Consider the following 144,179-nt stretch of genomic DNA (forward strand, 5'->3'; position numbering starts at 1 on the left):
GTATCTTAATCTCAATAACTTTCCAAGTCAGTGGCAATCTCTTAGTTTTCCTTTTGTGATTATTTTTAAATCATGGTACATATCGTTTTATTGGGGCATGCAGTTGACTTAAATAACGAACTGTTACTTTGTCATGTATCTTGAAGCATCTTAATCTTTTTTTATTTTATTACCTTTCACGTTTCGACGTTAAAATAATCTAGCGAAGCCCCAGTTCATCTCAACCTTTGCCCTTCTAACTCCCAAGTACAATATAAATATAACTCCTGGCAACATAAAAGATAACTCCAGCAGTAAATGAAATTAATACGGACGGGAAATGTACAGATGCAGCATCCAATATATGATAAATGCTTTTTATTACTCATGTAGTTGGCTAGTAACATAGGCACCCTGCTAATAGTAATTTACAATATTGCTCTTTGTCCTTTAATTATGGGGAACTTTTTGCTTGTTATGACAGATAAAAGCATATATGCAGGATTTATTGAATAAAGAACAGATATAATTTTTGTGTTTATTATAAGTTTTGGTTAGTAATTTTTAGTCAGACAATGGTGCGCTTAGACACACTTGTATGAAGCGCCTAATAAATGTCGTGTATTATTATTATTATTATAACACGGTTGCACACAAAAATTAAAAAACAAAAAAATAAAAATAATCAACTTAGATCTGTTTTAAAAGGGAGCGAACACGGTTGCAAAGAAACAACAACAATATCATCAATATTACGTAATAGGGTAGTGACATTGCTATTTAGTTGATTTCTTCACTGCCTTTGCAAAAGATTAGTGTTTCAGTTATATTTCATCAATCTAATAACGAATACATTTTGATACCAATATTGATTCTTGTACATCGTAATAGTCTGGTTTACGTTATGGCGCTTATCCATGGCGCCAATAATAGATCGGCCATAAATTATGACCGTTGCACACGAGGCGTCATTTCATTGCTGACGTAGAACTGCGTCATCGACTGACGTGGTGTTTGACGTGCCATGTGAGAATGACGTCATACATTAAGTGAATGCAAAATAAACCTTAGCAAATATTGCGTTGAAATATATTGGCGTAAGGGCCAATTGTCCTCATTGGTCGATGAACGCTGGGAATAACGCAAATCGAATCGACGCCGCATGTAAAACGCCTAGATTGTTAAACCGTTTAATGATTCGACTGAACTCTAAGTAAAAGACCATTATACAGCATCCTTATGGAAGAGTAATTGACATAATATTATAATTAAACTTTTGCCGGAAATATATTTTTGGAGTTGATTGAACAGGCAATTACTCCCACATTCGGGATAAACAGAGAATTTGACACTGTGATAACACCCTGGTTAAAGGACAGCCCAGAGAAGACTTGATTGTCGTGATCAAAGTCCCATTTCATAAAACTCACTGTTACAAGCTACTGAAATATTTGCATTAGATTGACTGAGCATATTTCTTGTAGAATTGTGACAATAATAATAATAATAATAATAATAATAATAATAATAATAATAGTACATTTATAGAGCGCAGAAACTATCCAACATTAGGTATATATTTTACTGCGCTACAAGAGCTCCTGATATGCTTAGATTTACGGTACAGTTAATTAAAAAGAAGTGTTTTCAGTTTTGACTTAAAGACGTTTACAGATGGTGATTTCCTGACTTCAAATGGCAAGTTATTCCAGAGTTTTGGGGCTGCACAAGCAAATGCTCGATCACCTAGCGTTATTTTTGTTTTGATAGATGGGATCTGTAGCAACAAAGTATCTCGGGAACTGCGCAAGTTGCGATTGTGTTGATTAGGTTTGAAATTCAACAGTTCTTTGATATAAGTGGGAGTTTGACCAAGAAGTGCTTTATATACAATCAGCAAGATTTTGAATGTTATTCTCTGGCGTACTGGTAACCAATGTAGATTTCTTAAAATTGGGGTGATCCGTGTGAATTGTTATTGATGAAAATTTTGTGAAACAGGGCCCAGATCCGTTCACGGTTAACCGCTTCAAAAACACGGCGTGGCAAAATGAAATGTAAAGTGCGCCTCTCTTTCTCGTATTTGTATCTCATAACATACAGATCACAGAGGAACGTACAGTAAGGGCAAATATAGAGGCCAGCGGAGGCAGTTTAGGCTATGATTTTCTCAAAATAATACCTCTTTCCTTCTATTTCACAAGCATAATTTTGCCGATTTTAGAAGCGGTTACCCGGAAACGTCTGAACGATGTTTTTAGACGTTGGTTGCTTCAGTTGTCGGAAGATTGGGGTCGTGAATATAACTCCGTCGTCTGCCAACGTCGCGACTTTTCGATCTGCAACAACATGACGTCAGCCTAGAAATGGCGGCTTTGTCGGTGAAGAGGAATTTGTATGTGGAAGCTGCCGAAATCCCTGCAACGATGGGTGACACCCAGTATACCTGGAGAGAGGGCAAATGTATCAAGAAAAGTGAAAAAGAATTAAGAGCTGAAGCGGTAGACGAAAATAATCATGTAAAAAGTTGAAACGGTCATACGTTAATAATTGTTCCTCGTTTACCCAGTGAACCAGCGTCTGTATACGGTTCTCCCTGAGGACCCCGCAATCATATAAGATATAACCCCAACTTTAGCCGAACTATCATGAAGCGGGGCTCAAGCATTCTAGAAATTTCTTCCAACCAGGTACCCATCTACTACTCCTTTGTAGAGAGTAGTAAATGTAGATTTATGTCTTGCATACAGGTTTAGTTTAGTCCAGAGATGTATCCGCTAGATCACGAAACCTCTTCTTTCGATACGATGCATGATCATATTCTAAAAATTGCTTTGATATTGCTTGAAAACTTTAAAAATCTAAATAGCTGAATATCTGAATATAATTAACATGAAACTGTTTAGTGCTGATTTCTTTTTCATAGATGACTGTTCAAATATTATTTTCTTTTATCATAGGTATGTCTTTATATAAAATGTAGTAATTGTATTAAATCTGACAGATTTTACTTTTAAAAACACAAACAAAATTGTTCATATTTTTTTGTAATCAATCACGTCTTTATATTCATATGAAGAAGAGGTATATTCGAGGCCTAAGAAGAAGAAAAAACATTCTCGATTCTTTTACATAATATACAGAGATATTTGGGACATGTTTATAATAAGGAAACAAAAACATTTAAACAAAACTCAATGTAAACTAAGATCTGTAACGTTAAGCTGCATGTAAAGAGTCCGTCTACATTATAAGGATTCTCGTTTTCCTTTCGACATTCTTCGGTATGAATATGAAAAAACATTTACTACTCACCCAATGGTCCACCCAATAATTAGCAACTAACGCCGGACCAAACGACCGTGCAGGATTCATACTCGCTCCAGTGTATGGAATCTGAAAAGAAAAGTAGAAAAAAGAAAGAAAATGTGTGTGACACATTTCCACCGCACATTTCTTTAACTTACAATGTAACCCATTATAAAAATTAAAAAAAGAAGCGAAACTAGGTTGGAAGAAAGTGAAGAAAGAGAAAGAAAAGGACCTCTCACACCTAGACGAAATGATTTTTTTTTATAAAGATCTAATGCAAACCACGTTTGTCATGTTTGATGTGCAGGGGCCCTATAGAGTACTCCGATTCCAGGAGCATATCCAACACAAAGTGGAGCTGACGAAGGCCCCAACCAATGTGTTTGTTCTAGGAAAAAATAAGTTGTATTTTTACAAACGAAAAAACATTTTGAGGGTAAATAAAAAGAAGGGGTCTATCATACATTATTTCAGGAATAACCGGGGGTGCCTGCCCCACCCCTCTCCTGGCGAAGGTGTACCTAAGACAGCAATAACAGTCTAGGTTCCCCCCCCCCCCCCCGTTAAATTAAATTATGGACACGCCACTGCCCTGACGTATCAGGTACATACATATTTGTATTGCACGAATTTATTGATCAGGAATAATAATGACACCCTTTAAGTTGTCTCGATTACGGTAGCACACTCACAAAAAGCATATTGATATATGACAACAGACAACAATATTTCAATTACAATCTACAAGGTAATGGTACCGTAATTTTAATCAATCAAATTTAATGTTGTTCTGCACCATAATTTATGTCGATTGGTTTTCCCTTGTACCTTAAGAAAGTTAATCTCCAATATATGTGTTTTTATCTTAATGTTTTTATAACTGTTATGCTGCAGTAATTTTTTGTCCGTCTTTTAGTTTAATGATTTCTGTCTAAAGTTGTATATGTTGATGTATTTTAGAAGAACTCATGATCATCATCCCCAACAAAGGGATCAATATAGATTCAATATCCATATTGATCATCGTCCTTTTGTGAAAAATGTAACTCAAGATTTGTTTTTACTTACGAGAGAAATTCCATCACTCTTTTGTTTATCGAACGAGAGCACCTTGTAATGATAACAACCCTAATCATATGTGAACGTCCCCGAGTCTCACGGACATCATATTGCAATTTAGGATTGACCTTCTGTCGTTAACGCGTGACCTTTAGAATGTTTATCAATTATTATGAACCTGGGATATTTTGGGCCACGATGAGAGGCAAAGACGATTTCCCCTGATGAAACAAGCCTGCTCGATATAACCATGTTACTGTAATGGCAAATTCGTGACTCCGAATATCATGTCATCGGTATTATGCCGCCAGCATCACCGGTTTGGTCAAAGGCGTACGTGCAAAATTATGCCAGGGGGGTTGACGCCGGATTACAACCCGTTTTTCCGAAGATTCATAATTCCGAAGGTGTGTAATTCCGCAAATCCATAATTCCGAATGTATGTATTTTCGAAACGAAAAAGAGTTCATAATTCCGAAGATATAAAAAAAAAGTATCATAATTCCAAAAACTAGACAGGCTTGTAATTTCGAAAAATGAGATAGGGTTCAAATGAAAAAGAATCCTGTATCGTTTTTTCGGAATTACGGACCTTCGTAGTAACTAACCCTAGTTCATTTTCGGAAGCCTTCGGAATAATGAACCGTATTTCACTTTCTGAATTACGAACCATCGGATAAACGATACTTTGGATTAACGCAACCAAGGGTGTCGATTTGTAACCGTGGTTGGGGGGGGGGGGGATGATAGGTGCCAAAATATTTTCGGCAATGGATCAAAGCAACCAAGAGGTAGAATCGTGTGGCAGGTTGCACCCCCTCCCCAAGCGCGTAGCAAGGATTTCATTTTAGGGGGCGGTAGTGAGCACGTGAAGCGTGCTCCCTAGAGGGTTGGGTGCAGGGAGGGGGAGTATCGAAGTATCCGAAGCTTTGACGTTTCATTAGATTATTAAAGAAAGAAGACGATTCGTTGGACCGTCCTCGACTCTTAATCCTTGTTTGAATCAAGTTCCCCTTCCACCGCGCGTAGCGCGGTAGCTCTGACGTTTCATTAGATTATTAAAGAAAGAAGACGATTTCATGAACCATTCTCGACTCTTAATCCTTAATGTTTGAATCAAGTTCTCCTTCCTTCCCGCGTAGCACGGAAGCTCTGCATGACGTTTCATTAGATTATTTAAGAAAGAAGACGATTCGATGTACCATTCTCGACTCTTAATCCTCGTCTGAATTCAGTCCCCACCCCCTCCCCCGCGAAGCGCGGAAGCTTTGACGTTTCAATAAATTATTACTCTCAATCCTTATCTGTCTTCATTTTCGCCCATCCAGCGCTAAGCGCGCAAGCTTTACCGTTTTATTAAATTATTAGAGAAGGAAGATGATTCGTTGTAGCGTGTCCTTGTCTGAATTCAAATTTCCCCCTCCCGCGCGAAGCGCGGAAGCTTTCACGTTTCATTTGATTATTACTCTTAATCCACGTCTGAAATAATTTTCGCCCATCCCGCGCATAGCGCGGAAGCTTTCACGTATCATTAAATTATTAGAAAAAGAAGACGATTCGTTGTACTGTTCTCTATATTAATCCTTGTCTGAATTCAGTTTCCCCACATGTAACGTTCGTTCGCAAATCTTTGCATGCACAGCCCGGGTGGTGGGTAGCATGTTACATGTATCTCCCGGCAGTGCTTGTCGTAATAGCTTCTGGAAAGGAATTGTATACTACTGTTAGTATTAGTGACTATACAAAATATATGCTCTTCCTGGCTATTTGGGAATGTGTCAGTTTGCAACAGAAATGGAGAAACGCGAATTTTGTTGAAAATCATATGATATCACGAACATTTATAAATCACTTGTATAAAATTGAAAAAAGGTCATGGTTGGATTTTATTATTAATATTAATATTATTATTATTATTATTATTATTATTTTTTTTTTTTTTTTTTTTGGGGGGGGGGGGGGTAGCGCCCCCCCCCCCCCACCAGTACGCCAGTGACATAGGCCTATACATCAGCTTTTCAATAAAACAAACATAAGTTGTGACATAATAATCTTTCTCCAAAAATGAAAAATGTTTTAAGAAATATCAGGAAATAAAATGAGTGAAAAAACCCACAAATAAAGATACAATGACGTGAATTTTAAAAGGGTGAACGGAAACAACATAACAACTAGTGAAATATCTTATAAGTCATACTAATGTCCGAAAATCTTTCTCCTTTCTCCGATCTCATCACGAATTCGTCACAGAGTTCATCTATGTTTACACTGTCCAGGATTGTCTGATGTGCATAGCAGATTGCTACCTTTGCTCTTCGCGCTTAACATTTAGCTCGTTGCTTTTTAACGCTGCGTCTTTGCATTTGGCGCACTGCATTGAGCAAAAATTCAATTTATTCTTGTCTCATAATTATACGGTTGTCTCATTTACATCGTATACATGTATGTATTATGTAAATGGGATAGCAAAATGTGTATATTGATGGTCATCTTGCGAGTATACTCTCATCGGGCTCTCATCATTAATTATTCTCTGAATTTTTTATTTTGAGGGTGAATTATTGGGGGGGGATGATTGTACAGGCCACCCCCCCCCCACCTGAAATATCGGGGGGGGGGTATACCCCCCCCCCCTATCCTCCCGGGATCGACACCCATGAACGCAACAATAATTGTTTGGAATTATGAACCCTATTATATTTTCATTTTCGCAATTATGAACTCTTTGGTATGGGAAATTTGTGAATCGGAGTTACGAACCTCCGACCCATCGGAAATGTGTCTCCCACTTGCTCGAATACACAGGCACAATTTTGTTTAGTAATTATATTTAGAAAATGAGCAAATGAGCCGCATCATGAGACAAATCGATTTGTGGATGATTTTTTTTTCTTCAAGTTTTTTATCAATGGGATCAAGATAGTTTACAAGTTTTGCCAAACTTCACACTCATCTTTTGTGTTCTTTGTAAAAAAAAAAAATTAGTACCATGATGTTATTTGATTTTACATGTATTTGTCATGTTTACAATGTCATGTTGTTTCAATTGAGATGTTTAAATAAATTCAATTAATTTCAATAAAAAAGAGGACATGGCATTGTGTGTAAATAAATTAAGCTTGAACGTTAGATATGTCGGTTACATGATTGTTTCAAAACTGTGATCTATGAAAATACAGGCACTCGAGATCAATTTTTTTGGAGTTGTGCTCAACCATCACAAATGTATTCAACAATAATATAAATTTAACGAAATCCCACCTTAACCCTTTGAAATCTGTACAAACACCGCGAGTTGACATAATGGGCAATAGTGTCTCAGTTATTTTTTGTTGTTGGTGTGTGTACAGTCGTATTTACTTTCATTTTATGGCTTAATAAGGCAATCTATATAGGTACCTTGAAATGGCTTTGTGTTGTTAAATATGCCTACTGATACTCTAAATAAGTATTTGCCTTGACGCTAAATAAAAAGGTCTAAGTTCAGATACTTTAAAATGATATTTGATCTCGGGTGATAAACATTATGTATACACAAATACAAGATTACTAACAATAGTAAACATTGAAAACAAAAATACCGAGCACTTATGTCAAATCGTTTATGACCAAACACATTTGAAATCTTGAATAAATATCGAAATCTAGCAGGGTTACTAATGTTATCAAACTTTGCTTTTAAGAGTTCGTTCGTGAAGAACGTACAAAGTAAACATGACAAAATAAGTTGATTCTATGTATTGAAACATCATGATGGAATATGAGGCAAAACTCGACGGAGTTGCCTCGGCACTTGCAGCTTTGGGGGTAACTTTATCTCTATATATTTATCAGTTATTTCAGTAGTATCTTTACGCAAATACAAGAGTGTGAAGTACAAGTGATAAAAGTCATAATTCGTCATTTAAAAGGTGAGAGTACAAACTGAAGCGATATAACGCGAATTCAGTTCAACATTCATGTTATTGAAATATTCCGAGGAGATCCCTGAACGTACTCTTGTCAACATACGACGTGGGGAGATCTAGAGAGGGAGAGAGAGGGATATATAGTCAATTTTTTTACAATTATGTTGTTACAAGTACGGAATATTGATTTAGAATGTGCATGTGTAGAATGATTGATGTCGTTTCATTCCCATAATTGGCAGTCACGTGTTCAAATTACTGGTATACCAATAATAGTAACTGTGATTCAAGCTTCTTGTTTCTATTTCAAGAAAAATATACACAAACCTCAGTGTGTATGAACAGGACCTACATTTGACACTTTATTACCATAATAATTGGGTCTTGAGTGAAACCTAACCCAGTTCATTATGTTTGTATATTCAATGAAGTTAAATACAGAGCCTATTGACTGCAATCTCTTCGCAGTCTCCTCGCTCAGACCCTCTGTCATGCATTACGACCGACAAGGGTTTGTGCATGCAAAATTATGATTATTTAGGAATTCTAGGATATATCAGACTGATGTACACGTGAACGGCATCGGGATTTACATACCGGAGAAATGGATGACAATGAACCTTATCAGGCTAGAAATATGATTTTTTTTTTTAGTCAAAAAACGAAGTCCATGAGTACACCCTGTGCGAAGCAGCACGCAATAAATTTCTACCATTAATGTGATCTTTTAATGCTCGAATTGTATTTGTTGTTAATGCCCTTTTTTAAGCGATCATGTAGATTGATGTTTCTCAACTAACAATGTATGAAGTACCCTCCGGACAAAATTGTAAAGAAAAGCAACGTTAAGTTAAAGGTACTATGTCCCTTTTGCAGCCAACCTCAAATTCTGTAGAACTTTGCAGGAATCATGAATATGTCATGTATGTCCTATCTGTGAAATTTAAACGTTAGCAGTGTCCTAATATTCAAATAATGCAAGGAAACCTGTTTACTTGCTAGACTTCACTGTCAGACACTATTGAGTGACTGACTGGCTTTTTTCTTCTTTGGTAATAACATACATGAAAAGAGTTGTAAAGGGTACATGAGCATTTGTCTACATCAATAACCCACTTCTTGTAATGGCCAAGATTAAAATGATTGAATCTTTGCGCAGCATAAAACGTATGACCATTCGGTACAATTGTCTGAAAATCAAGACTATTACTTTTGGGCTCTACAGCCCTTAAGTCAATTTGGCAACTAATAGTCGCTATTTTCCCACTTGAAGACATTTTTAAGCCCTATCTTTTTCAGGGAAGTTCTAAGTTAGTATTATCTTTCAAATGCAGTTGGAATTTCACTTTTTCATTTTTTGGGCCTGCAAATGGGACATAGTACCTTTAAAAGAAAGAAATTGTGATGGAGTATTTTGTGCGCGTAATACTCTTGTTTACTCTCCTATATATTGTGGGTGCATGCTCTAACATAAGGCTCTGGCGACATTTTTGCTCTGGGCTTTACTTCGTCAAAGATATAGGGTTGCCTGAACGTGTAACTCTGAAAAGAACGACAACAAATTTATGAGAAAAGAGATAGCAAAGGAGTGAAACTGGTAAATATTTCCTATTCTAACCGTCTGCATAAAGACAATTGAAATACTGGGGCATTCTTTGAAATTCATAACATTATTTATAATCTATGTGCAGTAATCTGCTGTTAGGCGTTGACTCTGTGTAAAGGATGTGTTAACAACCTCCTATGATATGATAATGATCCAGACAGTCCTTATTTCAGCGAGTACTCTGAATTGTGTACAGTTTGTTTGTACTTTTGTACTATCGATACGATACGTGTCAAATGAAGCCAAGTGAATTCCATTTCAAAGAATTTCTGAATGTTCAGAAGGCTTTCCCATTTGTGATAGAGCTTGTGAAATAGCAAATCAATACTCGAGCGTATTTAAAGAGAGGGGGTACGAGAGGGCTGGAAGGGGTAGTTCAAGACAGAGAGAACGAGAGAGAGATGGGGATGGTTTGGGAATGGAAAAAGGGATGTAGATAGAGAACGAGAAAGAGAAGGATAAACGGAGAGAAAACGAGATAAAGAGAGAGGGGAAGAGGGGCGAGAGAAAGAAGGAGAGAGGGGCAAAATAAGAGAGACAGAGAGGATAGTGAGAGACAGACAGACAGACAGACAGAGAGAGAGAGAGAGAACTCTAGAAAAAAAGTAAAATGAGAAGCCTCCATCTTATGTTCTTAGAAGAGACAAAATAAAATCATATCACTTACGATAACGAACACAGTCAAGTTTCATGAAGTTCCATAAAGATGTTTGCCTTTTCAGTTTTTGAGCGAAAGGGGGAGGGGAGTTTTAATAGATTGCATTTGGGGACGAAAGTTAGACGGATTAGTTTCAACTTGAATTCCATAAATTCGAATGTTCATTGAATGATGAATTTATATCAATCTTAAGTGCACTATGTACGATCGAAAAGCTGTAATTCTACCTGATACCGAAGTCATTGGAACCCGCTTAGACTTCGCAGCGGGTATTTCCCTAAACCCTGATTTTTATCACTTCGATTCCATTTGAACAACGTTTGCCAGATGGCAAATATTACGTGCACATCTTACTATTTATTGTATTTCAATAGCATCTGGGATGGTTTCATGTAAGTGCGCAATACAAATGTAGTTTTTATTTTATTTTTTATTTTTTTAATTATTTTTTCCCCTTCCGGCACAGGGTTCTTTATTTTCAAAACAAGTTCCATCATATACAGTATATCCATATATCATACACAAATAATTAAATAGATAATTTCCATACATAATGGCTTAACACAGATAATAATCATCACGGCCGAAAACTTTTGTGGCAGATAAAAACAAACATTTATGACAAAATTATTACCTTAAATATATAAAAAAAAAAAATAAATAACATAAAATACATGATCATGTTTATGTTAGCACATTTCCAACACCCTCAAAACATTTTCTAAAATGAAACCATTTCTTTTTCAATTTATTCTCTCTGAGATTTGTTTGGTATATATATTTTTCCATTTCATAATAACGTTTTACAGCTGATAGAATTATATCAAATGATGGTAGTTTTTATTATTGTCATCATTAAAGGTAATGCAAAGTTTTGGGAAATTTTGAGAATTGGATCGATAGTAATTCTTTGTAATGTTGATATATTTGGTTGCTCCTGTGGATTAGCCCCTAAAACACTTCTGCTTTCGAGATATGGAATAATCAAAAATTTACCAGTGCTCCCGGTAAATTTCAAATATTTCAAAATGCGCCTATGGCCATTTCATGGGAGCTGCGACCATGAAAATCTCAGAATAATATTCTTATGCAGTTCTGATATATAATCTCCAAATGGGAATAGAAAATCGGTCGAATGTAGTCAAGAAATATAGTTTAAAGCTAAAGTAATATCAGTCTTGAGAGGGAGCTATACAACATAAAGGGTTTGTTATTTACAATTTCATCACTTAAGACTCGATTTCAACCGCGACAACGATCACTGAATATTGTAAAATCGCATATGCTTCCAATATGTTTGTTTGAACCAAATTCATGACCCCATATCAAAATTTTGTATTACCTTTAATATCATAATTGTTGTTATTAATATTACTACTATTATTTTATTGTTATTATGGTTATTGATATTATCATTATTATTATCAGCATTATTATCGTTATTATGGTTATTAATATTATGAATGTGAAAAAACAAAAAACGGCATAAAATACCCTCCATCCGGCAGGCGGAGGGCGAAATTATTATTATTATTATTGTTATTATTGTTATTAATATGATTATTATCATTATAATTATTATGTCCTTTGCAGTTGGAGTACGACTATAAATTACCAGAAATAACAATGATCCATGATCTACAATAACGGAAACACTGTCTGTACATTACGCCAAAGTGGCGTCCCCTTAATGTTGTATATTAAGTCAGGCTCCCGGATGCATAGGCGAGTAACCTTATTTACCAAAAATGAGGATGCTCGCATCATAAGACGTAAGCAATGTAACATGATGAGATGCGCTGCGTCTGTCTCGTGTATAACCTTAGTGTAACACGTGTCTATGTACAGTATGATACCTCAGTCACATCGCCCAGCCGACCGACTCCAGGTCATTCGGGACGATGTAATGTTTTGTTCGGTCTGGTGTCTCTTGTCCGTTGGTGTGACTGACACCTCATTTCGCAGAAGAAAATGCATGATTAGATGGCGTGTGCAGTATAATGAAGTACGTGTGTATTTATATCTCAACTATAATGGGACCCGAGATACGAAAGGATGCTAGGGAGGACATGGAATGTTCCTATAAATCCGTTAATATTTCTAAGGCGAACAAAAGTGTCACTTTCATCCGGTTGGCGTTGGAAATAATAAAGATTTTTAAACCTTGGCCTCATCCTTAACGGCCTATACCCTATCTTAGTGTTCGAAAGTGCCAATGAAAGTGGTTCAATTACCATGAATCCTACTCAAAATGCAAGAAGAGCAAACATAAGGTTCATTTACACTACGATTGCTGTCTAAATGCTACGGTTAAACGTTGATTGGTAAACTAATTGTATTACTTTGTAACTTGTATTGTTTAAAGAACAAAATCTTGTTGTCATGTTTCTTCATTCGTTTGGGTCTAAATGCGCATTATATAACTTCAACGAACGTATAACTCATCCCATTAATGAGATGTTAATTTTTTCCTGTTCAGGTGCGGTTGTCTAGTGGTATAGCATTTGTCCCAGAATCTTATGATAAACCGATGGGACACTGGGAAGTGATAGCGGGTTGAAAATGTAATGTTGCATTACAATCGCAAAAGCTCACCTGTATTACGAACAACCTATTTGACGTCATTATAATGTACAAAATAAAAACGAGGACCTAAGAGGGTTCCCTGCGGTACTCGGCAGTGAATCTGAAGTGCAGCCATTTATAGATACGAATTGTATTCTCTTTAAGATAGTTCCAGAACTACTCTAAGGCATTCACTCTATATAACGCCGTTCACAAAGACATAACAAAATAATTAATGACTTAGTATTTTCAATTTGAATATAACGCATGCAATATCATCACTACCATTCGGGAGCATTGGTAATAACCAAGTCCCCCGCGTGGATCCCTAACAATCGATATCGCTTGAGAGGTGAACGATCTGGAAATTATTGTTTGAAAATGTAATGTAAACAAATTCCTGTGTGAGCAATCAATATAATTTGTTTTAAACATTTTCTTTTTTAATGGACGCCTTCGATGTCATTTCAAGCCGAGATTTCAGAAATGGAACAAACTTAGAAAGATGGAGGGGAAAAAATGAAAATAAGAAATCTAATAGATGTTAGGTAAGGGCCTACTTGTATTAAGTTATATTGTCCATTTTTAATGGCAGGGCCTATGGCCTACCTCCCGGCAATCAATTCAGGAGATATGACGACATTGTTGCTATGGTTACGTCAGTCTCTCATCTGAAAAATGAATATCCGTTCTGACCCGAAATTGGATTCACACGACGGGCTTGATAGAGTATGAAAATAAGGAAAAGCGAGCACTTTGAAGTACGGGTCCCATGCATAAATGGAGACGTTTTATGCAGGACGTACAACTACAATATTAGACCCGACCTCAGATGCAGTTGAAATACAACGGAGGGTCCTTTGAAGACCTCTCAAATCAAAACAATATTTTCCTTACACTGATATTAAGTGGAAGCTTTCATCAATTCGGGAATGCTACCGTGGCGTAACAGTAGAATTTCCGACTTTGATCAGGTGATGGAGACCAGAGACGACTCGACTAAGTCACGTTGATTTCTACGGCCTCGTTCCCTTTGAGTCAATAACATTTCATTTCAGGCTAAAATATCGAAATTGCTTACTTTTGTTCACATTTATATTACGTAGTCAATGTTTAGTAGGCCTACTAGTCATGCTTTTACATTGTGAAAGAAACAGTCATGAACAGTATTGCCCCTCAGCAAATTGTTTTATATCAAAGATCGAACAAAAACAAAAAATTAAAATTTGATTAAAATTATTTGTTAACATTTTTTTAACATTTTGAATTTTAATAAAATATAAGCCTATTTAATTTTAAACAATATAAAAAATAATTTTAAACAAAAATTTAAAATTTAAACATTTTACAACAATTTTTTTTTAATTGCTCAGACGTAAATTGTAGCTTTAGTTGAGGTACCTTACGGCTTGGGAAAAAAGTGTGATTATTTTTTATCATTTGACACCTTTTTACGCAATCAAAATCTAATAAATTTTGGATGCCGGACATAAATATTAATGATTAATTCGGCTACGGTACAAAGACTATTTCCGCTCCTCACGTAAAAAAAAAAGTAGCTATGCATTACACGCAAAAAATAATTGTGTGTGGTTGTATGATTTGTATACACATGGACACACAATATACAAACAAACGGGTTACTCTATAGCACTCAAAGACGTCCGTTCCCACACGTCATAGTATAAAGTGTCCACCAATCACGTGATTGGTGGAAACTTTATACGAAACTTGTCAAAAGCAATTGCTATTGGTCAACTCTCAGGCGAAATTACTTTTTTTTTGCACACGTTGTTTTATACATCGCTCTGCATTGTGATACGAATGCATAATTAGCTCTTTCACCAAATTTCGTTAATTAACATTATGAATGAAAATAAAATACAAACCAAAGTGGTTCCATTGCCCTAAATCCCAAATCTTATTATAAAATCTATGCATTTAATGAATATACACAACTTTTCTTCGAATTTTAATGTGCTTGAGAATTGAAAATTGTAAATGGCCAATAAAGAGATGCGAACTGTGACGAGGATATGGGAATGTATTTTACTCAAGTCATTTGCGTCATGCAGTCTGAAACCAATTTTTGATCACTGGAATTAGTGAGCTAGCTCAATTTTCACTGCACTTTACTTTAAATAAAAAAAGTGTGACGTTGATGTTACTTTTCTGCGTTGCTTCATTTTTGTTTTAGCTTTACCTAAAGCATAATAAAGCGTGTCACATTACATGACGTTTCATTTAACTTTTAGGCGGTCGTCTCCTCAAATCATTTCCATTAGTGCAGCGATGGGTTTATGACGTCATCAACTCGCTGCCAGTCAAAACAAACAACCTGCTGTACACGATAACGATGCAAATGACAGTGACATTCAACGACCTCACGACCGAATAGGACGCTTTTTTGCAAACATAGTGATAGTCACCTTTTTTCATGGTATCATGCACACTTAGCCTAGAAATTCCAAACGAGTTTAATTCAAACTGCAGATTCATATCCTATGTGGATGATAATATTATTTATATCTGAAATCTCTTTCTCGTGAGTGTCATGTCTCTTGGCAAATCATAGAGAAAATTACCTGTCATGGGGAATAGCGGTAACTATGAACATAACTAATGTAACGGTTAATTTTATGTTTCGATGTTCTCCTTTGTCATGTTTCGTTTTATTCCTTTTCCGCAAAATGTGGAGAATATTCTGATTGTTTAAGAACTTTGTGTCGTGTTTCTTTTCCAGAGGGAGGGATGGGGTGGTTTCCAAAGAGTCAATTTTGTTTGAATAATTGACTTATTGAAATTCACCTTTATTTCCTTCTCATTGACAATATGGTAAACAATAAATAATAGAACAGTAAAGTAAACAAATTCAAAGAGCAGAATAAAATATTCAAACATAACAGAACAGTAAATAAATGTATATAAAAAGCAGGAGGCGAAAACCAGTGAAGTAAATGTTTGTGTTGGGAACGCCCGTTTATACTCATTTCATTTAAATTGCATGTTAATAAGTACCATTTCGTATATTGTTTCAAGACTTCTATAAGAGGTGTTTACGGTGACACCATCAAAGACTAAAGATAACAATGCACTATAATATCAATCATGACAACAATAAGCAGCATAAATTTCATTTTAAACCCAGCAGACCAAACTGTCCCGATGAGTACACAATCTTAAAATGTTATAGGGATTCTGGAGTAAACAGTGGGTTGCCCCCTGATTGTTGTGAAAGAAATTATATTTCTGCTCTTTGCCCTGGATTGGGGTGCGATTTTGTAGGTGTTGGGGTGTTGCCAGTGTTTGCAACCCTTCAAAGTGAGAAAATCAGAACAGTTCATTAGTAAATGTATCAAATATTTGGAGGTGTCGTGGTATAGTGGTTCATTCACTTGACTCTCAATCCAAGGGTTAAGGGTTCGACTCCCAGTCCGACACTAACGTCCTTTAGGAAGACATTGATCCATGTTTGCCTCTCTCCACCCAGGTGTTATATGCAGTGGCGGATCCGGGGGGCCCGGGCCCCCTCCCCTAGGGAAAAACTGGTAACAACACATTAATTTTACCTTTTTTTGGAGATGGGCCCCCTCCCCTGGCGCTCAAGGGGGGGGGTGCGATTTTTCAAATTTTCAAGCCCCCCCCCCCCCTAAAATAAAAAAAAAAAGTGCTCACTACACTACTCATTATTGTTTGCAGCTCATTCTGCATGGTAGATAAAATATACTTTCTGCACGTAACCATACACATTTCTATATCTATATCACTTAAATGTTTATTCAGCAAGATTACAGGTTTATTACACCTGTTTCCACTGCCGGTGAGCATGGAAAGAGCGAAGGTTACAACTTGTGAAGTGATTTCTGAAGCAGGTATAGCCTGTTTAACAGTACACCCTCCTCCCCGGAACAGTATAAAAACCTTTCCTCCTTTTTTGCATGCCAAGGATTGTCTCTACTGCCAGCGCCCTCACTCCTAGCTCCTTCCCCTTAAATAATCTTGGATCCGCAAGTGTCATAAGTTGTAGACTTAATCATGATTGTACACATTATTTTAAGTCTTTAAGAATTCATTATCATTTTACACTGTTTTGATCTGGCCTTATTCAAACGTGTTTACCGACCAGACTATACCCCCCCCCCCCTACCCGTGGTGTGTGAATAGCATACTCACGCCATAGAGGAGCCCTGTTGCTACTGTGAACCCGATGGCTAATGCAGATGAGCCCTGTATGTCAGTCCTCCGTGAGTCAATGGTTGCAAACACCATGAGAACGAGGTGGAATGTGATCACGAACTCGACCCCGAAGCCTTGCCATAACGACACCCCTTCATCGTAATTGATCAGGGTTACACCGACATTGGTTTGCTTGTCGACCGGGGTTACGAACTTGAGAATGGCAGCTCCACACGCGGAGCCCAAGCACTGAGCCACCACATAGCACAGTCCCCTGACAATGCTGATCTGCCGGTAAATAACTAGCGGGACGGTCACGGACGGATTAAAGTGAGCCCCGCTCACGTGTGAGAAGCACTGGATCAAAGTAGCGATTCCAAGTCCATTTGCTAGAGCTATGAGGGTATTTGTTGGGGTATTACTCCCCGACCAGCCAACCGATGATCCCGGAGCTATGGGGATGAAGATGGTGAGAGCTAAGCATTCTGCGATGACTGCCCGCCAAAAATCCGCGCTTCCTAAATCATCTTTTTCCCAACGCGTTTTCTGAGTGTCGTCTGCCGTCTTCGGGACGCGATACGATACCAAAACAGGCATCACACGGTTAAAAACCATCGTGATTTGTCTCCCTTCGATATTCTCATCAAAATCACAACAACTCAAATCAAAATCACATTTGCTGTGTTATCTGTAAACAATGTTCTCTGCATTATTCGGAGTCGGTAGTTGGTAGTCATCAGACAGACATCATTATCGATGGCAACCCGCCGGCCAATTCGAACAGAGACAGACGAAATGGTGATCGTGCATCCATCAAGCCCCAAATATCAGATTGGCCAAAGTACAGTCAGCGATGAACCTTCGTATGCGCCGATAGCTACTCCGGATTTATCGCTTTGCGCCAGTAGATTCAGGGATCGCCTCAGATTCGGATAGTGAGTGGCGCCACCGACTCTCCAAGCAGGGTACATGAAACTATAGCAATTGCTATAGTGCTGAGCCTTCGCTAGTTTTAGGTATTCGGTCCAATGTTTTACGCAGGTGTCAAACTGGCCTACTTCCCTTGATTAAAGTGCATATTTGGTTTCTCCTATAAAAAGAATCACGTGAGCAAGGTGTCATGATTAAAATTATCTATATATTTTAGTGACCTTCTATAGATCGCTTTTTTATTTTCACCGATGCGAAATTTACGTTATGGCAAAATAAAGACAAACCTTTTTTTTTTTAAAATCTAAGGTTATTTAGAATATTGATATTTGTAGGTTTATGGCATTAATATTACATGATGCTACATTACATGGTGAAATATAAATAATCTGACAATGCGTCCACAAAATATTTTTCTGTTCTTCTCATTTGTTTTTTTATTTCTTCTTTATCTTTAACACATGTTTTTCAAAGCGTTTTGCAATAGTTTCAATGAAAATATGATATAGAAACAAGAAGTCGATTCAAATAAAATCGAATGTATGAAATTTATAAATATCTTTTACAGAGGAAGGAATGAGTGTCCTCTTCATAAGCTCATAGCAACATAGCGTCTCTTTCTTATATTAATTTTTACTGACATCAGTCCCAAGAGAGCTTCAAATCATTACTCAAACCCATCACCAGCAGCACACGAATGTTAGAGACAAAAATTCAAGGTCGAAATTCTCGTATGATTAAAAGCTAACCTTTTTCATGTGTATGTACGTACATTGTAATTGAATAGTCATAATTATGCAATTAATACTTGATTTGGCGTCCTCGACTTAAACGTGTTATGTTTATAAACATCGTGCCCCTTTTCCTTTTTCCTCACTCCTTCCCGGCATCAGTCCAATAATAGACTTATATTATTATACGAAGCTAACACCGGCACATGAATGATGGAGACAAACTTCGAGATTGAATTCCTCGTGTGATTAAACACTAACCTTTTTGCAGCCGTGCGTGCTTGGAATGAGACGAAAAAGAAACAGGTATTGTGAAAACCTCCAGGGAAAAAACATTGACTCGTTGACTTCGATTGGGAGGTACAAAATAAGGGCCAAAAATAATGACAACAATAAACATTAATCACAGACATGCATGGCATTTACTATTGGTGTAAAATAATCTTGAATTACTCCATAACATCTAATAAACCTTATATTGAAATTAACATATTTAGAACCAATGTTTTTTATATAACGTAAATCATCACAGGCCGGGTTCCCAAAACGCTTTACAAAGAAAAGTCATATTTAATCATAGAGCAGATAATTAATTCAAAAATTGATGAGTTGTTCCCTGTAATGATAGCATTTGCTATATCGGTGTATAATGTATAATTTCACCATATGAAGCCAAGTAGATCACCTTGAAGCAAATCTTTAAGCGATTGTATAAGTTCATGTTTATTATTGATCACTATCCTAAATTAAAGTTAAATACAAATCTTGAATCATCGCTTTATTTTCTTGAGTGTTTATCTCTTGAAGTGCATTAGTTTTTGTTAATTTTATTTTGTCTCGTATCTCAACATTATACAATTTGAAGGTTTTCAGCAGTGATTATTCTTTCGGCAATCATCAAGTAATGATTGGCGTTCTCATATGTTTTCATTTATACCTCCATTGAATATTTATATATCATCATTTATATACACTGTGCCAAGAAATAGAATCAATGCATATATAAATATGCGTACTATTTTAGTCAAATCAAAATGTGCATTTTCTTTCTTTTTTAATGCTAACGTCCTGGCTCCAAGGTTTGGCTTTTCGGTGCGTTATTCAGCATCTATAGACTCTTTAAGTTTACAGGCTTGTAACATAACAAATCAAAGAAGTTTGGACAGCAGAGACTTGAGTATGCAGACAAACAACTACCATAAGGTACTGTCCTGTCATTGGCCACTGTCAAGGGGGGGGGGGGGGGACTAGGGGCGAATGCCTTCACCAACTTGATTACGCCGTCAATCAAATAAAATTGATAACTGAATTAAAACGGCATATCATAAAGAAAGAGGAAAGAGAGAAACAGCAAAAGAAAGACAATTCCTGAGAATGACGTAATCGCCCTATATTCATTATATCACTAATTCAATAGTTATTTTAACTCACTCGTCAAAATTAAAAAGAGAAGAAAAAAAAAGATTAGCCACTCCTCCGATGTCTTGCCTCTTGCTACGCCACTGGTCATAACAAAACTGTCACTTATGGAAAGGTCACCGAGAACTCGATCCTCAGGCAAAACCGCATCTCCCATTGGTTGATTTGATTTATACTAACCAGGTTCGGATGTCACAGTGAGGAATATTTTCAAACGAAATAATGACATAGTCTGGCGTTTCAATTTTGATTTAAGATCCAACATGATGATTTCTGTGTCAACCGTGATATATATATATATATATATGAGACGATTTATTAACCCGCTGAGTGTCGTGTGCGATTTGAACTGCTAAACATTTGATATGGATTATACAATTTTCGGCCAAATATATTCTGTATCTTTTCGATAAGAAAACGAAAAGAATCCCGGATTTGTGATGGAGGTATCATGCAACAACACCGTCATGAATCATATTGACAATGAAACTAGTACTATTTATTGAAAACTTGTCTTTCAAAATGTTTGTAATTCATTTACTTATTTGTTCATTCATTTAATATTTATTCATGTTTTCTTTAGAAGAAAAAAAAACCATTTAAAAACAGGATAGTCCCGTTCGGAGCCACATGGGATCAATAATGTGTAAAATTGATGGCGCCATAAGGGTTAATTCATGCAAAAGCATGTAGAGGATATAATATAGACCGCAATAGGAGGAACAGTCGTAAAGACAGATAGATAAAATGAAGGAAATGGGGATGAGAATGACAAGGAACAGTATAAGATTGGAAGATATTCGATCGACGTAGAACTGAGCTTCATCCCTTACCCCTCTGTTATGTCCCTTAATACTGCATTTTGTTCTAAATATAGGATCGAAACGATGCACCACTCACTCCGGCTTGATGATACTCCGAACATCGTGGATGCGTGATGCTGCAATGCGAAAAGGTGTTCGACTCTAAATATATTCTTTCGCATCCCCACTTCCTCTGTATTATGTGTCTCTTTCCCTCCCCTTTTCTCTCTCTCTCCCGCGCTCTACAGGCTGGCCCTCTCCTCTCTCCTCCTCCTCTCTCTCCTCCTCCTCCTCCTCCCCTGCTACTCTCTCTCTCCCTTTCTCTCTCTCTCTCTCTCTCTCTCTCGCGCTCTACAGGCTGGCCCTCTCCTCTCTTCTCCTCCTCCCCTGCCTTTAAAAAACATCTCTCTCTCTCTCTCTCTCTCTCGCTCTCGAAGAATCCACGACTCTGCACGTACCCTCTCTTTCTATTCTCTTTTTCTTGTTTCTTCTCTCTTGATTTTGTTTTCTTTTGAATTCCCTTGATTCTTTTTTCTATCCCTCATTCCATTTCCGCTCATTTCTTTATTACCGACCTCTCGAATTCACTCCCCATTTACCTGTCGCACGTGTACGTCAATCTGTCCTTTATGTACTCTCAGTTTCTTTCCATGTCCTCCTTTGATTTCTCTTTTGCCATTAATCTGTATGCATGAATATGTCAGTCTGTACCCCCCCCCCCCCCCCCCCCCCCCTCTGTCTACTCCTCTTCCCCTATCTCCTTCTCTCTTCAGTTCACTCTAGTTGACCTATATACGTACAGGTGTATGCCAGTTCTAACCTCTCTCTGTATCTCTTATTTCTCTATTTCTGCGACTATTTTCCCCGCGTTCTCATTTATTTTCCTCTGGCTTGTTCTCTGCCTCTCTCCAGCCCCTTTTTCCTCTGTCTGTATATATTTCCAGTGATCAGTATAGTAATTGTGTCCCCTCCCTTCGTCTTCCTCTCTTTTCTCTTCTCTGTCTTGCCGTTTCTTTCCTTCTCTCTGTTTTGTTTTGTACGTCCATGATATCATGATGAACGTCAAATCCCTCTCTCTCCCTCTCTCTGACACCAACATCTCTCTATTTTTCTCTCTGTCACCCTCCTGTTTCTCCCTCCATCCTCTCCCCTTCTCATCGATCTGTATGTATGTGTAAGTCAATCCCTTTTCCGCCCCCCCCCCCTTCCCTTCCTCCTTCTCCTCTCTCACTCCCTCCCTCTCCCTTCGAACTGTATATTCACATTTAATTTACTCCTCTCTCGCCGCCCCCTTTTCCAACTCCCGCTCACCCTCCCTTCCCCACACCTCTCCCTCTCCCATCGATTTGTATATGCACGTGTATGACACCCCTCTCTCGCCCCCCCCCCTCTCCCCTCCCCTCTCCCCCATGCACCCACACCCCCTCCCTCTCCCATCGATTTGTATGAGCACGTGTATGTCAAGCCCTCTCTCATCCCTCCCCTCCCCTCTCCCCCACCCATACCCTCTACCTCTCCCATCGATTTGTATAATATGCACGTGAATGTCAACCCCTCTCTCGCCCCTCCCATCCCCTCTCCCGCACCCAAACCCCCTCCCTCTCCCATCACGTTGTATATGCACATGTATGACATTCCCTCTCTCTCACCCCTCCCCGCCCCTCTCCCTTACCCCTCTCACCCCTCCCTCTCCCATTGATTTGTATATGCACGTGTATGTCAACCCCTCTCCCGCCCCTTGCTAACCTCTTCAATCGGGAATGTAAAACGTGCCTCAGGTCCTGGCGGCGGTCTTACACGGTGAAGATAGAAACACTAATTGTCTCGGTCGCTGCAAGGGAGACATTTCACCCTTTTTCACTAAGATACCCTGACAGGACTGACGTAACTAACCCAGATGCACAATTGAATACTACTAGTATTCTGCCAGACCTGAAATTCTGCAGGTTAGAAAGAACGTTGTAATCTTATACGCACGAAACCGAATGCAAACCCGAATACATAGAAGATGGTGTGATTGCCATTTTCCCCCGTTTAGGAATCCGTTTCAAATTCGTGTATAATTATGTGACTCTAGTCAAATCTGTACATTTTGAATCAAATATAAATGCCTTTTTAGAAATCTTTCCTTATATCAAAAAGGGGTGAGCGACATTAAACTGTAACACTGTTAACGAAAATTCTGTCTATTTCTGCTTCTTTGACTTCTCGAGGGCCCATCAATTATTATTACTCTAGCAATTACCGGGTATTCCCAAGAATACCTGGGCAGAGAGTAAAAAAAATATGTGGATGAACATCTTGCCAACCCTAGAATATAGAGTCAAGTGCATGAACCACTTTAACAAGACACATCCACATTCATAGACATACTATACCCTTTAAGGGATATCTTTTTGTTCTTCTTTATTTTTATAAGAAACCGTGAAGTTTCAATAATTGTTATTACATTGGCTACGTTACTATTTTTAGATATTTTTTTATACTTTCCTAATTTCAACATCTAAATTTTTACCACAGGCCTAATCAAATTGATATTAATTATGTTTCCATTATACAGGGGAGATGCAATTCTGCAACGAGGAGCCTGTACACATGCATATTAAAAACGCATCAGGAAACAGGCTCGCACATTTATATGGAGATACCGTCAATAGAATGATTGATGACACAGGTGCTGTATACTATAGTGTAGTGTGTTAACATCTCCGTTAGATCGCGTAATAGTTGTGACGTTTAATTGGATTTACAGATCATGTTCCAATATGATTATAGTCAGTGAGTTAATATTATTTAGATTGAATACATGTCTATTATACTGAGATCAATGGTGGTAATTTCACAAGTAAATATGATTATTAATTATCTTGATATTCTTTCAAACGGATTCACCCCTCTCTCTCTCTCTCTCTCTCTCTCTCTTTCTACCTCTCTATCTCTCTTTCTCTCTTTCTTTCTTTCTCTCTCTTTCTCTTTCTCTCTCTTTCTACCTCTCTACCTATGTCTCTATCTCTCTTTCTATTTCAAATCCTCCCTTTCTCTCAATCTTTCTGAATATCTTTCTCTATTTCTGTTTTTTTCCTTCTCTCTCTCTCTCATTATTTAAATCTGTCTTTCTCCCCCCCCCCCCTCCTCGCTTGCTCCTCTTCGGTCCCTATCTATTTTTCATTTTCACCCCCCCCCCCCCCCCCCCCTCCTCTCTTGCGTGCGATCTCTAATTTATCACCCTACGTGAGACATTCTTTACACGTGAGTGTCGGGACAATTCTATTATTATGATATCTAAGTACATGGCTGTCAATTTATGGATAAACAAATAGAAATCACAAAGTTCCGGTAGACTCGCGGGAAAGCCACGCTAGCTCATTTGTAAACCGTGTTGCCGGGAAAGGATGGTGTGAATAATAGTTTCAATCTCAATAAATCTTATATACATATTGCACTCACAGCTACACCAATAGAAAAGACCTCGATGAATTTAATGGTAGTTCAGCTATTTTAGGCTCGTAAACCTTGCATGATGTGAATTACAAAATCCTGGCAAAAAAAAGAAGAAAACAGAGGCACAGACAAATAAATCACCGTCATAATTGTTATCAATAGTCTTCGAAAAATCTCACCATGGTCATGTACAGAACGCTGTCTAATCATAATAGTCATAGGCATAGCTACCTCATTTATATACGCCTCGAGTTTTTGAAACCCTCGATAGCCTCATAAATAATGCGGGAAATGGTTAAATGGTCATTCCCCCGAAATCAAAGCCCTGTAGTGAATTATTTCGAGTCCAACTCGATTGACAATACATCCAACGGTATTTCGAAATGAAAATGTCAAATTGAAAAGAGATTTGTCCAAGCATTCAGCGGCGATGCCCAAAATATACCCCTCTTCTCTTCTCTGGTTCGTCAGCCTCTATATACCACTGTCATCCATTACCCTAATTGCAAGACGTTTTGAACGGTTTGTTTTCTTTTGATCAGCTCTCACGTCTTACCAATTGTTTCTATATATACATGCTATGAGGGTTTATTCTCTCTTTTCCTTCTCTGTCTCACTCTCTCTCTCTCTCTCTGTCCCACTCTCTCTCTTCCTCTCTCTCTCTCTCTCTCTCTCTCTCTCTCTCTTTATCTCCCACTCGCTGTTTTTCTAACTCTTACTTCCTCACTCGTTTTATCAGGTGGGCTGTATATAATACAGACCACCTTATATTTTTGTTAAAATCGCCTTTATTTATTTATTTATTTATTTATTTTTCTTAATTCGACCCACTTTTTTGTGTGCAAGATAATTTAAAAATGGCTCAAGCAAATGTCTTAAAATTTGGCACACGTATTTATAGGCATATGAACAAAGCACAGCAAAGTTTTCAACCTTGACCTTGACTGATGACGTCATCTAGGCGCCATTTTGTGAATTTTTTTGAAAATTTACTCATGATCATATTTTCATAACGGTAAATCATTTTTCATTCATATTCAACATGATCAAGGTCAATATCCGTCCGGTCAATTTCGGGTCAAAAAACGCGCGCCTGCGTGTACGTCCGCGCGTCAGTGCGCGCGCAAAATTAGAAAATGCTCAAAATCGTCTTAAATTTTGTTTGCATACGTTTCAGGCCATTTTAAGCATATTATAAAAAATCGCGCACGCGCGCATGTGTGCGCGTTTTCGCGCGTAACACCATTACATAACATAGAATCGCCATTTTTTTTCTTTCATGATAATTCCCATATTTGTTTATGCAATTTGATACCATGTTCATCTCTTTATGACCATTAATATTAAGATGAGCGTCCATTCAAGATAAATTTCCGTGCGCGCGAGGTCTTGTAGTACATAGCATATATGGGCGAAAACTTGCCTATACAAAATCCATTATACCTCTTTTGGATAAACCGGGACCCTCAATTTTTTTTCATATTTGGATAAAGTATGAGACGGAGATATGAAATCATGTCTCATTTGGCCATTACAAATATCACGACATCGTCATAATGGCCTTGGAACTCAAAATACGAATTTGCATATTTTGACGTCAGCATATTTATGGGAAATTTCTGTAAATATTGATCAATTTTCTTCAAAATTTCGATATGTTGTAGCTAAGACAATTCTCTACAAGCTTAATTTTCATTTTGATGACGTCATCATAATGAAAATTTCGATTAAAGGCCTCATGTCAGAAATTTCATAATTTGAATGTTATCCCTATAGAAGGTGAATTTCGTTCATGTCATGAAACTACATGATATTTTTTTTTTAAAGAATTTTTAAGCAGTAACTCGCTTATTTTTGCTCAATTTTGTCTCAAATTTTAGTTGACCAGCCCACCTATACTTGTTCCAAACAAGTATTATATGTCTAGTTTATATCTGTTTCTCTATCTCTCTGTCATTATTTTCTACAATTCATCCCAGTGGCTCCATACGTATACGTGTATATTTCTCACTCTCCTCATCGCCTGCATTTGTTTTTTCTTTTTTCTATTTCTTTCTTTTCTTGGTTTATCCCCTTCTCTTTCTGTCAAGTTATGTGTCATTCTTTCTATGCCCTTTCCACTCACATCTGTCTCTCTCTCTCTCTGTTTTTCCTCATCTCTTTATCCACCTGTCTTTCTGTCTGCCTATCCCTCCTTATCCCCTATGTGATCATTATTTTTGCTTATTAAATTTAGGCTGTCTTTCACATTTGGTTCAAAATCTCTTGTCAGTTATGGCTTTTATTTATTCTCTATATTTTTATATTCTCTTTATCTCTCTTTCTTTCTCCCTTCTTCCTCTCCCTCTCCTGCCCCCCCCCCCCCCCCCCCCCCCCCCCCCCCTCTCTCTCTCTCTTTCTCTGTCTCTCTCGTTAGCAGACTTTACACTATTTACATTCTTCCACTGATTGCTTATTCACTATGTTCTTTGGTTTCAATAGAAACCACGGTCGCTGTGATCAGTTACTTTGACGCATTCTTTCACACAAGCCGTTTTATTCGATTTCGTGTATCCTCGCACTGGCTGAGTATTTCTCTCTCCGATGACATTTCACCGGGTTTATATTACATCCACTCTGTCATCCCTCGCATCTTACAAAATAATCTATTCTTTCCTCCTCATCCTCTCTCTCTCTCTCTCTCTCCATCCTCATCCTCTATCACTCTCTCTCTTTCTCCATTCTCATCTCTCACCCTCTCCACGCTCTTCCCCCTCTCTCTCTCTCTCTCTCTCTCTCTTATTCTATTTCTTTATCTCTTTTTTTGTCTTTCTTTATCACATCTTTCGCCCTCTCCATGCTCTCTCTCTCTCTCTCTCTCTCTCTCTCTCTCTCTCAATTATTTGTCTATCCCTCTCTCTCTCTTTTTCTATTTCTTTATCTCTTTTTTGTCTTTCTTCATCACCATCTTTGGCCCTCTCCATGCTCTCTCTCTCTCTCTCTCCCTCTCTTTCTCTCCCTTTCTCTCCCTTTCTCTCTATCTCTCTCTTTCTCTTTCTTTCTCTCTCTCTCTCTCTCTCTCTCTCTCCATCCTCATCCTCTCTCACTCTCTCTCTTTCTCCATCCTCATCTCTCACCCTCTCCACGCTCTTCCCCCTCTCTCCCACTCTCTCTCTCTCTCTCTCTCTCTTATTCTATTTCTTTATCTCTTTTTTGTCTTTCTTCATCACATCTTTCACCCTCTCCATGCTCTCTCTCTCTCTCTCCCTCTCTTTCTCTCTCTCTCTCTCTCTCTCATTTATTTGTCGATCCCCCCTCTCTCTCTTTTTCTATTTCTTTATTTCTTTCTTGTCTTTCTTCATCACCATCTTTCGCCCTCTCCATACTCTCTCTCTCTCTCTCTCTCATTTATTTGTCTATCCCCCCTCTCTCTCTTTTTCTATTTCTTTATTTCTTTCTTGTCTTTCTTCGTCACCATCTTTCGCCCTCTCCATACTCTCTCTCTCTCTCTTTCTCTCTCATTTATTTGTCTATCCCCCCTCTCTCTCTTTTTCTATTTCTTTATTTCTTTCTTGTCTTTCTTCATCACCATCTTTCGCCCTCTCCATACTCTCTCTCTCTCTCTCTCTCTCTCATTTATTTGTCTATCCCCCCTCTCTCTCTTTTTCTATTTCTTTATTTCTTTCTTGTCTTTCTTTATCACATCTTTCGCCCTCTCCATGCTCTCTCTCTCTCTCTCTCTCTCTCTCTTCCTCTCTTTCTCTCTCTCCCTCTCTTTCTCTCCCTTTCTCTCCCCCCTCTCTCTCTCTCTCTCTCTCTATCGCACTCCCCTTTTCTCTCCCTCTCTCTTTCCCCTTCTCTCTCTCTCTCTCTCTCTCTCTCTTCTCTCTCTCTCTCTCTCTCTCTCTTTCCACATTTTTAATTGTAGGCCAATGAATATTTCACTCTGTATTTGTTCTCCTCTTTGGAATGACACCTAATCATCCAAAGGATTTGATGCTAACCACCTGGCAAACCAAAATTTATGTTTTTACCCTTTTCAAGATTGCCCCATTAATCATTCCGTATCCAATATTCATGGCTGTCATGCAAGTAAAAATTTCAGAGGCATATATGTATATACACAAACTGGGGGTACCAAATGGACTTATAATGAAGTATTGTTTCATAAAATAATGTAGTACTTTAATAATTCATTGGAATCCATTTATATTATGGTACCAAGAAATATGAATTTATGTAAACCTCAGTATTGAGTCGATTGCCGTCCATGTCTTTTGATAAATGTTTTCTTTTTTGGGAAAAATCTCATTTAAATATTAAACGTCGTCCTACTGAATGTCATAAAGTACGATCAACCATCAAACATACTGCATAAATATAATGAGGCCAAAATCACTATGCCGAGATTCCTCGGGTATCATGTATGCGCGCGTTGCCGATCGTTCTTGTATGAAACGACATTCACACACATCATTATGCATCTTCCACACAACATCCAGTATACTATCGTAGTCGGGAAGAATTTTATTTTGGAAGGGCTTGCGGAACAGGGGGGGGGGGGGGGTGGAAATGTTCACACTTAGTGCAGTGAGAAAGATTAAAGATTATTAATTGTTTATTTTCTATATATAAAGCAGACTTGATTCAAAGCAGAAAGCTTATAAGGGTTCACCCCCCCCCCCCCCCACCCCTAAAATTAAAAAAATTAAAAAATAGAATATAAGCCTACCCTATTTTTTCTTCAATCGCAAAGCTTATTTCTTCCTCTGAAATATTTATCTTTTACATTTTTACTCCAGACATTACAAGCCCCCCCCCCCTCCCTCGAAACAAAATTACTACGACAGGTTCATTCCGCCTCCCTTCAAGTGTGTGTGTGAGTGTGTGGGGGGGGGGGGCGGTTCCGTCCCTTTGTGTTTAAATGTCTGGATACGTCATTATATTTCATTCAAAAGTTACTCTTTATGGCTTTATGGCTTTAATTCGTGCATGTTTTAATACCAATATCCATCAATACGTAAGAAAACAAAGAACACAAACTGCATTTTTTACAAAACAAATGAGATAGAAAAAGGGGAAAATTTAGAAAACACTATGTACAGAGCCCCACCCCGCTCTGTACCGTGATGGACTACCTTCGGTTAACCGATTGTACCATCTCCTCAATTTTGTTCTTGGATACTAAATTTTAGTAAAGTTTTCTTCCTTTAATCTAGTCGCGTTCGAATTGCTCTGTGCATGATGTTCATTCACAATTTGTTAAAGGTAATTTTGAAAATCGGATGGATAGTAATTCTTTAAAATGTTGATATATTTGGATGCCCCTGTTGGTGTATTATAAGCACTAGACAAATTTAGCCCTTAAAACACGCTTTATACAAAAAAAAAAGAATATTCAAACATTTACCGGTGCTCCCGGTAAATTTCAAATATTTCAAACAGCGCCTAAGGCCATTCCATGGTAGCTGCGACCACAGAAATCTCATAATATGCAGTTCTGATATATAATTTCCAAACGGGAATAGCAAATTGGTCAATTGTAGTCAAGAAACATTGTTTTAAAGCTAAAGTGATATCAGTCTTAAGAGTTTATTATTTACAATTTTATCACTTTAGACTCGATTTCAACCGCGACAACGATCATTGAATTTTGTAAAATCGCATACGCTTCCAATATGTTAATTTGAACCGAATGCATGTTCCCATACCAAAGCTTTGTATTACCTTTAATTTATTTCAATTTGTCACTCGATTTAAAAGGGTGAACATTTTTGTCTTTGGCTAGTTTTATGATTGCCATATATGCAACTCATATAATGCATATTTCACGCATGAGTTGCATCAAATGAAAGAGGAGGATCTAAGCTTTCCAAATATGTGTCATTTATTAATTATTAAAGTGACTAAGTTATGATAAAACATCGATAATTCTCTCTTTCGTTTTTTTCTGGGACGCACTGTACAACCTGTTTAACAAGACGTTAAACAGGTTATAGATGTTTCTTTGATGAAATACATAACCTGCATCTGTCCAAATCGCCTTCTCAAGCTCTTTAACTACGTCGATTGATAGGGTAGTTCTGGAGACATTATTTGCTGATCTCAATGAATTCACACAATATTTGCCCCCTCCTCCTAAAAAGAGACAATGACAGCTTCAATTCCCTGTGGTATTTAACGAAAATTTGTATCCGAAAATTAAATTTCTCTTTAGCCAGCTTAAAACAATGTTAGTACCTTCCTGCTATACGCTTAAGCAAACGTATGCGTACTCGGCTCTTAATGTTTTGTTAAAGATTTCCATTTTTCACTGACGAAATCTTTTTATACAAAGGGTAACAATGCGATATCATTGTCGAAATTCAAGAATTATCACAATAAATGGTATTACCAATCGAAATGGGGAACGGTTGGCCCAAACTTTGCAAAGAAAGGTTAAATGCATTGATAAATTGATCAGGAATAGGCTCTACACATGCCAAGTAACAACAAAATAATATATTAACTTCACCCCCCCCCCCCTTGTTGGGTCACTTAATGCCCCGGTGTACAGAGCCCCATTCCGCTCTGTACCGTGACAGACTACCTTCGGTTAACCGATTATTCCATCTCCGTTTATATGTTCATGAATTTTCATAGAAACCTATCAATATTCATGAAAGATCAAAAAATGAAGCTTAATTTCATTTTTTTTCCAATAAATTAATAGTGTGATTTGATTTCGGGTTCACAATAATTCGCAAATGCGTTTCGTTTTAATTTTGTTGCATAGTTTGTTGTAATATATTTGTCTTCGAAAAAGCTAGTGCAATAAACATTTAAATTTAGTGGCATAGCATGTAACCGGCGTAGGCTTACCCCCTTCTTTTAAAGCCCCCTTCGAAATGAAATTGAATGTGCACTCTGTCATGCTTTTATTTTAATATTCATCAATACTCTCATCAGTTAATGTGTCTCCCGATCCTTACTGAAATACATTATTTACAAAAAAAATATGAATTATTTACAAATACTTACCTAGATACTGTCAGCTAATTCGAAAAGATGTCAAACTATTTAATTTTCTTATTGATATATTAAAATAGATTAAATTGCAACAGTTCGATTTCAAAGATATCTGTCTAACCACAAACCAAATATAATGTTGATTTTGATGGAGTCGTGAAAGTAGTCTAATTGCTAATCAAAATGTTTTTATAGAATCTCAGCGGAAAAACTCATCGCTGAAAATTTTGAGGAAAAGTTATAAACGTTGAGTAGGTAATAATAATTACGTTTGTTATTCGATAGTATTGATATGGATTCCTATTTATATCGCGCCGGAAAATAATTCGAACTCTTCATCACCATATTATCTCATAATAATTTTATATTACTGACGCCATTCATATGATATGGCTTGACTTCCCATAACAGTTTTTCTAATAGTTTTGATCAGGTATTTTCGAGTACTCTTATTTAAATAATGCTTGATTGTTCATTAATTTTGCTTTGAATACTTTGATCTAGTTATTATTGTTCAAGTAGGCCTATAGCTAGATTATCTCGACAGTTATCTTTGAATAGAACTGACATATTTTCAGCAATAAAAGATAATTGCGTTTTGAATTCCAATCTTTTTCGATAATGAAATAAAATAAAGTGTTTGACATATTTTCGAGAACAGTATCTGTCTACATCACCCTCTTCAGCTCGCCAACGACTTCGTCGACGCTAGGACGATTGGTGGAAGAGTTTTGTCGACACACATTACCGATGGTTTTGAGATCGACTCCCATCATCGTCAAAAACGTCCAAGCTGGAAGACGTCAATAAAAAGTTTAGATATAAATTTTAAGGATGATTGATAAGGAAACATTGGTTGATGATGGCGTGCGTTTACACATACCCCCTCCCCCCGCCTCCGGCCCCACCCAACGATTTTGATTTTTCACTGCCTAAAATTAATATTTGAAAATTTGGTTACAAACAGAATACCAGTTTGATTTGTCAAAATTCTAGAAGTATCACAATATAGGGTATAGTCAGATCGAAGAGGATGGAGGGTTGGCCCAAACTTTGCATAGATATGTTGATGCATTGACAGATTGATCAGGAATAGACTCAGTTTGTCTACGAGAGTACAAAAAAAAATTATTAACATCATTCCCCCTTCCGCCCCCTCTTTGAGTCTCTAAATGCCCCGGTGTACAGAGCCCCACCCCGCTCTGTACCGTGATGGTCTACCTTCGGTTAACCGATTATTCCATCTCCGTTTATATGTTCATGAATTTTCATAAACACCTATCAATATTCCTGAAAGATCAAGAAATGAAGCTTAATTTCATTATTTCAATAACTAAAAAGCTAGTGTAATAAAAATTTACATTTATTGGCATATCTAGCATAGAATGTAGCCGGCGTAAGCCTACCCCGCCCTTTTTTTTTGAAGCCCCCTCCGAAATGAAATTTAATGTGCACTCTTTAATGCTTTTATTCGAATATTCATCAATATTCTCATCAGTTACTGTGTCTCCCGATCCTTAATGAAATATCTTATCTACAAAATAGTATGAATATTTACAAATACTTACCTAGGTACTGTGGGCTAATTCGAAAAGATGTCAAACTATTTAATGTTCTTATCGATATTCAAATATATTAAATTGCAGCAGTTCGATTTCAAAAATATTTGTCTATTCACAACCCACATATATTTTAGATTTTGACGGAGTCGTCAAAGTTGTCTAAATTTTACTAATCAAAAAGTCTAGAATCTCAGAAAAAAAAATCATCGCTGAAAATTTTGAGAAAAAATTATTAACATTGAGTAGGAAATAATAATTTCGTTTGTGGCTATTCGATGGCATTATTATGGATTCCTATTTATATCGCGCCGGAAAAGAAAATCCAATTTGTTATCACCATGTTATCTCATAAGAATATTATATTACTGTCACCATTCATAAAGATATGGCTTGAGTTCTCATAACGTCTTTTTCTATCAATTTTCAACAAGTATTTTCAAGTAATCTTAATGAAATAAACCATTTTGCGTTTTTTGCTTTCTTGTTCATTAATTTTGCTTTAAACCCTTTGATCTAGTTAGTATTGTTGAAGTAGGCCTATAGCAAGATCATCTTGAAATCTATCTTTGAATATAACTGGCATATTTTCAGCAATAAAAGATAATTTTGTTTTGAATTCCAATCTTCTTCGTTAATGAAATAAAATAAAGAGTTTGACATTTTTTCGAGAACAATATCTGTCCACATCACTTTCGTCAACGACTTCGTCAACGTCAGGACGATTGACGGAGGAGTTTTGTCAACACAGGTTACCGATGGTTGTGAGATCGACATTTTTGGATGCTACTCCATCGTCAATAACTGTCCAAGCTGGAAGACGTCAATAAAAAGTGTAGATATAAATCTTAAGGACGATTGATAAGGTAGTTCTTGAGACATTGGTTGGTGATGGCGTGCATTTACACATAACCCCCCCCCCCCCCGCGCCCCGGCCCCACCCCCTAAAAAAAATCGACAGCTTTTAGTAAGCCTACCCCCCCCCCCCCTTTTGGAATCACCTCCGAAATGAAATTAAATGTGCACTCTTTCATACTTTTATTCCAATATTCATCGATATTCTCATCAGTTACTGTGTCTCCCGATCATTAATGAAATATATTGTATAGTATGAATATTTACAAATACTTACCTAGATACTTTGGGCTAATTCGAAAACATGTCAAACTATTCGATTTTCTTATCGATATTCAAATATATTAAATTGCAGCAGTTCGATTTCAAAGATATCTGTCTAATCACAAACCACATATAATTTTGATTTTGATGGAGTCGTTAAAGTTGTCTAATTGCTAATCAGAATGTCTAGAATCTCAGAAAAACCCATCGCTGTAAATGTTGTGGAAAAATATAAACATTGAGTAGGTAATAATAATTACGTGTGTTGTTATTCGATGGCATTAATATGGATTCCTATTTATATCGCGCCGGAAAAGAAAATCCAATTTGTTATCACCATGTTATCTCATAAGAATATTATATTACTGTCACCATTCATAATATGGCTTGAGTTCCAATAAGGTCTTTTTCTATCAATTTTCAACTAGTATTTTCAAGTAATCTTAATGAAATAAACCATTTTGCGTTTTTTGCTTGTTTGTTCATTAATTTTGCTTTAAACCCTTTGATCTAGTTATTATTGTTGAAGTAGGTCTATAGCAAGATCATCTTGAAATCTATCTTTGAATATAACTGGCATATTTTCAGCAATAAAAGATAATTTTGTTTTCAATTCCAATCTTCTTCGTTAATGAAATAAAATAAAGAGTTTGACATTTTTTCGAGAACAATATCTGTCCACATCACTTTCGTCAACGACTTCGTCAACGCCAGGACGATTGACGAAGGAGTTTTGTCAACACAGGTTACCGATGGTTGTGAGATCGACATTTTTGGATGCTACTCCATCGTCAATAACTGTCCAAGCTGGAAGACGTCAATAAAAAGTGTAGATATAAATGTTAAGGACGATTGATAAGGTAGTTCTTGAGACATTGGTTGGTGATGGCGTGCATTTACACATACCCCCCCCCCCCCCCGCCCCCGGCCCCACCCCCTAAAAAAAAATCGACAGCTTCAATGCCTTAGTATTAACCGATTTTTTTTTTCTTGAGCCAGCATATAGCCAAATGTATCCGTGCTCGGCCCTTAATTTTTAAACGATTTTCATTTTTCACTGCCTAAAATTAATATTTGAAAATTAGGTTACGAACAGAATACCAGTGCAATTTGTCCAAATTCTAGAACCATCGCAATATAGGGTATAGTCAGATCGAAGAGGAGGAAGGGTTAGCCCAAACTTTGCATATAATTGTTGATGCATTGACAGATTGATCAGGAATAGGCTCAGTTTGCCTACAAATGATAATATTAACAAAAAAAATATATAAACATCATTCCCCCTATCCCCCCCCCCCCCTCTTTGGGTCACTTAATGCCCCGGTGTACAGAGCCCCACCCCGCTCTGTACCGTGACGGACTACCTTCGGTTAACCGATTATTCCATCTCCGTTCATTGTATGTTCATGAATTTTCATTGAAACCTTTCAATATTCATGAAAGATCAAGAAATGAAGCTTAATTTCATTTTTTCCAAAAAATAAACAGTGCGATTTGATTTTGGGTTCACAATAATTCGCAAATGTATTTCGTTTTAATTTTGCTGCATAGTTTGTTGTAATATTTTCTTCGAAATAGCTAATGCAATAAACATTTACAGTTAGTGGCATATCCAGCATGGAATGTAGCCGGCGTAAGTATACCCCCCCCCCCTCCCACCTCTTTTTTTAAAAGCCCCCTTCGAAATGAAATAATTGAATGTGCACTCTTTCATGCTTTTATTCCAATATTCATCAACATTTTCATCAGTTGCTGTGTCTCCCGATCCTTATCATTTACAAAATAGTATGAATATTTACAAATACTTACCTAGATACTGTGGGCTAATTCGAAAAGATGTCAAACTATTTAATTTCTTGTTAATATTCAAATAGATTAAAATTTCGATTTCAAAAATATCTGTCTAATCACAGCCTACATACAATTTCGATTTTGACGTAGTCGTTAAAATTGTCTAAAATTTTACAAATCAAAATGTCTAGAATCTCAGAAAAAAAAATCATGGCCGAAAATTTTGGGAAAAAAATATTAACATTGAGTAGGAATTAACAATTTCGTTTGTTGCTATTCGATGGCATTATTATGGATTCCTATTTATATCGCGCCGGAAAAGAAAATCCAATTTGTTATCACCATGTTATCTCATAAGAATTTTATATCACTGTCACCATTCATATGATATGGCTCGAGTTCCCATAACGTCTTTTTCTATCAATTTTCAACAAGTATTTTCAAGTAATCTTAATGAAATAAACCATTTTGCGGTTTTTGCTTGTCTGTTCATTAATTTTGCTTTGAATACTTTGATGTAGCTATTATTGTTGAAGTAGGTCTATAGCAAGATCATCTTGAAATCTATCTTTGAATATAACTGGCATATTTTCAGCAATAAAAGATAATTTTGTTTTGAATTCCAATCTTCTTCGTTAATGAAATAAAATAAAGAGTTTGACATTTTTTCGAGAACAATATCTGTCCACATCACTTTCGTCAACGACTTCGTCAACGCCAGGACGATTGACGAAGGAGTTTTGTCAACACAGGTTACCGATGGTTGTGAGATCGACATTTTTGGATGCTACTCCATCGTCAATAACTGTCCAAGCTGGAAGACGTCAATAAAAAGTGTAGATATAAATGTTAAGGACGATTGATAAGGTAGTTCTTGAGACATTGGTTGCTGATGGCGTGCATTTACACATATCCCCCCGCCCCCGGCCCAACCTCCTAAAAAGAAACATCGACAGCTTCAATGCATTGATATTTACCGACTTTGTTTTCTTGAGCCAGCATAAAAACAAATGATTGCGTGCTCGGCTCTTAATTTTTAAACAGTTTTCATCTTTCACTGCCTAAAATTAATATTTTAAAATTTGGTTACGAACAGAATACCAGTGCGATTTGTCAACATTCTAGAAATATTACAATATAGGGTATAGTCAGATCGAAGAGGAGGAAGGGTTAGCCCAAACTTTGCATAATTGTTGATGCATTGACAGATCGATCAGGAATAGGCTCAGTTTCTCTACAAATTGATAATTTTTACAACAAAAATAAATTAACATCATTCCCCCCTTCCGCCTCTTTGGGTCACTATGTCCCTTTGTACAGAGCCCCACCCCGCTCTGTACCGTGATGGTCTACCTTCGGTTAATACCAATTATTCCATCTCCGTTTATTTATTCATGAATGTTCATAGAAACCCATCAATATTCAATATTAATCAAGAAATGAAGCTTTAATGTCATTATTCCAAATAAATAAACAATGTGAATTGATTTTGGTTTCACAATAATTCGCAAATTGCATAGTTTGTTGTTTCTAGTGCAATAAACATTTAAATTTAGTGGCAAAGAATTTGCAGGCGTAAGCCTCCCTCCTTTTGTTGAAACCCCCTTCGAAATGAAAATTTAATGTGCACTCTTTCATGCTTTTATTCCAATATTCATTAATACTCTCATCAATTACTGTGTCTCCCGATCCTTACTGAAATATATTAATTACAAAATAGTATGAATATTTACAAATACTTACCTAGATACTGTGGGCTAATTCGAAAAGATGTCAAACTATTTAATTTTCTTATTGATATATTAAAATAGATTAAATTCCATCAGTTCGATTTCAAAAATATCTGTCTAACCACAACCCACATATAATTTTGATTTTGACGGAGTCGTGAAAGTGGTCCTAATTGCTAATCAAAATGTCTAGAATCTCAGGAAGAAAAAAAATCATCGCTGAAAATTTTGAGAAAAACTTATTAACATCGAGTAGGTAATAATAATTACGTTTGTTGTTATTCGATGGCATTAATATGGATTCCTATTTATATCGCGCCGGAAAAGAAAAATCCAATTTGTTATCACCATGTTATCTCATAAGAATTTTATATTACTGTCACCATTCATAATATGGCTTGAGTTCCGATTGCGTCTTTTTCTATCAATTTTCAACAAGTATTTTCAAGTACTAGTAATGAAATAAACCATTTTGCGTTTTTTGCTTGTCTGTTCAGTAATTTTGCTTTGAACACTTTGATCTAGTTATTATTGTTGAAGGCCTATAGCTTGATAGTTATATTTGAATAGAACTGACATATTTTCAGCAATAAAAGATAATTTTATTTTGAATTCCAATCTTTTTCGATGATGAAATAAAATAAAGTGTTTGACATATTTTCGAGAACAGTATCTGTCTACATCACCCTCTTCAGCTCGCCAACGACTTCGTCGACGCTAGCACGATTGACGGAGGAGTTTTGTCGACACAGATAACCGATGGTTTTGAGATCGACTCCCATCATCGTCAAAAACGTCGAAGCTGGAAGACGTCAATAAAAAGTTTAGATATAAATTTTAAGGATGATTGATAAGGAAACATTGGTGGATGATGGCGTGCGTTTACACAAACCCCCCCCCCCCGCCTCCGGCCCCACCCACGATTTTGATTTTTCACGGCCTAAAATTAATATTTGAAAATTTGGTTACGAACAGAATACCAGTGCGATTTGTCAAAATTCTAGAAGTATCACAATATAGGGTATAGTCAGATCGAAGAGGATGGAGGGTTGGCCCAAACTTTGCATAGATATGTTGATGCATTGACAGATTGATCAGGAATAGACTCAGTTTGTCTACGAGAGTACAACAAAAATTATTAACATCATTCCCCTTCCCCCCTCTTTGAGTCTCTAAATGCCCCGGTGTACAGAGCCCCACCCCGCTCTGTACCGTGATGGTCTACCTTCGGTTAACCGATTATTCCATCTCCGTTTATATGTTCATGAATTTTCATAAACACCTATCAATATTCCTGAAAGATCAAGAAATGAAGCTTAATTTCATTATTTCAATAACTAAAAAGCTAGTGTAATAAAAATTTACATTTATTGGCATATCTAGCATAGAATGTAGCCGGCGTAAGCCTACCCCGCCCTTTTTTTTTAAAGCCCCCTCCGAAATGAAATTTAATGTGCACTCTTTCATGCTTTTATTCCAATATTCATCAATATTCTCATCAGTTACTGTGTCTCCCGATCCTTATTGAAATATCTTATCTACAAAATAGTATGAATATTTACAAATACTTACCTAGGTACTGTGGGCTAATTCGAAAAGATGTCAAACTATTTAATCTTCTTATCGATATTCAAATATATTAAATTGCAGCAGTTCGATTTCAAAAATATCTGTCTATTCACAACCCACATGTAGTTTAGATTTTGACGGAGTCGTTAAAGTTGTCTAAATTTTACTCATCAAAATGTCTAGAATCTCAGAAAAAAAATCATCGCTGAAAATTTTGAGAAAAAATGATTAACATTGAGTAAGAAATAATAATTTCGTTTGTTGCTTTTCGATGGCATTAATATGGATTCCTATTTATATCGCGCCGGAAAAGAAAAATCCAATTTGTTAACACCATGTTATCTCATAAGAATATTATATTACTGTCACCATTCATAATAAGGCTTGAGTTCCCATAACGTCTTTTTCTATCAATCAAGTATTTTCAAGTAATCTTAATGAAATAAACCATTTTGCGTTTTTTGCTTGTTTGTTCATTAATTTGCTCTGAACACTTTGATCTAGTTATTATTGTTGAAGTAGGTCTATAGCAAGATCATCTTGAAATCTAGCTTTGAATATAACTGGCATATTTTTAGCGTGCATTTACATATACCCCCCCCTCCCCCGGCCCCACCCCCTAAAAAAAATCGACAGCTTCAATGCCTTAGTATTAACCGACTTTTTTTTTTATTGAGCCAGCATATATCCAAATGTATCCGTGCTCGGCTCTTAATTTTTAAACGATTTTCATTTTTCACTGCCTAAAATTAATATTTGAAAATTAGGTTACGAACAGAATACCAGTACGATTTGTCCAAATTCTAGAAGTATCACAATCATAGGGTATAGCCAGATCGAAGAGGAGGAAGGGTTAGCCCAAACTTTGCAAATAATTGTTGATGCATTGACAGATTGATCAGGAATAGGCTCAGTTTGCCTACAAATGATAATATTAACAACAAAAATATATTAACATCATTCCCCCCCCCCCCTCCTCTTTGGGCCACTAAATGCCCCGGTGTACAGAGCCCCACCCCGCTCTGTACCGTGATGGCCTACCTTCGGTTAACCGATTATACCATCTCCGTTTATATGTTCATGAATGTTCATAGAAACCATCAATATTTAATATCAATCAAGAAATGAAGTTTTAATTTCCTTATTCCAATAAATAAACAATGTGATTTGATATTGGTTTCACAATAAATCGCAAATTCGTTTCGTTTTAATTTTGCTGTATAGTTTGTTGTAATATTTTCTTCGAAAAAGCCAGTGCAATAAACATTTACAGTTAGTGGCATATCCAGCATGGAATGTAGCCGGTGTAAGCCTACCCCCCCCCCCCTTTTTTTTTTTTGGCGAAGCCCCCTCCGAAATGAAATTGAATGTGCACTCTTTCATGCTTTTATTCCAATTTTAATCCATATTCGAATCAGTTACTGTGTCTCCCGATCCTTATTGAAATATATTATTTACAAAATAGTATGAATATTTACAAATACTTACCTAGATACTGTGGGCTAATTCGAAAAGATGTCAAACTATTTAATTTTCTTATTGATATATTAAAATAGATTAAATTGCAACAGTTCGATTTCAAAGATAACTGTCTAACCACAACCCAAATAAAATTTTGATTTTGACGGAGTCGTGAAAGTGGTCTAATTGCTAATCAAAAATGTTTTTATAGAATCTCAGAAAAACTCATCGCTGAAAATGTTGAGGAAAAGTTATAAACATTGAGTAGGTAATAATAATTACGTTTGTTATTCGATAGCATTGATATGGATTCCGATTTATATCGCGCCGGAAAAAATAATTCCAACTCTTTATCACCACATTATCTCATAATATTGACGCCATTCATATAATATGGCTTGAGTTTCCATAACTTCTTTTGAAATCAGTTTTCGACAGGTATTTTCAAGTACTCTTAATGAAATAAACCATTTTGCGTTTGTTACTTGACTGTTCATTAATTTTGCTTTAAACACTTTGATCTAGTTATTATTGTTGAAGTAGGCCTATATAGTTAGATAGTTATCTTTGAATAGAACTGGCATTTTTCCAGCAATAAATGATTTATTTTGAATTCCAATCTTTTTCGATAATGAAATTCAAAATATAGAGTTTGACATATTTTCGAAAACAGTATCTGTCTACATCACCCTCTCCAGCTCGCCAACGACTTCGTCGACGCTAGGACGATTGACGGAGGAGTTTTGACGACACAGATTACCGATGGCGATGAGGTCGGCATTGTTGGATGCTGCTCCCATCATCGTCAACAATCGTCCAAGCTGGAAGACGTCACTCGAGATCGAGGTGTTCTGATCATCGAGTGCGCACTCGGGGGCGATGTGGACATAGACCGCCTGTTGATTTTAAAAAGATTTGAAGACGACTTGTAAGTTTTGTTATTTACCAAAAGTCGAACGATGTTTATCTTAGGGAAATTATTTTGATATCAATTATCGGACAAGTTTGAGGCCGAGAAGATAATTGAAAAATATTTTCCATTTGTTTGTTTGCTGGCTGGTTTTTTAAAGGTTTTTTTTTTAATTGTTTAATTTTAAAACAACATAAAAGACTTTTCGTCAAATTCTCGTTTCCCCAATCGAAGAGCACAACTTGAACAACGAAAATCACGAGAAATCCATCGCACGCACATACCCCATTGCGGTATTTCTCCTTGTCTTCGTCTGAGAAGCTGAAGGAGAAAGGGTTTGCCCGAGGACAGACGAGACCGAAGTCTACGATGACTGCCTGCCATCGACCAGTCTCGGTCTTCCGCAGCAGACAGTTGTCCTCTTTCAAGTCGTTCATGAGATAGCCCATCTCATGAAGGCGACCAAGAGCCTTGGCAGTGTCCAGAGACAGTCGCATACTGGAATGATTCAAGAGAAAGAAAAGAAAGACGAATGATTAGAAAAGGAACTTATAGACTTATCTAGGACTATGTAATAGTAAAGATATATACTTACAAATCATGCTGACTGAGGTCTATCTCTCGGATGCCTCGGCTCAGGGTGAAGGACTCCCCGGTCGTGGGATCACCGATAAACTCCATGGCAAGACCGATGGTACTTGAGTTGATCTCCAGACAACCAAGGAATCCTGGGAAGCAATCATCTCTGCCAAGGATGTCAAGGCAATTAGCTTCCGCTTGGATGTCTTTAACCTGATAAATGAAGTCATTTTTATAACCCGATATGATTATGTTGTAAACATTCAAATAAAAATTATGACTAATATTCTAATTATGTTAATTCTTTCAAAGTCATAAGGTATTGAAAACCTGCAGAAACTATATCTCACTCTCCTGTTTTTGATAACTGTTGTTTTTAACAGTAGGCCTACATTCTGCAAAGCGCTTAGAGACATTTGTACTAAGCGCTTTATAAAAGCGGAATATTTTTTTTTTTTTTTTTGCTAAGAAAAGAAAACAAATCGACCAACCTTCTTTGTCATTTCCTGAAAGTTGTCTGGGAGATCCATGGTCTTGACTGCTATGGGCATATCGGTGACCCGATGACGGTACAGATAGACCGTTCCGTTGACCCCACTACCCAAGATGATGTCTCCACCTCCTGGGTGGAATGACTTGAGGTCAGTCATCCCACCCCACAGGTAGGAAGCGGCTAGGGCTGCAGCTCTGCTCGAAGTCCTCGTGGATCCACCTACAGTACCGCTCACTGATGGAGATCTAAACAGATGGAAACATAGGAAAACAGTTTTTATTTTATTTTTATTTTACATTAATGTTTCACAATTTCATATGGAATTGGTTTCAGAGTCTTACCGTGAGGGTTGCAGGTGTGTTGTATCCACAGAAGCTCGAGCAGATATGGAAACTGTGGGGGGAGTTCCATTGACTGCTAATCCTAAACCACTAACTCTTGGGCTGGGACTTGGGGGTCTGAAGGAAAACCAAAATCATTTTGTAACTTGATGATATGTGGAAACTGTATTATGATTTATTGATTGACCTCTAGCAAGCATGAATATAAATAGCTTTAAAATCATTTTTATTTCGCAGACGATCTTTTTGTTTTCCTTTTGTCGTTGTTTGTTTTGTTAAATTGTCGTTAATTATTTTGTTAGGGGTTGACTTGACATAATTTCTTTAATTTTCAAAGGCATTGTTATTAAAGGCATACGAGAATTTATTGTTTATCAGTATCACGTTTTGTTAAAGTAATATTCTTTTTTTGTTATTTTCTTACACATGGAGAGGGTCGATGGGTGCAGTGTCAGATGAAGTGGGAGGGAAAGGGACCGTTCCGGGGGTTGATGGAACGTATGGTGCTGTCTTTGGTGTAGGAGGGGAGTTAGGTGCTACTCGATTATCTATTGGTGCTGTCTCGAGTGTTTGGGGATTACCCTCGAAGCAACTGGTATGGTGAGAACGGAGTTCTATAATCAAATCTTTCTTTCTAATGTCTAACGGCAGATTCTATTTTTTCTACGACTGAAAATTTCATTTACTAGAGATAATTTTTTTCGCAATGTAAGGTTGTAATTCATTAGTCATTATTATTTATTTATATCTTTCTTTCTTTCTTTATCTATATACATGTATCTATCCATTTATTCGGTCATAAATTCAATTTCATTTATTTATCTATTCATTCATTTATTGGTTTGTTTGTTTGATTGATTGGGGGGCAGGAAGTCACGATGCGGGTTTTATTTTCTTCCATATTAACAAGTCAACACCTTCTGTTATTAAAGGTTTTTAGCTTATCTTACACTATAATCTTACCAAGATATACGAGGAGTCTGGTAAGAAGTAGGAGTACAGACAGATGGCTGCCAAGTCAGATCCTGAAAAGACACGAAAATTATTTTAATCTTTAAGCACTTTTTAAAAAGTTGATAATTAATGACTTTGTTTTCTTCAGGTAAGCAAGCTATTATTTTCGTTCTCACATTTCATTCATCATTAAAATGGGAAGAATATTTACCTGGAGATTGTCGAGAGCAGTGTCTCTCTGACGTCTGGCTTCAGCCAGCTCTAACTCCAGGACCTGGTTCTTCATGGTGGAGTCCAGATATTTGTCCTCTATCACTTTGACCCTCTTCTCTGCTACTCGCCTTCTCTCCTCCGACTCTGTCACCAGACAGCTGATGTTCTTCAGGATATCTCCACAGTCTCCACTAGCACCAACACCGAGCTGAGATGCCACGCTCTGCCAAGGATAAAGGAAAAACATTAAACAGAGAATATTTTAGAAATTGTTCTATTGCATCTATTGATCTTCTGTTAATTGTTTTTAAAAAATTAACGAATAATTTGTTTACAACTTTTTTATGAGGTTTATTATCATTCGTTAAAATTGATTTCTTTGAAATGTCAAGGCCTCTATGCTATAACTATAACATGTGGACTTACGACAAGCTGTTGGTGGAGTTGTTCTTTCTCCAATGAGTTCTGCATGGACTGCAGAAGCAGCTTGCCAGTGAGATCAATCACATCTGATGGAGGGGAGGGAGAAGATGGGGAGAATATCGTGTCTTGGGAAGACCAGCAAAGCTTCTGTTTACAAGAAGAAACAAAGTCAATAACTTTGCATCATTCCCGGTGAAGACTGAAAAGAAAAATCTGTGTCTAAACTTTAAATATATTACCTTGTAGCCTTGTATTATTTTTTTCAGCAGTTTATTCCATTTTTCTTTCTAAAAAAAGAAAGAATTAAGCTGTAGCTTATTTTGCATTTTGTAGCTTTCGCCCCTTCAAATTTCATTTGAAATTCATTCTTTATTCTTTCATGACTTCATAACAGACTGTACATCAGCTTAAAACATTTGATTTTCATCATTTTTTGTAATTTGAATTGCTTAATTATCACTATTTAATTTAATGTGTTTATTTTTGCTTACATCCAGTGTATTAGTCATCGGTGGTTGGATGGCATCATGATAAGCGGACCCGATACAGGGTATAGGTCTGCCCAGGACGTAGGGGTGTGGGGAGCGAATGCGTCCGATACAATACATAGCCTAAATCTCTATATTCAGAGCTAGAATATATAGAAACTAAGATCTAGCAGAAAGAAAGAGGGACAGAAGAATGGTTAAAAAGGAGATGATTTAGAAATAATAAAGTTGTGCAAGAAAGATACCATTACAATAAGTCATTACAGTACCCATAGAAACACTGGGTATTATTAGCCCGGGTATACGATTCACGTATGTTGTCTACAGTTTAACCGATGCAAACGAAATTTTTGTTTCCGTGGAAAAGTGATCACTATTTGGTGCCCTATAATATTTATTTTTCTCTCATTTTTCTTTAAACTCACTCAAGTCATTCTATGTCATGTACCAATGCAATACTTACTTGGATGTTCGAAAAGAAAGCACTATAAAGTCGCAAAATAGTCGAAAATTGCCAAAAAAATTGACTGAGATATCTCAAGATCGCAAGGTGCAAAAGAAATATGGTTTGTTTACATATTCTAGGGCGTGGTCACTAAGGTAGAGACGCGCATCTTATTACGCAATAGCGCGCATGGATGTGCTCATCCTTTCATGAGGTAAAATCATTAGCGGAGAAAAAGCTGTTTTTATGTGTTTCGTACTTTAAAAAAAATAATGTGTAGAAAATGCAATACCCTTTTTTGTCTTGGTTCATTCTTATATTGCAGTGCAGCAGGTGGTCATAAAGTCCAGAGTCACCTGCGACCTTTTTACGCTCCAAAGTGTATTATGGATTCTTCAACCCCTTCACAGTGCAGCGGTCCGCGCCCTGATTGCGCAGAGGATGACGCAAAACGTGCGCCCTGAATGTTTCCAATATAACATCACCAAGGTCTTGACGTCATTAGAATGTCCCTTCATTATTTTGACCAATCATGAAGCTTGTACCATGTAATATCCGTTTCTTTTTGTATACGACAATTTGTAGAACGCCTTCTATCCCGTTTTAAGTTTCTATTCTCTCATAAATTCATCTGATATTAAACTTGCACAGAATGTGGCAAAAATTTGATGACCCTCTCAGAGATAACCAATTGAAAACTACCAAGAACCGGCAATGAACATTGTCCAATCACAATGTGGCTCTCTCGCATCGCAGGTAGTTGCTATGTAACTTTCAACCAATCACGTTTCGTTTCTTTGATGACGTATGTCGTCTAGAGGAGCCCGTTGCGGATGAATTAAGATAAAAGAACGGTTCAATTACTGCACTCTACTTCTACTTCTATGCCTATGGTAATACTCATTAACGCCTGTTCAGCATCTAGATGAGGGTAAAGCATAGATTTGTTAAATACAGCTCTATGCGGTACTGCAGAATATAACTTTATCATCCGTTTATACAAACTAATCAAAGGTTTGCAGCAGTCATTCAAAATTGTAGAACTACGTTTTCATCCTCGATTAAAAGCCTTTTTTAATGGAATTAACAGAGGCTCTAAATGTCTTTGATGCTTCACGCTCTATTTCTGTGATAGTCATTCTCTAATATGCATTCCATCCATACTGTCATTATGATTAATATCTTTTCCAGTCCATTTACGGTATCAATCCCCAAAGCCTTGATTTGAGGTTATCTTCACTATTTGAAGTATGTTTCTGAAGTGCATCATGTACAACGAGTGAAAGAGAAGCAAGTGACATGAACAGTGTTTAAACTATATTACAGTAATGAAATTTAAAAGGTAAAATTTCACAAGAAGTATATATGGCGGTGAACCTAGGAAGAAGAATGATAAATAGTAATTGAAGGAGAATGGTAATTAATGAATGAAACGAGGAAGACACAAAATGAACACTAATTAACACGAGGCCAATATGCATTCAATATATCAAGAAGAGGAAGAAGAAGAAGGATAAGAAGAAATGGAAGAATGACAAGAAGAAGAGGAGGAGAAATAAGAAAGGTGAAAACTAAGGAAAATGAAAGATTAGAATTAATAAGAGTCTGAATATCAGGAATTACATATAGAAAGAAAAAAATCGTAAGGAGAAAAGAAAAGGAAAATGAAATAATACAAGAGAAAAAGGAGTATCCAAACAAATGAGGAGTAAATATTCAAGTGAGAAAGAGAGAAGAAATTTTAGAAAGAAAGAAAAGACATCACTCTCAGAGGGATGAAAAAGTTATTTTAATATCGGACATCGTGCCATCCAATCTAAGCCGAAAGCGGACATCCTCATGTTAAAGGTAAAGACCAGTATTGGATACGCCCCAACTTCAAAAAATGAAATGGAAGCTCTCATTACCAATCGTGTGAAAGAATATGTTTTGACTAATACATGATGATAAAAAATTTGCCGGGAAACCGACTACTAATTCATATATTTGGTAAATTTGTTTCTCTCATGGTCTGTGAGAGATATAGGGTAGTCCCATATACATCTTTCTGTCTATAGTGCTTGTAACTTTACGAAGAATAGGCCAAATTTCTTATCATTTTGATGATTCCAGAACCTTGCAGATGCTAGATGCTAGATGATCAACCTTTTCTGATCGATTCCACAACGTTTCTTTCACAATGCAATCACATGACCATAACTGGTCTTTACCTTTAATGAAAGCAAAGTCCATCCCTCAATCTTGTCCATCCCCTCCCAAACTTGTTTTTATTAGGATTCTAATACCAAGAAGGGAGCGCTGTATCTGGTTGAAAAGATTACATTCGATAGAGGATTACCGTACCCCAACTCATTTCCAATATTAACCCGGCTCAACATCGTCATGTTATTAAATCAAAATCCACGCCCCCCCCCCTCCCCGCAGTATGTCAATCCCATCCGAAACTTGTTTTTCTAAGGATTCTTTTTATAATATCATGAAGGGCGCACTGTATAGATTACAGCTGAAAAAGGGCTAAAGTACCTTACCCCCTCCCCCAATCAAATCTAATCCACCCCGACATCATCATGTTAATAAAGCGAAATCCATCTCATCAATCTTGTCCATCCAAATTTGCTTTTATTAGGATTCTTATACAACGAAGGGTGCACTGTAAATATATCTTGACCTGCTTGTTGAATATAAAACAGCCGAGAGAGCCCCCCCCCCCCGTACATGTTACCCATATCCCTTTGCATATTCGAGTAGATGGACAATCGAGGAGAAAAGAACTATATTCCCCTTTCATTTCAACGTTGCTTCATCATACTGCAAGCTATTTTCTTGGCCTGGTTTATTAGATGGGCAACCTAAAATAAACACTCAACATCCCTATACTATGCTCAATCTGAGTGCACCTCGCGATCGTCTCTTGGCTCCCGTACATTAGAAAAGACAGTAACATCACCCCCTTGTAATTTACCCAGGTAGACCTTCATGTAATATAGCTGTAGTGGTAGATAGCTAAGTAGATGACTAGCCGGCAATGGACAATATCATCCCATCGTGTATCCCAGACTATGCTTTATCAGAATGCATTGCATCTCTTTGCCTGATCGAGTAGAAGAATATTATCATGAATGTTCATTAAAAAAAGACAACTCCTCTTCCCCCGGTCCCAAACGTGCGCCATCAAGATCCAAATACAACATAAAGAGAGTCAAAGAATCTGTTAGCCTCGTTAATGATATAATAACATCTGAGAAAAGAAAAACAACCCTCCAGCCCCCCCCCCCCCCCCCCCCCCCCCCCCCCACCCCCATCTCACACAACGCCCTCAATCCTAACCTTTCTTTACCAGAATGCACATCTTAATTCTTCGCATGGTTGAGTAGATGAATAGCCGAATAAGAACGATATCTGACAACCAACCCGTACCACTCCATCCCGTACCATACAAAGTGTAATAGAAGTATATACTGTTATTAAATGACTGAAGTGAGTATGAAGAAAAATGAGAGAAAATAAATCTCTTAGGGCACCAAAATATTGGTCACTTTCCCATAATTTATCATATTAACATCCGAGAAAGAAAAAAAACCACCACCACCACTCCACCTTCTCCTCCGCTATTACAGCCGTATTACCAAGATCCGAAGCTATACTAAGGCTGAAGAGTGCATCTTATGCATCCCTTGGCCTGATTAAGTTGAGCAGAGGAGGTATATATAGGATGCCTTATATTACCGACAAGTTTTCATGTCATGTTAGTTAATAGAAAAGACAAGTCCCGCGCGCTTCAATTTCATCACACTAGCCAATAACCGAATCTGTACACCTCACTGTAAATATAGGCTACATAGCGATGCATGGGGGGTAATGGAATAGTCGGAGGATGGGGGTATAGATGATAAATTTATAGAATTACCGAGCCCGGTACAGCTTCGGGGGACGAGATCATTTACTTCGGAACTTCGTGTCGTTGTGACTCGTGGGAAATTTATATTAGGCCGAAAGGCATTGGCCGATCCACAGGGCCATATCCCCATCCACTTATGAGAGAGAGAGAGAGAGAGAGAGAGAGAGAGAAAGAGAGGGGGAGGGAGAGAGAGGGAGAGAGAGAGAGAGAGAGATGGTGTAAAAAGGTCCTGTTGGGTTAAAAGCCAAGTATTCAGGGAAAGTGTTTTATCCAAGTTTCTACATGTATACTCCGGGAAAAAGCATCCTGACATCACATAATCATTTGCAGAAAAAGATTGGTGCCGGGAAAATGTCGCCCCCCCCCCCCTCCCTATAGGATCCTGGTTTCGCCTTGTAAAGGTATTAGTTTTCATGTTCTCTTAGTATTACAATCTAGCTTATTACTCTCATGACGTATGCATGACCGTCTGGAGGTCACGTGATCTTGATCAGATAGATGGGATGTCATCAAACATAAAACAATAACAAAAGAAGTGTAACGCGCGAAAAGATCAGTTCCCCACAACTCAAACACGGTTATGAGCATTTAACCTTTTTTCATGTCATTATTACATTACCACACATCCCGAGAGGTGTTTCAAAATCAATTTAAAATAGACTATATAAAGATATCATGCTTTATCTATTACGAAAACCCAGATAAACACACAAAACATTACATCTTGAAATGTGCCTTTGAAAGTTGCATTTACGTCACGTTCTAATTACGAACAGTACGTGTTATCATAACATTTAATTTAATCTTGTCGTCTTTTGATTAAATTCACACTTGCGAAGTGAACTTATCATAATCACGGTATATTTTATTTCTACCTCATATCATCATATGATAATCAAACGTAAAAGATATTTTGGTTTGATCAACATTCAGATTTGGCAGTAAATACTAGAAATAAGAGAATATTGCTTCCTTTTCGAGCAAAGAAAATACGATTGGACACCGCGTGATTCGCTTATTTCGTCTCATGAAATACGGTGTTTTGATTACAACCTAATATCAGCTTGTTAGCGATACGCAAGCGAGGTGAGAACACTTTATCCGATTTATGTCAAGCGACTGACGTCAATAAATCGACGGTCGTTTGGAAAGACGATAGCGTTTCTTTCATTAAGATCCGGTTGTTTCTATCTTTAAAATATGATACTCAGCTGATTTGTTTAGGTGTTATGATTTTTGATTGAGTCGATTTTTTGGTTTGTACGCTTTGTCGAGTGGCATCACGAGAGTGCACCTGTTCAAAATGCTTGATCATAACTGAACACTGTCACAACTTTGTTTGGTTCATTATATGTATTCATGCCGTCGTGGAAAACACCTTTAAAATGGAAAGGGTGATTTATAATATAAATGAATAATATCATTATTGACAAGAGAGATTAATATGATCTAATTTGAAATGAGAGTGTTTGGGAGGAGCTGTACATTATCACTAATATATGATGATGATAACATTCAACTGATTACATGTTATTTAATTTTGTTTGTTTTTGTTACCAGTCGGGTATTCAAAAACAAACTAACCAATTTTGACAAACTTTAATTTGTACATATTACCAGAAATGAGTTAACACTCTTTAGGTAATAAGCAGGCAATAACGTTAATCTATTCTGACATACACTACCATTTTTGCACACATTTCTTGAGAGATTTATCACCATGGCCAGATAAAAACATAAGTCTCACCCATCTTCAAAGTGCGACACCACACCAAACAGTCACTGTTATGATCACAGAAACAGATTCCAGCAAGTAACAACACTTCTGTATTTTGCCTGCACTCATAAACCAAACTTTTTATACTAATGTTATTACCACATTGATATCACACAGTGTCATGTTAATGATACATTTGAACAGACAAGGTCATACACTTACCGTAAGTGAAAATAAATATTTCTAGAGTGGATTTACAAACTTGATGTTATTTCAATTAGCACACAACAAGGACAAAACCCATCAATCAATCATTTGATTTGTATGCAAGGTAGTTTTCACTACTGCTCATTTATTTCCAAACGTTAAAGGACAAATATATAATGTGAATGTATGGGCTCATAATGCAAGGCACAAATATATGTGATTTACAATATGGAAGATCACAACTGCAGCTATATTGCACAAATGTATGCAGAATTGATACAATGTTGCATTGGTCATGCAAGCATAAGAGAACAATTTGCACTGATGATAAATAAAAGTTCTGGAATAAAATATTGCACAGAGGAAAATGACATCAAAGAATATATTGCATTGATGATACTAAACAAAAATGGGCACATTTTGAACCGATGAGGAAGAAAAATATTCATGAAGAGTATTGCACATGTTAGAATGATAGTAATGGAAGATATTGCACTTTTAATATGAACATTAATTGGAATTATTACACATATTAGTAAACCAATTATATTTTACTCAGTGAATCTTAAGTGTATGACTAGAAAAATAAATGTATTCTAAGGGAAAATCTTGTGTACCAATCCAAGTTAGTGAAATAAATCATTTTAATATAGATATTTATAAACTCATAGTACACTTATTTGCTCTTCATTCTTATCTCCATACAAGTTATGTCGCTCACATTAACAGACCCTTAAACAGTAAAACTTGTCTATAAAGAGAGGTCTTTATAGGCATGTGGTCTTTAAGTACAGGTTCCATTAGTACACATTTCAATGACAAACACTATTCAAGGAGAAACAGAAAGTGTGGTCGTTATACTTTTTGAAACTCATAAAACCTTTCACACTAGCAACGCCAACATTTTCTTTAACAATCTAGAGATAGACTTTTTGACTGAATGAATAAAACTGTAAAGATGTACAGGAAAATGTTACACATGTTGCATATATAAATAAGAGTGTGATGTTAATTCATCTCACAATATTACATTTAATTAATCACTTCCATACTGCAATAGAGTGCATAGACACGATTTGGGCAGTCACTTATGCTCTTTGCGTTGTAGCCTTCTGTATCTTAAAGTTAATTGCCAAAACAGAATAGTGGAGTCTTTATTCACCAAACACTATGCAATGTAAGCAACAAACCCTGTCAGAAGTCATTCATGTTAAATATATCATAACACCTGATTAACTTCACAGCGATATTGTTGTCCAAGTCGATTGTAAAAATTGTAAACATCTGTAAAATTGAGCTTAGCTGGAGTGCTCCCCAGGGAGTGGAGAATAAGTATAAATCGTGAGCAGGCAAACCTGAATCTGATGACCAGGGTTACACTATACCTGTATTAGAGACATAAACAGTGTATGAAGGGCTACTTAAACCCAAAATAGTATAATTGTTATGTTATTTGAAGAATAAGCAGGAAAATAATGCAAGGAAACAGCAAACTGTTGAATAGCTGATGTATCATATACATATACACTTCCATTTTCCTTCATTTCTGAATTTTCTATCTGCTGTGGCATTAAGTTTATATATCTTCAGGGAACATCATATTTCTTTGGGGCTTATGACCATGGATATTGCTATTGATGAATTTCCAAAACAAGAAATAACAGAATCATCACTAAAATACTCTTTGATCAGCAGAGACAACTTCCAAATCCTGAGTCTTAAACATATGACGTCAATGACAGGGGAAGGATCTTTACAATAGTTATTCACCTGCCAGACATATCACTAGGGGTACATTTATAAGCTTATAAAACGGTTGGAGATGGCTTAATTTCCGGTAAACATTTCTTCACATCATCTGTTTGAAGCTAGAAGGGCTATAACACATATACCTTTACACAGAATTAATGGCATACTGGCTCTAAGCAAAAGATATTTGATGTGGGTGTCATACAGGGTTACCTCGAGAAAGGTATTCAACAGTCAAGACGGACTGAAGATAAATGAAGGCAAAATGGAATAAGCAATAAGGCCAATCCCGAGGGGTACTCTAAAATGCTAAATTTGTCAAAAAGCCAAATATTGGCAATATACATACACAGATAAATTAAACATTTATTGCATCTCGATTCAACATGGTGGATCTAGCTACAATTTTTTATTATTCATGATTTGTCTGAGAAAAAAAAAAAAAAATCCATGTCATTCGTGTTAAACAAAATACATTATGCTTCAGCTTGCATGATAAAATATGCAATATTAAATGATCAAAACAGAAAGAAATCATATAATTTTCTTGTTCCTTAATGATAAATAAATTACCAAAACTAAAATAGACATATGATAAACAACTCTTAACATCATCAATCAAATAAATACGTATATTGATTTAAATAAAACAGAATCAAGCATTGAAATACACTTCTGACAAGTCCTCAACTATTTACAATATTCTTAATAGTACTAGGAATGAGTCAATATATTGCGCTGAATACATGAATCTTACAGTACATAGACAAGAGGTCCCAAGTCACTGAATGTATATGTACAACAAGGGTTAAAATTCTTTAAAAGAATTATACTGTAAAATGCAACATTTTATGTAATGTACAACAAACACTGAGTTAATTTCAGAATGATTTTACGCACCTGTTGAGAGCCAGAAGGGAATTATGTCTTTGTTTTTAAATGGTATGCATCAATGCCCTACTCGCTCTCAACAGGTGATTTAATATAGGAACTTAGAAGTTACACAGATTTAAATTCCATATCATATCTTTGTAATCGGATAAATGTAATCTCAAATTTAATCTCATATTTTAAGTCACAATAGGTTTTGGTTCTGAATAGCAAAGGCACTAGAATACATTTACAAATAAATTTAGTCTGTAGTTTATACCACTATGTTTTTATAGTTCATATTTCTTGAAGAACAGGAACAAGGCAGAATATAAAATTACAAGCCAGTATATATTGCTTGAATTTTTAAAGGACACTGACAGAATATCATAATTTCACAAGTGGAAATGGTGCACATGATGTTAGGGGGCTTTCAAAAGAACCACAATAACACAGTTTTTGACTTATGCACTGGGAAACTTAGTAATTAGTTGGAAACAAAGGAGATCATTGTTTCTTCTTCCTTACTATCGTCAAATCCATTCCTTGAGAGTGTCACGTAGAGGGAGTGCTTACTGGATGGTGATTTACTTCCTGATGACTTACTGCCGAGAGATTTGCTCCTCGGTCTCTTGCTCCCTCTACGGCTAGACTGGTGCTGGAGTAGAGGAAGTCCTTCAAATCTTTCACTGTCAATACAGCTGAACAGAGACCAAGAGTGCTGCCTGGATTCGGATTCTGAGTAAATATTGTCTTCAGTTGCAGCTTTCTTCAAGAGTTTGGTGAAGGTACCCCCTGAGGGTAATCTATGCAGGAAGTTGTGTTCTAAGGTAGCAGAGGTCCTAGAGCGCCCTCTATGGATGACCGGTGGCAGATCCTCAACAGCCACTACACACGAGTCCTGCGATGTGGATGGGGTGCTGGTGTTTGACATTGACGTTGAGGGGGCACTTGCTGTTGAGCTGATAATCGAGATGCAGTTTCTCTCGGTCTCTGAGTCGCGTCTCAGTCTGCGCGACCCGCTCGGGGCGAGCTCAAAGCTGCAGCGTGAGAAGCTCTTCTTGTTCTTAGATCTGCGCTTGGACGCCCGGAAGATGTGGCCCACGCTGGCCAGGTGACCGGTGAGGAACTCGTCATCGTGTATGCGGTTGAATTCACGCCCCATGTGCATCTCGGTGCTACTGTTACTCCTGGTGCTGTGTTTGGGGGCGGGGTGCTTGGGACGGACGGGGGAGAGGGGTAGTCCGGTGCTGTGGATCTCTTCAGGGGGAATGCTGCCGAGAGGGACACCAAGGCAGGGTGTGATAAGGTGTGGTCTTTGACAGAGGATGTCGTTTACATCTTTGGCTGTGGGCCGATGCTGTGGTTGGATGGCCCAGCACTGCATCATCAATGCTCCTCTGTAAAATAAAAAAAAAGAAGTACATAATACTCCAATATCTATTACATGAATATAGCATGGGACAAAGAAAATACCCCCCCCCAAAAAGATGATCTGAAGATCTAAAGATAAGCAGCTCAAAGTGAACAAAGCAAAGAGGAAATTGAAATAAGCAGATCAACAGGCAGCAAATAATAACAAAGATTATAGAGAGGAACAGAAGCAAATAAATGAAAAGAACTTTAAAGAAATAAATAAAGAAAGACTAGACAGGATCACATAAAACTCCAAGAACAAATCACAGATATGTGGATTGAATTAATTCAATTGATGCAAATACTGATAATCTGGTTAGTACCTAAATGAGCAGAACCTGCAAAGACCTTTCCAATGCCATAACCTAACTAAACTTCCTGAATATTCAAATTGCATTTAATATATACTGTGTATTTGAGGAAAAAAAATAAGTGTCTGCACAAAAATTACAAAGGAAAAAATATGATATGAGAAAAAAAATTGCCTTGTGCAATATTATTGGTAACAGTCTTTTGTAAAATTGATGGTATCACATGAGAAGATTTATATTGTTTCAAGAAATGGGGAAGAAAGAAACGAAATCTTATAAAGAATAATTTGCACAGGTAAGATGAATCCAAAAGCTGAATACTAACAATGCTGGGCTGCATCCTTCAGGAGGTCTCAGGCTGTTCCTATTCCTGATGTAGTCCAGCACCTCAGCATTGGATAGCTCTTGGTAAGGGAAACTACCAAAGGTCACAACCTCATAAATGACCACGCCCAGCGACCAGACATCACTCATGGTGGTAAAGATGCCCTCCGTCAAAGACTCCGGAGCCATCCAGCGTACGGGTAGCTTGCCTGGAGAGAGAGGGCGACATACATTTCAGAGATGAGTACAAAGAGAGTTTGAGATTCACTTCCATGCATTTACGAAGCAATGAGGAAACTTGGTGCATATTTGTAGGAGTGAACGTTTGAGACATTCTACACATTAACTGCTCTTAGGCAGAAGGGTATTGAAACAAATAATTTATCACATCTTTAGCACCCTTCTGGCCCTCAAGAAAAGCTTACTAAGGTATTTTCTTTGACAACAATCTGATATAAGCTAGAAGGTTTACATATCCAAAAAAAAATGTCTAAGCAAATAGCTATTGTAACATGTTCATCTCTATGTAAGATAAACAAAGAAAAAAACAATTACAAACAGAGCAAAATTGGCTAATGGTCAAAATAAAAGAAACAATCTATTTACTCATGAGTATATAAAATAGTATAGTAAAGTATATTAAAACTACATGTATAACCTGTAGTTCCATTATACCGGTAAGTTGAACGATGAGGCATTATAACAGTACAAGAACTTGATAAATTGAAAAACATTCTTGATTTCTATAGCGGAATTTTTGTTATAGTCAGTTACTAATTAACAATATATATGCAGTCAAAGACTTACTTCTTTTGCCGAGCCTATAGTAGTCAGAGTCGTAGAGGGCTCTTGTCATACCAAAGTCTCCAATCTTCACTGTATACGATGCATCAACCAAGCAATTTCTGCACGCCAGGTCCCTGTTATATAATAAAAATGAAAATTAATGTACCAACAATGGTATTAAGTTTTTAAAATTGAAATTGGTGCCATGAATTTATAGATATTGGTTCTTTTTCCTCTTATTCTGATTAGGAATTGATGAGAATTATAATGGTGGTGGTGGTGATTTGATTGCACTTATGGTAACGTAATCATGAATATCAGTAAACATTGACACAAGATCAACATCACCATCAGATTGAAATGGTGGTCATGTTGAAAATATGTACTGATGATGATGAAGGTGGTGACGATGGTGATTGTGATGATTGTGGTGGTGATGATAATGGCAGTGATGCTAGTCATGATGGTGATAGTGGTGGTGTTGACGATGACTGCAGTAATGAGAGTGATGATTATTGATGATGATGATGATGATAATGATAATGATGATGATGATGGTAATTTACTGGTGATAATGGTGAAGGTAGTTGTGATGGTAATAACGATGATAAAAATGATAATGCTAATAATTATAGTAAAGAAAAGACAGTATCCATTGGAACTGTATAGCTTTACTGTAAAGTTAGGCCAGCAGATGAGAACTTGTTTTACCCCTATCAAAACTTTGCTTCACTACTACCTCCCTTGCGCAATTCCATCTCACTTTCATTTATCATTGGAGATGTTGCAATCAACCTCCCAACTGGGAGAAGATACTTAGATAGATAGATAGATTTTTCTCCATCTCATCTCCATAATCACTCACCTATGCACATAGTTGATGCTGGCTAGATAGCTGAGACCGGACGCTATATCTGACACCATAGACGTGAGTTGGTCTGGACACATGACATGTTGATTCCTCTCATAGACGCCCTCACCGACCAGATGACGACGTCCAAGGAGAAAGGTTTTTAAGTCGCCTAAAGGCAATTAAAAACAAGTGTATTGTTACTTTGTTGGACACTCTGTGTTCATTGCAGTCGAAAAATTTACTATCTATATCTGTTGATATATTTGAAAATTAACAGCTTTATTAGCAGCGATATCAATTTCAAAACCACTTCATCCTCTTTATATCTGTTTATCCACACATTCATAAAATTTGTTACCGATTCTCTCTTTAAACAGGCTGACTATATTATAATTTTCTAGGTCAATGAGAAGCCTTTGAACTCCAAAAGCTCTTCAGCAACCCATGCGAATCACCAGGTGATATTGCTTTCAGGTGCTTACCATAGAGCATGAACTCCATGACTGCATACATTGGTTCCCCTCTAGTACACACTCCTAGTAGGTTGACAATGTTCTTGTGGTTGAATCTCTTCATTACCTCAGCTTCACTAAGGAAATCAAGCTGGAAAAAAAGAGAAGAGGAAAGTTAACATTTTTTCCACAAAGATAGTCACATCTTGTTCCTGCACTACTTTGCCTCGATCCTTACACTTCAAAGATTATTCTCAACATCATGATTTGTAAAATCAATTAAACTGTAAACTGGTTTTAAAAGAGTCTTCAACTTTTCCTCTACCATATATTATTCTAACCTACTTTGGAACTAAATACTCATGATAGTCTTATATCTAACAGGCAAATTTGAGGTTGGAATGGTTTAAATTGTAATAAGTGTCCTCCGCATTTTCGTTTGCTATCAAGACTTCTAGGGATAAGTTTAGAGACTGTCCCATTAATTCATGAATACTTTAAAAGGTATTGACTAAGCTTTTTTCATAATACATTCTGACTGATGCATACTTCACAGCCTAACACTTCTCTCAAACACCCCTACAATCAGAGATTTTCTCACCTAGCAAAATACAATAAATTATCACAAGTGAATTAAATAGTTTATTCGTAAGCATGTGGGGAAGAAAATTCTAGATATTTTGAATTTATGATTAGAATTCAACAGTCAATATATGTATCCCTTGTAATGGGTTACCCTGTCTCACCTTCTCCTCCACCGATGCCCCCAGCTTCAGGGTCTTGACTGCTACCGCTGCCCATTTATTATCATCCAGCAGTGCCTCACCACCGTACACCGTACCAAACGCTCCCTCGCCCAGCTTCCTGTTCAGTACCACGTTCTCTCTGGGCATCTCCCATTCGTCCAGAGTGATTAGGGCTCCCTCGCCCAGCCCCATCAGGGTAAGCTGCTTGATGTGCTGCTCGGTACGCTTCACCTTCCTGTCATACCTGGTGCATGGAAGAGAGACAACAAGAAGACTTCAATAAGATATTCTAAAAGTAATTTTTTTAAATATTTGATGTAATATATCTGATATTTAATACTAGATGTACAGATCAAAATCCACCGCTTGGGGGGAGGAGCTTATGGCTACACTATACAAAATGTTTCAAAAATATCTTCTCAATTTCTCGAGATAGCGAAAGTATAATCGCTCTAATTTTCCTATTAACAATTATTTCTGGGGAAAAGAGGGAACAAGGACTAATCCTATACCATGAAAGCCAGGGAGTATAACCTGAGCAAAAGAGTAATCACTCTACCAGGCCAGTCAACCAATCCATCAATTTATACCATTGTGTTGAGTTTGTGTAGATAGATAAAAAGGGAACCAAGTGACCAAAGGACGAGGAGGCGCGATAGCTCAGTTGGTAGACCAGTGGTCCCGTATTCTGGTGACCCGGGTTCGAAACCAAGTCGATGCGCTAGTACCCTTTGGTAAGGCATTAATCCTCATTACCAGGTCCTGCGGGGAGGACCTTAAGCTGTCAGCTGCCTGGTTGCTTACTTACAAGCATTTATGCTTTCTTAGCAGTCAGGTAAAATAACCACCAACACCAATGATAATTACTTTAAGCCATATTTGAGGGATTTAACTAGGGCATCCTACTTGGTTTGAACTCAAGACCTTCTGGTTAAAAGACCACTGCAAACCACTAACCCATCAAGATACATGGTACAATAATAATCAAATAATTCTTTCTGTAAAATTAAGAAAATTGACAAAGTTGACACTTTGAAATAATGCTCCATATAAGCGGATGCTACATTCTACCACTGCTTTCATTAGGTGTATACCTTCTTTTGATGAAGACAGCCAAGATGATGGTTGAGACGAGTATGACAAGGAGGAGGATGGTGTTCATGAGAGCGATAGCTGTACGACAATCTGATCCAAGGGCTTGCCTTAATCCCTCTACCATACAGGTGGGTCCTGAAACAAAAAAGTACAATATAATTTTAAAACTAATTTTTAAAATGGTGATGATCAAATCAATAGTCACGTTGATTCTTTCAAACTTTCATTAAAACTATTAACTATGTTTAACTGTTCATTATTCTTTACACTTTAATAGGCAACAAAATACTGTCCATTTGATAACTATGATTCAGACTTGTCCCATTGTCAAATCACTTTAATACATCAACAAAAGTGATCAAATGAAATACCACAAAACAGAATAAGATTTACATGGCTTGTATTTTCAAGAACAAATATTTTTTCTCCTTCAACCTAGAATAGCTTCTTTGGGAGGTTCCCAAATTGACTTACCATTTGCGCCATCTGTTGGCTGGCTACCTGAAGCCCACATGATTCCTGATGTGTTGAGTGATAACGAACCCTGGTCCTTTGTATCCATATCAGGAATGTAGGAACCAATGATCTACAGTACACGAGAAGAAAAATACAAAACATGGTTCTTAAAACTATTTAAAAAGACAAAAGACAAAATAATTGACAAAAAAGCAGATGTAAAAGACAAATAATGACAAACAAAGACAGAGCATGGCCAAATATGCATTATTCACTAGAGAAAATGATGAATTTCCCCAAGATTTGCAATATTTTGCATTGATATCTTGATCAGATTTTTCCTCATATACAGAGCTTATTGAGACTCGATGGTATGCAATCAAGTCTCAGTGTTTTGAAAGACAGATAGAATTAAAAAGTATTAATGTTAAAAGAAAGATACAAATATAACTTAGACAAACATTGTTGTAAAATATGAAAGGGGAAGAGATCAAAATACGATTGGCAAAGAATAAAAAAGGTCACAGAGCAAGAAAGGTTTACCGTAAGGGGGAGGAGAGAAGGGGAAAGAAAGATAGAGAAAAGGAGAGAGATGGGAAGAAGACAAAGGGATAACAGCAGAGAGAGGAGAGACAAAGCATTGAGATACAGAGGAAAATGACTTAAGACGAAAGCCTAAATATGACATGGTTTCAGAAGAAACAGGCATCAGTCCTGATAACGATCTCTACAACAAAATATGGAGCAATGAAAACCTATTTCATGGTCAAATTCAGGAAGAGCCTGAAATAAGCATACAGGTACTAGAGGAAGACCTAGATAAATAGGGTCTGACTGAGAAATTTCCTCTTAATCATTGACCACCTGCCCCAGACGTTCCTTGTTTTCAGACAACCAAAAGTTTTGAAATCCAATTTCCTCCTATTTCTACCCAAACATATAATTGCTCCTGGCAGTCGGCAGGTTATTTGATAGTTGCTGGAATTGCGACAGGAAAAAGAAAAGAAAGGAATTCGATCAGATATGGATAACGGAAATGCACATTTTCTTGTTAAGTGATGAATAAAATGTATCATGATAGATGATGAGGTATATGCGAACCATGTGTTTTAAGGTAGGTTCTTAATCAACATTAAATAATAAGGTGACTCAACAGAAGTCACAACTCTCAGTGACAGCTAGCCCAGACAACCCCCAAAATAAAACCTTCAGTGACAAATTTCTCTAAAAAAAATAGATTAGACTATGACACTTTGGTAGACAGTATTTGTTGTCCTAATGTAAACATAAGGAGGTAAATAATCCCTTTAGTTGAAACTTTCCAATATATTTGTAAGAAACAAATTGAAGAAGAAAAAAAAGCTTCATACATAAAGAAATTCCAAAGTGCAAAATACCATGAATAGTTCTTAGTGCGATATACGTTCATAATAAAATCAAGTATGAAGGTCCAATGAATGATGTAAATTTAGAAATGCAGCAAGTAAACATACACGCAGGAAATGAAAAGTTATCAATTGTGAACTTTTATAATCCTTGTAAGAAATTAAATGAATATATTATGAATGTGCTATTAAAAGACGTTAATAAAAATGATAAAGTTATTATAGTAGGCGATTTTAACGCTCATGGTACCATGTGGGGAAGTGACAAAACAGACAAGAATGGACAAGTGATAGAACAATTCGTGAATCATCATAATCTAACTGTTTTGAATGATGGCGAAGGAACCAGACTGGATCCACGAACAGGAAAACTGTCATGCTTAGATTTATGTATAACCACTCCTTCACTGGCATGTAGAAGTACTTGGAGAGTCATGGAAAGCCTTTTTGGAAGTGATCACTTCCCAATAAATATCCAAACAACTTTAGACGGGAAAAGCTCTGAATATAAAGATGCTTCAATAAGAAGTGCAGATGATTTTATCTCCTTTAAACATATAAATTTGAAAAAATTTGCTAAGAAATGTGAAGAGATGATTACAAATGATCTCATACTTATAAATAATGATATACAGGAAATATATGATAATTTCATGAAATATTTAAAACTGTGTATAAAAGAAACTGTACCGAAAAGGAGAAATGTCTCTAAAAATCCGGTGCCTTGGTGGACCAAAGAATGTACAGAGAAAATCAAAGAGAGAAATAGAATGTGTAATAAGATGTCACGGAAAATAACTTTTGAAAAGGTAGATGAGTACTTAAAAAAGAAAGCAGAAGCACAGCGTGTGCTCCGCCAAGCAGAACGAAATTACTGGCGAGCATTTTGCACAAAGCTTGATCAGTATATGCCAGAATCTAAGATCTGGGCTTGTATAAAACGGCTGAATGGTGTACTAATAAAAAAAACAAAAAATATGTCAACATTGATTGTAAATAGTAAAGATATTGTCTCCGATCAGGAGAAAGCAAATGCCTTTGGAAATTACTTTCAAAAAATAGGAATAAAAGACAGGGATACTAATAAGGAATTACCGAAGGCACCAAATAATGACATTCATATTTTAAATGTAGATCATGTTATAAATGAACCCTTTTTTATAACAGAATTTGAAAAGGCAGTGCAATCGCGAAAAAAGACTGCCCCAGGAAAAGATAATATACCTTACGTTGTTTATGAAAATCTGCCAAAAGCAAACAAGGAAATCATGCTGAACATTATTAACTTAATATGGAAAACCGGGGAAATTCCAATTCAACTAAAGCATTCTATAATAATCCCTATTCTCAAACATGGAAAAGATCCCAGAATTACATCGTCATATAGACCAATCTCTTTAACATCATGTTTTGCCAAAATAATTGAACGAATGATAAAAGAAAGATTACAATGGTATGTTGAAAAGCATGAATTATTACCCAATTTTTTAAGTGGATTTAGGAAAGGTCGTAGTGTGACGGACAATATTGTACAATTAGAAAATGACATCCAAAAGAGTATAAATTGTAATGAACATGTAATAGCGGTTTTCTTGGATGTCGAAAAGGCTTTCGATACAGTTTGGATAAAGGGTCTGGTTTTTAAATTAGCAAAAAATGGAATAGAAGGGAACATGCTGAGATATATAGAAAATTATCTAACAGCACGAACTTTTCAAGTACGAATTGGAAATACAGAATCTAAAACTTATAAAACGCATAACGGGTTACCACAAGGGAGTGTTTTAAGTCCTCTTTTATATAATATAATGATGGGTGATATACCTACAGACCAAGATGTAAGCATATCTATGTATGCAGATGACTGCGCAATATGGATATCAGGCAGGAACATTGTACATATTACTGAAAAAATACAGAAATATTTGAATCTTTTAAATCTTTGGTTTGAAGAGTGGGGGTTTCGACTCTCACCTGTCAAAACAGTGCCCGTACTTTTTACGAAAAGCTGGAATGCCGTTCTACCGCCTGATATAGAACTGAATGGAAATGTGTTAATGTACGAAAAATCTCATCGCTTTTTAGGGGTTATATTTGATAAAAGGTTATCTTGGCAACCACATATCGAAAATGTAATCACGAGAAGTAAAAGAAAATTAAATATCTTAAGATGTCTAACTGGAACAAACTGGGGAAGTTCCTCGAAATCACTTATCATGGTGTACAGAGCAATTATAAGGTCTCTTTTTGATTACGGATGTGAGGCGTATGACAGTGCAGCTGCTACCACCAAAAAAGCCATTGACTCTGTCCAATACCAAGCACTGAGGATATGCGCAGGTGGGCTGCCATTAACCTCCTTAGAATCACTACAGGTGGAAATGGGGGAAATGCCTTTGGATATAAGAAGACAAATGCTTTCAAGTAAATATAGACAAAACATCGAAAGATGGGCGAATCATCCGTTGTTAAAAAACATTGAACCATGTTGGCATTTTGAATACTTGAAGGGGAAAAACGTAAACAAACCTTTTGGATATAGAATACAAAGCAAGCTGGGAAAACGTATAGAAACGATAACCTACTCCCCATTTCCACCATGGTTATTCTACCCTCCGGCAGTGTCAACGGAATTAAGTACTCGAATAAAGAAAACAGATCATCCTACACAACAAAAACAAAGCAGCCTGGAAATCATACATACTAAATGGGCGACTCAATTACATATATACACCGATGGATCAAAAGTACCTGAAAGAGGGACCTCTGCAGCTGCTTTTTACGTCCCTTACTATTCTGTACATTGGAGCAAAAGGTTAGCAAATTTCACCTCTTCGTACCCCGGTGGGGTCACTCAATGTGACTTCCGGACCGCATGACCGTTACCAAAATCGCGGAAAAAGGGGTCAATTTCAAGCAATGTCCGCGGACAAAATATTCCTCGAAATAAAGAAAATAGGGGTGCACAGGTGTCCCCGAAATTGATAAATAGGGGTCAGGAAAAGGGAAAAGAGAAAACTGGGAAGGGAAAAGAGAAAACCGGGAAGAAAAATTCTCGGAGCCGAGTCTTGTCCTTGAAATATGGTAAAATAGGGGTAAATTTGCGAAAGTGTCCTTACAATCTTATAACTAGGGGTATTCCAAAGTACGATTTTGTCCTTGTTTTGACGTAAAAAAGGGGGTTAAATTTCACAAAATGTCCTTGAAATTGACCGCAAAAGGGGGTTATATGCATTGGTGGTAACGGTCATATGTGTCACTCTTTGCAGGGGAGTGACCCCACCGGGCTTCGTACAGGGCTGAATTGGCTGCCATCATTCTTGCTCTCAGATGGGTAGATGAATTAGACATTTATGTGGGGGTTGTTATTTTTAGTGATTCACTGAGTGCACTTATTGCATTACAACAACAGAAGGACGAATCTTTTATTCTGGAAATTCTCACCATGACTACTCACTTAAAGAATAAAGGAGTTGATATATATGTAGAGTGGATACCTGGACATTGTGGAATAAAAGGGAACGAGATGGCGGATTTCCACGCAAAGGCCGCATTAGTAAAGAAAATAGAAGTCAATAATAACCTAAATATGTCAGAAATGAAAAGCTTAATTACTACAAGTTCCAAACTCCTTTGGCAAGAAAGGTGGAACAAAACCAACTCGTATTTGAAAACATATCAAAAAGATGTTAATAAACCATATATATGCTCATTAGAGAGACAACATTCAACAATAATACATCGACTCCGCTTTGGAGTCCTTGGACTTAACCAGGATCTCCTCAGATTGGGAATTCATGCTACTGGTTTCTGTAATAGATGCCCCAGTGAAATAGAGACTGTAAAACATTTTTTAGTACATTGCCCTAACTATATTATAGAAAGGGCTATGTTTCTAACAGAAATGAACGAATCCCAACCTGAAAAAATTATGGAATACTTAAAAAAGAGTGAGTCCAGTATACAAAAAGCTATTGTACGGTTCTTTCTCAGAACGAAACGGTTCCCTATCAGGAAGTAATACCTCCCTTGATGAACAGTAAAATATAATACAATATTATAAATATGCTAAATTACACTCAGTACATTAAAAATATAATAACATAATGTAATAAGAAAATAAAAAAAGAACAGTAAAACATAATACAATATTATAAATATGTTAAATTACACTCAGTACATTAAAAATATAATAACATAATGTAATAAGAAAATAAAATAAGAATAGTAAAACATTATACAATATTATAATATGCTAAATTACACTCAGTACATTAAAAATATAATAACAATCATAATGTAATAAGAAAATAAAATAAGAACAGTAAAACATAATACGATATTATAAATATGTTAAATTACACTCAGTACATTAAAAATATAATAACATAATGTATTAAGAAAATAAAATAAGAAAAAGTAACAACAATGATAAAAGGTATGATAAGATTACTGAATATAGAAGCTTGTGTAGGTGCTATCTTATATACATATTTATGTATGGTGTGTATGTGATATAACAAATAATCTGCACGTACTGTTAAGAAACACTAACAAAGCCCACGAATGTTTTGCTTACGATATTATTTTACGATACTATCTTAAAAGATAGATAAATATAAAACGAAATAAATGTATTTTTAAAAAAATCCAAAATTGAGAGATATAACACGTGCCGTAAAGTAATTTGGCGACAATAGTCAAATCACTGACTAATCGCCAATAACTCAAAACACAACAACAACAACAACATTTTGGTCTCTTTATATTACAGTTATAATACCAGCCTTGAGGGCCACCTATTAAAGTGAAAGAAAGGTGGCTACTGTAGACAAATTGTCTCTTTAGACAGGTATTCAACAACAGATTTCTTCCTAGAGAGACAATATAAGTAACCACTATAGACAGGTGTCCACTGTAACAGCTAGGTACAACTCTTGATGGACTTTATTGGTTTCATGGAAAATGTTGCCAAGCAGTATATATCCTGCTAAAGCTACTTGTATTTCTTTTACTTAGTTTACCCATTCCACCAAAATGAAGAAACACTAAACCATTCTAAGAACAAGACCAATAAAGCCTATCAAGTTTTGGTTTTCCTGATACTTTCTCTCTTGCTGGCTGATCAACAGAATTCACATGAAATACTGAAGATTGAACACATTTTCACTGCCACATTAAAGGCCCTCTGAACTAGTTTGTCTAGGAGGGATTAGATCACACAGGGTGGTCACTGACAGGTGGCTATCTCATCAACTCAGCTCTCAATTAACTTAAGAACAAGAGGATCATGGGGGACCAATGGTCGACGATTAGGCATTGTTTCTATATAGAGGGAGCAAGTAGTACAGTGGGGCTTTAAATGAGGTGGTTCTTTGAGAAAAGCTGATTTTCTTTAAGATAGAAACTATCAACTTTTAGCATTCTTGATACCTTGTCATATTGGCTCACTGTCAAAATTCACATGAAATACCAGATATCCACTGATTTTAACACAGGCTACGTCAAACACGGGAATCCTCAGAGAAAATCTGGTTGCATGACAATGAGAAAAGAGTAATGTTTCGACATAATTGATACTTTGTCTGTTTGGCTCATCATCAGCATTGATTCACATGAAATACCACAGATTTAGCACTTTATCATGCAGGCTATGTCGTCTTACGTGACAATCCTGAGAGAAAATCTGTTTCTGTGGCATGATAATAGCATGACATCCCACCCAAGGGATTTATGTATTTGAAACACAACAGATGAGTAATTGTGACTCACCTGTCAATCAAGCATAGTGTTTCTTGGTTGGAGTTTCAGGTAATGACAACATCGCATGTTCAGGTTAATCAGCATGAAAGCATATATTGAGAGTATTCCAACTAAAGATGGTAAATTTCTTACACTTAGCCATTTCCTAAGCTCAGCCCGAGACCTCAACATATATACCTTACCCTATTAAACCCTTTCCATAAACCGTAAACTTCAGGTACAAAAGCATATATTGAGAGTATTCCAGTTAAAGATTTGTTCAATGCGTAAAATCAACTCTTGACCCACATGAATATGAACCCCACTTATTAAAAGCTAAAGCATGAAGTATTGACCTTGATTAGCATTCATTGTACACTGATTTAATGTGAACCCACCCCATCGATCAAGCGTGAGTGGCACGCACACATTCTTTGAATTATGTTGTCACTGGCTGCATCCCTATCTTTATTTGGAAGGCACTGGCCCATAGCTTCCAGCATCCTTCCTCCTTAACCCTCACGAGACGACGGCAGCTAGCTTTACTGGCAGAGGGGGAGATCGATGTTGGATCTTGACATGGCTGATGTCAGAAGCGTTAAGCATCGCTAGGATGGCAGGAGGTGATCGCATCAGATAATGTTGAGGTAGATCATTTTGAGTTAGGTGCGATTGGATTATATTTGTTTCTCTTGACCTTATAATACTAGGACTGATTGATGGAGGAAGAAGTGTGTGGGAAGGCCCTCTACATAAAGTCTTTCTGTTTCCAACAAAGACTTTTCAAATTTTGCAGACTCACTAATATACTAACTACAGACCTCCCCCCCCCCCCAAAAAAAAAAAAAAAAAAAAAAAACAACAACAAACAACAACAACAAACAAACAAACAACAAAACATAATTTCTTTCTTATAAATCAAGACACAAACGCTCAATACCAGGAAGTTCACAGAAGCACAATGCTTACATAGTTGCAGAGGCATATTGTGGATTTTGACATTGAGGAGGCACAAGGAGGGGCGTGGGGGGGGGGGGGAGGCATATCATCTTCTCTTCAAGTTCCCTTTCCCCTCTCCCTTTGTTCTGCCTTTTTCTCTTTTGGGGGCCCATTGATCAAAACTTTGAGAAGCCAATAAAATCTTGTACAATGAATTATTAAATTATCTACAATTGCTGAAATCATTGAGATACGATCAAAGGAAATATAATTAGTATGCTCCTTCAGCTATATGTGCCTGAGGGATACCATTTCTCATTTTGATCTCCTCTTACTTTCACTATCAGGATGTTTTATAACATGTCCAGATAGTAACCACCACACATTAACGCATCCTATAATTAATACAGATGCTTTCATTTTTCAGGATTCCACTTACCTCTAACAAAATTCTTACAAACACAAAAATATGTAATTTACCAATAGTTCATGTACCTATGCTAACAAAACTTTTGTTCAATGGAAAACCTCCAATAGTATGTGAAGTCCCTTTATCACATTTAAGTCTACATGTACATAGCAATCCTCAGATTAATGCATCTCAAGATCAATGCAGATGCAGAAACTTCCAATATTTACCACATTCCACAAATCCCTATCCAATTTCTTGCACCAACCATAATCCACAAATGGACTTGACCTTTATATGTCCATGGTCATGACAATGTCCACAAACATGATGCCCTGCCAACAAAATAGCTTGGTCAGTCATCCCTGATTAACACCAGATAATGTTCTCTTCAATTTCCATTTTCTATCCAATCAGGTAGCTAAAAATCATAACAAATTATCATTTACTTATAATTTCCTACATTTTATCATGCACCAGGGATGCTTGGACATATATCTCCTATCTTTTCACCTCAGAGAATCAACCGATCACTCTCGAGGAACACACTTTGACAATATTTTACCAATTTGTGGGTCATTGTGAAAAATCGAAGGTTATTGCCCCTGGTTACCAATGTTGAGCTCTGCCAAGAGCAATAGACCTTCTAAATTTAGTCTTTGATAATGTTCTCTTTAATTTCCACTTTCCATCCATTAGGGTAGATTCATATTAAAAAGTGTTTGTTTTTTACAATATTTCCTTCAATAATCACACAAAGAGGGTTCGCATAAAGTATCTCTCAGATTAAATCACCAATTGCTCGAAAATGTTGATTTTGTTTTTTATACTAGTTCATTTGCTCTTGGACCAATTTTAAAATCAGCTAACAGGGATACATTTTCTCACTTTGATCTTTGATAGTGTTCCGTTTAATTTCCATTATTTCATCCTGGGAGGTAGCTGATATCATAATAAATTGTCCTTCAGCTAGTATCTCCTTTCCTTTGGGTAAACAAACACAAGGGATTGCATTGCATTTATCTCTATTATTTTCATCCTAAGGAATCACCAATAGCTCTAGAAAAATATGACATAGTATGCAAGTACATCACTAGGCGCATTTATACTGTCAAATACCTCATTTTGAAAAGTCACGATGTTTCGCACACCCGCTTACACTTGTGCCGAAACATCACCGACTGAAAAGCTCAGTGATGTTTTGGCGTGTTTTAGTTGGTAATGCGCATGCGCGGCACTCTGATGCAAAAACTTTCCTCTTTCTGTCTTTTCTTATGTTATTCTTTGTTTTTCCTTGTATCACCTTCTCTTATGTTATTCTTTATCACTTCCTTCTATCACCTTCTCTTTCTGTCTTTCCTTATGTTATTCTTTCTTTCTTCCTTCTATCATTTTCTCTTTCTGTGTTTTCTTATGATATTCTTTGTTTCTTCCTTCTATCACCTTCTCTTATGTTATTTTTTGTTTTTTATCATTCTATGACTTCCTCTTTCTGCGTTTCCTTATGTTATTCTTTGTTTCTTCCTTCTATCACCTTCTCTTATGTTATTCTTTGTTTTTTATCATTCTATGATTTCCTCTTTCTGTGTTTCATCATGTTATTCTTTGTTTCTTCCTTTTATCACCTTCTCTTATTTGATTCTTTGTTTTTTATCATTCTATCACTTCCTCTTTCTGTGTTTCCTTATGTTAGTCTTTGTTTCTTCCTTCTATCACCTTCTCTTATGTTATTCTTTGTTTTTTTTAATCATTCTACCACTTTCTCTTTCTGTGTTTCCTTATGTTTTTCTTTGTTCCTTCCCTCTATCACCTTCCATTATGTTATTCTTTGTTTACGTCGTTCTATCATTGTCTTCAAGGACGACAGCTAGCTCCGCTCCTACAGTCACGTGACCTAACATCGCGATGTTACAACTGCGAGCGTTCATACTTGCCAAACACGTCAAAACACGGCAAAACACGCCAAATGATCACACTTCGTTTTGGAATGTTTCGGGCTTGGCATTTCTGCCAGTAAAGCGTAGTTGCCCTTGGTAACATCGCGGTCAGGCTTCGGTTTGGCATTTTTTGGCGTGTTTGGAAGACAGTGTAAATGCCCCTACTTTGGTGTTGAGGGTTGCCATGAGGAATTTTGATAACGTTCTCCTTAATTTCCATTTTCTCCCAGACAGGTAGCTAATATCCTATCAAATTTAACTTTTTCTATGGGTGCATGAGCACACACAAGGGGGCGTGTGACATATATCTCCTTTAATTCAAAACCAATCTAGTGATCCTTTTAATCTACATCAATCTGCTTTCAGATGAGCATCTTGAAGTCGTTATATATCAAGGAACTCTGATGAAATTAATTTGATTTGACTAAAATCATGCAAACAAGACAAAGAGTAGCAACAACTAAATTTGAACATAAGAGAATTCAGTTACTGTTTGCTAAAAACTGTATAAAACAACCATATTTAATTCTTTTGATGACTCAAAAAATCAATGAAAAATCTTAAAACACACCTATTTACATTGTAATTAACTGCATTACTTTTCTACCATATTTTTGTTGAGTTTTAATTCATTGATTTATTTGTTTTGCAAAGCGCTCTGATCAGTTCTAAATTGGATATAGAGTTATTAAAGAAACAATTTATGATTATTATTAATTACTGTGGATATTTGGAATAAGTAATAAAGATAATTACTATATCCAAATTATTGTATTACAGATGTACCTAACAGTCCTAGATTAACAATGTTCAGAAGTTCAGCTCTTAATGAATCTCTATGTTTGTTGCAATCTCCTTCGGTTCTAGATTTTTTTAATATTTATGTTTAAACCTTATCCTCTTTCTATAAAAAATAAAATTAATACATCCAAGTTTACATGCATCTAGTAGGAGATTATTCATAAACATTTATGCGCAACCCTATACCATACCAACTAGTTATTTTGCTATGAACTTCTAAACTTTGATAACTTTTTATTATTCTTATTGGGACCCCACTGACAAAAAGAGATGCAGTCATATCATGACAAGTTATTCTGGGAAAACTTATACACTTTCTCAAGATTTTCCAAGTTTCTATTCCACAGCAGTTGTCTAGTCATTGTTCCTGAGTAAACTTATCTTGCTTTCACTTTTATCCCGGCCTATATGGGATGACATTGCACTTTTTAATCAGGCGTCATCATTCTTGATCACAAACAAATGTTCCATCAGGTGATGCAGGGTGTTATCTGCGTGAGATATCACAGTTAATGCACTTTGCTCGGGAGCGGTTTGGATCATGGATAGGGCGCCCTGAGGTGAGAAGTGTTTCAAGCAATCCCGGAGCTCCCGGAGCCACCGCGTCTGAGGGAATATCAGGATTGTGCGGGCAGAGAAAGTGAGAGATTGTATAGGGTAGGAGGTTGGGGGATTACCCAAGCATCATGCATCGACAACACCTGATATGCGTGGATTAACACACACACTCACACACCCTCACTCAGCTGAGAGTCGTACCTTTCAAAGCAAACTTCCCGCCGCATCTGCGAACATTCTCCAAATCGATCCTGACATGTATCACATCCAATTATGACAAATCAGTTTCCTTGAACACTGACGTGGGTTGACATGTAATCTAGAGGCACACAATGGAGCCCGCGCTGTGGATTGTTTCCCCTCCTCTGGTGGATGGGTGAGCGAGTCGTTATTAATTCCAGTCGAAACCCCAGCACCAAGGGGGCTGGTTGCACATGGAACGGTTCAAGTTGGGAAAGTGTCAAATAACGTCTCGTTCATCAAGATACCCATAAAACCAACTCACATTCAAAGGAAATGTCTTGAGAAAACAGACATGATTTGCTCTTTTTGACAATATTAATATCAAGATCATGATTCTCAGAAAACTAATATATATATAGAACTAATATTGCATATTCATCTATTTCCCAAGGGATCCAGGAAACCTACCTTACTACAGATCCTACCCTAACTTGGCTATTAACCCTGCATCTGTCAATAAAAACCACGGTCATTACCTGGTACACATAAGTAGACAATATTTCAATATAATCACTGTCTTTTAAAATTGCTTGTATCATCAAAAAGAAATATTAGCAATAACAAAATTATCAAAATACACAAATTCTGCCTTCCTTTTCTTCGCTTTCTTCTTCAGAGAGTACACTTTATTTGCAAAGGGTGCAAAGGGACTTTTGATTGCCAAGTTCCTTTTCCCATTGTCAGTCCCCTATCTGCTGGTGAGCTTTTAATACGTCCACTTGGCTTACAGACAATAGGAAAATGAAGCAACTTTTATGAGGATCAGGTTTCAAATTGACTGTTCCTTAGTTGTCTGACCCTCTTGGGGGAAGGTCTCTAACCTAATTTGGGACTGGGTTTGATTCTGGTCGATACAAACTGTCTTTGTTAGTTTCAGTGATACCCAGCCAATAAAAGCCTTTGAAAAATCCTTGACAATGATTTTTTTTCCTCCAAAGAATCCAATCAACATCATATTTTAGAGTATTTTGGTAAGTTTGGATTTTGAAAGAGAAAACCATAACTTCTGTAGAATTATCATGAATGTTCATTTTACAGCAAAATACATCTTCCCCTTTATTTGACATCCAAGATGTTTGAAGGCCAAAGAGCCCAATTTGTTCAACAATCAACATGTTTAGGTCTTAGCCCTCAGAATGGTTAAAGGTGCACTGGGTTGCATCTTTCTTTCATAACACTGATAGATTTTTTTCATATAAAGTTTTTGTAAGTCATGTAAAGGTAATATATATACATATATATACCACAACATTCATTTATCAGAACATGATTAATTATCTCCGGTGATAATATGATTATATCCAAAGGTAATAATGACAACTTCCAAGTTCAAACTACACTCTTCAAAAGATTTGACCACCCACATGTAAACTGACGAACAATAAACATATTTAATCTCTTTGTTTCTTTCTCTGGACATATATGCCAATATCAATCATCTAAATGTAGTTCACTGACACATTTCCTTCAGAAGGAATGAAAATGACTAGAAAATAGGACGCGACTAGAAAATAGGACGGTGTTTAGTTTGCCAGACTGCTTGGTTTACCGGGCCTCTTCAGTAATGTTTATGTTTCGTGTCCCCTTGTTGATTGCTCACACAATGAGAGCCAAATCAGAAACATAAACAGAACTTTCAGTTTCCTCTTCAGCGGCTTCATGGGATTCGGAATTCAACTTTGAACGATCCGTCTCCAAATGACAATTGAAAGTGATAAGGTAAAGAAAGGTGCACATGTATGTGGACTAACAAAGCAGGATTTTTTCTGTGAGGGGAAGTTTTTAAATCCTTTGTCAAGGACCCAGCCTGCATTAAGTTAAAAAAAATCAGTCACAACTGCTTTAGATCATATTCTAATTCTCATTTTTCATCCCCGTCTTTCTCGTCTATAATCTTGTGACTGTTTCTATATGTGTTGCTTTGTATCTTTTTTCTCATTATCTCTCTGTCCCGCTCATTATCTCAATACCCCTAAATTTCTCTCTCTTTTTCCACTTGCCTTATTGTTCATTCTTCCTTTATTCTATCTTAACTTGTTCCTTCATTGGCTGTATTTCTTCCTCCAGGATCCTAAGAATATTTCTTCTTCTAACATTTCAGGTTCATTTCCCTATTTCACACAACAAAAACCAACGTTCAGCCTTTTCACACACAGCTAAAATTCATCGTTTCCAGAGATGATTAGAATCACTCAACAGTTTTAAACATGTTTATAGAAAATTTTTCCCAGTGTGAACATCGTTTATACGATGTTCGGATAGATACGAAGTCGCGATGCATACGCCCCTAAAAGCAGGCTGCCGATACGAAGTTCATATCTAAAGAGCTTGACATTTTGTGTGTGAAAGGGTTTTCTTGTTTAAACATGTTTAAACTGGATGGAGCGACCGCTGTGTTTGATATGACCTGACCTTCAATGCGCAATGGCACTACTGCGCATTTTACGAGCAGTAGTTAATCACGAAACGATTAACGATCGCAACGAAATTTCTGTGTGTGAAAGGCTCGTGATTAGTTTAAACACGTTTCAAACACGTTTATACTAATCATGTTTATAGAATTTTAGCTGTGTGTGAAAAGGCTGATTGTCATCAACATTTCATATTGTCTGCTGAGAGCCAGAAGGACATTGAATATGTGATAAATCTCTTTTAAAGACCGTCATTACTACTGGGCCAGAAGGGATTAGACCACACAGCGAGGTCACTGACAGGTGGCTATCTCATTAACTCGGCTCTCAACTAACATAAGAAACAGAGGATCATGGGGGACCAACAGGCACCGACTTGGGAAGTTTTCTATATAGAGGGAGCAAGTAGCTGCAAGTAGGACAGTGGGGCTTTAAGTGAGATGAGTTAAGTCAATGCCCTTCTGGCTCTGGTGATGTTTTACCTTCAACTTCATTTAGCTGAGTTAGCTCTAGTTGGTGTACAAAGAGGACATGTGTTGACAACATTTCTGCATCTGCTTAATTTCCTAGTATCCAGGATAGGATATGCCTTATGATGGCTTGGCAAGCCATCAACAACAAAAGCCATTCCATTCTTTATTCTCTCTCTCTCTTACTATTTCAATGCAAAATGAATAAAAGAATCACTTCAGTATCAACACCACATATAAAACTCTTAATCCTAAAATCTCTCTCATCCTCTATATCTCTTCTCTGTCTCAGGTCTCAAGAGTCAGATCTGAGGAGTGGGGACAATAAAGAGATGGCAAGCATCACCAAACTCCACTGCACCTTCAGAATGACATTGATCTCTCGAGATCCAACATGAACCTAGATATCAAAACCAGGCAGGGCTTCCATGCATCAAACAGGCCTATATGCCACCGAGAGTCCCTGTCAGTCTATAATCCCTTGCATTCACTTGGGACATCACCGCACTGGAGATTAAAGCCCTAGCACGAAGCACCCTGATCATTCTCACATGGTGCAGTAGTAACCCTGCATCTCTGACATGTCCTGACCATGAACCAAACTGAACCTGACCAAGACATGTAGCCTGTTCAGACTTTAGGAAATTCATGCAAACCTCAAATAAATAATAACAGTAATAATGAAATTGTATAAAGAATCATTGTATGGCAAAAGGAGCAGACAGGCGAGAAAGCAACGTCGTTTAAAGAAACGTCAAATAAAGAAACTAATTTTGAATAGGTCACAACAACTATCCAATCCTCAGTGCGCACTCAGGATAAGCCCCATCAATTTATAAGATTTTCATACGATACGATGTTCAGACTAAAACAAGACACTGATTCTTCAATGAGTTTTCATTCAAAACAATGCTTAAACATGCGTTTGCTACATGACGTTTTGTTTATATGTTTCTTTATAAAAAACGTTCAGACTAGTAACAAGTAAATAAGTTAAAGTAAATACTTATTGAATAAATATACAATGAATTCCGTAGTCTTTTGTGATTGTTTTATTTTTGCAACTTTCAAAAATGGTTGAAGGGTTTTAGAATTTCACAACACATGAAAATGAGCTGCATTTATAAAACGTTCAGACTAGTAACAAGTAAATAAGTAATTAAGTAGAAGTAATTACTTACTGAATAAATATACAATGAATTCCTTAGTCTGAATGCATGCAGGAATGGATCCCACCCATCAGGTTAGCTTCTTGGAAGGTGACTCAGCGATTGTCATCACCCTCCCACCCCTTTTTCCAAACCATCTCTAATCCATGGCCAGTTTTTTCAATTGTCTGGCTAAGCTATATGACATGAGAAGAAGCTGTTGGTTTATGATTGTTTTATTTTTGCAAATAAATGGTTTGAGGGTTTTTGAATTTCAAAACGCATGAAAATGAGCTTCATTTAAAACTAAGATTTCATGTGACTGACTTGCATTTTTGACAGGTAGGTAAAGGTTGTGTGGAAGATTGTGAATGTCTTCCTCACAACACAGACGTCTCCCTTCAACGAGAAGATAGTGCACCCTATTACCACTTGTGCTTTATAAATTTACTGTTTTCGTATTGAAACCAAGGCTTAACTAATCTGCACAATCATGTTTTGAACAAGGCCTAGCTAATCCGGACAATCCTGTTTTAAGGGCAAAATTTTGGTCTCACATGGAAACTAGCATTCATTTCCAATTTCCTATACCCTAAAGCTTTTCTCTGTTTCAACTTATCATGACTGACCTTTGGAATGACAAGGTCTATCAAATCATGTTAGCTCTATGTACTTTAAAAAAAATAGACATGGAATAAAAACTGAAGGCTTGCAAGTTTAATCTACAGGTTCAAAGAGTCCAATGTCTCTAAACTACAATACACAGATCTGTTTTCCTATATATCCCACCGCTGTCATCCATAGTCTGTTAATCTGCTTGAAATGGATGTATTTTTTTTTATTTAACATGCATTTTCAATGGATTAAAACTGGATTTCTCCCAGCATATTCTTTCAATGATAACATGGGTAAATAAATGAATAAACGTAAATCTATTTCCTTCCCTATTCTATTATCTTGACACGTTTTATTCAGTTTTGCTATCATATCCTTAACATTTCCCCTTAGAAAAAAATCACTACAATGCTACAGCTAATGTCAATCATAATCAAGTAAGTGATCGCATAATCTAAGGCCACCAAACAAGGGCTTTACAAGAATGGTTAAACAAGAGTACAGGATCTTCATTCCCCCCATTTCTCTTAACATAGAGCTTGTGAATACATTCTAATATCATGCCACAAATAAAAAAAATGGTGTACATAACCTCCAATGTTTCGGGACAGCTATCTGTACTTCTCACATGAAAGAAGCCCAACAGAACAAATGAAACAACAAGAAGACCAACTTCTGCATTATGGCTCATAATGACAGGGGGGATTAGACCTCCCTGCAAGGTCACTGACACATGGTTATCTCATCAAATTAGCTCTCAATTAACATAAGAAAAAGGGGATCATGGGGGACCAACAGGCACCGTTTAAGCATTGTTTGCTATACAAAGGGCGCAAGTAGCTATAAGTAGTGCAGTGCTTTAAAATCTAGGAGTTGAGATCTTACCGTAGTTGTAGGAGGGTGGTGCTGATGGATGCTGATTGGTCCTCTGCGATCTTGATCCATGAACTTGACCTCTCCGGTGACCCCACTGAATGATGTGTTACTCAGATGCCTCAGGTATGTTCTGTCATACAAGGCCAGATGAACAGAGTTTAGTAATATGACCACATATATTATGAAGGCTGAATTATAAACATAATTGTGCAATTTGTATTAAAGAAAATGATCGATCAAGCCCCTGATTGAAATATTACAAGCATTTGGATTTTAACGGATCTTATCCAACATAAAACACAATCCCTCAATCTTCATCATCCAAGACCTGACAGATAACAATGAAAATTAAAGTTAAGTGATAAAGATATGGACAGCTCATGACCAGATCACCCAGGCTTACCTCTGAAATACAATAGTACAAATTACTCCTTCACAAAGGCACATTGGCTATAACCATTCACACAGCATCTCATCATTGAAAGAGAATATATCATGTAACGTCCACTCTGCTATGAGCTAGGCAACCAAAGGCAAGTTAGGACGCAACACCAATGACTCACTGATAGAATACAGCAGATCTTTGATACAACTGCAGCTTTTATAAACACAGGAAACCCAAGTGAACGCTCAGAACGACAACGCTGTTGACTGAATGAAGCACAAAGCATACATATCAGAGCCTAGATGTTGGTTCCCCTCGAGCTTGATCCGTCTAACAAACTCCCGTCAATCTACAATCATGCAGAAAAACCTCAAAGACCTTGGGACAATCCTCAAGAAGGGAATTCATCGGAGACATTCTCTCTACCTATGAAACATATCCCCCAGTCGAACAGAGCATTGCCCGTAGCAACCAATCTCCCTGAGAGAATAGATCAGGGTTAATTGCTCAGAGCTCTCACGTATGTTCAAGGTTAATACAAAATTCAAATCAAAACCCTTAATCATGCATCTAGTAGAGAATGTATTGGAATCAAATGTGTCAGCTGGCAAAAACAGTTTTACCCTGTATGTACCTCTGGAAGTTGTACATGTAATCTGGTGCAATAGATATCAGATTCTCACTCTACAGAAAAAAGTTAGATTTTAAGAACATTCATCTATTTTATTCTGTAAAGCAAGCAACCTTCAAAAGATCCCTTAAAACTTATTCTTGCCATTATTCAATGTGATTAAATCTCATTGATATTTATCACCATTTTTTCCCATCCTTTTTTTTCCAATTTTGTAGGCCCTTTTGTAAATTTTAGTTTTCATGCACTTATATATCTAATATTGTTATAATTATAATCATCATCTACATTTAACTTTAGTTCTTTAATCCCAACCATACCCTTCTAAAGAATAAAGGGATATGAAAACATTATGAAACTGATTTGAAAATCAATGGTATCATTTGATATGCCCCATTATCAATAAATTAGTTATTTTGTTCTTGGAAAAATTGTGTTTTTATTTGAAAGATATATAAATATTGTTTGTAGTCCCCTTCAGTTATGCATCAATCATTAATAACCTGGTCCTTCAGATAGGATGAGAGTCATATATGTCACTTATAGCTTAAAAGAAATTATTATTATTATTATTATTATTATTTGCAACTCAGGTATACGCAAGGAGTTACCACAGGGAGCTTGCTGTGGTAACTCGTTGGTAATGGCACAATTCAACACTATATTCTATAGAACATAAGGTTCCACTACTTATATCCTGATTATTCATGAATCTACAAAAGAAGAGGAAGAAGACTGAACATTTAAATGACCATTTTTCTTTGTGATGACTTCATAACTGAACTCCGAACCACAGGATGATCTTGATCACCCCTCTGTTGAGTACGTCATCATGCTTTTCTTAATCATATGCACCTTCCTGGACATAATGACCACAGCTTTAATCCAAGCCGGATGAGGTAAGGTCATCTAAATCGTTTCCATGACAACGTACAACAATGCCATGTCCAAGGAATACTCTGTGGATGAATATAGCATCATGATTCACATTTTGGAATCACCCTAAATGCAAACTGAGGTTATACAAGATTAACATATCAGTTCCCATCTCACTGCAGATATCTTGTTTCTTCTAATTAGAGAGATACATATTTACCTTCAGGTCTTGTTTCAGTGTAGTTTCTACCATGGAAAATTTGCATGGCATTGAAAAAAATAAGAATTTTACATAATAATATAAGTTAGTTTAGCCTTTGCTTGACTATGAGATTTAAAACTGCCAATACAACAAAGAGATGAGTAGAGGTACAGGTAGGGGCTGCAAGCAGTTACCCCCTCCCCCAATTATAAATTTGAATGTGCATCATTATGCAGTGTGCATTTCAGATTGATAATTTTAGCCCCATCCTCATCCTGGGGATGGTCTGATGGTTCTGAAACTGGGGTTTCCCCTAGTTGGCTTCTTTCTGTGAAAAAGAAATATGCACACAAGGATCAATAAACGACTACACCCTTTTCTCCCGCCTCTATGTCAATCCTTGTGTATTGGAGTTCAACATTTCACGAAGTACATCTTGAATAATGCTTGAACTTCTTTATTCTTTCCTTGCTGTGGTCTAGAGGCAATTGGGAGATAATGGGAGAGCTTGCCGAGTAGGAGTTCCGATAGAGGCAAAGAGAAGATAATTGGAGAGCGCCTTCTGATACATCACGATGAAAGAGACCTGGCGACATCAGTCACACCCCCCTGGGACCCCCTGGGGGAGGGGATGATAGACACACAGCAACGGGCGGGGGTGGGGTGTCTAACTGCAGCTAGAGGATCTGACTTGGAGATGGATAGCATAGTCTAGCTTGGTTTAAGATCATGCGATACAGGACAAGAAGTCAAGGTCGTGGCCTGTCGATCTTCATCCTCTATCAGATAAAAACCTGAGAATTGGGTTAAACATATGCAGCGGGGGAAGTCTCGTATTACATAATAGATCCTTTCCTCTTGGTTGCCGGGCAGCAGTGAAAGATGTGATCAGACTTTGGTTTCGTTCGAAGGGGTCGGAGAGGTGTGAGACGAGAACAATCAACCTCAGGATCCGATCATCAGCACCCTATAGATAATGTACGCCCACAGGAGTATACAATGGAGACCAAGATCATGTTCAACCCCAAGATGTCCGGTATTAGTGTGCATCATTTAAGTTAAGCCGGCAACTCTTGAGACGGTTCCATTCAAACAAGGATACAATCCCCAATGTACTTGAGACCAACACCAGCTATTGTAATGTATTCTTACAAACCATTTCTGATGTCTTCAAGAAAGTGTGTCTCTGAAGCAGGCAGTGGTCTCACAATCACCAAGTCTGTGGTTCAAGTCCAAGTCCATGCACAAAGAGCTCTATGATAAGGCATCAATCTTCAGTTACTACCCATTCTTTAAAATCATACTTGAAAGATCTAGGCACTCTGAATACTTACATGTATCTAAACTATACTTTATTTTTAACTCCTCAGGTAACATAGGTCAAGCTTATACTAAAATAAATAATACATTTAAAAATAATAATTTAAATTTGTTGTTTACAACACAAATGGTAAAATTAGTTATTTTACATTATAATGGTCAGAGGCTGAATAACTTTAAAAACTGCCATTTTAATATGCAATATTTTTAAAAGTGTGATGCAGCAATAATTACAAATATAGAAAGAATTTTAAAAGATGCATAATTACCTGATGGTTTGCTGAGATGAGAGTGTATCCAGTGCTGCTACATCGTTGAATAAGAGTTTATCAAGAGCATAGGCATATGTCCAGACTGTGTCATAGGCATAAGCTGCATAGGTAGACGGCATCTTACCCTACAAGATAGAAACAGTACCAAAGACAGTAGAGCAGAGACAAGTTAGAAAGTGATTAGCCAGATACTAATGATGCACATTCATACAAATACCAAGAATTTTCATCAAGTTTTCTCAACATAAATCATATGGAAAAAAAGCAGTGATAGGACTTTTTACCAGGTGGCCCATGTATCAAAGGTAATCAAATGATTTTCCATTCCCGTTTGGAAATTATATATCAGAAGTGCATATTCTGAGATTTTTGTGGTCGCAGCTACCATTGTTTGGCCGTAGGCGCTATTTGAAATTTATTTGGAGCACCTATAAATTTGATACTTTAATTTCTTGAAATCCTTAGCGTTTTAAAGCCAAATTTTTTTCAAAGTTGCTTATCTAACACTAGGTTTCACAATGGTAATGCAAATTTAAAATTTCATAATCAAATCCTGTTAAAATATTACCAAACTCTGGGTTACCTTTAAGACTATATGGCAATGAAAAAATTCAGGAGTCAACTGGTTAACTGAGTGATGCAGATTATTTCATTCGACAGTCAAGATTGTTCAGATCTTGTAATTTGTGTCATGAATGACCTAGCTACTATTTCAGAGGACAACCCAAAAGCAATTAATGAAGTCATGGGATCTTTTAAAAGTTGAATATGAAGGGGGAGTGTACCCCTTTAACTGATCATTGTGTTTCCTGTAAACATTTATTGTTATCTCTTCAGTCCAATAAACAATTTTATTTCTCATGACACAGGGCCCTGGTCACGCTATTCCCTGACTTTATCATTTTCTTGAATACTTGCCAATACTTTATCTCTCTCTCAAGTATGCTTCTCCAATATTGTTACACACATCTTGTTGCTTCTTTTTCTCTTTTTTTTTTACAGAACTTCCTCATACATCTCTTTTTCTTCTTCATTTCTGTTCTTTCTGAAGCATATACTGTAAGAATATGTATAAATATTCATTAGGAGCAGCTACACTGTAAGCGCGCACGAAAGATTGTGACGTAATAAAGAGTTTTAAGACTCATCAGTTTTGGTTTAGACACATGAACACGATGTAGTCCCTGTCTTGTATTGTACTAGTTTAGTTGGATTTGAGTGAATCAACCCTAGGCCAACAGCTATCAAAACATGGTGGCAGCGGCGGATAGATGTTTTTTTTGCCGTTGAAATGATCTTGAGTCTGATCACTGTAGTGATAGCGGATTTTGGACATGCTTTGTGAGACAGAGTTGTTGATGACCGAGAACTGAGTTTGGCGACTTCAACGCAGTGCGGTGCGGTATGTACTATAGTGCGTCGTCGTGTATATTCTGTACTACATGTGTGTGTCTTCTGTGAATCCGTATTCCGGTGCACGAGAAAGAACTTTTATGTGTCGCGTGCATGTGGACCTGGAACCACTTCGACGTCGTCGTGCGATGATGTGTGTAATCGAACTCTTGATTGGAGTTTATCGTTATTGGATCACAAGCTAGTCTAGATCGACTCTGGTCTAGATAGGACCTAGATCTACAGTGTATTTGTGTGTGTTCGTGCGGACACGGACATGGTGTAAGCACCCTCCGAGACTAGACTACAGGTGAGCCCAGCACTGCAGCAGTGAAGCAGAAAAGTAACTTCACGCGATGGGAGCATACTTGACTTTGTAGACCTACATGTAACAAGTTAGACCTACATTATGAGACTGTGTTATTAACTGGAACTACTGCGCAACTATTGTAACGTCAGTCACTGAGTGAGCCTTTCTTGATGTGCAGACTTCTTTGGACTCCAGTATCACTGCCAGATCTACACTACGACGACAAGGTGTATCCAGAATCTATTCCAGATGTGTTGTCTTCACAAGGAAAAGGGACTTGATGATTGATCAATATCAGATCTAGATCTAGTCTAGAAACGAAGCTTTAACGATCGCCGATAGGTCCATATCTACCTCGGATTGAGTTGGAACTGATATTCAGGACATATAGCTTCAGTATACTTCGAAGAGATTGAACAGTTAATTATAATTATATAGGCCTACTGGACTGGACAACAATCAGCTATTAATATTATAAGACTGAGCTGAATGTAAGGAGGGTCAAGTGTGGAATTGTTTTGAATTTGATTATTGTTGATAAGCAATATGCCTAACCCTTGTTCTGTACTTTATAGGTTTGAGAGCTATATACTTGTAAGTTGTATGATATATTCAACCAATTGGGGATTCCATGGTACCCATCTGAGTTCTGACTAGTATTATTAGTAATAGTAATACAGATCTACATTTAGATCTAGCTAGTTTGACCATTGTCTTCTGTTAGAAGTTAGTCATGTATAGAAGTGAGATAGACTTAAAATCTGAATTGTAAGAGTTCACGAGGAGGTCTCATGATAATGTCATGTGTATTCAATAATATTGATGGTATCTAAGTTCATGACACATTAGTATTCTAGATGGCCTAGGCAGGGACGTTCTTGTCATTACTTTAGTAGATCCCTGTAATGTGACCTATTGGTGTGAAACTACATAGTCTTGGTTCAAGAGTTGTATGGACATTGTGTGTACCATACTGATTGCCAGTATTGATAGTATACAAGTGCATTCTTTCTGTTTATGTGCTGATTTTAAGTATTGGTCCAATGCATTATATTTGTTGTAGTAACTCTGCATGCATGGTACTTTTTGTCTAGGACAGAACCAGGTTCAGTGACATTACATGTAACAGATTGGATTGTACACATTTACAAACATGGCTGAAGCTCAACTTCCCTTTCATATTGCACCACCGCCACCCCTAAGGCATAAAGAAGATAGGGTGGAAGAGTGGAAGATGTTTAAACAAATGTATGAAAATTATGAGGTTATCACTAAGTTAAAGCAACAGGACAGTGAGTACCAAAGAGCTGTATTTCTCCATACAGTAGGTCCTGAAGGTCTAAAAATCTTCAATGCTATTACTTTTGAAAGAGATGGAGATGACAAGAAAGTCGATGTCATTATCCAGAAGATGAATTCTGTCATCATCGGACAAACCAATGAGATATATGAGAGATTCATATTCAACAAGCGGGACCAGAAACAAGGTGAAAGCATCGAAGCATATGTGACAGAGTTGAAACAGCTCGCTAAAACCTGTAAGTTTTGCGACTGCCTGAGGGAAAGCCTCATCAGAGATCGCATCGTGTTGGGAATTGCTGATACTGCAACAAGGAAAATCCTCCTCCAAAGGAAAGACTTGAAGTTGGAGACAGCTATAGACATTTGCCGTTCTTCTGAAGTCACTGCCTCCCAAATGCAGGTCATTGGAGATGATCCTTCTATCCACAGGGTAGAAAAGTCACATGAAAGAAAGCAGTGGACGAAGAGTCCAAGGCGACAGCCAGCAGGAGAGAATCTCATAAAGTGCAAGTTCTGCGGAAATACTCATAGACGCAAAAAGGAAGAGTGCCCCGCCTATGGAAAGATGTGCAAGAAATGTGGGAAAGAAAACCACTTCGCCATATGCTGTAAGAAGGGATCAAAGTACAAGAAGGAGATCCATAACGTAGAGTCTGAGGATTCAGCAGAGAACCAGACAGAGTCGGAAACGGAATCTGTGAACCACATAGAGATAGAGGTGTACGCTACAGGCACCAAACCATCTAAAGGACTGTTTGCGGAGATGTTGGTTGAGAACAGGCCAGCTAACTTCCAGATTGACTCAGGTGCGAGTGTGAATGTTATTTCAAAGAGCCTTGTCCCGAGTGCAGAAGACATAGTCAAAGAGAACATCATACTGAAGATGTACAACCGTTCTCGTCTTCAAGCAGAAGGTCGGGCTAAGGTCGTGTTGCGTAACACTAAGAACAACAAGAAGTACAGAGTCAACTTCATCGTTGTTAAGGAGAACTTAGTACCACTCCTGAGCGGTCCAGCTGCACAACAGATGAAATTCATAACTGTACATTATGAGAACTTCAACCAGGTCTGTGCTGTAAGCCCTGAAAACATCTTAGAGAGTTTCAGTGACATCTTTGACGAGCAAACTCCTGGAAAACTACCTGGCAAGGTCAAGTTGGTGACCAGGGAAGAAGTGACCCCAACACAGTGTAACGCCAAACCAGTACCAGTTGCAATGAAGCAGAGAGTCAAGGATGGACTTGCTAAATTGGTTGACCAAGACATCTTGATAAAGGTTGAGGAACCAACCCCATGGTGTAGCAGACTGGTCGTTATTGAGAAGAAAGACAAGAATGAATTGAGGTTTTGCATTGACCCAAGACCCCTCAACAAAGCCTTGCAAAGGGAAATACACAGATTGCCAGTCATGGAAGACATTCTCCCGGAGCTGTCAAAGGCTAAGATCTTTTCCAAGTTTGATTTGAGATCAGGCTACCTCCACTGTGAGCTTGATGATGAGAGTAGCTTCCTTACAACAATGAACACCCCGTTCGGGAGATATAGATGGAAAAGACTACCCTTTGGTCTGAATGCGTCAGCGGAAATATTCCAAAAGAAGCTACAACAGGCTTTGGATGGCCTTGATGGAATTGAGTGTGTTGCTGACGACATTATCCTGTTTGGTGTTGGAGACAACAGAGAGCAAGCAGAGAAGGACCATGATCGTAAGCTAGAAGCTCTGCTCCAGAGATGCAGAGATAAAGGTATCAAACTCAACCAGAAGAAATCTGTGCTGAAGGCTACAAGCATTCCATTTCTAGGACACATAGTGACAGACAAGGGACTGAAGGTAGATCCTGAAAAGGTCAAAGCAATTCTAGAGATGCCCAACCCTTCTGACCCTACGGAAGTGCAACGCCTACAAGGCAGCGTCAACTACCTCGCAAGGTTTCTACCTATGCTGTCCGATATGTTTGAGCCGTTGAGACGACTAACACATAAGGATGCCGATTGGGAATGGACATCGGAACACGAGAGGGCAATGTCAAGAGTGAAGGAATCTTTGACCAGGGCACCTGTCCTAGCATATTACTCACCAGACCTACCACTGACCATCCAGTGTGATGCAAGCAAGTCAGGGCTCGGAGCAGTACTTCTCCAGAAGGGACAACCGTTGTCCTACGTTAGCAGAGCTCTAACAGCAACTGAACAGAGGTACGCCCAGATCGAGAAAGAGGCACTTGCCATATGTTTCGCTCTCGAACGATTCCACCAATATACCTTTGGACAAAGGGTCATAGTCGAGAGTGACCATAAACCTTTACAGGCGATCGTCAAGAAACCTCTCCATAAGGCACCAAGACGCCTTCAAGGAATGTTAATGAGGATGTTGCACTACGACATCGACATCACCTGGGTAAAGGGACAGGACATGCATCTGGCTGACATGCTGTCAAGAGCTTACCTACCCACCACTGTAGGAGCCACTGAATTTGGTGAGGTGAACATCGTTGAAACCCTGAGTATGGGAGAGGAGAGGGTTAAACAACTGCAATCTCATACCAACAATGATGAGGTTCTACAGACCGTCAAGAAGGTCATCCACAAAGGTTGGCCGGAACAGAAAGCAGAAGTACCCGAAGCGGCTAAGTCATACTTCAATATCCGAGACGAGCTAAGCGTGCAAGATGGACTAGTATTCAGGGGAGAAAGAGTAGTCATCCCCATAACCCTCCGCAAGGAAATGAAGGAAACTCTTCACACTTCTCATCTTGGAATTGAAGGGACCCTTAGAAGGGCCAGAGAAATCATCTATTGGCCTGGGATGAACGCGGATGTCAAGCAGTTTATCCAGACATGTGAAGCCTGCAGAATGTACGAGCAGCAGAACCAGAAGGAAACCCTCATGCCACACGACATCCCAGACAGGCCATGGGAGAAAGTAGGTACCGACCTGTTCGAACTTAACAAGAAACACTACCTCGTTACCGTCGACTACCTTTCCAACTTCTGGGAAATCGACAGACTGTATGACCTTGGCAGTCGGGCAGTAATCGGGAAACTGAAGAGCCACTTCGCTCGATATGGCATCCCGAGCACTGTAATCAGCGACAATGGACCACAGTACTCATCCGAAGATTTCGCGAAGTTCTCTAAAAGATGGCATTTTGATCACGTCACAATCTCCCCAAGACACAGCCAGGCAAATGGGAAGGTAGAAGCTGCAGTGAAGGCTGCAAAGAGACTCCTCAAGAAAACATCACAGTCTAAGGGTGACGCCTACCTAGCAATGCTAGAACTCCGAAATACCCCAAACCAAGGTGTTGACAGTAGCCCAGCGCAAAGGCTTCATGGACGGAGGACGAGAACACTACTTCCCACTTCATCCAGTCTCCTGAAACCAAGAGGTGCAGAGGTTCTCAGTGAAGACAGGAAAAAGCTTAAAATGCTACAACGTAAGCAGTCGGAACGCTACAACTTGCATGCCAAAGATCTGCCGACCTTAGTAGAAGGAGATATCGTACGTCTCAAGCCATACAAATCAGGAAGCACAGTTTGGCAAAGAGCAGTGGTAAATAGACGGCTCGACGAGAGGTCCTACGAGGTGGAGACCGACTCTGGATTACTCCTCAGAAGAAACAGGGTCGACCTCAAGAGAACTGAAGAACCCCCACCAAACACTGAAGAAGATCAACAGAAAACAATTTCTGAGAAGCCACAGCCACAACCACGTGCTCATGGGACTGAAAGGAAAGAGGCGTATCTACCATCTAACACTGTCATGACTAAACACCCTCAAAGTACTCAAAATCACGTGAAAGAAAACAAACCTCAGAGAACACAAAATACTCGAACAGAACAGGTAGACAAAAATGACACTCAGTCTTTCCTAAAGACCAGATCTGGTAGAGTAAGCAAGCCACCCCAAAGATTTGGTGACTATGTTGACAAGTAAGATGTTTGAAGCAAAAAGATGATTCTGTGATTTTGTTGAAAACTAATGCAAGTTAATATACATATGTGTTGAAATTATTTGATTGACAAAGATGTCTAGCCAAAGTTTTGCGGAACATTTTAGTATGATCAAGAATTTAAGTCAAAATATCCTGATAATGTTTTATTTTGCTAAGATTTCACTCCCAAGAGAGTTTGATCAGATTGAGTTTGTTAGTTTGAAAAGTGTTATGCTTACATTATGTATAATAGACAGCTGTAAATAAGTACTCTAGTGTTGTGTTAGAAAAACAAAACAAAATGAAGAAAAAAAAAAGCATTTAATTTGTTGATATTTTAATCATAAAACTGGTTACAACTGATATACTACATAGCAAAGATTGTATTTCGAGCTATTTAATCTTATTTGTACACCAAAGTCATGTTCTAGTTCAACATTCGACTATATATTCCATGCTCTATGATTTTGATATGTTAAAGTTAAAGATTGCACTAAGACAGAAATTTCAATAACCACAATTATTTGTTTTGTGTATCCATGACAGTAATATGGTTATATCCTTTAAATAATGATGTCACTCCACATCTTTTACAAAAAAGGGAGGATGTAAGAATATGTATAAATATTCATTAGGAGCAGCTACACTGTAAGCGCGCACGAAAGATTGTGACGTAATAAAGAGTTTTAAGACTCATCAGTTTTGGTTTAGACACATGAACACGATGTAGTCCCTGTCTTGTATTGTACTAGTTTAGTTGGATTTGAGTGAATCAACCCTAGGCCAACAGCTATCAAAACATATACTATTGTTTATTGTTGCATCACATTTTCCATCATCACTGTCTTTCAACCTGACAAAATTTGACTGCGTACTTCTTCGCAGCCGTTTATACAAAATAGGATTCCCAATTTATTAATATTCAGCTTTTTAAGTACCGAACAATAACTCTATCTTTATATTCTTCTCCAAAGCACACAATCATATTATGAGGTGTATAAATTAGGTAATTATCTACTTATGCCTAATGCAGGGCTTGATACTAAAAAGTGCCTGGGCCTTGTGGGCATGGCATCAAAAATCTATATCTAGAACCCTTAAGTCAAGCTTAAGCCTCTTACAAAAGAAATAGCAAATGGCACATTTCTATATCAAGTTCCTGTTTTATATCACATATGTTTATGTTATTAATTACTTTTTGTGTATTAGCTTACTCTCATCACTTTGTTTTAGATACATCATCTTTATAAAGTTGTTTTTCCTTTGTATTTATATTCAATTTGGTATCTATAAGATCTGTTTTATGTTAGTAACACAGACTTGCTGAGCTGAAAAGCAGTCTTTTGAGGTTGATGTGAGTGTTATCATGTTTAAATCAATTCAATTCAATTTCAATTTATTCATGTTTCCAACAAAATATTACAAATCAATTATAAGCATTTAAAACAAATGTGAAAAAATACACGTTGGAAGCAGAGGGGTCCACTAAAAAGCAATGCTTGTACAAGTGTGAACACCTCGAATGATACTTAGGAATAATGAGTAATCAAATTAAATATTCAATGCAATTCCAAGCTTCATCTAATCTCACCTCTTTCTCAATGAGTGAGTTGTACTCATTGATCCATCCTTCCACTGTCTCATGGCCGGGGACAGGTTTATCCCAGTTGGCGATGTAAGCTCTGGAGAGGCTGATGTAGCCCTTAATGGCCTGCATCATCTCGGTGGTGGTACAGCTGATGTTGAAGGAAGAGGGCGAGGTGGAGAAGATGGAGTAGGAGGGGGAGTTCTTGTTGTGGTAGTCGGTATCCCACCATGCATCTTGGTACCATTCGGGAAGGAACCACTGGTAGCCTTTCTCTCCTGTCAATCCCTGAAAATGTAAAAGTTATATATCACATTACAGTAGATGGTGGAGGATGAAGGCAAAGTGGAAAAGATGGAGTGGGAGGAAGAGTTCTTATTGTGGGAGGCGATATCCCACCATGCATCTTGGTACTATTCGGGAAGAAAACATTGGTAGCCTTTCTCTCCTGTCAATCCCTGAAAATACAGAAATTATGTTTCCACATCACAACAAAAATTAAATAAATACTGATTCACATCTTATTCTGCTAAGACTAACAAGTCTGTAGGCTTAAAAGCCATCCCAATATGACCTGAAACATGCTATAGGCTAATTAAAGGCCTATAATCTATTCTATATCTCCCTTCCTTTTGGATTTTTTTTTTACAACCTCGTTCTACATAAAGCTGAATATATTTTACATATAAATGTTATGTTACCAACTGGCTCAGTGGTAGGGCATTGGTCCTCGAACCAGGAGGGTCCCGGGTTTAAAACCAAGTCAATGTTCTAGTGCCCTTTGGTAAGGACTGTATTATCCTCATTACCAGTTCCCTTGGAAAGGACTTTAATCTATTGTTCCTCGGGTAACTTACCTACATGCATGTATATATTATTTTTTAATAGCAGTTAATTGCGTAAAACAAACCAACAATAAAGGAAATATCAAACTTCATATCGATCTGACTCCCTAGACTTTCATCCCCCCCCCCCCCCATTGAATCCTAATTTATTGATACAGAATTCTGTTTTGGATTTCTATAACCCCAATTACCAACTTCTGAGGGGTAGTAGACATTAAGGAGTAGTTCCTAGAAAGATACTTGTCCATGATGGGGGGGAGGAGAGGAAGACCAGTTCTACTGGGTAATATTCCAATCAGTAGCTCTCAGAGGGTAGTAGTATAATGGATGGTTGTCTTAGAATATATTACCATTACACTGAAACCCACCTGCTTATGTGCTTCACAGAGCACAAGCCTGGCAACATTCTCCGGGAAATACCCAACGATGATGTGAGCCTTCTTGGACACGATCTCCTCCAGATACGAGGTCACCGCCGCCTGGTTGACTTCATTGGTCGCCATGTAGATGTCGACCACCATCTCAATGCCGCCCTCTATCATCACCTCCTCCATATTCTTCATGACCTTGTAGGTGATGTCCTCACTGTCCGACAGCAATGCATAGCGCCCCCAGCCAAAGTTTTGGAAGAGCTCGATCAAGGCATAACTGGAGAGTGTGGAAGAAACAGAAAAAAATATCATGAATTATTTTGAAAAGAGAGGGGGTGGGAGGGGAAATGTCACATTGATTATAATGTATGTACTAATATAAGGATATTGGGAATATTATTTTGCTACATAAATGGCATTGAATAACTAAAGAAATACAACATGGGCATATATTACAGCTAAAGTTATTTTCAAGCAGGATCTTGGTAAATAAAACCCTGAATAACAGGTGATATGTCATAAACAAAAAAGACACTAATTAGCTTGAGTTGCTACAACAGAAATGCCCATTAATTCCATACAAAACGTGTCCTAGTTGCTTACATCCATAATAAGCATTAAAAGGAAATATAGAACACGATCAAGTGTGTGTCAAAGACAAAAATAAACACTTATTTATATGTACATGTGGTTCATTGTTTATTCAATGATTTATTGGCATCTAATTATTCATCAAAGAAATCTGAGAAGTAACAACTTGAATTTGTCATCTATTTTACACCCTGGAAACAAACATAAAGACCAAATCTGTAGTAATTAGAATGACATACTTTCATCTCCAGTGAAAGATTGGCTTTTCATTATTCACTTTTCTTTGGACTTTAATAAAGCATGATGACTGGAACTTTAAATAGCCCTCTTTTTTTCAAGCCATCATTTGTTTATAGAGAGATTTATCAATATCCGGCTACCACTGACGGATGATGATGATGATTTCTGATATTGTATCTCTTGATTCTTTATTTTCAAACAGCAGGTATAACAATAGAGTACCGAAACTTCTTCAGTTAACAACTGACAGGACATTCTAAACATTAGTCTGTAACTTCAGACTTAGTTTGATGAAGCAATTAGCAACCAGGACAAGGAACATGAGGAACTGTGGCTGTTTAAAATAGAAAAATGGCTCGAAGGCTAATTGAAGCAACTTTATGCCCCTGACACTATACTGACATTAAGATATTCATGAATGGTAGGTCTGGTTTTAAAAATTGCAATGAGGCATTAAATGATGACTGAAAGGTGTTTAAAAATGCAAACTAGGTAAGTACAGTGACATAGATCTGCGGTGATTCAAAAGACAAACAGATCAAATCTGCATGAAACCGCACAAGAGAAGAAAACAAATTTCATCACGTTAACCCACTTATTATCTATGCCAAACGGGTATGGGATTTCAGTCCCACAGGACCATTGGTGGACCTGGTAAAGGGGATGTGGGAGGGAGAGAGAGAGACACGATGGGAGAGAACAAGAGATAAGGAGAGAGACAGGGAGAGTGGAAGGAAAGGTGAATCTTGATAACAGGCTAGAGAGAGAGAGCACATTAGATGGATTACCTTAATTACATCAAGAAAACTGAGAGAAGAACACTTGAATGAGAGAATGAGAGAAATAATGAGAGATAGAGAGTGCATGGAAAGGTGAATCTCAATAGCAGGCGAGAGAGAAAGCACATTAGATGGAAGAGATGCCTCCCTTAATTACCTCAAGAAAACTGAAAGAAGAACATGTGACTGAGAGAATAGGAGGTAGATAGTGTATGGACAAGTGAACATACAGTTTCTACACTAGAAGCTGAAAATAAAAGCACACTGAAAGGAAAATATCCATCCATCCCGACCAAAGTTACAAAAATATTAAAAGAGAGAAAGGATAATTTCTAAATGGAATACAGAATAGCTGTATATTTCTATATGTACCGGTACACAAGGCCGAGGACAAAAGAGCTATCAGTGTAAATATTAAAAATTGACCCATTTACACATCCCAAACAACATTTTGAAAAATCATCAAAGTTTACTCATACCAATTTCTTGATGAGTACCGCATCAAATCTCAAAATACAAAATAATTAAAGTGAAAAACTATTAGCTTATATATTCAATGTTTTGGGAATATTTCTAATTTTTATTTAGGAAACTATGAATGAATATATATATGTTGCTTCTCATTTAAAAAACAAACAAATTTGACGAATGAAAACTAATATTTTTACTATTATAATCTAATCTTCCTCATTGTCGTCAAATACTATTCAAACAAATTTACAGTCGACTATATTATCATTAAAATACTGAGGCATGTGAATATCATCCCAAAGGATTGGAAAACAGGAATTCATGAGAAAATTAGGAAACATCACATGATCTAAGAACACTCAGATTAAGGAAAGATATTTTTGATTGACCCATTTTCAATAACTAGTGAAAATTGTTGCAAACAATTATCAAGAGATAACCAATATAGAGGCAATAGGTTTTGATAAGGAAATGGATATATGCTACCGAAGCACATGACTGAAGAGTAAATATACAAAAAGAAACATTTAAGCTTCAGTAGTAGTTAAACCCCTATAGAACTACCTAAATACAACTTGTACCGAAGGCTTTAATAAGTCATATTCTCCCGGTAATAAACATATTCAGTCCATCTCAAGGAATATTCCGATGATACACATGACAAAACTACCCACAATCTTTGTCTAGACCAATTATACTCCCCCTTTCATCAAAAGAAACCACGATTCGAAACTTCTTTAAAGGACAACGTACTCCACAGAGGAATGTCTAGTGTTTTTACAAGTACTATTGAGAAATCTCCTGTGAATTACTCACAATTTCTTTCAATCACCACTTATTTTATATTTGTACTTTTTTCAAATGTTCATTTCAAATCTTTTCTGGCTAAATATAAAACATTAAAACCACAAATGATGATAAAAGTGAGTTCTAATATAGCCACTTATTTTATATTTGTACTTTTTTCAAATGTTCATTTCAAATCTTTTCTGGCTAAATATAAAACATTAAAACCACAAATAATGATAAAAGTGAGTTCTAATATAGCCACTTATATTATATTTGTACTTTTTTCAAATTTTCAAATTTTCATTCCACTCTTTTTCTGGCTAAATATAAAACATTAAAACCACAAATGATGATAAAAGTGAGTTCTTGTAAAGCCCAAATGTTCCTCATCTAGTAACTCCCAGTGCTCAGGTATGATCTGGCTTTTGTACAAACGATGTTGTAATATTCTGTTTCATTTCATTTATTCATTTCATTTCCAGGAAACACAACATAAAAAACTAAAACATTAATTTGACAGCATTGATACGTAAATTACAAAAATCACAACCAATGCTTGGACATTTGCGGCATGCCCCAAAGAAATACTGATTCCTGCATCTTCAATGACTAGTGTTTTAAAAACAAACAGACAATAAAAGACAGAAACACACTAAAGAATGTTGTGTGGCAACAAGGGGAGGGGGGGGGAGGGGTTGTCTGCATGACCGTTGACATGATTGTTCTAAATGAGGTATGTCAAAATGGAATACATGTAAAGCATTCACACCTAAGTCAAGAGGGTTGCAAACCTAGATCAATGTCATGTCACAGGACATTGATGCCATAATGGCATTTTCAATCATTAAAACTCTCAATTAAAAATTATCCGGTGTCAATTAAGTGTTGTAATTCCATCTTATTATTATTTCTCTTTCTTTTCTTCACTACTACACTTCTTGTATTCTTCTAAGAGGTTTTTTTTAAAACATCCTTTCGACAAAAAAAAACCTTTAAGATTCACCAAACCTTCAACATTTTACCATACATGTAAGTCTCCAATTTTCAACAATCCAAGTGCCATCATTAGTTTATGATAATGTTTTTTTTAAGGAGATGGTACATGTATATGCTCAATTTTAACAATGGAATGCTAGTGGTAAAATTGATAATATTTCATGCCTACTTCCACTGTGACACAAAACAAACAAAGAATTGACCCTCTTAATTGCAAACATAAAATTTCATTCTTTAAGACTCAAAAGGGTTAAACGGAATAAAGAACACAGCCCGATTTCCCTCTCATGAGGTAATGGCGTGTTTTCAAAATGGACTTTGCTGACTTTGCTCTGGTACCAGGACTCAGAGAGGGGAGATGGGAAAGAGTCACTTCCCGTTACCAGCAGAGGAAGGAGGGTACGATAGAGTTTCAGCCAGGCCTAGCTGGGCCTGGGGGTGCAACAAGAGGATCCTCTAGCACACAACACAGTCAGGAGACCGTGAAATGACGAGACTTTATTTAGACTGCTGCTACCTGTCGGGTGTCTTTACTCAAGCGTAAACAACTCAGAGGTGTTGCTAGATCAGTTTATCCTCTTCCAATGGATCCTCTCCCAACTTATTAAGATACATGTACATGCAACAACATTTGTTTGCTTTAAATCTTTCAAATCTTTGAGAGAACTAGGAGATGTTAATTAATCCATTGCCTACATGAACTGTATGGTCTCTGTATAAAGCCTATGGAAATGAAAGAATTCAGTTGTCAATAGGGTAATTTGATTTATCCTCTTCCAAAGGAGGGCTTTCTAATTCCATATTATAAAGATCTATACATATTTTTGCCACCTTTAACATTCTAATCTTTGTTAAAAGGACTGAGTTATTGCTTAATCATGCAGTTTTTATCCTCTTCCGGTGTAGGGTTTTCTTTCACATCAAGATGACAGTATGTGTTGGCCTTCCTACCCCGGTGTGTAATGTCCATCAATTGGCTCATTCGCTGACATGTCAAATTTGCTGATTGGTTCAGAAAATTGGCAAAAAATCAAAAACAGGATTGCACAAGATATTTTGAAAATATTTATGTAATAACTTATATCCTAGCTTAATCGAGCATTAAACTATGCGGTAGGTTCTCTTCCAACATATGTAGGCATGGGAGTAGCATGCATACATATACAAAGTTCAGAATAGTATGAAAGCTGCAACAATTGAAAAACAAAACACAAGATAACAAAAGAGATCCACAATAAGCGGTTCATAATGATTTCATGTAGTCTAATGTATTCATGCTTTTTATCATCGCGTACCAACCCCCCTCCCCCTCCCCCTCCCTAAAGACCATTTCTGTCATATATACCTCTGCAGGGATTAACAACTAATATCACTTAAACAGAAACTCCTGATCAATCTGATAGTCTATCTTTCTTCTTAGGAAGAGTCTGTACGAAACCATTTAGTATGAAATGAAAACAACAATGCATCTGTAAAAAGGTAATAAATGTCTTGTGGGAGAGGTTGTCATATCATGAACCCTAATGTCACATCAACATGAATTATTGCTTCAAATTGATAAATGGAAACCACCTATTGTTATGGGGCTCCTTTCGGTAACTCGCAATCAAATTCGTTAAAGAACAATAACTCACAACGAGGACGAAACCTTTCGTTGAGCGCCAGAGGGACGCTAATTCTGAGTTGAAGGATATGAGTTAATGCCCTTCTGGCTCTCAGCAGACTAAACTCGCTAGATTAACCTCAGATGCCGAAACGAGACATATCTCTCTTCTTTTTTAATGGTTCTTGACTGGTTTTGTATGGAAAGAGAAAGGATTTAAGATCTTTGCCCTGTGAGATCTGTTATCACCCTCATAATGACATCATCTAATCCAGCCAATCATCGTACCATGACGTCTATTCTCTTAGGACTCCCTCTATTGACACTGATCCAAGAGTTATCAAGGACGCACCGAACTCCCCTGTCTTCCTTTGTTCAAACGTACCACCAAGTGCCCCCTCTCTAGCTTCTTCTCCCTCCCCCTCCCCATTCCTCTTGCTTTCACGCTGACTCTGTATGTGAAGAATCGAGCCATATCTGTTCACACAACCTACTTACAATCCAGTCTGACCTACTCTTGTTACGCATTATTGCGTCTGTAACATTTTCACCTCTTACCACAAGACCGTGAGGGGCTGATGTGGTACAACCACTTCATAACCCAATGCTACATTTATAGACCGTACACCCTGATAGAGATCATACAAGTGATAGTACAAACTGCTGAAATGTGTTTGATGGAAATATATTTGTAGAGACTGAAATATCTCTGATGTTGCCTAATTGGTTTACTATGAACCAGAGAGAAACTTTGGTCCAGCGATCGCAAGAAACCAGGCGGCGCTAGGAAAACGTATAACTGATCACTTAGCTTGGAAAAGTCCATAGGAGTGGACAAAAGCTTGCGCAACAAAATTCAAGGTTGGTAGAAACTTTAAAAAAATACATTTTATAATTATCCCCAACCGATGAAAGTTTTCTGTACCAGAGGGAAGCTGTTTGAGAGTCTGGGGCAGCCTCCTGCTTCTGATCTGGGATTCCTCTAGAAGAGCGTGTCCTAATCAATGACTGTACAATATTATACAAATAATGAATGGTTGTGAGTTCAATAGTGCGAATATGTTCATGAGTTCAAAGATTAACATTCTATTCAACGAGGCGTCAGCCGAGTTGAATAGAATTAACGTTAATCTTTCAACGAATGAACATATTTGCACTATTAAACGAATGAAAACATTCATTATTTGTTTTATACAACATCGAAGAAGACCTAATAGAACGTTAATCAACAAATTATGCTTTACTCCTTATAAAGATAAATTAAAGTTCGAGTCAAGCCTTCTCGATTACATGCCTTTGCGTCAGATACACGCAGGGATACGCGCACATGCAGCAGAGAGGTACGCAGTCTGCATATAACCAAAAATGCACGGCGCATATAACCAAAAATGCACGACCGTGCAATATACCATCTATTGAATATCATGTGACCAACAATCGTCCAATCAAATGACAAGGATCCACGTAGGTGTTGTATAAATGTTTGCTATCAGTAGAGTAAGGAATGTGAGCACAATGTATACCTCCGAGGAGGCGGGATGGCTCAGTGGTAGAGCAGTGGTCTCCTAACCTGAAGGTCCCAAGTTCAAAACCTAGTCAATGCGCTTGTGCCTTTAGGTAAGGCATTAATCCTCATTACCAAATCACTCAGAGAGGGCTTAAAGCCTGTTTACTTTAAGCATATACATGCTTTCTTAGCAGTCAGGTCAAACCATCATTGATCAAAGCTTCCTCATATATTATTTTTTAGTTTGCAACCAAATTCTTCGTATAAATCACTTCAAGAACATGTTAAAGGTGCAAAAAAAAATCTAGAAATTCACAAGGTTGAAATAAGATTTTTCAATACTTGGGGAATGAACTTGGGGAATTACAACTTTTTTGTCATTAAAAAAAAAGAAGAAGATTTACATGGCTAGTTCTACTTTCATACTTCCACTTCAAGCTCCGATGACTCTTCTTACTTATTTAGAGAAGCCGGAAATGAATATCGTCATTTCACTCAGCAAAATTTAACACCAGTGTCCCATGACAGGATATCCATAAAAAATATCCTGGAACAAAATAAAGATAATGAACTTTTGCTTCCATGATGGTATGTCAGAAATAACTTGAAATCAGTAGAGAATTAATCTTCATCAAATTTCATACCCAGAAGACAAAATGCATTGTCATCCCTTCTCCAAAAAAGAGGAGTTTTGAAGAGATGGTGGTATCAAGTGTTAGGATGGAAGTACAATTCAGTTGTTCCAAAATCTTCATTGCCTGTTTCTATACACAGCAATTGATTGTGTCATTAGCTAAATATACAACTGGATACTTCATGTTTTTTTAAAGCTAATTCTTGTGAGCTCTTAATCCTTATGATGTGTTGTCAAAAAATATCTTGAAATTAGTAGAGAGTTTATCTCACAATCATATTTTGTACCCAGTAGAGAAAATGTTCACTGTATTGTCATCTCTTCCCCCAAAAGACAGTGAAGAGTTCAAAGATATTGCAGGAGAGCAGTTTCCAATTATTCAAATGCATTCCTGAGCCTTTTATACCACGATGAAAGGTTAAAAATATCTTGAAATCTGCATAGAATTACTGTTGAAATCATCACATTCTATATCCAGCAAAGAAAATGTATTCTCATCCCCCAAAAGACAAAGTTGGAAATCTTGAGCATCGGATTCATAGAATTTTAACAGTCTCCTAATTCATTCCAATACGTGATACACCTTAAGCCTGACAATTTCGACTACTTTGCAAGCACAAAGCATTTTCAGTTGTAACATGTAGCAGAGTATCTGAATTCTTAAGACTATTTAGACTACATGGTTCAGGCCCTGTACTACACAGCCAGAAATCTGACAAAGTTAGGCTAATCCCTAGGCTTTATGAAATTGTGTTTCCGTGTCAAAATAAGTCTGAGCCTGCAAACTACATTTCTACCTCTACATATATATATCTTCTTCAACAACATACCAATAATCAAAAAGAAGAATATTCCATTTAATGCTGGGCCCATCCTGTGAAAATAAATGCAAATTAATAAAAATCAAACCGAATCATCAAGTTGTGATTGTATCGTTACAAAGCTCACCATTGTTCTGTGGTATCAGGGAAGGTCCTGAAGTAGTATGGGTACTGGTCTTTGTTGGAGAGGCTTGGTGAGTCAGACTGGTAGCTCACTACGACCGTGTTGAGGAACCGGGAGACACTACCAACGACCTCCGCTTCTGAGGAACACATGGGCCCAACCAAACCTACCACAATAAAATGACAAATAATATGTTAACATAATGAAGAGCTTGATGTTTATAAAATCCCGACCTGGGTTCATGAAGATAAATTCTGGACAATAACCTGCAGGAGATTTGCCTCAATCTTCATAAGCCTAGAAATACAAGTCAAGGGACTGCAAGCCATTTCCACAGGAATCAGTCTTTGAAGAACACATTGTAGCAATACTCCTTTAAAGACCTGTCCTGTCCTAAAAACTTACCTGCAAGTAACCACAATCATAAAAAATTTGAAGTACAAAAGTAGAGATTCTTTGTACTACATCTTGTTTCCATGGAAACAGTAATTGCAGGGCACATTGGACAGATAGTATAGCAGATTCACCTTTCCTTCATTAAACTGTTGCCTGTACATGATAGGCCATGATCTTCATTAATCTGTGAATAATATAGTGGAGGGCCTTCTGAAATGTATTCTGTTTCCATTAGATCCAGTCCTTGAAATCATATTGAAACAGAGTACTATGCAATGAAATGGGCAATTACCTGCAAGTGATTGGCCACGATCTTCATACAATTTTAGGTAACAGAGGAGAGATGTCTCTAGACTGCATCTCGTTTCCATTGAAACCAGTCTTTGAAACTACACTAACACGAAAGTACCATACAAACCTTGAATGGAATGGAAAAAATTACCTGCAAGTGATTGGCCACGATCTTCATAAAACTTGAAGTAAGAGAGGAGAGATGTCTCTGGACTGCATCTCGTTTCCATGGAAACCAGTCTTTTAATTACACAAAAGCGCCATACAAACCTTGAATAGAATGGACAAATTACCTGCAAGTGATTGGCCCCGATCTTCATAAAACTTGAAGTAAGAGAGGAGGGATGCCTCTGGACTGCATCTCATTTCCATGGAAACCAGTCTTTGAAACTGCACTAACACAAAAGTACCATACAAACCCTGAATGGAATGGAAAATTACCTGCAAGTGATTGGCCACGATCTTCATAAAACTTGAAGTAAGAGAGGAGGGATGTCTCTGGACTGCATCCCGTTTCCATGGAAGCCAAGGTGAGCTTGTAGTTTGGAAGGATGTTAAGATCAGCATTGACTGCATCGATAGCCATCCTTGCTCCTGGTTCGATACCGGAGTTTGGTGAGGTGGGGTCGATGAGGGTCTCAAACAGCCCACCTAGGAGAATAGTTCTCTTGATTCCTGCCGATCCTGTTTTAAAGAGAATTCATAGAGAGGATGAATATTGTCTACAATGTTGATTTATAAATCAGTTATAACACTTTTATTATTACACCGGGTGAATCATTATTATGAATTGAAACAACTATAAATTATGAACTTAGGATTTTAGGACAGCTATCCAAAACCGGACAACTACAAGCTAAATATCCCCAGACAATAATTCCTGTCCAATTATTTCTTTGAGCAATCATCTGTTTAACAATTTACCCTCTGAGGAGAATTATTCCTTCCTGCTCTTGGAAAACTACAACCAAAGACAATTACTCCCCATTCCGAAATCTAGACCTTATAGTAATAACCGAGTTTAAAGTATATACATACTCCTTTGTCTAAGGGTACTTTTCCTTGGGGCTAATTGAAAGTCTTCATGTGAGGGAGGGGGAGGGGTTAGTCTTAGAGATTTAATTATGTTGAAGATTTAGATCCAATTTATTTTGGTGGGCAATCATCGATCTGAAAGGAAGTTGTCTACACAAAGGTCTTGAGATGGGCACAGGGATAGACTTACCACTTGGTATCCATGGCTCCCATGTGCCGCTGTTTCTCTGCACCCACTCACAGGCAAACTCTGCCATGTTGAGCCGACTGAAGTAATAGCTGTACATGATACCGTCCATCTTGGAGCTGGCGAATGTGACATCCTTCAGAAGATCGTAGATGTAAGGGGCTCCCACCACTAGAGGGCGCCAGGCTACCTTGTTGACGTTCTGCCATGGGAAGTCGCAGCCTCCAGTGGCACCGTCTACATCTGGTACTACATGGAGACAGTTGAGTGATGCAGGGTTATCTTCTGGAATATTGGAAATTTAGGGACTTCAGGATTTTTAGTGTTTGAATTTTTTTTTTAATTGACTAAAATGGTGTGAAAAAAGTTGACTGACTTATTTTTTCAGCTCTAAGTATAAACATATGAAAATTGAAGTTCCTTCATCTTTTTATTTATGTAATCTCCTTACACCATACTTAAAACATATATATTTCCCTCCATGTAATGAACAAATGTATCAAGTATTACAATACATATATTGGTATACTTCTAATTGATGATGAGTATAATACTTAACCTATAATCAGCTTTGGGGCAACTGACCTTTTAGAGAATCATCTCTAACCCAAGTGTATGTCATGATTAAAGTTCTAACTTATCAAAAGTTTCATACATGTACAGGTAACAACTAAATTATTTATACCTCTTGTAAATATTTTAGTGTTTTTCCTAACTCAAGAATGAAAGGTGGACTGGTTGAATTAGGGCCTTTGTTGATTACTTTAAGATGTACAGTTAGCTTTAATATGGCACATTATCAAGAAACATAATCAGGACAATTAAATTTTTAATATAGTTTGAAAATTTATGTAACTTTGTAAGGGTATGAATAACTTAGTTGTTAACTGTATTTCCAGAAATATATGAGCACAATCACTAACAAAGGGATTAGATATGGCTCTAGTATAATAGAAGTTCATCAGTGTATAAAACAAGAAGTGTCTTATTTTCTTACCTGCCGCATTTTCTTGGCATGACGGGAAGGCGACACGGCTGAATGCACCCGATGACGTCAGGTCATCAGGAGTCCAGCCGAAGAACAGGGTGGGCTGGTTCTTCTCTTGTCTCTGCTGGACCGTAGACTTGAGGTTTGGACCAATCCAGGCCACGCCCACCATCAGGCCTAGGCTCTGGATCTGGTCGGTCAGCTTGTCAAAGTTGGATTCTATTGGGACATGAATAAGAACAGCAACTAGGTTACAGTAATGGCCTCTAACTTTTATAACTATAATGTTAATTAATTTCACACACCTGACAAGGTTTGATTAGTTCTGGCCCTTGCCTACCCATACTCTTTCAAGATCCATTTTGCTCAGTAAGTAAAGCCAAGGATCTTGAAAGACGTAACCTGTATGTGAGACCAAGTCAGCAGACAAGGGCCTTTGAGTAGTGGACCTTGTAAGAGTTACCATACATATAGCAGGAGGAGCTCCTATAAAAGTGAATGGATAAACAGTTTGAATCAATGTAGATTCAGAATAAAACCTTAAACCTATAATATTAACATGTAGGTGTAAAGAATTTATAAATTATTTAAAGCTGTTTCACTAAATTCAATTTTTTTCAACGTCTATCAATACAAATGAAATAAGTATAATGTATAAAGTATTCTAGATAAGTTTGTTAACAAATCTTTGCTCTTCTCTCTCTTCTGACTTTTTTTCCCTTTCAATTTTTCTTCTTTTAGGAAATTTCCTGCTTGTATTGACTGACCCCTTTTCCATATAATACTTTCCTTTACTCCTGATTAAATTTCCTTTTATAGTTTAGCCCCAAGCAAAAATGTCAGATACTTCCCATAATTAATCCCACTTTATAAATCTAACCATCGGCAATAAAACAAACATCGATTCACCAATATTCCCAGCAATTTGACTGGATTAGAGGTCCAATGTTTTAAACCAAACTGCCAAAGATGACTAACATTTTGGTTAATACAATTAAACATAATAGGCATGAACGCAAGGAGACTTAAAATAGCAGAGCACTTTCACATACATCAAGCTAAAGTTTGAACTATGTTCTCCGAGAGAGAGAGAGAGAGAGAGAGAGAGGGAGGGAGAGAGAGAGAGACATACTTTTTCTCCCTTTTTTAACGCAACTATGTCAGATTGGGTGGAAGCAGCAGGCTTGCTGTGGTTCCTTCCACACTCTACGATTGCTTCCTCCTTTCCTAATTTGATTTTCCCTTTTCTCTCTCAACCTCCCATCATCAACAACAATGCTGAGTGAACTGGCCCTCTCACTCACTACTGATTTGGGGTAGATATATAGAGGTATATCTTCAAATAATCAGTACTACATACCATAAAATATAGGGAAGGCACTTCTTGTTGAATTACAATTGAATATCCGTTATATCAAGTAATCACTGCTGATTTGGGGTAAGATAGATAGAGGTATAACTTCAACTGATAGGTACTGAATGAAAGGGAAGGTACTTCTTGTTGAATTACAACAGATATCCGTTTTATTAAGTAATCATGCTGATATTGGGTAAGATAGATAGAGGTTTATCTTCAACTGATCAATACTACCTTTTTTCCCTTACAGGGAAATCACTTTTTGAATTATAAAGACTTTGGATATAACATACATGATTCTTAACTTTATATCCTATATATCCAATATATATCAAGCAGTCAGTGCTGAATGAACATCTTAATAATTAAATGTGGGTCGCTATTATATTTCAAAGAAACAAATATTCTATAACAAAGTATACATTAATTATGGTGAAATGATAGTGAAATTTTGCTAGCACGCAATCTTGCTAACATTTAAGAGCAAAGTCTAAATTTACTTTCATCATATTGCAATAATTGGATTTCGACCCCTTTTTGGCACGTTGACAAATGGAATAGATTACACATTAAGTGATTTTTCAGCAAAATTGAGCACATAGAAATCATTATACCATTACCAGGCACCTGTTTCATGACGTACTTAAGCCTGCAGAATATTACCTACTTAGTAATTTATCATAATTGATTGATAAAGCCAGGCGTTCCTAGTACAAGGGTAATTGATGTCAGTGCTTTAACTTCTTAGGATAAGAAGTAGCAAAGAACCAATAGAGGATATTGAATTACAGGCAAAGCTGGTTCTTGTTTGCATAGATTCCTTCCTGATTTTCTTTTCTTCCATCCATCCCTGATGTCAATTAAGCTGCTGCAAAGAACTGAAGGTTATTTTGAAAATGTGGTACGAGGCAGAGAAGTTGTGAGACATTTTTTGGAAGTCAAGAGAAGCATATATATATATATGTATATATAAGCAATGAATCAAGATAAAAACTCACATGCTTGCTTAGGAATACCACATTAACAAAGGAGAATGATAACAATTAATGTTTCACATAATGCTACTAAAAAATAACAGGGTTGACTACATAGCAGGGGTGATAGTGAGGACTAAACAAAAAATAGGTTTTTTGTTTTCCCCTCAACCACGCCCCCCTTGAGTAAAAAAAAAGAGAACAGGATTCGCGGGGAAAAAATGGCATCTAACAACAATTTCCCCTTTTCGAGTAAGAAAATTGGGAAAAAAATAGGGCAAAATAGGGAAGATTAGAGAAAAAAACGGGGAAATCAGTAAAATCAGGATAAAAGAGGGAAGAAGAACAAAAATCTGGTTTAAATTTTTTTTTTTTTAATTATTATTATTATTTTTTTTTTTTTTAATCGGGAAGAAAAAAAAAATCGGGAAAAATTATAAAAAAATTGGGAAACCGATTTAAATCGGGTTTTAATCAGGCCTGACTACATAGCTATAGATATGGGCAAAATTATTACTAGAATCACTCTTTTAAAAACCTCAAAATATGCCGTCAAAGATATTTCTTATTTGAAAGCCATTTTCTCTACAAGCATACACAAAATTGAATCACATAGCTCCTTATTCCACAATGTACAGAATATGGGTTCTTTATCATCATAAAATCTGAATGTTATCCTCGATCTACATCCTAGTTCAGATCCTGCACCACCCCTCCCCCTCCCTACCATATCCACTTGGCAATATTATCCATCAATGATAAAATACACCTACACTGCTACTGCCTTAGTGATGATCCACTAGTACCTACATGTATATTGCTTTGACACCTACCCCTTGACCAAACCTCTCTGGAACCTCTTGACTACAAAACTCCTAAATACTATCTGAACAACTTTCACCTAGATAATTACCCCCTAGGAAAATGAACATCACACATTGTGATGATTATTATATATTTGTGATTATCTGGGGAGGGGCATATATCTGGATGTTAGTTACATGGAATGTAATCTGTACCACATGTACAGATTTTCATTTTTCCAAGGAGATTATCATCTGTGAAGTAGCAGTCTCGGAGGTAGTTGAAGGAATACTAGAATCTAAAGAACACAATAGTACTAGATAAGTGATCATACTGTACCTGGATAATCAGCCAATAGGATGACACATTGTGAGTTATTCTGAGTGCACCATGGCGGATAGTAGACACCGTTGGTGCATTCCGGCCTGTCGCAGTACCTTTGACCCTTAAACATGGCCGTAGCCGCCGACTCGGTGGTCAGCACCTCGATCTCGTTGGTGGAGATGGTCAGGTAGGCGGTCATCTGTGAGTTCTGCAGGACTCTCCAGTGGTCAACGATCAAGCCGTCCACACTGTAGAGGGTTGTCACCAGAGCAGTAGAGACATACCAACCAAACCTAGACAGGAGAGATGATTAGGTTGAGGAATCAATTGCCAACATGTTTTGAGAGACTGCTCAAGAAAAAAAAGATGTCAGTCAGTCACTTAATAGTGTCTGACAGTAAAGTATAGAAGGTAAACAGGTTTCCATGCATAATTTAAATACTAGGACACTGCTAATGTTTGAATTTCACAGATAGGACATACATTACATGTTCATAATTCCTACAAAGTTCTACAGAATTTGATGTTGGCTGCAAAAGGAACATAATAACTTTAAGAAACAATGTAAGCATAAAGTGTTTCACATTTCTTTTTCAAACCTTACAAAAAAGTAGATACACATGATTACTCCTCTGCAATAAGCAAACTAATCCCTCACCTGGCTTGAATCCCAATAGGACCAAGATCAACAATCTCCTGTGTTTCCATCCAGGGTTGTAGACTTAGAGGATCATCCAGCCACACTTCTGCATCGATTGATGGTGACCAAATCGTTTGAGCGCTTTTTTCTTCACACCTGCAGAAATAGATATTGGACAGAGATGTTTAGAAAAGCAACCACTACGTTAACAAGGGTTGTAGGGTTATAGAACTAGAGGATCATCCAGCCACACTTCTGCATCAATGGATGGTGACCAAAACCATCCAAGTGCTCTTTTTTCACATCTGCAGAGATAAATATTAGACAAAGATGATTAGAAAAAAGAAACATAGACATAGCTTCTGGACAAGCTCTTCAGATATCTTTGACAAATATTCGCATTATAAATAATTCTTAAAAGCAAACAGATCATTCTTTTGTGAGATTTAAGATGCAAGAGGAAATTGATTTGTGGAACATATACAGTATGCTGCATGTTATAACTGCAGGGGGTCCACTTGTACAAGTTGTAGTTAATAAAGGCTCTCTTCTCCCTTTTCCATAGTTTCTATGCGTGAATAAAGATGTCAAGAAAAGCGGATGAGGGAGGGGCTGAAGACCTCAGGATGTCAAAACTGTGACTTGATTAATCTTCAGGGGCATGGGGATTTCCCACCATATTGATTAGACGAAACCTCTCAATCTTTATTGTCTCAACCAACTTATCTAGGCCAAATATGACGAGTATGGTTCCGAACCATGTTCACACTGGACAGAACCCTCAAACAAATTATTTCCTCTAATAACAGCTCTGTTCAATTCTAAAGAAGCAATTTTCCTTTACATATAGCGCTTGAGAACAATTGTGAATACATCATGGACAGAAAAGACAACAAATGAAGAAAAGTTCAGAAAAGCAAGAGTAAAATGATCAGTCTTCAACACAACAAGAAAGCAGCAAATGCAATTTGTTGGTCACATAATATACAGAAAGGATCATCTAGAAAAAAATAATAACAGGGAAGATTGCTGGAAAGAGAAGCAGGGGAACACAATGCCTCACTTATTAGCAAAGCCTGAACAAATGGGCAACGAAAAATGAAATTAGCAATACCAGCTTTTAAGACCTCGCACTTCATGAAGATGATGATATATGAGGCGAGTATATTTGGAGGGCTTCATGTATATGGTAACTCCTCAAAGAAATCTCCTTATTCTTCAGTGTACTTTGAACACTGACTGAACCACAGGGTGATAGATGATCCATCAAGAGATCCAGGGCCAAACTCTAATTTATGTGTAGCCTTTCAATTTCGATTGGTTTATGCAAACTGCTCTCAACTAAATAAGCTTGAAGACCATGCAATCAAAGCTTCAATAAAAAAGTCATGTAGTGCTCTTTCAAAGGCCAGAAGATGGATTTGACTGCATGTTGCCCAGTCACTTGGGTTCATCCTGTACAGACACAAACATATAGGACAAATTTAGTCCCTGCCTTCAAAGCCGACCTCGCAAGCAGAACTAGGATCTTGGATCGAGTGTGAATGCTGCATTAAACCAGAAAGACTGACTTAATTAGTCCTGTGAGACAAAGATACTTCCGCAGCCATATGGGATGACAGGCCCAACTTCTGACTATCTTTGCTCTGTTCCTTGTTAAGAACGTGGAGGTAATTATAGGGACGAGGTATACATGGGTCATTGACATGGGGGTAAATGAACCACAGAGATGATTTCATTTATATTGCTGACAGTTATTGGAGTAGTAAAATATCACAGGCAGAGACATTTGAGGTCCAGATTGAGGGTTCAGACATCATTTTGAGAGGAACGTAATCACAAGCAGATTATGAGAGAAGAGGGTAAAATTATACTGCATTGTAAAATAGACAATGTGGCAAGAGGAGGATGGGAGGAGGATGGGAGGGGAAGGGGAAGGGGTAAAGAAAAGAAAGAGAAAAAGATGAAGGAGAGACATCAAGGTATAGAAATACAAAGCAAGAGGGAAAGAGGGAAAGAGAGGGGGGGGGGGAAAGGATAGGGGTGCAATAGCTATTTCACCAGACTAAAGTGATTATTTGAGTTCCTTGGAAAGATGACCCTGCCTTCTCATATATCACCATCAATTCATCTAAGGTAAAAACGTTACAAATTACAAGCCTAGTCGTGATATAATCACAATATTTATACCTGACAGAGCTTGAAAACATATACAAAATTTAGTAAAATACTCTTGCCTCATTGATATAAGAAAATATCAAAGGCTGTTGATCTAACAATACCATTAAGCCAAACATTTCTTTTTAACAATAGTACATGAGAAAATGACTTCTGCTTTGCAAGGCTTTCCTGGAAGATCCAGTCTCTTTTCCAGAAGAAAATATTTCTGTTGGATTTGTCCCAAAATTGGCAATAGTCCCACTTATTGGCCGGGTAGTGATTATGTGGGTTCCACTATACAGGTATGTATGGGTATGAACTTGACACCATGGTTGTTCATGCCTGTCTAACACGCAAACCACGTGTTGATATTTTAGGCTATGCGTTACAGGTCACCGACCTTCCTAAGGCACTACTCCCTCGCTCAAGCTTCCTCAGTACATCACTTCTACCATAACCGCAAACATGTACGTCACTGGGAACCCTAGCTGGCTCAACTAGTAGTGAATTCTATGCTTGGTATTTATGGGTAAACGTTCCATCAAAGATTGATTTCATGGTGTAAAAAGAATTGACAGCAGTGTCTTCAGGATTTTCAAAAAAAACTTTTTTTTTAAAGACTATTTTTAATAAAAAATCATACGTCTTTACAAGGTGGATCACGATTTCTTCCACTCTTAAATTTGAACTTGCTCCTTTGCCACAGCCTGGAATCACAACATAGACAGAAAGTAGGGAGGAGCCTTAACCACTGTCACAATTTTCATGAGAACAGAAATTCAAATATAAACACCCATATCCAGTTACAATGTTTCATTCATATTCTATTAAAATAACTTGTTGCTAGGGTCAAAATTAATGTCAGTCTAGACTTATGAGATATTGAGGTGAGGTCCAGATCAGGTGCTGATTTAGAGCACACAAGCAATATGAGGCATGGACAAATTCTAAGACTAGTAGCGTGTAGGACGCAACTGATTTGAGAAAATTTTAACTCCCATATCCAAATAAAAAAAGTTGCATGAATATATCATGACAGTAACTACCGGTAAAGGGTTTACAATTATCATCACTCAAGTCTTACTACCACATTGCACCAGATCCAGATCAGCTGAAGATTGAATCATGGAAATGTTTAAGACTAGTAACTTGTAGGACGCAACTGATTTGAGAAAATTTTAACTCCCATATCCCAAATAAAAAGTTTTATGAAAATATCATGGAACTAACTAAAGGGCTAACAAGAATCCTCACTCCAGCCATACAACCACATTGCACCAGGTCCATGGCCCAGTTTAATAAAACTTGTTATCAATGACAAGTTACAATAACTGTTATGAGCTACTTGAATTTTGGCATCTGATTGGCTGAGAACTTCCAAATGGACCAATAAAATTAATCTGAATCTGAATCTGAACTAATTTGTTATAGAAAAGTGACACTCGTCATTGATAACAAGTTCTATGAAACAGGGCCAAGATCAGCTGAAGATTGATTACAAACAAACAAACAAGGGGAAATATGGAGCTATTTAAGACTAGGAGCTTGTAGGAAGCGACTGATTTGAAACACTTGACTTCTAGCTAGCTACCTGAAAGGAGAGCAATCAGTCTGAGGAACTACCCTCTAGTAGACTTCAATGAGTCAGAAGGAACATCTTCCATCGAATCCACCTAGTACGTCACTAGACCATTTCACCGTGAAAGAGGAAGTGCACAGCTGACGGAGCTCCTCTCACCTACCACAAGTCCCATCTTCTTTCTCAGAAGGTACTGCTGAATGAAGCCAAGCCCTAAGGCCTCTACGTTAGACTAATTAGTACCTTCTCTACTACTCGACCACAAAAGGCATCAGCAATCAATAAGTGATCATTATCAAACCAGATAAGATGGATATAAACAGGTGAAGGAATGACTTACTGATGTGGATCGAGGATCAGTTTAAAAGCGATCAGGTATCATGCCTCCAAACTTCTTCAAACATGAATGGGATGTGACTCATTAGACTGAGAGTAGCTCGCTAATTTCTCCTTCTTCCTCTTCTTCGTTGGTGGTGTAAGAATTGGGATTATTGCTGAGCAAGAGGTATTGCAAGATCGACCTTGCATCCAACACAGTTGCGATATAATTTCACATCAAGCTACATGCTCAATTTGAGAAAGATATAATGTGTGGGCAAGTGTGTGAGAGAATTTATGAATGTAAAAATTTGAGAATGTTAAAAATCTGAAGTAGTGCCAAAATCTATAAATAAACCAAAGCCATGTTGCCCTACTAATAGAATGCCTTCAAATTTGCTACTTTGTGGTGCAGTTTTTAGACCCAAGACATTCTTGGGACATCTTTCAAAAGTACTTTCTTCACTGTGCATTGAATAAAAGTATGGATATGTGAGATGTTGCCACGACACCGATAAATATGCATCATACGTGCCAACATGTGAATGGTAACAACATTTGCTTCTCTGAGTGTGCCTTTTCTTTCCACTTTATTATACTATCTTGAACACTGCTGTAAACATTTAGGTGATAATATAATCATCTGATAAAGAAATGTCCTCTCTTGAACTTACCACTTCTATCTATCTCTGCAAATACAACAATGTCTTAACTTAAAAACTAATAGGTTTGCACAAAAAGGTAACACCATGCAATTGCTGCGGAGTTGGCAATTTAGTCTGACCAAACAACTGAAAAAGCATCTATTCTTCTTTCAAATTTGAGCTTTTTAAGAGCTGCTTCCTGGCATCAAGGGGGAATGCAAAGAGTGTTATATTTTTACAACTGCATTAACCCATTGCCTACAGGAACCGGTTGTTTCTGTATTAAGTCTATGGGAATGAGATAACTCAGTAGTCAGCTGGGTTAAGATGCAACAAAATGAGGCAGCTTTCAAGAGGGAAACATCTCACTTAAACTTCAAGAGGATTTCTCACAGATGCTTGTGACTCACAAGTCTGAACAGCATGAGGAGTTGTCCGATGCAGAATTTGAGCTCTTTTTAATTGCCGCTGTCACAGGGGAAACACAGAGAATGTTATATATAGACAAGTGAATATAGGTGTGATGATAATACTGCTTCTGAAAGGTGATGTCTTTTCTCCATGACTCAAGCTACATAACAGCAGGAGGAGTTCTGTGGTTCACAAGTTAAACTCTTTTCTTTAATTATACCAGCACAATGGAAATGCAAAAAAAAAAGATTGTTCAAAATAGACAACTACAATATAGTGCAATAATCGATACTACTTTTCATAAAACATCACACTAGAACTTAATGATTTTTCAAAGACCCTGACTCATGTATCTTCAAAGCATTAGGAGTTCTCTACAACTGACTTTTATATTAGGGTAACTACAATTTGAAGCAATGATAGTATTACTTTTGATAGGCTTCTCACTTATGCTTTAGGAGATCTTTTTCTGTGACTCAAGCATCTAAAGAGTATGATCAATTCAGACTGCTCAGATTTTTGAGTTTTTTAAATAAATTGCCACTATTATAGGGAAACACACAATATTAAAAAGGAGACTCCTGCAATGAGCCACAATCATAATACTGTTTTTATGGGGTTCTCACTTTAACTTTGAGCTGTATTTCTCCAAGACCCAAGTGTCTAAACAGCATGAGGAGTTTGGATGGCTTAAAATGTGGGCTTATTTATTGCCACTGTCATAGGGGGAACACAAAAATGTTACAATAGACAACTGCAATAACAACTGATGCTAATACTTTTGATGAGCTGCACACATTAACTTTTGGAATCCTTTTTATGTGAATCTTGCATCTGAACAGCATGAGCAGTTCAGACAGAATTTGAGTTCCTTATTTAGTTGCCATATACTGCACATGCAAAATACAGATATATTAAATATAGATGACTGTAATTAGAAGCGATGATAATACTTTCAATGTGCTTCTCACTTTAGCTTTAGGAGGTCTTTTTGTGTGACTCAAGCGTATAAACAGCATGAGTAGTTCGGACGGCTCAGAGGAAGAGGTGGAAATCAAGTGTCATGTTCTTCACAATCACACAAGAGAGGGAAAGGAAAGCTACTCGTGCAGAGAGGGGACGAACTCCAGCAGCTTCAGTCTGTAACATCAAGTCCAAGCGGAAATCAATGAATTGGATTCTAGATAAATACCAACAACCCAAAGGACTAGTAAGGAATAGTTCATAGAAGCAGGATTAGTTTTGATAAAATTTGTAAAGCAACCACAGGACCTTACTTAAAACGTATGAAATAATGAATTGGATTCTGAATAAATGCCAACAACCCATTGTTTAGTAGGGAATAACCCTTAAGGCCTGCCTTCATCAGCTCTAGTTTGCCAAATAGCCCGCTATTTCTGATCCTGGAAATTAGCCCGATCACGAAATAGCAAGCTATTTGGCAGGTGAAGATGCAAATAGCGGGCTATTTGCTCGAGAAATCTTTCCAAGATATCTTGGGCTAGTTTGCAAAATACACGTGTAGCCCGCTATTTGTCCGGTCCGTCTTCACAAGCCCGAAGATTCGCACTATGCATGAACACTGAGTAAAATATCTTGACCTAATTTCTGGAGCTTGAGTCTTGAGTTTTGAGTCTTGAGTCTTGAGTTTTGAGTTTTGAGTTTTGAGCTCAAGTTTCGAGCTGGTGAAAACATGATTTGTAACTTTGGGGCTATTTTCCTGAATTAAAAAAGTGGGTTATTTGGCAAACTCAAGCTGATGAAGACAGGCCTAGAGAAGTTCATGCAAGCAATTAAGATTTAAGTAAGGTGCTGTAAATTCCCTTGTGTGAGTGACAACTGTGGTTAATAAAACCTTTGAAAATATAGAGCATGTTTCTGGAGGCGTGAGAAAGAGACCAGCTGTTTGAATACTTGGGACCTTGGAATCCACAACATCATGATAACATGAGTAGTAGTAGTACAGCCCATGCTGTAATTAATCATTATGGAAGCATTATACGGTGCTGGTATAACACATTCATGTTTACCCAACAGGTCCTTCAATAGAGCAAACATTTCACCTGTCTGTCATCCAGTTCATGCTTGAGGCGGTGTAAACTGCCCCACTCTAAAAGTGATCTACAGTATGTTTCAACTAAAGAAGAATGTATCTCTCTTCTTGAAATTCAAAATATCAGTTCCTGAAGTTAAATAGTTTTTACCATGGCACAGTGATTCTATCAGCAAAACAACAGCGAGAAGCAGAGACCAATTTAGCCTTGAAAATCTCCAAAATAAATGTGGTGAAAACACTACAGAGTATATAATATAATAGATGATGCAGAAAGAACTCTTGCAAACAAAAAAGTAATTTTACATGATTGATGCAAAACGAACAATAAAGAGGAAAACATAGAGAAAATGAATCTTGAGTATCAAAAGACTCAAGGCACGATATAAAAGAAAATTATGGAGTACGGGTTTTCAAGATATTTTATATTTACAACTTACATGGCATTAAAGCAGCCCGTGATCTGTGAGACCGACTGGGATGTTGAGATGACTTTTGTATCATCCATTGCTATGGTTACATTGCTGTAGCCCATCACTTCTTGGAGTAGTATCTTTAGCACTTGATTGGTGAATGCCTGGGATGGACGCCATGATGATGTGCTGCCCCCTAACACCACAGGATAGACAATCCCATCCACTACAAAATTCTGTTTGGACTCAAAATCTGCAAGAACAATGAAAGAGAAAGATGATTCTTGTAAATATACTATCTTGCAATGCTAATATAATACGTTATGTTATGTGCTGAAACTCTTATGAGAAACATGGAAGAGGCTCATTAACAAACCCATGTATTAAGGCAAGACAAACCTACTTTGTGCCATACATTACCAACCACATCTCAGATTTTAGTTTATATCTGATCAAACCAAATATGAAGTGAAATGACACATTTGATGTCACTTATTGTCACAAGTACACATTGAAGTATAAATTTAGATAGCATTGATCTTGAGTAGATAGTAGTGATCTTGAGTAGATAATAGTGATCTTGAGTAGATAGTACTGATCTCGAGTAAATAGTTTTGATCTTGAGTAGATAGTACTGATCTCGAGTAGATAGCACTGGCCTTGTAGATAGTACTGATCTTGAGTAGATAGCACTGATCTTGTAGATAGTACTGATCTCGAGTAGATAGTATTGGTCTTGAGTAGATAGTACTGATCTCGAGTAGATAGCACTGATCTTGTAGATAGTACTGATCTCGAGTAGATAGTATTGGTCTTGAGTAGATAGTTCTGATCTCGAGTAGATAACACTGATCTTGTAGATAGTACTGATCTTGAGTAGATAGCACTGATCTCGAGTAGATAGTAATGATCTCAAGTAGATAGTACTGATCTCGAGTAGATAGTAATGATCTTGAGTAAATAGCACTGATCTTGAGTAGATAGCAATGATCTTGAGTAGATAGTATTGGTCTTGAGTAGATAGCACTGGTCTCGAGTAGATAGCACTGGTCTTGAGTAGATATTACTGATCTCGAGTAGATAGTAATGATCTTGAGTAGATAGTAATAATCTCAAGTAGATAGTAATGATCTTGAGTATATAATATTAATCTTAGGTAAAAACTACAGATCTTGAGTAGATAGTTCAGATCTTGAGTAGATAGTATTGATCTTGAGTAGATTGTATTGATCTCGAGTAGATAGCACTGATCTCGAGTAGATAGCACTGATCTCGAGGAGATAGCACTGATCTCGAGTAGATAGCACTGATCTCGAGTAGATAGTATTGATGCCGAGTAGATATTACTGATCTTGAGTAGATAGTATTGATCTCGAGTAGATAGTACTGATCTTGAGTAGATATTACTGATCTTGAGTAGATAGTATGGCTCTTAATAAGAAAGCGATCATAATATTTATCTGACGTGGACAGTGTAGAGATGATAGCCAGCAGTAAGTATTAATCTCTAAATGAAAATACGGAACTGAACACGTTTAATTGATGATCCCTCGCTTTCCTCGACACTCTGAAAACATTAAGATTGAGATATCTAACTTCAATTTGTGTCTCAATCTCAATATGCACATTACCAGTGTAAAACTGTATTTCTGGGCAAACTGTCGAACATAGTCAGAGAAGGGGGTTAAACTATACTGATCTTTATACATAAACATGAGCGATCTTGACCATGACCAAAATTGCACAAATGTATAGATAAGCCAAGAGAATTATAATCCTACACCGATTCTCACTCTCCTGTTTCACTTTTGGTACCACTATTTTAAAACTTTCATCACCTCTCTTCCGTTACATGTATCTCTTTCCAAATCCCCAGTCCATTCAGTCACATGAAACACCACAGCGAAAAAAAACCTGATTTTGGGGTGAATCTTGTCAGAGGTGTAATCTGTGGACTTCCTGAGGGTGATGACAGATAAAGGGAGCTCCATTGGAAGGATCAGGTATCATTTGTCACATCTATTGTCCTCCAAGGTACAGGTGAGCCATGGACGGCTTTGTATTAATTAGGTTCCTGAACCAGAAACCTGGATACTTTGATGATGGATAAAAGCACACAAAGGGAATACTCTCTCTCTCTCCTTCATTTGTATTCTTTCTTTCATTTTCTCCTTTCATTTTCTTTCTATCTTTCATTATCTCCATTTTTTTCTCTCCCCTCCCCCTCCCCCTTCTCTCTCTCTCTCTCTCTCTCTCTTTCCATCTCCCTCTTAATTTATTTTCCTCTCTACCTCTATCTACCCTAATCTTTTGTCCCCCTCTGCCTTGTCACTACCCCTTCTCTCTCCCCTTTCTGTTTGTAAAGGCAACAAAAATGCTGTTAAATGGTGATTGTGTGGCTCATCAATTAAGATAATCTTACAGTCTTATCCAGCTTCAACAATTTCACTATTTAAATAAAACGAAAGATCAGGCTAATTTGCTACTGTTATGTTCTTCTGTAATTCAATAATGTATCTAATTTCAAGCATAAAACTATGATGAGTGTGTAGCAGAAAGGTTTAACAACTAGAGTATTTGCAACACATTTTATGGGTTACAACCCATAATTCCTCTACTGCTACCCTTCTCCCAGGCACTTGGTTAATTAACATGAGAATTAGGTCAGCTGCTAGTTCAAAGGCTTATAAAATAGATGCAGACACTACAAATGAGTATATGTACACATCTACCTATACAGGCCAGATAGTATCATTTTTCTCCACACCAAGGTCCAAAGTACAAACTGGATGAAGATGACACACGTTAATTGCCCTCATGGATGTATTATTAACGCCTCTTTGTAAAGATGATTCACTCTCAACCCTCAATGCTCGTAAGATCTGCCCACTGAGGTGATGTTAAAGCAAGGACAACATGCCTTCCTGGGGAGATCCCCAAGGAGTTTATGCTCAACATCAAAGCATACCTGCCTCCTCCAAGATGCTACCACCAAATACCTCCTGACATGTTTAGGAAGTCTGGTAATTAGTCCCACATCTCGCAGCATCTACAAGGTTACATTCAATTGGGAGGCGAGGTGTCTTTCTTGAGTTTGCTCCAGTCCTCTCAGACACAAAAAGTGATGCAAGATGTTATCCCTAAAGATTTTTTTTTTGTATAGATGTCATTCTTAGAAAGATATTGTAAACCAGACATGACAGGGTTATGAAAACTGCTTTATGCTTATTGTTTTCTTTTCCATAGAGGTTAGGTGTTCATGGAATCCATTAGCTTGGACTGTCAACAAAACTAATACATGTAGACCATTCAGGGTTGGTAACATTTCCCTTATAAAATTACTCTAAGGAAATTCAATACATATGACCTGCAGAAATAAGGTGTTGCATATTGAAGTGGTATTTGTACTAAATGGTACATTTCAATGGTATGTCCGTAGTTACTTCGTTTTAAAAAAAATCCATCTCCTCATGGTCAAATGGAATGTATAATCAGAAGGGCTGTATAAGGTGCATCTCTACTACTATTCATATTAAAATGTCTCTCCTTTAAAAGAAGTTATGCTATGTGTCATTTCTATACATACACATTCAGACACCTGGGTAGAAAGAAGCACTGTAGATTAAATGCCTTGTGCTGGGACATCTAGAGAAATGCTAGGGTTTGAACTTATGATCTTGTCATCTCCTGTCAAATGATCTAACAACTCCATGTAGGTATATCAACTGCTGTAAATCACAAGGATGTTAACTCATATACTTTAACACAATTATATACCCTTATGGCTTTGAAAAGGCGGTCTTCAGTAATTTATTGTTCTTAATTCCAATAGCATTATGAATAAAATTCCTTTCTTCGAAAATATTATTTAAAAGAGGAGACTCTCTCTATAGAGGAGTGAGCTGTGGTCACCGAGGTTTACGTAGACCATAAAGAGGGCAGATACGAGAGACACACCCACTGACGTTTTAATACGTGGTGTCCACTAAGCGCAATCAGTGACTAATATTTCCTCTCATGATTGCCTAAAACTGACACTGCCCTTCGGTTGTCTCTTTCTAGTACTGTACAATGCTATTTAAATAAATTAGCCAGTATTATCATAGATAATCTATCTTTATTGAATTAAATTACAGTGCCTCTGTTGGAGGGCAGAAGGACATTGCATGTAAATCATATTTAGGTGAATATAGGTAACAGTATAATACAACTGTGAATCTCAATGTTCTTTTAAAGCGTACATTTCTTTCTTTTTTTTTGTATTTGAAACATGTAACAATGGATTTAATATATGTTTTCTTCATTTTTTTTTACCAGAAAGACACTTAAACAAAAATGAATATAAAAACTAAGACCAAATCTAAATTGATTATCAACTAGTCAGGAATGCATATTAGCACTTCAGTTTCATTAATTTAAGTTGCATGTAAAGGCAAGCTTATATGCAAGAGATCCCAGAACAATACCTACAAATCTAACGACGTTGTGCATTTCTCCCCTACCCTCCCTTCCTCCCTCCCACCCTCATTTTATTGAGTCGAACCCATGACTTGGGATAATCTGTATCAATCAGTATTTGAATAGGGGATGATTTATAGAGTGTGACAGTGTGAGATGAATCATGCCACTTGATATGAGAGAAAGGGACAGTGATGGACATGTTATGCATCTCTGGTGGGTTTCAAAATTCTGTCATGACTCAGCTTAAAATGGGCTGATGATCAGTCATTCCCCAAAAAACTTTCCCATCTGAACTTTGTTGCTGGAGCTAGATCCATGCTTTAACCTGATGGATTCAATTTGATTTACGGGTTTTAGCACTATTGTCCTTAATCAAGGCATTTTATCTACAATGCTTCTCTCCACCCAGGTGTTAAATGGGTTCCCAGTAGGATACAAATGTCACTGTAACTGTATTTTAGCATGAGTGGCTGCATTAGGAGACAACTGGCTGGCATGCTCCCTATGGAGTGAAGAGTGTGCAGTTAATTGCAGGATCCTAATCGAATTCCATGACTGGGGTAATGACATCGTTCAGTTACTTGTAATTGGTTAGGCACTATACAAAAAAACACACATTTTTCATAGACTCATTACCTCAGGCTTAGTACTCTGTGGGTTAACCAAACTACCATCAAAGACCTGATCAATATAGTATACAATGGAAGTCCCATCCATGTTAACCCCTCCTGCTCCCTCCCCAATTTAAAATGTATTTATCATATTGAGGGAAACATAATTCTCGCTACCCTAAATAGGTACGAAAATCTCGAAATTCGCGAGACGAGGTAATTTTCACTCTCTCGGGTCGTCACTACAACTTCCGGTATAGAGTCCCATCCCACTGGCGCTAGCGCCTGTGTTCGCTGTGCAGAGTTTTCACGCACGCTAAAATCGATGCCAATCAGTGTAATTTGTACAAATTATAATATGCAATGGAAAGCTTCGGGCAGAATTAGTGACTTTAGCACAAAAGGCCGTTAAACTCTACCGTGAAAGAGAGGGTTGTGATCACGAACGCCTGCACAGGAAGCTGTAATGTCGAAAAGCTATCCCATAATGCAATGCGCGTTTTCAGGATTTTCCCCGGATCTCGGCAGAATCGCTATTTGGGGTAGCGAGAATTAGGGGGGTAAAGTGTATAAAACATGATCTAGAATGCAAAGAATGTCTCCACCACAATCTTTGAAGAGTGGAGGCATAGCAGAACCAAATATTTGAAAGTTTCCAGCAAAATGTTTTTATGGGCACGTAGGGTTGGATTTTACTGAGACCTTGCAATATTTATTCTTCTCAAGAGACAAAGATCATTTCATTCAGCACACCTCTCTGGATGATTCCCCCTGCTACTGAGTAACAGGTACGTCCCCTAGAGAGGGCGATAAATAACGATATCCTGCCCGTTCCCTGCCCCGTACTGATGAAGAAGAGCATTGTGGGTCATTAAGTGAAGAGATCTCTCAATCGCAATTTGGGATTTCTTGAATCACTCTTTGTTCAAAGCCCAGTCCCAGATGTAAAAGCGCGACACCGTTGACAGAGCTTCCATGGGCCAAGTCATTCTGTAGTCCCTCATACAGAGGAGAGGGACACTGAGGTTAGGAATAGATATTTACAGCACAGAGACTATTAGCAACGATTGAATAATTATTTCTATGTATAAAGTTTCTTTTAAAGATCTTGGGTATTTACTTTTGTAAGACTGTTGAGTATCGGCACCTCCCTTGCCCCCCCCCCCTCCACACAAAGAACACAACATACACACCCACACACACTTGCGCTTGCACAGAGTTTGCCCTTTTTAGTACATTGTCAATATTCACACAAAACACTATACATGAAAATAAGTTTCAACAACTTCTAACTTAATAATAATCTGGGGGCTAACATTTTCCTGACATTAAAATTAATATCGTCCCGGGCAAATAAGTACAGATATCCTGCTCCTCCCCCCTCCCCACCTCCCCCCCCCCCCAATCTCTCTCTCTCTCTCTCTCTCTCTCTCTCTCTCTCTCTCTCTCTCTTTCTCTCTCAGTAGTAGAGGTTGGGGTATAACCATCATTTAAAATAGTCTTGTTAAATTATCTTTTGATGTACATGCCTATATAGCCCCTACATCCTCATATTGACAAAATCTTGCCAAGAAATGAGTTATGATCCATATAAAAATGACACCAGATATTATTCCTCTCAAAGAGCCTGAGGTTCAATAAACTGGATGCAATGTGATGACTTGGCAGTAAAGGGACTGGTCCTTACACCCGTCAGGAGCAATGAATCTATAAAGGACCCTATCATCATTGTCACCAAAGCATCAACTCTCCAGATAGTTGACATTTCAGTGTTCTTTCAAGTTTGTTTCCTCTGGCTGAGCAGAAGCAGAAGCAGCAAACCAGTTATTCTAAAACAGGACCAGGTCTAGCTCGGCTGGCTTGTTTGTTGACAGGGCTAGGCCTCAAGGGGGTCTCAAAAAATATTCATGGACCTTGTGGTTGTTGCTTTATTTTTATTGTTCGTCAAGTCCTGCAAACAATGTATGATTAATATTATGATATTGCTGATTCTCAGACATAGAGGTTTGTTTTATTGCTAAATATTTCCCCTAATGTATGAGTAATTTTATGAGTCGAAATATAGCGTAGCTTCGATGTATTCCATGTCACTAGATGCTACAATGCCATTATACTATATTCTACATGTACCCTGAAAAATCTGTCATCAAATATCAATGTCAATTCATGATTGTTAAAGTTGGATGTCATGGAATATGTCTCTATCAATACAAAAAAAAGACACAAGGCACTGATGAAGCACACGTGTTAAACAGGATTATGCAAAATAACTTGTAGCAGTGTCAAAATTTATCTGTGTTTTTTTTTCCTTCTTTTTTTGGAGAAAAAAATCCTTGGCATTTTACCACGAAGTAATCAATGTAGTTAAAGAAGAAACGGTTGAACAAGTGCACATTTTGCATTTAGAAAAGAACAAATTACAGTTTTAAAAAAATCATGTTATCTTTGCCAAAGCATCTATCATTGTCAGGGATTGTTTCATGCATGTTCACTGCATTTCAAATAGATAATGTGTCATTGTCATGCGAGCAGCATGCTGTTTCTCCTTCCAGGCCAATATGATCTCTTTATCTACAGCATAATCAGTGTTATTCTTGCGACAAAATCCTTGGCATTTGATTTCATAAAAAGGAATGAATCAATATAGAAACAGAAGAAAGGATTGTAAAATGGCCTGCTGAGTCTGCGAAGGAGAAGGGAACAGATTGTGTGTGAGCGGCATGGTATGACAGCAGGGGTGCCGGTCAAGGGGAAGGGGACGTACTTTAACCGAAGCATCTCGGGACCTCTGTGGGGCTATCAAATAAAGGGGTTCTTTCGATTGCGTGCAACTTTGAAGAAGATGACAATTAGTTCTTGCAACATTCTGCCAATCACCAACAACCTCCCACTGCTTCAGGAATGTAAAATTGTCTGAGCGAGTCCGCATCTTCATTTAGAAGATGTTTCACATTTCATGGAAATGTTTCTAAAGAGGAATGGCTTTAGTGCAAGGAAAATGTTCCAATCTACATATTGTGCTCCTTCCAAGTCTTAGAATATTGGGGGAGGATCCATCACATCACATAATAGACCTACCAGAAACACTAGTTCATTCCTGACATACCCTAATATAGGCCTCACTTGAATCCTTAACTCTTTTCAATTTGGTGAATATTCACCAATGACATCATGAGAACATAACCTGAACATTTTAATGCTTCATTTGAAGTTGACTCTTTTTTGTCACCTACTTGATTGACAAACTTCCCAATCTTCTTCCAATTACAGCTGGCACATCATCCCTCGATCAAGGGTGCCAACACAAAATGCCCCATTTATGGTATATGACAAAGCCCTCATCAAGTTGCATCTGATCCCATTCACACTTCCAAATAAAGGTGCTCAAAAGCAACACAAAAAAGCTCAAAAAAGATCCTTTGGAAGCATTCATACCAAACACACTTCAATGTTTCTGATGGTTGTTTCATTCCCCTAGGCTCAATACATGAACAATTTGGCTCCTACAGATGAGGGTTATAAAAATAATTTTAGCCGAAGCTGAGTAATCCCTGGTTCCAGCAGGGAAAAAAATACTTTAAAAATTTGGGGGGCTACTTTTCAAGCTTGCTTGCATGAAAATAACACTCTTTAATTTGTTTTGCATTGAACTCTATGCATATTTTGGGGGGCTCTTTTGTGACTTTCGGGGGCTCTTTTTAGCATTTCAGAGGCTATTTTGCCCCGAGCTACCGTGTATTTTTTCACTGGGTTTCAGTTTACCTGAACACTGTTTAAAATCTCTCTTTTTTGCAAGTGTGAATGGGAACTTTGAGACTAGCACCCATCCCATAAAGCTGTGCTTGTGACTTGTAAAATTCAGTGAGCAAGCAGGGTCTCTCTTTTCATTTTTCCCTGGAGCAATTACCAACTGACAATATTATTGGGATGTTTAGCGTCTAGATCTCTGAGCTCTATCAAGACATGGCGTCACACGTGTTACGCTCGAGCTGTTAGCTCATGGCTGTATCCTGCCCCTTCTAGGGACTAACACACTTAACCCCACAGTCAGCCTTTCGTCTGAAACGCAACACCGGGCAAGGCCCGAGGACAATGTATTAAGTGACACATGACTTACCCTAAGTCGTCAACCACATACTACGTGGTGTCAAAGCTATATAAATGCTTGTCTGTACTTATGTAGTGACACTAGTCAGTACTTATTTTGATGCATAACACATGATGTCATTAATAAACATATAGGCTTACTCCAATTCAAGAAGTAAAAATAAACACTGTAATATGGACCAATCCAATATTTGCTGCTAAATAACTTCACAACTACAAAACAGAAGAAAGTCTATAATATGATTTTGAGAAGCAATGTAATACAACTGAAAGCAGGTTTAATGTCTCTCCATTTAGACAAGGATAACTCTAAGCCATATGCATTCAAGGGTGGAATCGGGCTTTCTTCCACATCTATATTTGTGCCACATACAGTATGCTTGGAGTGATGGAGCTGTAAATAGGGACAAATCTATATTAGGCAAATGATGTAATGATTCGTGGAGTCGACAAAATGGTGTCTTTATGTAAATACAGCTGTTTTATATCAAGAAGTGGAAGTGGACTATGATTTTTTCCTTTTCTGTAGCGAGTTGTGAATCGAGGATGATGGTGGATGGGCTCTTATCATAACAGTTGGTTCACAGGATTAAGCTTTAAGGTGATTGTTCTATTTGTGTCTTTCTAGTATCACATATTACCAACTTTTTTAAAGCTTGCCCTGTGCATCATCTCCACTCTCCACACCCACTGAACATTCTTTGACAAAAAAGAACCATCTGAAGTGAGTATCTTATCTTATAGGTCCAAATACTGTGCAACACAAATGCCCTGCCTAAGAAAATTGGTACTATATACTACTGCGATATGATCCAAAGTACAAATTTTTCTTTAAACATCCTTTGTTGGAGCAATATTATATAAAGACCGTGATGAACCCTTCTGGGCATCATCGGGTCAATTTCAAAGAGTTAACCAAGCAGGAAAAACATGATTTTTAGTCTATTACATGTACATGAAATAAACCTATGAAAAAAGTATCTCATATGCCCAAATGTTGGCACAAGCACAGCCAGTCAGCCACCACCATAATTATAAATCAGTTAAATTTTTTACTATCAGTAATTGGTGACTGCAAGATGAAAAACAACCTAGGGGTGTGGTGTACGGCAACCTGAGCTCTAGCTCACCAACCCGTGTAACCGTCAACTCCTACTTAAATTTCCTGTCTACAGAAGCATCTAATGGATTAACAGATTCCCTTCCGTTTGAGATTGCATGTACCTTGTCTAAACAGATTGTCCCGTATCACTTACACCGAAATCTGCGTTCTTGCCCTTGGCCTTACGTTGCCCTATGGCTACTCATCATCAGGTAGTCCATTCACTCTTACCTCAATTCCTCTTATTTATGTCTTGAACACAAATTCAAGTTCATACATACAGTTTACTGTGAGTTCCATTCTGAGCTACATGTTCAACACTCTTGCTTCAAGCAGGGCTAAGTGTTTACCTCTCGCATTGCAGAGTGAGAGTATAGCCATGTCAGGGATTCTTTACCCTCTTTTGATTCCTTACAAAAAAGGAGAAGTAATCTAGGACTTATCTAATACCATGTTGGTTCACTTTTGATTTTGATGTGAATGGGAATAAAAGGGAAAACTCCCATAATATTATACCAGTAAGCATTTTGCTATTCTATTTTATACAGTCAAACCTGCTTTAGTGACCACCTGTCTAACTTATTTCCCTTAAAAAAAGATTTCTCAAAGAAACCTGTTCCAAAGGAACCTGTACATAAAGATCACCTGCCTATAAAGACCGCTGTTCATGTTTCCCTCGAGTGGTCTATATACAAGTTTCACTGTATATATATATATAACTTTGAGGATGATAGAAACAATCATCAAATGCTTAGGCTCCTTACAAAACCACAAGATGGTGAATTTCCTATGTTTTATAACAGACTAACACCCATAGGAGTTGTCCACTCAGAAATATCTATCCTCAAAAAATGAGTTTGAAATTAGAAGCGAGCAGAGCCCGAGGCACTGGTGTTTCGCTTCGTTTGTCTCTTGGACTGAGTAACAATTGTTCGACTTCCTCTTTACTCCATCTTGCTTCCTATCCCAGCATTCCTCAGCCCCGGCTGAGAGTCTGTAGCCGTAGGCACTTCCCATCTACAAGTCATCTCCTGAGAGACAGAAGGGCCTTAGCATGTGCATTTTAACACATAATGGATGCCCTGCTGGCTCGAAACAGACGGTGTCTGATGCCTTCGAGCAGTTCAGGGTTTTAGAGGACACCCACAATATGAAGCGATTGATGAATGACCATTAGGGAGATTATTAACCTCCTAGCCCATTTCTAGCACATTTCTTTAATCATCTGGGCTATGATGTATCGGTGTGGAGAAGAAAAAAGGAGGGGTACTTGATCCAAAGCTTGCGGCTTTCCTGTTTCTATGCTAAATCCTTTGTGATCTACATTTATCCAAATATTTGTATTAAAATTGACCTATTCAAAATCACAGGAATCATATTGTAGTGTTGGGGGTGTGAACAAAACTTGCCAAATAGGTTGCTGACATAAAAGAAAGTTTGCAATCACAAAGAAGTTACACAGATCTTCAACTTGCTGACAAAGGTTAATAAAAGTTTAATTATTTGACAAATTTGCTGACATCAAACTAAGATTTTCTGACAGAAAATGAAGGCACGCAGACTCCACCCCTTTCCAAGATTTAGTTTTTTACATCTTCAATTTTTCTGCTTTATCTATATATCTGCAACTTTGTCTCTAAGCACTCAATGGGTATGCTAACTCCCCAAAGTCATATGATTCTTGCATTCATCCTTTGATAATTATTGCACAATGTAAAAGTGCCTCTAATCGAGGACAAGCAGATTGGACAGGGCTCAATGTCCATCATAATGTCTTAGAAATAACGCCCAAGCTAAAGGGTATTTTTTTAATGACAGGCTAAGGCCACACCTGTTCTAACCTGTCCAAACCTTGTATTCATTCTTTAAGACAAAATTCAGAATGTCTCTCATCACGTGCCATTGTCTGTCCTTGATTAATACATGCATTCATGTGTCATTGAAGCAAAATCCACAGCCAAGCCAAGTACTTTTTCTTGACTTTCAGAGAATTTAATACCCAAGATCTTCTGAGACCTCGTATTTCCCTCCCTCTCTAGAGTAATATTCATGTTATGATGACTTTAATTTGACAAAGGTTTCATTTCAATGTCTTACAAAGATGCATGTCATTATATTGCACAAAATATTAATCTTTTGGAAATGCTCGAGAGGATATTGCCCCCACATTTCTTTGGCAAGACATTCAGCAACATGAGATTGAATATCTCAAGAACAACACAAAATTAAGGATCACACACAGTCTTTAAGGAATTAAACCTTTTATGGCAAGAATAGTGTCCTTCCATAATAGTGTACAACATCAAATTTTACATACAATTGCATTAGAATCTGAAGTGAATCTTAAGCTCAGCTCTTGTGTGTCAAAAAAATGGAAGTACAACAGAATATTAGGAAATATCCAAGATACTTTGGAGAGAAGGTAAAGAAAGGCCAACGAACTTAGGATTACCAGACTCTTTAACCCATTTAAAATTCATCGTTTAGAGCCAGAAGGACATTAAGTCATACAATTTAACACAGTTAATGCCCTTTGGCTCCAAACAGACAAAATTATACCCAATATCAAACTATAGGATTATCCTATGAGAAATTAAATGAAACTGGGATGTTCCTGTACTAAGCCAAGTCAAAAGAAGTCAAGATGTTAAATTCAAGTCATCTTATGCTAGTTAGAAGTTTGATTGATCATAATTTGACCCACAGGGAAATTTCAAGCTGGGTTCTTACTATGCGAGGGGGCAGAGGACTTTTTTTTTCGGGGGGGAAGGGGGGGGGGCTCGGATGCTACTAAACATGGAGTGGATCTTAAGCTAGTTAAAAGTCTGATTGATCATAATTTGATCCACAGGGAAATTTCAAGCTGTGTTCTTACTATGCTAGGGTGCAGAGGACTTTTTCGTGGGGCTCGCATGATACTAAGCATGGAGTGGATCCCTAATTGCTGTTGGAAATGAAGGGATGCACTAGGGAAACGATTAATCTCTGGTGACCAGGTCGACCCTGACTATGACTGACTATTGCATGGTGGCCTTGAGCTCTAATCTGCCTGCGAGACAGCCCCCCTACCAAATGGTCACGACAGCGCTGCATCACTGAATCACCTTTCATATCCAATCAACGGTACAGCTTGAACTTGGACATGGGAAAAGTGTAGGCAATGGACAGGACAGCTATGGAAGAAGAAAGTGGGATAGGGGACAGGAAAGGGGATGGCAATTTCAATTTATAAACATTCTACAGCATACACTGTAGTTTCAATGTCCTTGTGATAGTTGGTGTTCCAGTGATCAAATTGTCAGACTTTTTTCTGATATTCCTCAATAATTACTAAAAAATTGTTGAAAAATTAAGAAATGAGCTCATAAGTGAGGTATAGATTAATTTCCTAGAACTTCCTAGCCGTTAAGAAGCTGGAAATTGATGAAAAGAATTGCTTAGACTGAATGCAAATATCCATACTGGTCCTGAAATAGGACTGGACTTAATTCTGTTGCTATGTACAGGTGGGCCCTGTAGGCTGAATAGGCCTGTTCTATTAAAAGCCGTCTGTCCTCTGGTTGCTTACTAACAAGCATTTATGATTTCTTAGCAGTCAGGTAAAATAACATCCACCACAACCACAACCACATCAATAGTCACGCTGACCAATAGAATCTCACTTGAGTTGCCCCATATGTTTTGATGAACAACTAGTTAAGGCTAGAATGAACATTCATGAAATGAACCTTCAGGGTGAATATTTAATTGTCTCTACTTCAGACTTTGAATTTCTTAAAATTAAGAGCAAGGAGAGAAACTCATCCACCTGGAAGACGACATGTACGTAGCTTCTTCAAACATGTCCGTCCATGCTCAAACCAAAGATGTATTGCCATAAATCTTGTTGATTTTGTGCAGGTGTTGCTAAAGAGTATATGCTCATAGCATGGACGTAGATTGATGACTTTCAAATACTTCTCGGCAAATTTGATTTTTGATTTTTGATTTCGTTTTTGTTTTTGTTTTTTGTTGTTGATTTTGTTGATTTTTATATAGTATAGTAAATGAATGGCAACTTGGCAAGTGGGGATGAAAAAAGCAGCTACATCCAACAGGGTCTAAATGGGTACACACATATCTGTGTTATAAGATACAAAAATGTTAAGTGCTGTGGAACACTGATAAAAAAACCTATTCAAAAATTACACTGCAAGCAAAAATCGTTTTATTTTTCTCACATTCAGGTGTTTCGTTGATAGTTGCATCTACCCGCAAACACGAGAGTGTGAGAAATTCAATGTTTTTTGCTTACAGTGTAAATGCAGCTAATTTTACTTTGGTGTATTTGAACAAGTCTTTGCTTGCTGGTAGGGGTAGCCTCAGAGACAGGATGAGTTTCTATTTTATCTCCAATCTTTCTCTCATAATAAAGTAGTAAGTCATTGTTGTAGTAGTAGAGGAGGAGTCGCCAAGAATGACTTTCCTATTAATATCCCACCTGTCACTGACTCACTAAACGAGGACAAAAGCCGGCAGCATACTCCTTCTAATTAGTTACCCCACAAACAATGACGACGACGACCCGCAATCAGCCGCAGATGCCGCGACCTGTTACCTTCGCATCAATTAGAAGACACAAAAAAGTTTCGATGGTTGGCTTTCATCACGATCTGAGAGGTGTTCCTGGAGAACGGCGAGGAAGAGATCCCAAGCTTTCAGCGAGTGAGAGTGAAAGTTCCCGGAGGCATTTTTTCTGTTACGGGTTATCCTCCGTGACAAGAGAAGCGTCGAGGGGGTTTATAAATCGGTAGGAACCCGCCCGTCTTGTCAGGTCTCGGTAGATCATCGCTAATCTTTCCTTTTATTTCTTTATTGTGATATAATCGGAGTGACTGAATGTAAACAAAGGTCTCTTAATTTTAGTGAGTCATCTTCAAATATGAATCACTTGTTTTAGACTATTTGAATTCTGGCACTTGCCTAAGCAAGTTCAAATAAGAGTAGCTTACCTCAGCTCCCCAAAAAAGAGAATTCGTAATTACCTACAATTTCATGACATGCTATAAGTTTTTAGTGCTTCAGAAATTTGAAGATGATATACATGTGGGCATAGTCAAACAAGTCTTGTACCATGAATCATTAACTGGTGCAGTCCTGTTTTAGGCAAAAACAGAAATTTTTGTGTGTGCTACGTCAAAAAGTTAAGTGAAGTTTCAAAGAATAGAATCCACACTAAAGTTCTACTTTTATATCAAGATATATATTAGGCCTTTCCTCCATCCCATCATTAGCAGAGAGAAGCAGAAATTAAATCATCCTCTTAATAAAAAGGTTAAGTATAAATCTTTTCTTTTGAATTCATTACAGAAATAGGTATTTATAAATCTTTTTTTAAATTCATAACAGGAATAAGTATTAGTATAAATCAATTTTATTTTAAAAATTCCCCTAGTCCCCTCCCCCATCTACTACCGGTAAGTGTCCTGTGTATTTCTTTTTGCCATAATGCCAATATCATCTACTCATAGATTCACATAAATACGAAGCTACCCACCCTGACTTCTTAGTATTGAAAGTACATGGTCTTTCCTCAGGTCTCGAACAATTCTGCAGTGTCATCGTCACAAAACAGAAAACAGCCACATGGCATGTATGTTAAACAGGTGAACAAAACAGATGATATAACAGCTCTCACTTCTATAATCATGCATGTGCTCCCTTTGGACGCTTGGTGCGAAACGACAGGTTACTACACGAGACGTGGTATGAAACCTTATAAACATGTGTCTCCACTATTTTAGTATCATACATACCTCACACAAGCAGTGTGAATTCTTTGAAAGTCATGTTCTCACTTTCTATCATGGATGTTTAAAAAGGAAAAATCCATCAATAGACAAATTTTTGTAATGTAATCAAATGTAATGCGCAAATCTTTGTTAAGTGCCTCGTTACAAATTATCTCATTCACCTGTTTTGTTACAAATAATTGTATTTCAATAGTCAATAAGACCAGCCATAATGTTTGTTCTACCTAGCAACAATTAATGTTTGCAATTTGCATTCCGACTACCGGTGTTGACATTATTTTAACGCTATTTATGAGAATGAAAAGGATAGGGGTACATATTGGGTATAGGAATATTGGGTAAAGGCATATTGTGAGTTTTTCTAGTCTGCTCTAAAATATTGCATAGAACATTGTAAGTACTTTTTTGCACAACAATGTAATGTTGCCTGTTAAATGGCACTAACTCTCTGTATGAATGAATACCTTTCTTTTTCTCAGCTGACAAGTGGCAAATGTAACTGTTCAACCTTCACAACTCGGTGTGCTTAATGATGTCAAATGAATTAATGTTTCCTTGCATGATCAAGACAAAAGAGACAAACTTTTCCTTTCTTCTTCGCACTGTATACTCTGTACATCACAAATATACAGTTACACTACAATCTGTGTTCTATTATCAAATGTATGGGTGCTTACATGGGACTTTGACAAAACCACAACATTTTACATACATATAATTAACAATTTGACAATTATTCAAAGTTAATAATGTTTTATGATTTAAAAAAAAACTCAATAGGGGTCAACAGCAGGAAGAGGATGAAATTAGCTAACTTCAGTAGGCCTAAATGACTCACAAAGTAGGATACTCTATTTGTTTTTTTCTATGAAAAGGGGGACTTGTTATTAATCATATCCAAAGTATGGAATTTCACAATATCCATCAGAAGAGCTAGGAGTCGTCATCACTCACAGCAGATTGATTACTACTTTACTGAGCCACATCCTCTATTTGAAAACATCAACCAGACACTACAAGAGATCTACTAACTGATAGGCTGAGCTCAAGTGAGGCTTGGAAGTAATGATTCAGATTTAGAAGGATTAGGATTAATGAGTAGTTAACTTAAAGGATTAGCTACGTCTGGCACCCTGATGAATGAAATACAATGCACAATGCAAAGGAAATGGATGGAGGAACCGTAATCAATGTGTGAATCCTCCTTCAGTGGATCGTGCATTCCACAAGTTTGCTAGATCCTCTCCTGTTGCCAACTCAGAATCGCTGAAAGAGGGACCCCTCAAGCCTTCAGCGCCGATCTTGACACATGTGTTGTGTTTAACAGGTGGCACAGGGACACTTAAATGTCATCTTAACCTCCCTCTCGGTTGTTCATTGCACACCTCTCTCTAGGCCTGTCTTCACTATCTCGAGATTGCCAAATATCCAGCTATTTAAACTATCCCGATCGGCAAACTATCCAGCTAATTTGCGTCTTCATCAGACCGAAGTAGCAATTATCATCCCAAGATATCTTGGGACAGTTTGCAAAATATCCCACTATTTGGCAAAATATTCAGCTATTTGTCCCGTGCGTCTTCACTAGACCGAAGATTCGCAATACGCGCTGACGCAGAGCAAAATATCTCGAGATTATTTCTCAAGGTCGAGTTTCAAGTTTCGAGGTCGAATCTCGAGATAGAGAAGAAGCGATTTGTTACTTCGGGATTATTTCCCAAATAGCGGGCTATTTGGCAATCTCGGGATATTTGGCAAACTCGAGATGATGAAGACGCGCCTTCTGTGGCATGAGAAGGAATAAAGCTGTCATGATCCATTCGTAAAGCCATCAAAGAAACATCTCTGGAAATCCCAGGCTGCCTTTCAACTCCTCCACAAGCATCGATCTCGCAAAAAGGATGACATCATCTTACATCATAGAACATCAATACTGTTTGTTCTTCAAGAAATTGTGTACTGTAATGCAGTGAGCTCAACGATTGCAACAACTTCAAAGTGAACACAGGATGTTAAAATGGTAGCTATTTTGTTCTCGATAAGGTCTTTGGAGGAAAAGCAGAGTAAATCAAGTACAGTCAAACCTGTATATAGCAACTGCCAAAGGGAAACACAAAAAGTGGCCTTTGAAGAAAGGTGGTCTTTCTATAGGTGGTCACTAAAGCAGGTTTGACTGTACTTCACTTTTAATCACAAAGATGTTGATTAAACCTTTAACATCTATTTTCAAAGACATAAGTGTATATCAAACAAGCGTGACTCTAGTATTGTAATTCTCTTGTTCAAAATTCTTAACAACCTACACATGAAGAAGTACAAAAAAATGGGGAAATTTTAACTTTTTATCTACATTGGCACATAATTAGTTAACCTGATTTGAGAGATTTTAAATAATAAAGGGGACTCTACATCTAGAAATCTGCAATTAGGGTTTTTGAAAGTGCAAGTTCAAGTTCATTTTCCACTGTTCTGTAAATTATGGCCTAATCAAACAAGCATAGCAAAAGTAATGTGAAAGCAAGTATGGATGCATAACTGTTTGAATCTCAGGCTTATCCTCCTGGCATATTGACGTCATATTGTTTGCTTGCAGGAAACATCATGCAAATGTGCCCTGCAACTCCCGCTTCATCAATCACTGGGAAAGGATCTAACCATTACGGCAAAGAAAATACTCCACCCTGCAGATTGGTAACTAGCAAGTAGAGAATTCTATTTCTGAAGTTAATAATTGTACAAATCTACTGAACACTTTTCCAGGGGGAGGGGGGGGGGTGTAACAGTGAAACAAGAAGTACATGTAGTATAATTTACCTGAATAGTTTTTAATATTACATGTACTTGCTTCAACAAATAAATCAGTGTTTAAAAAAAAAAAAGTTTCAAGTATATTGATTTAGTAGTATTGATTTAGTAGTATTAAAAAGTAAACCATTTCAATGTTCTTTGTTTTAGATACTTGTGTACGACACTTTCTGACCATGGCAGCACATTGTTGATTTAAATTCACTCTATTGGGACATACATGTTCACATGTACAGTATGTGCACAAAGATGTTGCCCATATGACAAATGTATCATATTATATACACCCTGCATCCCCAGAAACTTTGAGTATAGAGTGAGATAGAAAGAGAATTAAGAGGGAGAGTGAGATAGGAAGAGAAGAGGGAGAGAGAGAGAGATAGAAAGAGAAGAGAGATACATGTAGAAAGAGAAGAGAGGTAGAAAGAGAATAGAAAGAGAAGAGGGAGAGGGAGATAGAAAGAGAAGAGAGATAGAAAGAGAAGAGAGATAGAAAGAGAAGAGAGATAGAAAGAGGAGAGGGAGAGGGAGATAGAAAGAGAAGAGAGAGAGACAGAGAGAGACATAGAGTGACAAATAGAGAGAGAGAGAGAGAGAAAGAAAGAAAGAGAGAGAGAAAGAAAGAGAGAGAGAGAGCAGGGAAATAGTTTAATAGAGAACATGATGTCAAGAATACAAGTAATTTAGTATGGAAAAGAGGAAGATGAAAGGAAAGAAAATAGAGGATAGGAGAGAAGAAGAGAGAAGAGGAGAGAAAAGGAGAGACAGGAAGACAAGAGAATGATCATGGCAGTGCAAGACAATGCACAGTTGTTGTAAACACATCAGATAATCAGATACAAAGTTTTCTTATTGACAAGTGCAGTCACATGCACAAATTTCCTTGAAAGAAAACAAAATTTGGTTGATATGATTACGATTGTCATGACGTCCTTCGAATGCTGCCCAGAATATACCCAGTCTCAAATTGTCTCCTACAGGTACCTGGCAATATTCCCATTAGACCCTTTCACATTCCATATAAGAATGCCCTCACTATAACTTTTCAACAATGCAACCAGGAAGACCCACAATAGGACACTTTAATGTTTTTTCACATTTAACATAAAATATGAGGTGTACTTTCTGGCCAAGCTATGCATTTTGCACTCACAAAATTGCTCAATCCATCAAGAGTTATCTTAATTGGAAGTGCAAATAGGTTAATGTTAAGTAGTGAAGAATGGTGGTATCTAGTTCTTGTTAGAGTGAAAGTGTGAAGATCTCACATAGTCAATTAATTTTACCAATTAAACCATTGCCTAAACCATCTGGCATTAGCCCAAGTATGTACATGTACCTGACACACTCACAAGTATACATGTATACATAAACCAACTCAAATTTGACATCTACAGGTACATGTATAGGTGAACTTGACAATGGAAGTGTTTAAAAAAAATCAGGGACAGCAGAAGTACAGCTCATGAAATTCAAGTTACAAAGCATCCCAACATACCCTTAGCTGAAAATCGCATTTGATGGACGAGCAATAATTTAATCTGTCTGAAAAGTCCCTTTCAGACTTGTTTGATCAGTGGTCAAAATCAAAAATTGAACCTGGCTAAATTGGTCTAGGTTAGTATCTAAAACTTTGTCAGGGAAAACATGGCTCTTTGTATCATCAGTACAAAAAAAATCATCAAAAGTATTACAAAAATTCCACTAAATCATCAATTTACAACAAAGATTTTAGCCCAAGAAATTTACCACATGAGCTCATAACAAATCCAAAATTAAAAAAGAAGACCAAGATGTGTTCTGCCCCAGTATGACGTCTCTCTACTGGCCGAGAGCCCAAATCCCTGGAAGTTTCAAATTTACTCGGGTAGCCTACCGGTATATCGTATCACCGATCTAATAAAAGTGCTTTCACAATAAAGACCTGTCAACATTACATGACACATCATTCATGTGTAGGTGTGAGTGTTTGTAATCAACCAACCCATTTACACTGCAAAATACCCAATTTGAAAATCTTTTTTTTTCTTCTTCAAAGTACCATTCACACTACTGGACAAAACCATATACCGGTAAATCCTTCAGTGTTTGCTTGCCATCAAAACATTTAGGGGGTTTGGTATGCGAGACTCGTCACTGCTCTACATGCTTTGGTCGCAGAAGTAAGGAGTCACATGACCAAAAACTGAAACAATTTACCAGTGTTTAGAGATTGAGCATTTACACTGCAAAAACCTACAGAATTTCAGCCACAATTTTGTATTTATTTTTTATTTGAGTTTTTTGCCGCGTTTATGAGTTTATGAGTTGCCTTGCAACTTCCGACGAACCTCCAGAATGTGAGGAAAACACAGGATTTTTGCTTGCAGTGTAATTACCCCTATTAATGATAAATATTTTTACTCTAAGCTCAACAGACATTTTTCACACTAAGCTCAGATCAATACCCAAAATAAGTCTTAGAATGAGGCAGCATTTGACTTTGGAGCAGTTCATGAGAGTAATTAGCTACCTTACAAAAATAATTTTTGATTTCCCTACACTTCATTTCCATCTAATCACAATATTTGTCTTTATGTTATTATCATTATTATTTTATTTTTTTGGGGGGGGGGGTGTATAGTATTGATACTCACAGGGGCGTACGCAGGGGGGTGTTTTGGGGGTTCAAACCCCCCCCTTTGGTATTTTTATGTATGTAAACCCCCCCTAAAAAAACCTAAAACCCCCCCCTTTGGTTTTTTTTTTTTTTTTTTTTTTTTTTTTTATTATTTAAAAAAAAAAAAAAAAAAAAAAAAAAAAAAATTATACCCACGGCTAACCTAAATAAGGTGACCTTACCCCCCCCAACGACAAAAAATGTCAAATTTTGAAATTTCGAGACCAAAAAAAAAAAAAAAAATCTGTCCCCCCCCCCCCCCCCACTGAGCGACTTTTCGGCCGGCGCGATTTTCAAATTTTCGGGAGCAAAATATTTTAAAACCCCCCCCTTGAAAAAATCCTGCGTACGCCCCTGGATACTCAACACAACATGGGCTGGGGTCAATCGGGAAAGTGCGTTATACTTAAATATAACAATATATCCAACTTGTTAACACCTGAAAATATAAGCATCCATAATCTTGTATATATCTGTTTGCATGCTATACATATTCCATTGTCTTGATTTGCAAAAGTTCCATTACCAGTACTTCTTTGAAATTTAATAAAAGACGAATAACAAAAGACAAATGCACCGCACAAAGATTTCAATAGGGCCTCACGGGCATCTGTTAACTTTCAAGTTCCACCTGGGAATGACAACTGAAATGGAAAGCATTTATAAGATGTGACAGATGAAAGCACTGGAGATTTCGCTTAAATGCATAGAACCCTCCTCAACTCCACCTAGAGTTTGCCCTAAACCTTGCCTGCCGACACCCCTAGCAGTAGCAAGGATTATCCACTATGCTCTCCTTGTCCTAATGGAGGTACATTTAACTGATCAATAAAAGAACAATGGGCGGCTGCCAGAAAATCATGACACATCGGTGCGAATGTGAGCAGGGTGTGGGGTTTCATTCCAGCGATTACCTTCTACAGAGACGCAACGCTGCTTTGCCGGAGTTTCCTGCGAACCCTCAGCAAGATTAGGCCACAGCTTGGTTCAGTTAGCAGGGATTAACCTCATGACATTGCAAATAACATCAAGATTAATGCATTGACAAAGCCACTGGACTAAGCCCACTGGCTTTCAAGCAGTCCCCCAAGGTACGATAATAGGTCCCTTATCCAGATACAGATGTCATTTTGGAATTCGGAGAGGATCTTAGATAGGCAATCACCCCGAGCTCTATGGACCCTATGGTTCACACCTAACTGAGTCAACTCCTAAAAAACCACATTACGGAATATTTCAGGAAAATGGAGTAATCCTTAGAATTTTATTACTCCACGGTGGACGGTAATTCAAAATATTGTCAGTAAAAAACTTACACAGTAATTGCAAATGAGTTGTTGATACAGTTAAACAATGATTTTAACATTTTCATAAAATATGTGACATCCTGGGAAAATCCAACAAGATTTGTTCAACCAAATGATGAAAAGGTATAGAACATCAGACTCATGTGGCATGAAAGTTTGGTCCACATATTCCTACTATTTTTCGTCATATTTTAAATGTGGGGACACTAGAAGAGCAATCATTTTTCTAACTAGATAAAGCATTTTAAAATAAATATAAACCTGATTAGCAACGGGTGATTGATAAAAAAAATTAGAGTCATCAAAAAGTTATGATGTAGATCACTCTTTACACCCATTATGGGGACCTCCTTCATGAATGTTCGAAGATCAAGATTTTACAACAGAATACACCTGTACAATTCTACATCTTGATAGTTCCTAGTCAATGTATTTCAATATTCTATTATTTTATTATATGATATTGCTCTTTTAGAGCAGCAACTATATGTTTAACCTCAAAATGAGATATGGATTGAAGATGCTGAATTAGGAAGATATACATATACCTGACCTTAGCCCTAGTTACATGTAATGTATGTTACTCATACAAAGTTTTGATTGACTTTTATTTCTTGCTCATTTTGGGAAACAAGGGACAACCTGGGATGAATCATACTCCCATAAAACATAAATTTGTAGAATAAGCTTGTTTTTTTCTTTTCCAAATTTATTGATTGAAGAAAGAAAGGTTACCCTAGCCTAACCCTTTTAATATCACAAGCCCCCCAAACAAGTAGCTGACTCAATACAAATGTTTACCTTTATGAGGACTGAAGGGTTAATAAGGTATATTGTCATCTGCTTTTTGATTTCACACTTTGACAGGCCTGGTCAACATTATCCACCTAGGAAATACTGTTCACCCGAACTTTCCTGAATTCCTTCTGACTTGTCAGCATCACTGAAAGACAATCTTATTAAACTCCTTCAATATCATTGCCCACTGGACAGTCAATTGGTGTCACTTGTTAAGGTCATGACAGTACTACATCGGATTGGGTTACGACAGCAGGAGAAAAAGTGCATTAAAAAGATCTGTTTATCATATCTCAAAAGGGATACATCTGAAAACTCAGGAAATAGCACACTCGACCACCCATAATGATGAAGGAAATGATAAACAGTTTTGAAATATCCATTTATTATATTATTTGTGTAAATAAAGAATAATGCATAACATCATTGCCAAGTTACAAATTGTAAAGTGAGTGTGGTTTAATTCTAAAAACCGCACCTTTGTACCAAACAGGCTCAGGTTAACAGTTATAACGTTTCCTGAGTAGTAAAACTCAATCTAATTCATTTCAATTCAATTCAATTCAATTTGTTTTTATTTCCAATTACACAATAAAAAGTATACAAAAAAGACAGAGATGTATTTGATAAAATACTAAAAATTGACAGAAACAAAATATATACAAAAAGAATTGGATATAATATTAATAAAAATGAAAGTAAAACATGCAAGATAAGATAATTGGAAAAAGCAGGCAATAAAAGGCCAAGGTCTAGCCTTGAATAAGCTTGCATGCCAAATAGCAAAGTATTATATGGGTATACATGTACTTGGTATATTTTCTACTTTTGCTAAGGAAAACAAAAACTCAGGGATCCATAGGTTAAGAAACATAAATCAAAGAGAGAGAGAGAGAGAGAGAGAGAGAGAAAGAGAGAACTTTTTCTTAATTGTCTCCTCAATGTACTATGAAAATATTTGAATAATTGTATTCTAAATGTCATCCATAAAATACAGAATATAGAGAGAGAACTGAAAAGAAAAAGACTGGATCTGGGGGGAAATACAAGTAAGAGAAAGAAAGTAAAGAAATAAGAGGAGAATTCATGACCGAATATGCAGCAACTTAAAATAAACAAAACACAACAAAACTCAAAATGCACCTAAAAAGCAAAGCAAATTTAAATCTAATTTATACTTAACAGAAAAGAAAATTTTCTAAAGTGGAAAGAGAAAATGCATACACTGGGATATATACAAATAAGTGAGATACATGTAGGGAAATGGAGAAGGCTAAATGGGGCTGCTGTCCTAAATATTTGGCATAAATAAATCACAATGTGCATTCAAATGAATATCACTATAAGTCTATTGATAGAAAACTGAATTTATAAATCTTCATGTTCATCAGATTTTAAATTGCATCATGTACTTGGCTCACAATCATATATTTTTATATTGTCTAGTTTGTCTACAATAAACAAAAGCATTGCATTTCATGATTCAGCTCAATAAGACAGAGATGCAGAACAAAGGATATTTCATTCCAAATATTGACAAAGGAATGATAGCAATAAGAATTATCTTCTCAACGTCTTGTCTCGTTTACATAAGCACTGGGATCGGAACAGCTGGTTTGGGGCACGTAGTTGTATACTGCTCTAGTTCTAGTTTTTAATCTTATAATAAGAATACAATTAGAACTATACTTAGGAATAGGGTAAAGATGAAAAGAGGGTGTCACCTTTTAATATGTGATAATTAAACATTAAATGATTTACTTGTTACAGCCTGATGTCGTAAATTAGCCCTTTGATTACTGAATTCTCTACTTGAACAGGCTTCATACAGGGACCAATGGTTCCAGTACGTATTGGGTTAATTCAGTTATACACCATTTTTAATATGCTGAGAATCACAAGGGGAATACAGGGTCTATTCACTTATTTAGATACTACTAGCATTTTGCAGTAAGTCATTTCGTTGGTAAAGATTATTATATCTAATACAATTTATTTTGTTAATGTTTCTAAAACAAACTTATTTTTTCTTAATATGAGCTAGCAGGTCACTGTCTCAGGCAAACATATTATGAAAATGAGCATTGCTTTTCTGGTTGTCAGTCCAGACGATTAAAAGTGTAATTTTGAGCACAAACTCCACCTACTTCGTATTCTTACAGGGTGAATTTGACTTCAGATATATATATGTGTATGTATAGGCCTATTATGTTCAGCAGAAGTAATATATGAAGCAGGATTGAAGACTTGTGATATTGGTCAATTTTTAACATTTAATTCTCCCTTCTGATATGAAAGAGGTTCCAAATATCTAAAATACTGACAGACCCCTGTCATAATTCATACACTGAAAACCATTTTCACACCCCGAGAAAATGATTTATGGGGGCTTTGCAGAGATTTCCGAGAGCGTTTTGCAAGAAGGTGTTCATTTGTGGCGTTTCCTAATTCCATCCATGCCCATGGAAGGAAGTGATCCATTGGAGCACATGAAATATCATCTTGCATGTCTCCCTACCCCTGATGACTGAGCGCGCCTACCTACTCCATCCCGACATCACTCGGCGAAGCGCGGGGTGACTAACCAGACTCGTAATTGCACGGCTGAATCCCAGTAACAGGGTTAGCAGGAGACTGAAGGACCTGATTTCTACAGAGCTTCTGTAACCCAGCAAGATGAATGATTTCATGATTTTTCCATTTTCAATATTCATGAATCTTAACAATTCTTTTTGATATTGTCTTTTACCTCAGCCATCAAGAATAACTGCTGCACTCACTAAAAGGAAGCATGAGCTTTTTCTTATTAGCTTTGGTACACTGTAAAACTCTAGTTTTAAAGGCTAGAATGATTCAATTTCCTTCTTCATTCAACATTCAATAAATATTCAAACCTATAATTTGATTTCTATAATAAATATGCATTCTTTTGCAACCTGATCAAAGATTGGTAGGGATGCATTTACATTGCAGGCTTGCAAGCCAACATAGCTTGTATCCCCCTTCATGTGTTTGCTGTGTTAAAACTTAAAAGAGGAATACGGTAGCAGCAATTTTTTAAAGCCTTTTCAAAATATCAAGAGTACATTTCAACTAACTTGGCTGAGCTTAAGCCTATCAATCAATCTTCCATCTTCAATACTATGTACATGCAAGAGTTTATTTAAGCTTTGAAGAAGGAAAAACAACTGAATCACTAAATCATTATCTTTCACAGGTAGAGAAAAATTTACTCTCACATGTAAAATAACTGTCTATGTATTGATGGGGAACAACAGTACAGCTATGTGTAAAATATAGTTACTCAAAGAAAGTGGTCCAATTAATAAGCTCATACAATGACATAACAGATTCAGAATTCATGTCTACTGAGAACAGGACATGAATCTAGATATGTCCAATCCATTTGCAAATTGAAAATCAAATCACAAGGAAGGGGGCTCTGATAATGCCTCGAAGGCCAGTCATGTACTTGGAAGATTACACATCTACTACAGAGTAAGAAAACCTGGGGTCAGGCACAAAACATTTGTCTGAGGTCCTTTGTCACTCTTATGACAGTTGTCGGCTAAGAAGAGGAGGTGTTAATTGAGCTGTTCTCCGCAGCCTGTTCAGATTCAGAAAATAGCGCCTCGTAAATTCCTGTCAGTTGTTTCTCACATAATCTTCCTGTGTCAATGTCAGTCAGACAAATAATGATAAAAAATCCCACAGAATGTAATCTCTAATGTTTGAGAAGGACCCTGTAATTGGAGAGTCTGGCTTTCAATAAACTACAGAACTCTGGTCAAAGTCAGGCCTTTCTTAAGAATTTCCTATTGTTTCTACCCTAAATGTAACATGTACATGTAGACCTCCATGCAAAATGGTTTAATATACGAAAGGAAAGACAATTTGTTTCATAATACAATGCCTTTTTGGCAAGCCTTTAAAAAACAATCCATACAAATTCTTTGTTTGTAATTGTAAAAGAGTAAAATAAATACATATTATTCTAAGACATCCATTTTTCTTCATTTTCTAACATGTAGTAACTAGCACATATGAGGTGAAACAAAACTTGGGTCATTCAACTTCCCTATCCTTCTTTGTTGTTACACTATTATGTCACATCTTTCAACAATGGATTCAACCAAATAATATGTTTTATTTCATAAGTAGATTAGATTCTTGAGCAGAACTACATTATATGTCTGCAGTTCATGAGTTTAGATTAACAAAACATTATTGTGACATTTGCATGTATCAATAATTGTGTGTGGCCTTTGAAATCTTTATCTGATAATATTCTTCCAACAGGTGGCAGACTATCATCCATTCCCTGGGAACTAATCTATTTCAGTAACTATAAGTATACATGCAGGATGCATACATTTTTATTGCATGAAATAATATACTATTTTAGTATTTTTACTATTAAATTTTTTTCTCCATAGAATTAGACTTTCTTCTTTATTCTTTTTGATCAGTAAAGGATGGAATTACACATTGCAAACAAACTGTCCCAGCAAGTTATGACATATATATTTTAATTGCACGAAATAATATATCTATTTTACTATTAAAGTTTTTTTCATAGAATAAGACTTTCCTTATTTTTTTTTCCTTCTTTCTTCTTTTTGATCAGTAAAGGATTGAACTACACACATTGCAAACAAATTGTCCCTGCAAATTAGGACCTCTTAACATGTATTTACAATAATATTCAAGATCTCTTGTGTTAATGTAGTTATGCATTCAATGTACATACATTTTAAGTGAGACCCTTTTTTTAATAAATCAGACATTTTTCAAACTGAAAGTTGGGTAAGATACACTAAGATATGAATTGCCCAAAATTTAGGCATCTTGTAAATCATTGGCATATTAAGCACCTTGCCCTGGAGTCATATTATCTCCTAGTGTTCTGCAAAATGTTCAAGGTTGAAGGAAGCAACAAATGCCACAGAAGAAGAAGGAGAAGGAGAAGAAGAAGAAGAAGAAGAAGAAGAAGAAGAAGAAGAAGAAGAAGAAGAAGAAGAAAAGAAGAGAAACAAGGAGAAGAAGATGAAGACAAGAAGAGAAACAAGGAGAAGAGGGGAGAAGAAGAAGAAAAAAAGAAGGAGAAAAGGAAGAAATAGGAGAGGAAAGGAGGAGGAGTAGAAAGAGAAAGAGGAAGGGGAGGTAGACAATTAAAAAAAGGAGAAAGAGAAAACGACAAAGATATTGAGGGGGAAGGGAGAACAAGAAGCAAGATGATAAGATGATGGTCATAAGATATACACATTTATGTATTTCCTTCAAGTTCCTAGAATACCAGTTTCTAACTACTCCTAATTACCAAGTAGGTACTATATAGAGCACGTCAACCACCTCTTTGAAAATGCAGTCGTCAAAACGATGATTAAATTACCACATAATTGGTCCCTCGCTGCCTCTGCACCATGTGAAGTTTGACAAATTACTTTCAATTGCATTCACTTCCTAAGAATTAGGATCATCTTTTCCAGTTAGACTGGTTTATACACTGCTTTGTTCTTTGATGAATAATTTCTCTAAGAAATTAATTTCACCCCATAGCATTGAAAGCACAGCCAAGCACTCTTCAGCCTTATTTTGGTTTCAATGATGGTACAGACATTTCAGTTATTTAGGTTTCTTAATGTCAACAAGAAAAGATGATTACTTCAGCATTAATGGTCGAGTACAAAAAAGCAAACAGAATGTGATCTACATTGTGCAATATTGGATTTGTCACTTACACTTCCAGAAGTTCCAGCAACACATAAAATTAAAGAGAGGCATGTATCTTCTTCTTTTTTAAATTGAACATGAGAGGAATAATTAGGCCTGTGCTACAGGAATATCATAAAGCATAAATACCATGCAAGTGTGGTGTATAGTATAGACAGGACTGATTTTACTGAAGAATTTTAATGA

The 144,179-nt window shown here is 37.2% G+C and overlaps 3 protein-coding genes across 3 annotated transcripts; all 3 read right to left on the minus strand.

Annotated features, from left to right (window-relative positions):
• Positions 1-2,072: 2,072 nt before the first annotated feature.
• Positions 2,073-18,105, minus strand: LOC754509 (aquaporin AQPAe.a-like). Its single transcript, XM_001185961.3, has 3 exons — positions 17,261-18,105; positions 3,295-3,375; positions 2,073-2,425 (listed from the first exon to the last, which is right to left on the minus strand). The coding sequence occupies exons 1-3, from the start codon at positions 17,876-17,878 to the stop codon at positions 2,237-2,239; spliced, it is 888 nt and encodes a 295-aa protein (XP_001185961.1). The 5' UTR covers positions 17,879-18,105; the 3' UTR covers positions 2,073-2,236.
• Positions 18,106-53,011: 34,906 nt separating this feature from the next.
• Positions 53,012-100,961, minus strand: LOC591965 (venus kinase receptor). The gene is made up of 14 exons (XM_030975213.1): positions 100,883-100,961; positions 100,048-100,210; positions 91,487-91,766; positions 90,280-90,561; positions 81,747-81,874; positions 78,073-78,193; positions 60,548-60,659; positions 60,073-60,208; positions 58,979-59,222; positions 58,263-58,383; positions 57,793-57,949; positions 56,949-57,061; positions 56,143-56,350; positions 53,012-55,490 (listed from the first exon to the last, which is right to left on the minus strand). The coding sequence occupies exons 1-14, from the start codon at positions 100,959-100,961 to the stop codon at positions 54,578-54,580; spliced, it is 3,057 nt and encodes a 1,018-aa protein (XP_030831073.1). The 3' UTR covers positions 53,012-54,577.
• Positions 100,962-101,047: 86 nt separating this feature from the next.
• Positions 101,048-114,914, minus strand: LOC115920402. The gene is made up of 6 exons (XM_030976148.1): positions 114,646-114,914; positions 107,059-107,196; positions 106,416-106,693; positions 102,951-103,160; positions 101,957-102,202; positions 101,048-101,415 (listed from the first exon to the last, which is right to left on the minus strand). Exons 1-6 carry the CDS (start codon positions 114,738-114,740, stop codon positions 101,048-101,050), a joined length of 1,335 nt encoding a protein of 444 aa, XP_030832008.1. The 5' UTR covers positions 114,741-114,914.
• Positions 114,915-144,179: the final 29,265 nt, after the last annotated feature.

The sequence above is a fragment of the Strongylocentrotus purpuratus genome, unplaced genomic scaffold (genome assembly GCF_000002235.5).
Source record: "Strongylocentrotus purpuratus isolate Spur 01 unplaced genomic scaffold, Spur_5.0 spur5_scaffold_8, whole genome shotgun sequence".
In the NCBI taxonomy this organism is placed as follows: Eukaryota; Metazoa; Echinodermata; class Echinoidea; order Camarodonta; family Strongylocentrotidae; genus Strongylocentrotus; species Strongylocentrotus purpuratus.

Excerpts from the sequence above, each read along its gene's own strand:
- LOC115920402 (XM_030976148.1), bottom strand. The coding sequence starts at position 114,740 with ATGGGCTACAGCAATGTAACCATAGCAATGGATGATACAAAAGTCATC. Across the intron at positions 102,203-102,950 it reads ATGCCAAGAAAATGCGGCAG|TACCAGATGTAGACGGTGCC; the intron begins GTAAGAAAATAA and ends GTCTCCATGTAG. Across the intron at positions 101,416-101,956 it reads GGAGCCATGGATACCAAGTG|GATCGGCAGGAATCAAGAGA; the intron begins GTAAGTCTATCC and ends TCTTTAAAACAG.
- LOC754509 (XM_001185961.3), bottom strand. The coding sequence starts at position 17,878 with ATGGTTTTTAACCGTGTGATGCCTGTTTTGGTATCGTATCGCGTCCCG. Across the intron at positions 3,376-17,260 it reads CAACAGGGCTCCTCTATGGC|ATTCCATACACTGGAGCGAG; the intron begins GTGAGTATGCTA and ends TTTTCTTTTCAG. Across the intron at positions 2,426-3,294 it reads ATTATTGGGTGGACCATTGG|GTATACTGGGTGTCACCCAT; the intron begins GTGAGTAGTAAA and ends CCCTCTCTCCAG.
- LOC591965 (XM_030975213.1), bottom strand. The coding sequence starts at position 100,961 with ATGGAAACGAGATGCAGTCCAGAGACATCTCTCCTCTCTTACTTCAAG. Across the intron at positions 91,767-100,047 it reads CCTGATACCACAGAACAATG|TTATGCCTTGATCGAGCTCT; the intron begins GTGAGCTTTGTA and ends CACACTCTCCAG. Across the intron at positions 81,875-90,279 it reads ACTCACTCATTGAGAAAGAG|GGTAAGATGCCGTCTACCTA; the intron begins GTGAGATTAGAT and ends TCTATCTTGTAG.